The 102,033-nt window shown below is 35.1% G+C and overlaps 1 protein-coding gene across 4 annotated transcripts; it reads left to right on the top strand.

Moving 5' to 3' along the window:
- The first annotated feature begins 26,968 nt into the window (after positions 1-26,968).
- On the top strand, positions 26,969-88,651 carry LOC127837522 (autotransporter adhesin BpaC-like). 4 transcript variants are annotated; one of them, XR_008029331.1, is made up of 7 exons: positions 26,969-27,152; positions 40,907-41,041; positions 41,473-41,616; positions 43,096-43,120; positions 53,797-53,846; positions 57,234-65,424; positions 88,081-88,651. XR_008029331.1 is itself a non-coding variant. In XM_052364679.1 (6 exons), the coding sequence occupies exons 1-6, from the start codon at positions 27,076-27,078 to the stop codon at positions 60,388-60,390; spliced, it is 3,588 nt and encodes a 1,195-aa protein (XP_052220639.1). In that variant the 5' UTR covers positions 26,969-27,075; the 3' UTR covers positions 60,391-65,995. The 4 variants fall into 4 exon arrangements, 2 of the variants coding, with proteins under 2 accessions (XP_052220639.1, XP_052220640.1); XR_008029330.1 differs by lacking the exon at positions 88,081-88,651 and having other exon boundaries at positions 57,234-63,077; positions 63,230-64,285; XM_052364679.1 differs by lacking the exon at positions 88,081-88,651 and having other exon boundaries at positions 57,234-65,995.
- Positions 88,652-102,033: the final 13,382 nt, after the last annotated feature.

The following is a 102,033-nucleotide window of genomic DNA, read 5'->3' as shown; positions in this document are numbered from 1 at the left end:
ACAAAAACAATATAGTCTTCTTTTGACAACACATAATATTGAAAATAATTGCAAATGCTATTTTTTATGTTTAAGCATTTGAGAACTGTGTTTTGTTGTATTGTATTCAACTAGATGAACGTTTTCAATTTACCCCACCCACTAAGCATAATGTTGAATCCCAAAATTATAATTTCGTCTTTAATTGAAACAGCACACTAATTGCAATAATATTTAGATATAAGTACACAATAAACATTTGAATGTTATTAATTAATAGATTATTATCATAAATATGAAACCACTTACCAAGTACGCAGTGTTTCTCTGTTTTTTTGGTCCAAATAATAATTCGCGAGACAGGAAACCGGAAGTCACCAACTCGAAAAGGAATTATGGTCTATTGGAAAGTCACGAATGGCTTTTTCATTTGTGTTTTTTAAACGCAGCAGTTGGTCTCTTTCCGACAGTCAACCTAACTGAACCGAAGTTACTTCGTGACTTTCTTATGACCTCCGACCTTTTGTTCTCTGATTTCGAAACAGGAGATTCTTAGCTATATAACGCGTTATCAAACCTTTAGCAGGTACTTTTTACAAAGGAATCTTTGATATTCTCTGGCATAATGTGCATGCATGTTTGTTATTAATATACTTATGTCACGCACATTTTCTTGCAAGATTTAAGATTTAAAAGCTGTAAAAGTGAAAGTGAAACTAGATTAATTATTTGGCCGTTTTTTTCAAAAACAACGATGAATATTGTTATCCGATTTGAAAACAAATTAAATTATTGCTCTTTAATTAGTACCATTAGCTTAACTGAAATGTAGAGACACACATTAGTAATGAATCAGTGTAATCGCTGCTTATAAGAAAACTGTGTAGTGGGGATGAATTAGGGATTATACGGACCATGGACCATACGGCCCAGATAAGGGCAGATACTAAAACGCAGACCAGTCGTGTGTGTGTATTTGAGATTTATTTACAGGTCGTCCAGCGTCTTCTCGACTACAGTAGTGCGTTCAGTTACAGCGAACGTTCGCCAATGATCGTTCGTTTCCGATTCGGTTTTATTGAACGATAAGTTCGGCGCGAACGTTTCAAGATGGCGGCTCCCAGAAAATTGATTGCGATTTTAATGGAGCTAATCGCGAATAACAATATTGTATCAGAGGAAAGGTCGTCGGAAGACTAAATACTGACAATTTCATAATACAAAACTATAAATACCCGTATTCTTTTTTAGATGAAGACTTAAATAAAAGAGATTTCAAAAATAATAAAACCTATAATAGTTTTATTATAATTATAAGTGGTGTGGATGCGATAGTGTTATTTTTCATTAGCGATCGAAATTTAGTGTAAGAGGTGCATTGAATCAGCTATAAAATAAAGCCCTAAAATAGCGCAATACATTACAATCTTCAAATGAAATTGTAACTTTCTTTTACATTGAATGAATTTTCGTTTCGTTTTCATTTAATGAAAATATTAATAAATTTTAGCATTCAAATGGAAACAAACACATGCATATTTTGCGAATTGAACTGTCTTTGAATGTACATGTATATTGAAAACTCTTTTGTAGTGATAATGAGCGATGAAATTCCGGAATTTTATTATACCATAAATCTATACATTTATTTTACCCAAGTGTTTTATATCCATATTATGATCAAACGCGATTGCTTGTTTTCACGATGATGTTTCGAACATTGCAGTAACGCACGATATTTAAACGTTATATTTGCAGGTACCCGTTAAATACGTTAATTGTGTAGCAGTAAATTTCCACAATATTTTTAATGTATTGTTATTATTAAACACTTTTTTGTTATGTTTAAACAGAGACGTAGGTATCTGGTTTAAACTGGCTAATATATATATATATACTTAATAGTTCCTGTTAATCCATTTCGGACAAATGTACGTCTATTTTTTAAAATATGTTCAAATATTTTATTAAAGCAACTGTTAAGTTTTTGGCTTAACATGCCAAGAGATGACATGGAGGTATCATAAATCGTGTTTAATGACCAGACACCTGCGGTTTATGACCCCATACAGAGACATATAAGTATAGGTCCCTGGGTTTATGACACCCTGTTTTCTTAGTAATTGTCTGGACAGTATCCGATCATATCGAGATAATCGGTTGTGATGAACAAAGGGGCAATTAAACACTGGGTGGTTAAAAATGCTGAAATAAAGAGTGTCAACATTGGTGTGAACAATTAAATAAAACATTAACATGTATCAAGAGGATTTAGTTAATCTGTAACAAGGTAAGTTTTTACAGACATATAGGTTCAAATCAGTTTCTTTATGTTGATTACATAAAATCAATCAATTTGTTGTTTGTTTTTGTCCTTATTTTCGTTCTTTCATTGGATTCTATTTAATCTGAAAAAATTTCAATTTCTGAGTATTTTGTTGTTCTTTAAAAGGGTCGCGAATATGATTGAAACCTTATCACGATGCGGTTCATCAAACGCAAACAATAGCAGAATCGCCGCAGTGTTGGCGGCCACAATTGGAGCATGCTTAAACTTGACGTCATTCTCGAAATCCCCAAAACCTCCTATACACTTTGTTTATAATTCAATTCATTCTATGTACTACAATAAAAAAATAAATATCGAAGTTACACTGAACAACAACGACAACTTATATGTCCGCCATCTTGGTTTCGCTAGCGAACTACCTCCCGAGAGGGTTCGCTTCGGTTCGCGAACGTTCGCTGCGAACCGAGCGTTCAATAGCGAACGTTCGCGACCGTTCGCGAACTATAGCGAAAGTTCGCTGTAACTGAACGCACTACTGATGTATCGACCTGCCCCTGTGACCCTTCAGGGGAGAAAATAAGGTCATATTATACATCATAGCACGATGGCCAATGAGACCTTAATGTGACTAGATGCTTTTTTTTTGCTTTTTTTTTTTGTTTTTTTTAATGGATTATGTAGTGGTTTGCCTTTTATCAAAATGGTTTTTGCAGTATTCCTATTATCTCTAGATTATCATTATCCTTATTGGCATTAATGTTAATTCCTTAAAGTTTGTGTGTGGTTTTTGTGCTCTCCGCCCCAAGAGGTGTTAGTGGGGGTTCGAGCGGGATACAGAGGGCGCCCCGATTCCAGAGGCGCCCCTGGTTCTTTTAAGTGCCCGGTGTACAGCACCGATACACTGCAGCCCCGTTTAACGTCCCTCGCGGAGGACTTGTTAGTACATAAACATAGATTAGTACAGCTATTACTCTATTGCCCTGTGTCTTGGTGTAAATTCACATGGGCTCTCTCTGTTGTGCTGTTGGATATTGTCAGGTGTTTAATGGTGTTACAAGGGTCAGAATAGTTTTGAAGTTTAATATAGTAGAAAAGGGGCTGCGTTTGTGTGGTTGGACCGAGATGACTGATTGGTTGTTGGTGGTACAGGGAGGACAATATCTGGTTCTACACTTTCTTTCTTTGGGAGACAATTTTAACGCGCCTTTTTTTGTTTTTGAGAGAGAGAGAGTGAGCGCGCACGTTCTTCTTCCTGTTTATATTGCTAGTGGTTACACAGATGGTTATTATATGTATTAGTGCATTTTGTTCAGGAGGGAATAGATCTGGGATGTTAATGCTGACCATCCCTCTAATTCGATCTGATCCTCATAGTGACAAGGGTAATACGTGCAGGTTAGCAATACAAGGTTTACAATTCAACGTCAAACGTAACAAGGCACAGGCATGCAAGGAAAAAACTTACACTACTCTACAAGAAAACATCACCTACGCTACAGTAGGGGAAACAACAACAACAAATACCGTCACCATTCTCTTTTTATTTTTATTTTTGTCATGTTGGGTATGTCATGTCAACGGGGCCGGAGTGCACGGATGTCATGTCAACGGAGCCAGAGTGCACGGGCGAGAGATATCTCTTCAGGCGCGCCCTCTGGCCCAGCCGACACGCTCTACTCAACATGTTTAAGTCTTGTACATATGGGAAAAATGTTAACTAATCACATTTAATTACAACAATATTTACACCTATAGGGGTTGCACTGTGGGTAAATTTGCCCACGTACGCACTTACTGCGTCTTCCGATCCTGCGTGGAAGTATGTTGTCTGTGTCCCCTACCTTCGTCGTTGTTGCTGATTACAGCTTAAGAGAAGGAAAGCGAGGGTCTCGCGGAACCCTGGGTTTTGTTACCTAGAGCGCTATTTGGTTGTAAAAGAAGGCTTAGAGCTTATCCATAGTGGTCGAAAGGGGCCAAGTGACATATGTATTGGGGGGGGGGGGGACGTACCCTTCCGTCGTTTTAGTATTATTAGTCTTTATCTATTTATTTATTGGTGTAATTTTCCTATATATCATAAAGCGCAGACGAGGAAACCGCGAACGTTCGTTATAGACAGCTCCCTCATCTTTGCCTTGTTTATAGTATTGTTTATTTATGTATTGACGTCAACAAGGTGTTATTGGACACTGCATTGTAATGTACTACCAATCCAAAGTACATTTGGACCCCAAATACAATTATAGGTTCTCGGCGTGCACATTACATGCAGTGTTTCTATATCTATTTATTTGTTGATGCAATTTTCCTCTTGTCATAAGTCATTATTAATTGGAATCTTTAAAATTACATATATCATGGATTGTTTTACGGTACAGTTTTAGAACCAAATTAATTAATAATAGTATATAAGTTCGAGCCGGGCCCAGACGAGTGGCCATATGGACAACACCGGAGTGACCATCGTCCGAGACCCACCCGTCATTAGTACATAAAGTTGCCATTATTGATCTGAGTTTTTATTTATTTATTTATTTTAATTTTCCTATAGGGCCGGGATAATAGGGTTAGGTTCAGTTCGGGCCCAGACGAGTGGCCATATGAGGCACACCGAAGTGACCATCGTCCGAGTCCCGCCCGTCATTAGTACATAAGATTGCAATTATTAATTTGAATAAATGAAGCAGTATATAACTGACGGTATGTGTTGTTATTTCTATCTACCGCTAATAGTCCAACGGAATATTATATTTTATCTAAGTAGCCCGTGTCGCGCAAAAATTTAAACAGGTGCAGTCGCACAACAGTAGCGATTCCGCTTGGAGGCATCAACAGTGAGTCGCGATTAATGATAAGTGGGTTTTTGTAGGCCGCTATTACCCCTGCACTTAGTTCTAGTCTCTGTTCAGCGTGTTTAGGGCATATAAAGTTGCACTGGGGGCAGAGGATAGTTTTGTAATAGTCGCCGTGCAATCTAGTCACCCTTAGGCGCATGCGCGAGTAAGCCCTGTCCTCCCTTTTAATGGGACTATAGATGTTAATCTTATGGCTAGGGTTGGTTAATATCGGTAAATTATGATAGGCGCAGTAAATTGACCATTTGTGATCCTGTTCATTATACCCTTTTTGGTTTATGATTGCAATTAGTTCGCGCGCGCTAGGCTTTAAATCAGAGGGTAGACCTTCATGGGAACCTATTCTGGCAAGTTGGTCAGCGTGTTCGTTACCCGTTATGCCTACGTGACTCGGGATCCATACGAATTGGAGAGTGATATTGTTGTTTGCTAGTTTTGTGATTCCCTTTAATGTTGCACATATAAGGTCGGGACGCGTTTTCGATGATCCTGCATTAAGTGCTTGTAAGGCGCTGAGAGAATCGGTTAATATCGCGTAGTTTGAGCGTTCGTGGGTTTCAAGTTCGTTAAGCCACTTTATGGCGCTGTTTATTATAGCTAGTTCGCAAGCAAATATAGACAGTTCTTTATTGTATTTTACCTTGCACTGATGTATAATGACATTTTTGGGTTGATACACTACAAAAGCCGCGCCTGCTATTTCAAGTTCCTCATTTTTGCTACCGTCAGTGAAAATCTGGGTGAAATCCCCATATTTATCTGTTACAAAGTTTTGAGCTATAGAGCCACTGTTTGGGTCGTGGTCGGATTTTTTAATTAATGTTGTTAGATGTAAGTCAATATTTGGTTTTGATAGATTTCTTAAGCTAAAGTATGTAGGTTCCTGAGTTTTAATGTCAATAGTCTCATAATATTTGCCTAGCTCGAGCACGTTCTGCGCGTACGGGAGACCACTCTTCTTTTTCCTTTTTTGGTAGGCCGGGTCTTCAGTAACACTAAGGTTAATTGGGAGGTGTGGTCCCATAGATAGCGTGCGCGCGCGGTATTTTAGTTGGTTAATTTGCCTTTGTTGACCCAGTTCTATCATTCCACATTCAGCGTGCAACAGAACGGTCCTTGTAGATTTACGTGTACCAGTTATAATTTTAAGTGCCGTATTTTGGATTACTTGTAATTTATTGAGTAATGTTTCACTGGCTGAATTGTACGCAATGCTTCCGTAGTTTATTTTTGCCCAGATAGTGGCTTTATAAATACGCATAAGGGCTTTTTTATCCGTACCCCAGTTGTTTCTTTGGATGCATTTTAGAAAGTTGAGGTCCTTTTGGCAGCGTACAACTAGTTTAAGGATGTGGTCTTTCCATGTTAAATATTTGTCAAATGTCATACCCAAAAAAGTAATGTTGTCAAGAAGCGGAAGAGGAGCACCACATAGAGTAAGTTGTGGGGGGTTAGGGGTTTTCTTAGATCGAGTTGCTTTACGTGCATTGGCCGCTACTTTTTGTGCACTGGCAGGGAGTAAGATTGCTTGGGTTTTTGTGGGATTTATTTGGAAGCCATACGATGCGCTCCAGTTTTCTATTGCAGTTAGGGCTTTTTGGATTTTAGTAATTGCTAGATTCGGTGATTTAGATGTGGTCCATATTGCACTATCGTCTACAAAAAGTGATAAATTGATTAGATCAGTGTTATTTTGTGAATTATGTGCCTTAATTTCTCTGTCTAGGGTGTTCATAGTCACGGAAAATAATATTGGAGATAGGACACTACCTTGGGGACAGCCGTTTATAGTCTCAACTGATTCTGATGTCGCGTCATGCAGTCTCACTTTTATTTTACGCGTTGTAAGAAAAGCTGCAAGCCAGTTGAGCATTTTACCCTCTATTCCTAACGTATTAAGTGTTTTAATGGCGTTTTCGTTCCATAGTTTATCGAATGCGGCTGTGAGGTCTAAAAATACGGCTGCTACGGTTTGACCGAGATTTTGGGCTCTTTTAATATCAGCTTCAAGGCGTACTAAATGATCTTCGCAAGAGTGGTTAGATCTACAGCCCGATTGGACTTCTGAGATTTTGTTATGTTTTTCTAGATACGCGCAGAGTCTCGGTTTTATCATTTTCTGCATTAGTTTGGTGAACGTAGAGGTTAAAGAGATCGGCCGATATGAGGCTGGAGAGTCTTTAGGCTTATTGATTTTAAGGATCGGAATTATTGTGGCCTCGTGCCATTCATCAGGAAGAGTACCTTCAGACCATGATTTATTATAAAGGGCAAGTAATTCTTGTTTCCCCGAGAGTGGAAGTTGTTTAAGTATCTTATAATGGATGTAATCGTCGCCCGGCGCGCCGTTTTTGCATGTGAGGAGAGCTGATTCGAGCTCGAACAGGCTAAATGGAGCATTGTACTTGTGAGTTTTTTCCTCGGTAAGAGATTGTAACCAGACAGGAAATTCATTTTTTGTTTTTATTTTCTTTGCAATAAACGTTTCAGAGTATCCTTCGTCACTGCTTACTTTTTGATAATGTTGTACCAGGGCAGAAGCTTTATCAGCGTTAGATACAAGAACTTCGTTGTTAACCCGAAAGATAGGTGTATTAGTAGGGGGTCTGCCTTGCATGCGCTTAACTTGATCCCATAGATCTTTGCTAGTTGTTTTATGTGAGAGATTATTACAGAATTCGTTCCAGCTTTCTAATTTTGCCTTTTTTAATACTTGTTTAGCACTTTTGCGGGCTTCCCTATATTTGTCATACTTAGGTCCGGTTCTGATTCGGATACATTTTCTCCTACATTTTTCACGATATTTAATGGCGTCTGTGCATTCTTGACTCCACCATGGTACAGACCGTTTGAGTTTTTTAGGTGTTTTGCTTACAGGGATTGAGTTATCAAGCGCAGTTTTAAGTTTTGTTATATAGGATTTAAAGTAAGAGTTGGTGTCAGTATTATCTACATTAGGAAGGAACTCATTATTACACTGAGTTTTAAAGTTGTTCCATTGTTCAGGTGTGGCTTTGTGTATTTTCCATTTGTGTTGTGTGGACGGAAGGGTATTCTCTATTCTTGTCTTAATGTTTATTATGATTGGAAGATGGTCACTTCCAAACGAGTCGTCAATGACATTGAAATCGCTTATAGCTTGAAGGTGGGCTGAGGTAAGAGCTAGATCGATCGCGCTGTCGGGTTGATCTTCGCGATCAGACAATCTCGTTATTTGACCGTCGTTAATGAAGTTTATGCTGTTATTGTTAATTAATTTTAGGAGATTTTCAGAGTTATCGTCGCATCGTGGATCACCCTCGGGGTTCCAGCAGGGGTGTTTTAGATTGAAATCGCCAACAATAATATTATTCTTTCTATGTTCAACTGAATGGAAAATTTTGCATAATTTTTACACGTATTATCTTTAGTTTGAGCATATACGCATTGAATGCGGAATGATTGGTGCTTAGTCAAGTACAGTGTGAGGGCACACGATTCAATAGGGCAATCTTGATCAATGTTTATTTTAGTAAATGAAAGGCCCGATTTTACATATATTGCTACCCCAGTGCCTATAAGTTTTTCTCTTTGTTCACCTCGCACAGGTTCTTGATATCCTTTTAAATGAACTTGTCTGTGATTACTTTTGTAGTTCGTTTCCTGGAGACATATTACATGCACTTCGTTGTTATTAACATAATTTTGAAGCTCGTACATTTTTGCATTTGAGTTATGAGTAACCCCTCGGGCGTTCCACGACATAATTGTAAGACTGTTTATATTATGAGTATGAACTGTCGCAGACATTTGGGGTTTGGTGTGTTAAATTGACCTAACGTACGGGCTTAAGGCTACTGGATTAACTTAATATATTCCGTACGTGTGGCGAAAGAAGACCGGAAGCGGCGGTGCAATCGCGTGTCCTTTGCGGAGGCTATGGCGCATGATCGGGGTCGAGCTGTTACGGGCCATGCGTAGCCGGTTTCTATGTACATTGAAGGGAGAATACGCGGGGTGGTCGGATATCCTGTGTCGTTGCTGATGATGGCGTTGTTGCCTAGGTTGTTGTTGTTGCCTTGTTTGTTGCGGTGATGGTATAGGATTGAGCATTTTTTTAGGGTGATCTGAAGTTTGTGAGCTGGAGGGTAGCTTATGCTGTTGTTGTTGCTGATGGCGGAATGTATGTTCAACATTGTTTGTGGCTACATTATTTGTGGTTGATGTTGATGCCGGTTGTTCGGGCGGAGTAGGAGTGGTATGCTCAATATTATATTGCGCCTCATTTTCGGGGAATTTGTTTTTGAGTATGGACAAAATTTCTGTTTCAGATTTACCAACTAACTGTTTAGCTATTTGGGCAAGATTGGGTCGCTTATTTATAGCTTAAAGGTTATTGATGTATTGATTGGTAACCTTTAAGTTTTTGCTGTTGATAGTAGATTGGTATTTGAGATAGATCGGACACCCCTTATACGCCGCGCTGTGCCCGCCGCCACAGTTTGCGCATTTCCTAGCGTGCCTGGTATTGCACGATGCGCGCGAATGATTCCCCGCGCAATGTGGGCACTTCGCGTTATTGTTACAAACATTGGACGCATGGCCGAACATCTGGCATTTAAAGCATCGAAGAGTTGCTAGGAGCGCGGGCTTAACATTGTGGCCTAGTATATTTGTTGGGGGCGTTTTCCGTCTTGAATGTGACCGTAATGACATTGTTTTTAAGACCACTATGGACTGCTTCTACATTGGATTTGTTTTTTAGATCGTTTTTTAATTTGTCTATATCCGCGTTTTTGGGAACCTGGATGACACCCCTTGCAAGTTTAGTTTGAGCAATTAGCTTGAAGTCAAATCTATCAAAGGAGAAATGTTTAGCTTGGTTGAGTGCGTCGTCCCTAATTTTGAAGAGGAGACCAGCTTTGGACTCTTTTAGGGGTCTTACTCTCTCAGAGCCTAGCAGTTTGATAAAGGCTTCCCCTATTGCCTTAGCCTTCTCTCGCGGGAAGATCACCGCGACAGTGGTAAGGCAAAAGGTAAGCCATATGGTAATGTAACGACTCGCCCCCTTAACGACTCGCCCCATAACGACTCGCCCCACTTTTTATAACGACTCGCCCCACTTTTATAACGACTCGCCCCACATAGATAACGACTCGCCCTATCAAAATAAAATGTTATATTATATATGGTAATATAAATGAAATCAATTCATAATATGAATTCGGCATTGTTTGATAACCATCGTTCAGCGGTTTTTTGCCTTATATCTGACCTTAATAACGTCTATTGCAGGCATATTCTGAAAAGTAATAATTTTTATTTTATGATTTTTTTTTACATCTTTGTTCAGTGACAATATTATCATAAAGCAAGACTATTGGGTATCGGTACATTTGTCTCATGTCATACTTTCCTTTATATTTATAAAAAGAAGCAAAGGCTATGATCATATCGACAATTAAAGATTCCCAGGTTAAATTACTCAAGAATTTAGGGATTATCGTTATAAAGAGACCGATGCATTAACAACATAATTGACAGGTACATTACCGCGGGCGGGTGTTGACAATCAACAATACATGTGTCATAATCGCGAAAGCGTGAATACCTTGCTTCGTGGTAAAGATATTTTCATATATACGGGTATTGAAAGGTAAGAAAAATGAAAAAAGGTCTTTGCCGAAATTTAGTTTTTGCAGAAATTTTACGGACACAATTCATCTGTAAGAAAAATTTTTATTTATAATTTTAAAATTACCATTATAATCTTAAATCTACCTATTTATTACCTGTTGATCTGAATACACAACACACGTTTTAAAAATCTTTTTTCATACTATAAAAATGCGTATCAGTCCTTTTGTGTTTTTCACACAAACTTTACTTTAAAATGCTAATCAAATGGCGTTTCTTTTAAATTTTGGTGTGAACAATTAGCGCGGAAAGTTTTCAATGGTTTCAAATAAACATTTAACGCTTATTAAATGGCGGTTCTTTTAATTTGTAGGTGTGAACAATTACCGCGGAAAATTTGCAATGGTTTCAAATAAACAAGAAACCATTTGTGATAAATCAATTAATTCCACGATTTGTTTAATTACTTAAATGGTTATAACTTTAATTGAGTAATACGTGCCACTGCGGAGTTTAGTATTTAAAGATGTATACATGATTATAGTATACCATCATTTTAAATTGATAATTCGACTAACACCATGCCTGCGCTCTGCACTCTGTATTTGCAGCGCAGCTGCTGGACTTGTGTTCAGCCATGTACGGACCTGTGCAAATAGTTGTTGTTGTTTGTGTAAATAGTGTTTAAATTTGTTATGAATAAAACGTTTGAATAAAATCATTTTCATAAATTCAATGTTGATAATATTAAGATATAATTATATTGATTACCCGGTACTGATGTATTACTGTCTTTTTGTAAATTTTTCTTATTATATCAATGTATTGATATTATTATACACACTGCGTAACTTTCTTTTTTTTATAAGTTGTTGTTGTTGTTGTATATAAGTACATAAGTATCTAATAAACCATCAACACAAAAAAGTTTTTCTTATATATTTCTCTTTCTATTCATCTGTACTGTTTACATTTAACATAGATGCTAAAAATGTAACAATAAAAATGATGGGACGAGTCGTTATATATTATATACGCAAAAACATAGTTATGTTACTGTGGTAACGCATAATATTAATTGCAAGAGTTGATAAAATTCCAGGTGTAGAAATCTTGAACATATAATGCAGGATGCGAAACAGTATTCCAGTTTCTGTTGAAAGTTCCTGAAAAAGGTGAAAGTTAAAGTAAAGCATTTTAACAAATTTCATCAAACTTCTAAATTAACAAATCTTAAGATATTTTTTCAATACCCCACCAGTTTTTACCGACTTAAAACACAATAAAATCGAAATTAAATAAAAATCCTACCAAGTAATGATGGGGCGAGTCGTTATTTATGTGGGGCGAGTCGTTATCTATGTGGGGCGAGTCGTTATAAAAGTGGGGCGAGTCGTTATAAAAAGTGGGGCGAGTCGTTAAGGGGGCGAGTCGTTAGTAAACCAGCCATATTGCCGGGGCTTGTTTAAAGGTTTGGGAGCATGATGGCCCGTTGGCAGGGGGAGTAGTCTGCTTCGTGGTCGATGGGGTTTTGGACATATTGTCATTAATTGTCTGGGGAGTCACGGTTACAGGGACGATTGGGGTTATTGAGGTGTCATCGGTAATACGCGTCGCTGAATACGGAGCGCCAGACTCGGAGTCAATTGAGATGTCCCCGGGGCGGAACATTGCGCGCTTGATTTTAGGGGTTTCCGTCATTGAGGTTTCCTTACTGGAGAACGACCTCTTCATTCTCCTGAGAACTTTCTTAAATGGCCCGGACATAGTAATGATAGGAAGTGCGGTAAGGTTTGATTTAGAAAAATACGTGTACGGTAGTCGTTTTTCTTAAGTTTATCTTAATTATTATTTCCCTTGTAAAATCTCAGTCTTGTTTTCCTTAAACTGTTTGTATGTAATGGGATGAAGCAATTGGGTACTTATGTTTGCGATTTCGCCGCTCGCGCAGTGTTTGGATTTAAGTTGATTGAGGAAAATTCTTTGTTCTTTACGTGCGAGTAGTTAATTATCTATCAATTATTTGCGGTTCGATAGGGACTTCGCGAGTAGTCTAGTAGGTCTTAATTGAGAACTAAATAGGGCCCTTTTGATCTGTTACTTAGTACAGCGGTAATTAGTAGTAAATAGATGGTCCCTGTTTTCGCGTTCTAGTTAGTTTATTTTCAGTTATTAGCGGGTTGATGAATGATTCGCGAGTAGTCGAATAGTAAATGGTATCTACTTCTAATTGGTCTTAGCCTAATAGGGTCTTTGGGCGCTTAATTGGTAGTCCGATAATTGGTAGTAAACAGAGGGTCCCTGTTTTCGCGACAATTGCAAATTGCAAGTGTTAATTGTTACGCGATCTCTAATCTTAATGAGCGTAGGTTTTTATACTGTAAAGGGTCTTTTTACATTACACTTAAAGCGCTTATTCTGTATCTTATTTTCGGGTGCTGGAGGTTTCGGTAAATGACAAGTTCGGTAAATTTATTTATATAGTAAATGCCGTGGAGGGTTCGGTAAATTGATTTATATAGAGGTGGTATACCTACAACGAGGTAATCCACCATAAATCATTATTTATTATTACTATCATGTTATTTAAATAAAAGCACCAATTATAAAAAAACAACAGTATTGCGTTATTTACATCGTTAATTTACCTACAATTTCCTAACAGAATGCGTTTTTCAGAGGTTGCTCATTAATTTCCCTTTATTCTTTATGTTATGTCAGATAATTTCACAGTGCTATTACATTAAAGACATTAAAATACTAATCGATTACTATCTTTCGCGTTCTTTTTTTAAAGGATATTACCAAAGATATATAAACTATGTCTTGCTGTTATCAATTAAAAGGATCACAGGTAATCTAAACCGAGGAAAGAATTTTAAAATGTTAAAGTCCCTTTTTTTTTTTTTTTTTTTTTTTTTTTTTTAGAAAAGGTTGGCGTACTACGCTATAGACTTACTACTTTTCCGTAGCCCTTCTTTTTCCCTGATTCTACCGATTTTATCCACACAATTATCACTTAAATATCACCTTTCCTTCTAACACGGGAGCACTTGCTTTTAAATTAAACACTTAGATTTAATTATATCCCATTAATTAATTAGATAATTTTCCTTCTTGCACTGAAGCACTTTAACGCTAATTACGTTTTTATTGAACTCCACTATTCGCCTTCAAATAGAAGATCTTATTAGACCCTAAATTTGATTTATTATTTCCAAATTAATTTTACTATTAATCCAATTTTATTTTATTAATCCAATATTTCCAAGATAATCCGCTTAATTTCACGACCTAACCTAACGCAACGAAAATGCCGAGGTGCGAAGAATACGTCCGAACACCGCGAGATGAGCGACACGAATGCGCAGACCAGTCTGCGGACGATATAGATTATATAGTGATCTGCGGACCATATAGACAAAGAAGGCTCGGTCAGCAGCTGGAGCGTGCTCGTCGTGACCGAGGCCAGGAGCCGCCTGCAGAAGATTGATATCTCACGGCTTGATCTTCTGTGGATGGCTCAGCAAATCCAGCTGAGTCCGTCACCCTCGAGCTGGACGTCTTCTTCACTGCTGGGATTGCTGTCTTCTCCAGGATGCAGCGGATCTGACCAATCCGCTGTTTATCGTCGAGTGTTCGCCTGCCCGTACAGGTCCAGAGGTCTCGTCTGTAGAGGGACAGGTACGGCGGGACAGCAAGACCACCAGTGGAAGGACATACGGGACGGACTCGGGGGTTCCTTCTGCGGGGAGGAAACCCATGAACATCGAGGGTGTGGCTTTAAAGAGGGACCCCGGGGCGGCGGCACTTAGTGCGCTCAACGCGCTGGGGAAACCGTCTCGGGGATGAAGACGACAGCAGGTGACAGCGAAAGGGGCCATAAAGGCAGAGCGGTGCTTGCACTCCCTTGGCGGAGGCGTACAGACAAGAATTTGTCTTTGCATTGTCAACTACCAGTGCACATTAAGGTCTCATTGGCCACCGTGCACTGGTATATTTGGATCAAAATTATATATTTAGCGAATACCCGGGAAGCCGGGGTAAATTTGACCTACTTTGGCTCAAAATTAATCTTTCTCCCCTGAAGGGTCACAGGGGCAGGTCGATACATCTGTAGTCGCGAAGACGCTGGACGACCTGTAAATAAATCTCAAACACACGCACACACATAGACAAAGAAGGAGTATCGAATCTGCGGACGATATAGACAAAGAATGATTATATCGAATCAGCGGACGATATGAACAAAGAAGGAAACTGCGGACCATATAGACAAATAAGGATTATCGAATCTGCGGACGATATAGACAAAGAATGATTATATCGAATCTGCGGACGATATGAACAAAGAAGGAAACTGCGGACATGATAAACAAAGAAGGAAAAATACCATAGTACACTAAATGGTGTGACTGGCTAACAAGAAATCATATTTAAAATATGTTTAGCGTTGATTCAATGAAGAAAGGATAATTAGATTACATACTTTTTGTAAAACCAAGTTTTATTCCACATCCAATTTTAATAACAGACATTACGTACTTTATGGATAATTAACACATCAGTTATATTTAAGATTTAACAATCTAAATGTTTTCATACTATTCCACTCGAGATAGAGCGTCTTTTATTGAATTATACTGTTTATAATATGATTAATTTTTTTAAATGTTTTATAAATTTTGAATTACACTAGTTCAGACAAGTTGAAACCACAGTCAGTTGTTTATATAACATTAATGACATTTTTATCCACAAAAGCTATATATATATATATATATATATATATATATATATATATATATATATATATATATATATATACATATATGTATTGATTTAATTTTATGTTTTCATAAGTACAGTTGAAACCATTGTGTGATAAGGGTCATTTGTGAAGGAAAAAAAATAAATAAAATAACTGCACCGTTATTGTCTTCTGTTCTATAAATAAAACAGTTAGGACTCACTATTGTTATCATTTGTATAGAGTTGTGCAATGTAATAGTGTGTATAATATGATCAAAATGTATGTGGTTGTATTAACCAAAATAATTATCAATTGTAACGTAAAATCTGAAGTTCAAATCTAAATATGCTCCCTTAGTGTCCCTTCTGAAGCTATTTAGCGCATTATCGATTATCGATTGCTTCAAGTACACAATAAGTTGGCATATGTTATTTTAACTAATTGGTGATAAGCTGATAATAATCTTGAAAACAAGTCATCCAGATTATTTAGGCGTAGCCTAACGGTTTTTAGCAATATATGAATGGAATAGCGTAATAACACTTAATAAATTTCAAAGGCAATGTTTTCTAATGACATCTTCACTAATTTCAAAACGTATCACATGCAACTGTAAGTACCTTAACGCAGTATTTATTGTGTGCAGCAAATACGCATATGTAAATTTCATTAAATTCAAAATATATATATATATGTGTTGTTGTGTTATTTATTTTTTGTTTCAGTTCTAATTAAGTCAGCAAACCGACATTCACAATGTGTCGATGTATTGCAATTCATATTTACATTTATAAGTGAAATTATGAATTCGATGTTTTTCTCACATTTCCAACAAAATGCATACCTCATTGATAATTTAGTTTGATCATCCAAGTCTTACAATTAACTTACCATTTAATAAGTAAGGAACAATTAATTTGTATAGAAGCAGCTGTTGACAAACACAAACAAATCAACTTTAATCAAGTTATTAAGGTACCTTGTCCATTAAACGTTTATAGTTATTCACAAATAGAAAATTGCAGTTTCTGTGATTTCCGATAATGATTGTCAGTTTTACCTTTAATTTTCATTAACAAGTTGTGATCAAAGCCACATGTCACACCTTTAACAAGCTGTAATGATAGAGTAAATGTCGACTGCATATATATTTCAAGATCATCCAGCTTTTTTAAAAACCTGTAGAACATATTTGTTGTACTTACTCAATTAAGCATTACTAAGTGTTTCTTCATAATTAAAGCGTGTTTTATTTCTTTCTGTATGTGTGTATTCCTTCTTTGTATATATCGTCCGCAGATTTCTTCTTTGCATATATGGTCCGAAGATTTATTATTTATTCATATGGTCCGCAGATGCCTTCTTTGTCTATATCGTCCGCAGATTCGATAATCCTTCTTTGTATATATCGTCCGCAGATTACTATGTACTCTTTGTATATATGGTCCGCAGATTCCTTCTTTGTATATATCGTCCGCAGATTCCTTCTTTGCATATATGGTCCGCAGATTTATTATTTATTCATATGGTCCGCAGATTCCTTCTTTGTATATATCGTCCGCAGATTCCTTCTTTGCATATATGGTCTGCAGATTTATTATTTATTCATATGGTCCGCAGATCCCTTCTTTGAATATATGGTCCGCAGATTCCTTAATTCTTTGTATATATGGTCCGCAGATTCCTTCTTTGTATATATCGTCCGCAGATTCGATAATCCTTCTTTGTCTATATCGTCCGCAGATTCGATAATCCTTCTTTGTCTATATCGTCCGCAGATTTCTATGTACTCTTTGTATATATGGTCCACAGATTCCTTCTTTGTATATATCGTCTGTAGATTCCTTCTTTGTATATATGGTCCGCAGAGTTATTATTTATTCATATGGTCCGCAGATTCCTTCTTTGTATATATGGTCCGCCGCAGATTCGATAATCCTTCTTTGTCTATATCGTCCGCAGATTACTATGTACTCTTTGTATATATGGTCCGCAGATTCCTTCTTTGTAAATATGGTCCGCAGATTCCTTCTTTGTATATATCGTCCGCAGATTTGATAATCCTTCTTTGTCTATATCGTCCGCAGATTCGATAATCCTTCTTTGTCTATATCGTCCGCAGATTACTATGTACTCTTTGTATATATGGTCCACAGATTTCTGCTTTGTATATATGGTCCGCAGATTTATTATTTATTCATATGGTCCGCAGATTCCTTCTTTGTATATATCGTCCGCAGATTCCTTCTTTGTATATATGGTCCCCAGATTTATTATTTATTTATATGGTCCGCAGATTCCTTTGTATATATTGTCCGCAGATTCCTTCTTTGTATATATGGTCCGCAGACTCCTTCTTTGTCTATATCGTCCGCGGATTCGATAATCCTTCTTTTTCTATATCGTCCGCAGATTACTATGTACTCATTGTATATATGGTCCGCAGATTCCTTCTTTGTATATATCGTCCGCAGATTCGATTATCCTTCTTTGTCTATATCGTCCGCAGATTACTATGTACTCTTTGTCCGCAGATTCCTTCTTTGTATATATGGTCCACAGATTCCTTCTTTGTATATATGGTCCGCAGATTCGATTATCCTTCTTTGTCTATATCGTCTGCAGATTACTATGTACTCTTTGTCCGCAGATTCCTTCTTTGTATATATCGTCCGTAGATTCCGTCTTTGTATATATGGTCCGCAGATTTATTATTTCTTCATATGGTCCGCAGATTCCTTCTTTGTATATATCGTCCGCAGATTCCTTCTTTGTATATATGGTCCACAGATTCCTTCTTTGTATATATGGTCCGCAGATTCGATAATCCTTCTTTGTCTATATCGTCTGCAGATTACTATGTACTCATTGTATATGGTCCGCAGATTCCTTCTTTGTATATATCGTCCGCAGATTCCTTCTTTGTATACATGGTCCGTAGATTTATTATTTATTCATATGGTCCGCAGATTCCTTCTTTGTATATATCGTCCGCAGATTAATTCCTTCTTTGTATATATCGTCCGCAGATTCCTTCTTTGTATATGTACTGTTTGTGCAAATTGCAACATACATTAATATTCTATAGTAATATATTCCTGCTTGTCATTGTGTTTATTATGATTCTTTTATGATTGTAATTCTTTACTGTATTGTTACTAAACCATTAAACCTACTTGTGTTGGTGTTTATGAAAAAATGTGAATTTCTTACAATAAAAGCAAAATAACTTAAAATGTTTACTTTCAAATATTCAAGTACAAAAACATAACGCGTGAACAATTGCAAAACCATTGTTCACTTACAATCCATATCGTCTCCCATTTCCTTCTTTGTTCATAGCGTCCGCAGATTCGATATAATCCTTCTTTGTCTATATCGTCCGCAGATTCGATAATCCTTCTTTGTCTATATGGTCCGCAGATCACTATATAATCTATATCGTCCGCAGATTGGTCTGCGTTTTAGTGCGACCCTCAAATAAGCGGACCATACGGCGCTGATTAGCGGACTATACGGCCCAGATTTACTGACTATATGGCCCAGATTTGCGGACCATACAAAACATGTTTGAATAAATATTCATTTTGTGTTCCACTTCCTTATATTGTATTAATATATTTAATAAAATATTAAATTGATGTAATGATATTAATGACTACATTTTGTTTACATTTTGAACATTTGCTGACCATACAGCTCAGGTTTTTTGACCCTATGAAACATGTCAGAATAAATATTCATTTTGTGTTCCTCTCCTTCAATATTGTATCGATAAATTTAATAAAATATTAAAAGTTGCTGAAATAACATTAATGACCACATACTTGTTTAAATTTGAACATTTTGCCCTCCGTATGGACCATGCTTACATTAATATTTATTTTGTGATCCACTTCCTTCAATATTGCATCAATAAATTTAATAACATAATAAAAAATGCTGTAATAACAATTATGGCAACATACTTGTTCAATTTTTAACATTTGCAGACCATACGGCCCAGCTTAGCGGAGTATACGGCCCAGATTTGCGTACCATACGGAACATGTATGTATTAATATTCATTTCGTGTTTCACTTCTTTCATTATTTTATCGATAAATTAATGAATATATTAAAGATTCTGTAATGACATTAATGACAAAATACGCGTTTAAATGTGAACAAGGGCGGACCATACGGATCATGTCTTTATAAGAAATTCATGTTCATTAAAGATTGTGAGAAAATATAAAATTTTGAAATGACGTGGCCATAAACGGCAATACTTATATTATTTAATCGTTTATAGGGATCTTTTCACGTTTTCGTAAATTGACAAAATAGAAAAAAGTTGTTTCAGATTCGCAAATTTTCGTTTTAGTAATGATATTTGTGAGGAAACAGTAATACTGAACATTTACCATGGTCTAATATTGCCATTTTATGCATCTTTTGACGATTTAAAAACCTGAAAATTATAAAGCATTGCAACGCGAAACGATTGAATAATTTGGAGAGTTCTGTTGTTTTCGTTCAATTTTGTGAAACTACGAAGATTGCTTATATAAAGTATAAAATATGTCTCTTATACATACTTGGCAGGATGGCCGAGCGGTCTATTTGGTTTTTACTCCAGGACTCCGGGGGTCACTGGTTTGAGCCCTACTGTGGGCTACTTTTTTTTTTTAATTTTATTATGCCCCCCTTCGAAGAAGAGGGGGTATATTGCTTTGCTCATGTCGGTCGGTCCGTCCACCAGGTGGTTGTCGGACGATAACTCAAGAACGCTTGGGCCTAGGATCATGAAACTTCATAGGTACATTGATCATGACTCGCAGATGACCCCTATTGATTTTGAGGTCACTAGGTCAAAGGTCAAGGTCACGGTGACTCTAAATAGTAAAATGGTTTTTGAATGATTACGTGTTTTTTTTTACATGTGCGCATAATTGTAGTGCGATTTTTATCGGGGCAAATTATCAACACAAAATACATGAGCAGTGTTTATTTGAAGCTACAAATTGTTACATTTGTATTTATATTAAAGTTCGGTTGTGTGTTTCTGATTGCAAATTTAATTTGATTATGCACATTTGAGAATTCATAAAAACATTTACAGGTGTGTGTAATTAATTCCACCGAATTAGTTAAAACACTTTACCTGAGGAAATGAAATTGTTTTTAAAATATAATAAATCAAATGCACAATTTTCCGGAGGATTACACCCATCAGAAGTCTCTGAAGTATTGTGGAGAAGTACACTGAGACCAATTAGTGTGGTATGCACAACAAAGCCAACAAACTGCCACAAATTATACATGCATGACTTATTCACAACTGTTGGCGTCTTTAGTGCCTTGGGGATATGTTTTGTTAAAATAGTAAAGTATAATCATATAATAAATTAATCGGAACACTAATTTTGTCTTGAGTTGTTCCAATGACATTATATTAAATATACCTTAAACATAAGTTGCGGTACATTGTTTGTATGCCAAGTACTCTAGTACTAGACTTACAACAAGCGGTCCTGAATGCTTGAGCCAAGGGGAGCCCTGATATACATAAAACTTGTCATGCCCATATAGTAAATAACTTCAAGAATCTTCTTTTCTTAAACACCAAGAGTCAGGGGTGTAACATTTTACACTTTTCTGCTTTGTTTAAGTCATGCCTCTGGGGTCAAAACTTACCATGCCTCAAGGGGGACTTGATTTATATAGACTATTATTAGCTCGGCTGTTTTCGGAGAAAACCCGAGGTATTGTCATAGCCAGCTCGTCGTCCGCTGTCCTACGTCCGCCGTCAGCCATCCGACGTAGGCGTCGTGCTAAAACCTTAACATTGGCTCTAAAATCAAAGTGCTTCCACCTACGACTTTGAAACTTCATATGTAGATGCACCTTGATGAGTTCTACACGCCACACCCATTTTTGGGTCACAAGGTCGGCGGCCCCACAACACCTAACCCAACACCTAATAATCCTTTTTATCCTATTTCTTTAGTATCGGGGTCTACCGCCCCCAAACCCCAGCTTTGTCGATAGTGGTAAACAACTGCGTACCAGTAAAGTTCAATCTAGCCTACCTTTTAAGACTAAGAGATATCTTGTTAATTTAAAACCAATTCATTTGAAAAGCTTTCGTCTGCAGACAGACAGAAGGATGTCCATGGTTAATCAAGTATTCTCCCTTTTTACTTTGTAACAGGGTTTTTAAGAAAGTAGAGGGTGTATAATAATTGTGCATTTCTATCAATCAAGCAGTTTAACTAATGTTCAATCGAGAGAACATTTAGCTGTATTTCAATATATTGGAAACACTGTAAATCAATGGTGTTTTAACAAATTAACAAATTGAAATGTGGCAGGCCTTGAATGAATCGTGCATGTATTGTTAATCTTCAATACATTGTATTTCAAAAAGAATTATTTAACTTGGCTATTAGCCTATTAGAGAATTCAACAATCACTTTTCTGATATCTGACACTTGCAGTGAACAAGAAGTTATTAATAACATGTTTGGATCAATAGTTTGACAGTGCTTTGGTAGCTGAATTATTTGTCACTGTCTAAGCTTTTATTATTTTTTAATGGATTACCCAGTGATATTTGCCACTATTTATTAATTTAGCTTAAAATGGTTGTTTATTTCAGATTGCTTGTAGGATTATCATCATCAGTTCTGCAAATTGTTCATCCATCACATCAGAGAAGATACATTTGAAAAATATTTCTGTGCTGGCATTCAGATAGGATACTGTGTAAACACTCTGTAAGTATTACAGTTATATACATGTATTAATCATCATTAGAAAATACATTATTTGGCCTGGCTTCATTTTATACCAAAGAAGTTTTTATCTCCCCCACCACTATAGTGGGGGACATATTGTTTTTGCCCTGTCTGTTGGTTTGTTTGTGTGTTTGTTTGTTGGTTTGCCCCAACTTTAACATTTGCAATAACTTTTGCAATATTGAAGATAGAAACTTGATATTTGGCATGCATGTGTATCTCATGGAGAATTTTGAGTGGTGAAAGGTCAAGGTCATCCTTCAAGGTCAAAGGTCAAATATATAGCTTCAAAGCGGCGCAAAAGGGGACATAGTGTTTCTGACAAACACATATCTTGTTTTATTTTATAAATATAACTGAAATTCTTACTTTTAATGTTAATATATTCTTTATATGACATTTTAAAAATTATTAAAAATGTAATTTTTTTAAATTAAATATTTTATTTATTGTTCTTCTTTTTACATTTTAAAATTATAATAATTCATTGTGAAAAATTGAAATATTTTATTCACATTATTTTTGTGATCAACCTAAGTAAGTCCTCATGTGGTGTGAGGTTTCTATAGTGCATTGTCAATTTTTAGCTCGTTTCCACTGCAAAGGCCGCAGTTTTCATCCAATCTTTATTAAAATTGGTCAGATTGATTATCTTTACAATACATGTATCTGAGCTGACTTTGAATCCAGGGAATGTGCATTCAAAAACTAGGTCACCAGGTCAATCTTAGAAAAAAACTTGTTTTCACTCTTGAAATAAATTTAGCCTGTGAGACAACTCTTATAATTATGGAATATAGGATTGGTTGCAGTTACTCCCCTTTCAATGCACTGTTATTCATGATAGTTTAATTGTTTTTAGTCATTTGTGTGTTTGTTATTGAAATAATTTAATGCCCACTTTCGAAGAAGAGGGCATATGCTTGTCGCACTGTACTTCTGTCTGTCTTTACATCTGTGCAAAGCTTCTTGTCTCAGCCTTAACTTTGCCAGATATTGATGGATTTTTGGGCAGATTTCCACCATCATAAGGCAATGTGTCATGTGTAGCACTCTTCTCCCTACTTCAAAGGTCAAGGTTACACTTAGTTGTTAAAAATCAAACAGCTTGAAAATTACTCTCTCAGCCATTTCTTTGCCATATATTGACAGATTTGATATAACTTGGCATAAAAGTATAACATAAGATGGCATGTGGTTAACAAACGTCTTTCTACCTCAAGGGTTAAGGTCACACATACTGTTCAAAAGTCAAACTGGCCATAACAAACAGTGATTTAGATTGCAAATCAACTTGGACAGCTCTCTTAAATGTTTCAATGTTCATAGGCAAGTTTGTCCTTAAACATAAATAACATTAGGCCCTTTTTAAAAACAGATAATGTTATCTCTGAATGTATTTCGAACAACAAAAGAGTTTTATTTCGCACTTAACCAAAGATAAATCATCGTCATTTGTTATAAAAGCAGCTAAAAAATGTTCATGTTATCCTTATTGGAAGGATTCTCCACTAAAAACAAGATGATTTGGAATGATGAGTATGTTTCAATTGCACTTTAAGATAGATCTGACACACAAGAAATTGCACTGAAAGATAAACCAGTTCGATGTTTATAAAAAATATTAAATAAAATACAATCTTTTGTACAAAAAGAATATTGATATTGAGCTTAATTTTGGTATGTTAGTCTACCTAAATGACTTGCAAATGAAGTATGAGTTTGTTCTGGTCCATTGATTCTTGGCCTAGTAATGTGTGTTGACCTTCAAAATTTTCCATATTCCGGTGTTTTTTTCGCAACCCTTTCAAATATTAAGCTGATTTCTGGTAAGTGAGTCTACCGATATGACATAAAGATGATGTGTGAGTTTTGATTTTTGGTGAAGTTATGGGCCTTGAACTTTAAACAATTCCGTTTTCTGGTGTGTTTTTTTTAATAGATATTTCGATGATTATTAGCTCGGCTGTTTTCAGAGAAAACCCGAGGTATTGTCATAGCCAGATCGTCGTGTTGTGTCGTGTCCGTCACTGTGACCTCTTAAAATTCTGACAAGCTTTCACCTATTCAAAACTGCACACACAACCGAGCATGGCACCCGTTATGCGTTGCTCTTGTTGGTATTTGAGTCTACCTTCAGGAGCAACAGAAGAAGTGTAAGTCTCGTTTCCATGCATTGATATTTGGCGATGTTATGGGCTTTGGACTAAGACATTTTCAATTAAATAACTGTTTTCTGAAGTTTTTTACGCAACGCTTTCAGATATTTAGCTGATTTTGGTATGTGAATCTACCTATATGACCTACAGATGAAGTGTGAGTTCATTGCGGTCCATTGATTTTTTGCAAAGTTATGGGCCTTGGACAATTTTCTCAAAAATAGCTTCAAAGCGCATTGGGAGGCATTGTGTTTCACATACACAGGTCTTGTTTTAACGGTTATCTGGAAACCTGTCATGTGTTACACTTGTCTCCCTACCTCTAAAGTCAAATATGGTCATAAAACAGCTCATTCAGATTGTAACTTTGTCATTAATCATTGTTCACTAAGATACCGTACCACTAATGACAACAATGAGACAAAACATTTGTGCCTAAAACCCGTGTCCCTACCTCAGAGGTAAGGATCACACGTATAGGACAAAGGTCAAATTAGGCTATTAAACAGCTTGTCCAGGCTGTAACTTTTCATTCGGTTAGTGCAGTGTTTGGTTGTTTGGTACACGCGCTTCTCACCTAGGCGACCCGGGTTCAATCCCCATTCCCAGATGCATGTTAGTTTGGTTGGTGGTCACCATACTGGACAGGTGGGGTTTCCTCAAAGCACTCTGGCTTCTCCCCACTAAACAAGACCACACAAACATTTTTTTTTAAATCTTTCAGTAAAAAACAAATAGCTTGAAATTGCAGCTGTATTTCAAAATTTGTCCCAACTTTTTGTTTTGTCAAATAATTAATTAGGTAGGAGTGCTGAGACACACCCTGGGTCTTCACCTTAGTGCAGAAGATCTTCATAAACTTTGAAATAGACACGTGACTTTTCATTCATCATTCAGTTTTAAGACAACTTACACAAATAAATACCATAAGGAGACTGATAGGTCAATGTCACACTGATAGGTCAAAAATAAAATCTGGCCATAAACAGCTTGTATTTGACATAGTAGTAGTTTAGAGACAAAAGTTGAATTGGGGTCATCCATGCCTTTCGGACATATTTCTTTATTTAAAGGGGCCTAAAATTTCACAGATTTTGGCATGTTTTGAAGTTTGTCATTAAATGCTTTATATTGATAAATGGTAACATTGGATATAAAAAGCTCAAGAAAAAATCAAGAATAAAATTTGAAAAAAGAAAAAAAAGGTAACCCTCAGCAGGGCTCAAACCACTGACCCCTGGAGTCCTGGAGCAAAAAGTCTCTCACTTATACCACTCAGCCATCCTTCCGGATACTATGGCAGGTGTATTTTATACTTCATATAACCAATCCTCGTAGTTTAACAAAATATAACGACAACAACAGAACTCTTCAAATTATTAATTCGTTTCGCGTTGCAACGCTTTATAATTTTCGGGTTTTAAAATCGTCAAAAGATGCATATAATGACCTTTTTAGAACATGGTAAATGTTCAGTATTACTGTTTCCTCACAAATATCATAACTAAAACGAAAATTTGCGAATCTGAAACAACTTTTTTCAATTTTGTCAATTTACCCAAACGTGAAAAGGCCCCTTTAAGGACTGTGCTATTGTTGTCTTACTTAGTTTGTAGCTTCTGTTAGGTCAAGTCTTCAGCAATTTTTATCCTTGTGCCTAAACCCCCTCATGGCTGTCTTGTTTATATATTTGTATCAATTATATTATTATACCCCCATTACCATTGGTAATAGGGGCTATAATTTGGAGTCACTTTGTCTGTCTGTAGGTCAGTCTGTCTGTCCCGAAAATTTCATCCGATCTTCACTTGGTCAGAAGTTGTATCTAGATGATGTCAAGGTCAAGTTTGTATATGGGTCATGCTGGGTCAAAAACTAGGTCAAGGGGTCACTTAGTTTCAAAGGTCAAAAATGGCCATAAATGATCTTGTCCGGGCCATAACAATGTCATTCATTGTGAGATTTTAAAATTACTTGGTTCATTTGTTCACAATCATTGGACGGTGTGTCATGCGAAAGAATTACGTCTATATCTCCAAGGTCAAGGTCACACTTTGAGTTCAAAGGTAAAAAATGGCCATAAATGATCTTGTCCGGGCCATAACTATGTCATTCATTATGAGATTTAAAAATTACTTGGTACATTTGTTCACAATCACTGGACGGTGTGTCATGCAAAAAATTTACATTGATATCTCCAAGGTCAAGGTCACACTTTGAGTTCAAAAGTCAAACATGGCCATAAATTAGCTTGTCAGGGCCATAACTTATGTCATTCATTGTGAGATTTTAAAATGACTCTGTACATTAATTTTTCACAGTCATTGGATGGACTGTCATTTGAAGAATTCAAGAGTTCAAAGGTCAAAATGATAACGGCATAATAATTCTTAAAAATGGCCATAAATTAGCTTTTCTTGTTTTGTGAAGACAGCATGCAAACTATTGTGTGTCAATGCAGCATGTGGGGGTATACGTCAAGTCTGTGACAAACCTCTAGATGTTTTTTTTACAGAAAGTGCTGACGAAAAAGGACTTTTCAATAAAAAACTATTTCTGCTGTATGTGACTACAAAACAAATTGATAATTATACAAATTTGTCTGTACACTTATTTGTGAACAGACTTACAAACCTTGCGCAATGGAACCTGAACCACAAGTTTGGACTTCGAGTGGACTCGTAGTAAAAAACATGGAAGAAGATTTGCCTATTGTCAGGTAAATTTTTTACATATATTACATGTCTTTGCTATCTGACCTGAGCATGTGCATGTTACTGTATAAGACTTTGATTAGTTGTCATAATTCAGGGGGGTGGGGGGGGGGGGGCTTTGTTTGATTTAGAGAAGCGGCTTTTGTCTAAAACGGGGAAAAGTGTGATTCCGGGGACATTTTTTTATGGATAAGATGGACAAATGTTCCGTTATTACATTCTGGTTACTGTAATTACCAGGGGGAAATAGCCGATATTCCGCTATTGCTTATGAATATTTAAAAACACACTGTAATTGTTGGGTCTTGGATATGCTTTAACTGTGAATTTCTATGGTGAAATTGCATTATCTGGTAAAGAAAAGTTTGGAAAATATTGTTATCCCCAAGCTTTTCTTAGAAAAAGTGAGAATTATGTGGTTATCTCCGCCGTCTGTCCGTCCTGGCCACTTTCTCCTCCTACACTATTAACTCTAGAACCTTGAAACTTACACACATGGTAGCTATGAGCATATGTACGACGGTGCACTATTTGGAATTTTGATCTGACCCCTGGGTCAAAAGATATGGGGGTTGGGGGGGGGGGGGGGGGGGCCGGGTCAGAGATTTTTCTCCGATCGCGATTTGAAAAAGGCTCATAACTACTGTGTCCCTTCAGATATTGCTTTCATATTTGGTATGCATGTGAATCTAGACAACACCTTTCCATGCACATACAATTTTTAACCCCTGTGACCTTGAACTTGAGGTCAGCGTTAAGGTTTCGAAATCTGCGACCACGATACGAAAAAGGCTCATAACTACTGTGTTCCTTCAGATATTGCTTTCATATTTGGTATGCATGTGTATCTGGACAATACCTTTCCATGCGCATTAAATATTTGACCCCTGTGACCTTGACCTTGAACTTGAGGTCAGCGTTCAGGTTTCGAAATCTGCAACCGGGATTCGAAAAAGGCTCATACCTACTGTGTTCCTTCAGATATTGCTTTCATATTTGGTATGCATGTGTATCAGTATTCTGGGCAACACCTTTCCATTGGCATACAATTTTTTCACCCTTGTGACCTTGACCTTGAACTTGAGGTCAGCGTTCGATTCGAAATCTGAAACTGCGATTTGAAAAAGGCTTATACCAACCGTGTCCCTTTAGATATTGCTTTTATATTTGGTATGCATGTGAATCTAGACAATACCTTTCCATGCGTATGCAATTTTTAACCCTTGTGACCTTGACCTTGAACTTGAGGTCAGCGATAAGGTTTCGAAATCTGCGACCGCGATTCAAAAAAGGCTCATAACTACTGTGTCCCTTCAGATATTGCTTTCATATTTGGTATGCATGTGTATCTGGACAACACCTTTCCATGCGCATAAAATATTTTACCCCTGTGACCTTGACCTTGAACTTGAGGTCAGCGTTCAGGTTTCGAAATCTGCAACTGCGATTCGAAAAAGGCTCATACCTACTGTGTCCATTCAGATATTGCTTTCATATTTGGTATGCATGTGTATCTGGACAACACCTTTCCATGGGCAAACAATTTTTTTACCCCTATGACCTTGACCTTGAACTTGAGGTCAGCGTTATGGTTCAAAATCTGAGACCGCGATTTGAAAAAGGCTCATACCAACTGTGTCCCTTCAGATATTGCTTTCATATTTGGTACGCATGTGTTTCTGGACAGCACCTTTCCATGACCATGAAATTTTTGTCCCCTACCGGTTTCACCGTAGGGGACTTATGGTTTTCGCTCTGTCTGTCTGTCTGTCTGTCTGGCACACTTTTCTGGATCCTGCGATAACTTTAAAAGTTCTTCATATTTTTTCATGAAACTTAAAATATGGTTAGATGGCAATTTGGACATTATGCACGTCATTTCATTTTGTTCCTACGTCAAAAATTTTGGTTGCTATGGCAACAAATTAAAAAAAAATCTGACAATGGTGGAATTTCTGACAATGGTGGAGCCGATAGGGGACATATATTGGTTGGCAATAGTCTTGTTTAACTTGGGGTCTGCGTTCAGGTTTCGAAATCTGCGACCACGATTCAAAGAAAGCTCATAACGTCTGTGTCCCTTCAGATATTGTTTTCATATTTGGTACGGATGTGTATCTGGACAAGACCTTTCCATGCCCATAAAATTTTGACCCCTGTGACCTTGACCTTGAACTTAGGGTCCGCGTTTAGATTTTGAAATCTATTATGTGGTTATCTCCACCGTCTGTCCGTCCATCCTTCCGTCCAGGCCAATATCTCCTCCTTCACTATTGGCACTAGAACCTTGAAACTTATAAACATGGTTGCCATGAGCATATATGCCACAGTGCACTTACTTGGAATTTTGATCTGACCCCTGGGTCAAAAGTTATGGGGGTTGGGGTTGGGCCGGGTCAGAGATTTTCACTCATTTTTTTAGGTTATTTTACATTAACTTCTTCATTTCTACACTGATTTACTTCAAATTGATACTGAATATCTCTTATGACAATACGGTCAATCTCAACTATGCATGGCCCCATTACCAACCCTGGGGCACCCCAGGGTCAAACATGCGGAGATACGCGTCGGCCTCTGCCCCACCATGTCTAGTTTTATGTTTGTGAGCATGGTTTGTGTTTCATATATGTACAGTGCTTTCGACAGGAATTTTTTCAGGCGCCCCGGGGCTTATAGGGGTGGCTTCGGGAGGGGTGTCCCCTGCCGACGTTGATTTTTTTAACAAGTCAATTGACGTTCTGTGGTGCGTTATAACTTTAAGAAAAACAGCGCCAAAAGACGTCATTTGGTGCACTATGACTCTTCAAGAAAAAACCCAGCTATAAAGTCATTTATAAAAACATTCCAGAAAAGATAGTAAAATCCTGACTCGAACGATTCCCCAATACATCCGTATCAACCCGACTCTATTACTGCATACTTACTACTTTTCAAGTTTCTATTCATTACCCGATAATTCCATTTTAAAAGCACTTTCTGGTAAATATTGACGATAAAAGTGCTCAATAATTTTTTTTACAACAAACGTTGACATTTTTCTAAAGTATCAAATAAATTGCAGCATAAGTGACTTAGATTTGATGAAATATTGCCACTGAACATGCGTAAATCGCTTGATGTGGTGTGTGCTTGTTAATACAACGCTCAATACATCTACGCTTTCTATGCATATGAGGCAATGTTGTACATCATCAATAAATTAGCAGCTGCATAATTTTCGCGCCCTTTTTATTGAGCCAAAAGCTCAACATGAAATAAATTATCACTTTTTATTTTAAGAAAGAATCTGTTAAGGTAGAGTTAACATTTACACACGGAAGTGGGTTTCGAATTACAAATTTAATTATTCTCATTTGAGACTTCAAGAAAACATTAAAAGTTGTGTAATGAATTCAACGATAATTTGTTAAAACACTTTATGAGTCAAGTGAATGTTTTGACAGTATTATTCATGAAATGCACAACTTCCACGAGGATTACAGCCATCATCAGTCTTCTAAGTAACGGGCCAAGATTTCTGTGGCAATTACATGTACGTCACAAGTTGTCTGCATGATTTAACTGCAGGTAGTGCCTGCCTATGAGTGCTGTCGCTTATACAAAGCGTACGCTCTCATTGGCCAATATTGATTTTCCAATACAGCGACGCACCGCCCTTAATCGGGCTTTAGTTGGGTAAAGCGTTAGATGTAGTTGACAGAGGATCGTAAATTGGCTTTCAAAATTTTCAGCCAAGTGGATATTGCTTTGATCTTAAGAATGGCTAGTTGCAGTAACGGTAAAAAAACACTGATTGGAAAATTTCAGGCGCCCCGCGGACTCTGATTTCTTAATTCAAGCGCCCCGGTGAGGGACCGTAAAATGGCCTGTGGAAAGCACTGATGTAGGACCGGTAACTTTTAGTCTAGATAAGTGGACTATTAAGGCATTACTCTGACTGGACAAGTGAATTTGAACAATTGAGGTTACTGAAGAGCCCTTAGTAAGTGGCCGCAATTAATGACAGAAAATTCATATGCTTTAGGCATGAAAACATATAATATTTAATTATGCCCCCACTACTAGAAGGTGGGGTGAGGGGTATATTTGTATTCCCAGAAACTTTTTTGTACTGTTATTTATTCATGCATGGAAGGATTTTGAAAAAAAACAAGTGTTTTCCTGCATGAGACTGTGTGCAACATGCAGAAATCATGTGGCTATCCTAAAGGTCAAGGTCAAACTTTGTAATTAGATATAAATAAAGGTTTTACTTTAGAAATATGGCTTGTGCGATTTCTCCATGCATTGAATGATAACGAAATATCTTGGCAACAATGTTCACCTATATCAAATAAATGGGGTGGCTTGCAACAACAAAAGCTCAGAGCAGAGCAAGGTCAAAGAGGTCAAAGTTTAGAATTCTAGGTTCATTTGTCAAAATAGGAATTGTGTGAACTGTAACTTCCTCATGTATTTCAAGACTTTGATATCACTTGGCACAAAAGCACAAAAGTTCGCCTATATAAGATGATTGGTCATGTCAAATAACCTGGTGGCTACCTTCAAAGTCAAGGTCACAGTCAAAATGCAGCACTTTATTGTCAAAATAGGGTTTATTTGCTGTATAACCTGACCATGTCCTAAAAATACTAATGGCTTATATGCTTTATAACTTCGCAATCAATTTAATGAATTTTGAATAAAAATTTAAAATCACAAAGCAAGAATGTTACCTATTTGTTACATCTATTAGACTGTGTGTCGTGGGCAACACAAATGTGGCTACCTTAAATATCATTTTCAAACTTTGTGGTAATAGGATATCTTCCCAGGTCGGCTACCCAGCCCTTCATCAGTTAGATTTGTATTTTATGTGCTCATTATTGTTTCTGAAATTATGTTTCTGTATGTAAATAATTTGTTGCAATGAAATGAATGTCTGTCCCATTTTAATATGGGAAGTTAATAGGTATGTCTGCCTACTGAGGTTGTTAGTGTAACAAACAGTCTTTAATTATGCTTTAATTATCCAATTGTAATATGATTTCTCAGAACACAAATGTGTGCAAATCAAGTAGACAATTCAATTCAATGTTTTATTTAAGTCTCATCTATTTCATGTACATCATAATTACATAGCATTAAAACACACATAAAAACATGAAAATGGCCATTCTATATAAGAATTATAAGAGACTATGAAGAGTTAAATATTGCGTATTTTCCACATACTTGTTCTCTATTTACATATTTACGTAAAAAAGTTAGGTTAAAAGTTTAAGGTTGCCATTGCTAATCTATAATTTAAAACTGACATAAGATAAATTGACGTAAAATACTGACACTGCAAAAAGAGGCACTAACGCATTTAATATAAAATTGTTTAAGATATCAATTATCACCTCTGACCAGGTCGGACATTAACTAATTAGCAATGGTTACCGACGCTAACAGCTTGTAGATTAAAACTAACAGACACTATTAACAAAGACCATATTTACATAGCTTACAATTTAAAACCATATCAGTTAAAAATTATAACTATGACAACCCCCCTGAACAGTGACTCCAGAATGATAGAGACATACTTAGCAGAACAGAATTCCAGTTCATAACGGTACTTCCTCCCAAGGAATCAGTAACCCTACCTAGTTTCCCATAACAGTGGTTAGACAGCGAATGCTGCCATGTGACAGAAGAATTAAGGTGCGAACATTTCTAATATTACTATTTTTACCTCAAATTGTCAGTAGATAAATAAACTGAACAAGTGATTTGGGACCGCACATTTCACTTTGAAATATCAATAATATAAACTCCCTTATAGAAGTTATATTGACTCAGTTAAAGATTATAAATAAACATCATTGTCACTATGAAGGCCATAGACTAAATTCAGGTGACTTAACTATTGGTATACGAATGTAGCCGGACACATACAACTTTGCCTTGCTATGCACTCTTGTTGCATATGACATCATTCCAAGAGAACAGAAAATGGAGAAAGAAATTAAGATCCTCTGATGACAAAACAAGTCAAATATAATGACAGACATTATATAATTAGTAGGGATTAATTGAATGTGTGTGTCAATCAACCACGAAGAATATGTTTTAGATATAAACAAACAAATTTATTATAAATTTTCACAATGAATGTGTCACAGAAAAGAAAGTGTGAAAATGGAAAAGACAAAAATTGTTTGATTTATATGTTAGTGGGTTAGTTCTGGCTACCATAACTTTAAATGTCGCTTTTTATGATTTTTGACTGGCGCAACTTTATAGTATGTCAATACTATATAAACTGTACGCTGAAGTTTCTTTAGCTATTAGTGGGTCTGTGTTCAATCAAGTTCTTATGCATATTCTGCTTTACCATCTTGTTCACTTCTTGGTTTACTGTAAAACTGTAGGATGTGAGTGAAATGGAAGATATTGAAAGGTATTTATTAAAATCAGTTAATCAATCATCAATAACACAACAATAAAGTTTATATATTTATAGTTGTCATGATATACCTGAAAATTGCCAATAATGCTATTAAATTTCCCCCCAAATCTGGGTTTTCAGGCTATTTTGTCCCCAATAAAAAAGTCATGCCTTTTGCCCAAAGTGGGAACAAAAACCCTGGTCTTCGTTTTGAATAAAAGCAATCCACTTTTCTGAAAAAATATGCTTTTTTAATATATGAATTATTTATTATACCCCCTCTTCTTTATGCCCCCCTTTGAAAAAGAGGGGGTTTATTTTATTGCACATGTCGGTCCGTCCGTCGTTCTGTCGGTCGGTCCATCCACCAAATGGTTTCCGGATGATAACTCAAGAACGTATAGGCCTAGGATCATGAAACTTCATATAGGTACATTGATCATGACTGACAGATGACCCATTTTGATTTTCAGGTCACTAGGTCAAAGGTCAAGGTCGCGTTTGGGGAGGAGCATATGTCTCCGACCCTGAAACACTTGTTTCACTTTTGTTAGCTCACCTGTCACGAAGTGACATGGTGAGCTTTTGTGACTGTGTGATGTCTGGCGTCCGTTGTGTGTGCGTGCGTGCGTCCGTCAACAATTTGTTTGTGTAGACAGTAGTAGTCACAGTTTTCATCCAATCTTTATGAAATTTGGTCAGAATGTTTATCTTGATGAACTCTGGGTTGGGATTGTATTTGGGTCATCTGGGGTCAAAAACTAGGTCACTAGGTCAAAAACTAGGTCAAATAATAGTAAAACCTTGTGTAGACAATAGAGGTTGCAGTTTTCATCCAATCTTTATGAAATTTGGTCAGAATGTTTATTTTGATGAAATCTGGGTTGAGATTGTATTGGGTCATCTGGGGTCAAAAACTAGGTCACTAGGTCAAAAACTAGGTCAAATAATAGAAAAACCTTGTGTAGACAGTAGAGGTCACAGTTTTCATCCAATCTTTATGAAATTTGGTCAGAATGTTTATCTTGATGAAATCTGGGTTGGGATTTTATTTGGGTCATCTGGGGTCAAAAACTAGGTCACTAGGTAAAAAACTAGGTCAAATAATAGAAAAATCTTGTAAAAACAGTAGAGGTCACAGTTTTCATCCAATCTTTATGAAATTTGGTCAAAATATTTATCTTGATGAAATCTGGGTTGGGATTGTATTTGGGTCATCTGGGGTCAAAAACTAGGGGACTAGGTCAAAAACTAGGTCAAATAATAGAAAAACCTGTGTAAACAATAGAGGTCGCAGTTTTCATCCAATCTTTATGAAATTTGGTCAGAATGTTTATCTTGATGAAATCTGGGTTGGGATTGTATTTGGGTCATCTGAGGTCAAAAACTAGGTCACTAGGTCAAATAATAGAAAAACCGTCAACAATTTGTTTGTGTACAAATTTAGCTGTCTTTGTCTCATTTTAAACTGTAAAGTACATTGTCTTACCCTTAATTTTTATGTGGCCCTATGAAGGTGACCGTTTGGAGACACGTAAGTTATTGCCCTTAACATATAAGGGTTTATTACTAAACCCACTTTTAAATATTGTTTTAATGCCACTCTGGGGGGATCTCTCTTTTCCATAGCCCAATCCTCCTTAAGTTCCATACAGACAGGGTCTTATGTTGGAGCATTACGGCTATATTCCCTGTCTGCAAGTGTTCAACATTGAGCCACATACATAAACTTGTACTCATTATTTTTTAACAACTCAATACTCAATTGCAATATTAATATATAATTAAGAGTTACACACTCTATGTGATATCATATATTGTCTTTTTTCCTTTCCTTCTCATATAATTGCATTTACACATGCAACTTCACTCTACATTTGAGAGCTGTTAATAAGTACAGTAACATAACAAAAACAAAGTAATCTAATACTATAAAACAACTCCAAGTTCTTTTGGATTAACTCATCCTTTTTTTTTTTTCATCTATATTTTTGCATATAAACTATTATTGTTTACGTTTTCTTAAAGTACAAAGTCAGTCGTGGGAAAATATATTTTTAAACGGATTGACCTACTGGCAATCCTTGATAAGAAATTTCGGCCAATCAGCGTCATCGTTATATAAGCGCATCAACCAATTAAAACGCCGCTTTTTAACAGCGTTAGGCCTATCCACTGTAAAGCACTGCGTCTTTTTAACGCTTCATATAAAGGTTATATATTTTTAAACCAGTAGATTTTTATTAAGGCACCGCACCAACACTGCCAAGTTTTATATTTATACCAATGGTACAGCCCAGTAGAATCGGGCTGTCCATTTTATGGCCGTTTTCGGCTTTTTTATGCAGAGTTTTATGTTAAGCAGTGTGCTCGGGCAATGGTTTTTAACCGAAGTCCCGAGGGTAAATAACCCCATTAGTCAATTTGTTTGTGTAGACAGTAGAGGTCACAGTTTTCATCCAATCTTTAAGAAATTTGGTCAGAATGTTTATCTTGATGAAATCTGGGTTGGGATTGTATTTCGGTCATCTTGGGTCAAAAACTAGGTCACAAGGTCAAAAACTAGGTCACTAGGTCAAAAACTAGGTCTCTAGGTCAAATAATAGAAAAACCTTTTATAGACAATAGAGGTCACAGTTTTCATCCAATCTTTATGAAATTTGGTCAGAATGTTTATCTTGATGAAATCTGGCCTGACTGACTAATGGGGTTATTTACCCTCGGGACTTCGGTTAAAAACCATTGCCCGAGCACACTGCTTAACATAGAACTCTGCATAAAAAAGCCGAAAACGGCCATAAAATGGACAGCCCGATTTTACTGGGCTGTACCATTGGTATAAATATAAAACTTTGCAGTGTTTGTGCGGTGCCTTAATAAAAATCTATAGGTTTAAAAATATCTAACATTTATAAGAAGCGTTAAAAAGACGCAGTGCTTTACAATGGATGGGCCTACGCTGTTTAAAAAGCGGCGTTTTTATTGGTTGATGTACTTTTAAAAAGCTGGCGCGGATTGGCCGAAATTTATTATTAAGGATTGCAAGTAGGTCAATCCGTTTAAAAATAGATTTTCCCACGGCTGACGATGTACTTTAAGAAAAAGTAAACAATAATAGTTTATATGCAAAAATATAAATGAAAGAAAAGGATGAATTAATCCAAAAGAACTTGGAGTTGTTTTATAGTATTAGATTACTATGTTTTGTTATGTTACTGTACTTATTATTAATTATTATCATTAATATGATGTTGTTATTGTATGTAATTTTTTGTATTGTTTTTAAGGAGGAGAGAGAAAGAATAGCCCAATTTTTATAAGTAAAGATGGTGAAAACACACATACTGTTGTATGTGGCATCATCATTACCAGACCCACTGTTCAGTATATACTGCAATGGGTTTGTTGGAGTCTTTAAACTTTGTGATCTGTGTTTTAAATGTTTGAATCCAAATAGGACTATTTTAATATAATACTTATAGAAAAAGGGATACACAGATGTGTAATATGTTTGTGTAACAAAATAATAATATTTGAGGGTTTTCCAGATCACAAAGTGGTTGAACATTGCCACAATATGTTTACATACATAGTCAAGTACCATTTTTATGTGTATATTTAAAGTTTAAACTAAATGCCACACAACAAGATCTAATCATAGGAGGGATATGTTTATATCTATGAACATTAATTAATAGGGATGCCAGAGCCTGATTTAACAGCTCTCAAATGTAGAGTGGAGCTGCATGTGTAAATGCAATTATATGAGAAGGAAAGGAAAAAAAGACAATATATAATAACACATAGGGAGTGTAACTCTCAATTATATATTAATATTGCAATTGGGTATTGAGTTGTTAAAAAAGTAATGAGTACAAGCTTATGTGTGTGGTTCAATGTTGAACACTTGCAGACAGGGAATATAGCCGTAATGCTCCAACATAAGACCCTGTCTGTATGGAACTTTAGGAGGATTGGGCTATGAAGAAGAAAGGTCCCCCCAGAGTGGCATTAAAACAATATTTAAAAGTGGGTTTAGTAATAAACCCTTATATGTTAAGGGCAATAACTTACGTGTCTCCAAACGGTCACCTTCATAGGGCCACATAAAAATTAAGGGTAAGACAATGTGCTTTACAGTTAAAAATGAGACAAAAACAGCTAAATTTGTACAAGAGGTACATTATGTACAATATGTACAGAACTTTATGCATTTATATATTTAAAATACATGTTGCCACCCTGGAGGGTTGAAAGAAGGAAAGATTTTTGGAAGTGTAGGCCGATGTGGGTGGGGGAAAAGAAAAGCCAGCAGAGGTGGTATCACTCAGTTGTACTAAGGGAGGTAATTGTGGTGATGGAGTCTACAATGGTTGTTTCCCCTGGACCAGAGGGAGTGCACGGTAAATGAAAAATAGTTTGTATACTATTGAAGGAAAATTGATAATGGTAAGATGTAAAATGGTAAAAAGACCAAATATTACCTAGATGCATTAAGATAAACCCAAAAAGCTCTAATCTAACCAATATTATTAATATACTGATGATAACATTGGAGGAAATAATACTAAAGTACCTTGTATGGTATGCAAAATGACAATTAAACAAAAAAACCGATGCAATTTGCTATATAAAATAGCAATTTAATATAAAAATTAGGATATTTGCTATAAAAGTAGCAATTTTAACATGAGTTAATGCAATACAAAGTAAAATGGTTGCTATGGTGTAGGAATAGCAATATTGTGATAAAAATTAAGGCAATTTGCTATATAAAATAGCAGTTTCCACAAAGATAAGGAAATTGCGTCACAAAATAGCAGTTATAATAATACTTAATGTACTCCAAGATACAAAATTAGCAGTTTCAACAAGGTCGACAATACTTTGTACTAGATAGGGCTAAATAGGTGTTTATAATGGTATAAGGCCCTGCACCGTGCACTCCAGTCCGACATGGTTCTTCGAGTTTGAAGGGGAAAGGGTGGGGTGTCAAAGAGGAAGGGAGGGGGTGCAATGCAGCCAACAATCCCAGGTTACTGGACAGCCTCTTCCTTTCTTGTAGTAAGAAATGCCATAAAATATGATTATATTAAAAAACTGAAAAATGTAAATGGTGGACTAACGTCATACTCTCATAAAAAAAGTATTAAAATAAAGAAGACCAGGTCAATGCCATTGGCCTGATTTAGAAAGGGCGGGGTAGAACAATAAACCCATTAAAAGCTAAAATAAAGGTTGTGTAAAAGCGACACAAATCCAATACAATTATTAAATTACATCAGGTTTGTGCAGAGATTACACATTTTAAAAGAAAAACAGTCACAAGACTGTATAATTAGGTGGGTGTTGGCTGCTCTCCCTCCCCCAATGACCTAGATTTTGTCAGTTATTTGACAATCTAGTAAGTATTTGGCGAGGGCAGAGAAGACCGGGCCCCTAGCTGCTCCCTTGGGGTCTAGCACGTTGGTAAGGATAAAAACTAGTCCATGGGAGTGCAATGCAGCTTCGAGGTGGTCCCTCTGCGCCTTATGGTTAGGACAGTGTAGCAGCATGTGGGGCGCAGTGAGAGGTTCCTGGCACCTAGGACATGCAGGGTCTATACCGAGGACATACTTTCCTGCGCCACCGGGTAAAAGGGTGGTTCCCATCCTCAGGCGCGTGATGGCTCTGTCAAGCACAATGCTTGCTGAGTATCTGTCAGGCGGCCTGAGGGTTTTCGCAGGTCTAGTAAAAGTATGTTGACGGGAAGACAAATTGTCGGTCCGAAGATTCCACTCGCCCAAAACAAATTTCTTTGTCAAGGAGTAGATCTCAGAAGGTGCCAGGGGTTCCCCAACATCTACGGCCCCCCTCAAGAGGCCCTCTTTGGCCCCCCTGTCGGCCTGTTCATTCCCACTGATGTTGACATGTGCTGGACACCATACTAATGTGACCTTTAAAGCTTTATCTAGGCACTGTTGATGAAGTTCCAAAATGCTAGCTAAAATATCAGGCCTAGATCTGCTATTTCTGTTTTTTATGGACTCAAGAGATGACATTGAGTCAGATAAAATAGCAGTTTTAGTAGGTTTATTGACCAATATCCAGCACAGAGAGAATTTAATTGCCAAAAGTTCTGCTGTAAAAATAGAGAGATTGTTGCTGAGCCTGTGCGTTTTACTAATGTTTTTTGAAGGGATTACAAAAGAGTTGGCTACCAAACCAGAGTTAGGGCATTTGGAGCCGTCAGTGTAGATTTTTAGATGCTCAGCATACATATTATCTATAAGAGAGAGAGCTTCTGACTTGATGAGTTGTGGCAAGTCAGTTTTCGTTATTTTATTAGAGAGTGATAGGTCAACATCAATGGGTCCAAGCGTCCAGGGGGGGGCCTTGGAGGGCCTCAGGTCTGCTACATGTACCTTGTCGAGACCGGCATCCTCAACCAGGGTCCTAATACTCGCACCAAAAGGTAGGGTGACATGCTTACGCTTAAGTATTTTCCCCTTGATGAAGGTGCCAGTCCCGACAAGTTTATTAACGGGGTTTGAGCCATGCCGAGACTTAACCCTGGCCCAGAAATTGAGGGACTGTTGTTTTCTACGCAAGTCAAGAGGTAACACACCGGCCTCCTCCTCTAGCAGTGCACCCGGTGTACAGTTTAGGGCTCTCAGAGCAATCCTTAGGGCCTTGTGTTGAATGGCATCAACCATTTTTAGGGCATTTGGCTTTGCACATGCATAGATTTGGGCTCCATAATCTAGCTTTGGACGTATAAGGGACTTGTAGAGTGTTAAGAGGCTATTTTTATCTGATCCGAAACCTGTGCATCTTAACATTCACATTAAATTTAGGTCCCTTTCGCACCTTTCTGCCAAATATTTGAAGTGATGGGTAAAAGTTCACTGTTTATCTAGGTACATGAAATCTGGGTTGGGATTGTATTTGGGTCATCTGGGGTCAAAAACTAGGTCACTAGGTCAAATAATAGAAAAACCTTGTGTAGACAATAGAGGTCACAGTTTTCATCCAATGTTTATAAAATTTTATCAGAATGTTTATCTTGATGAAATCTGGGTTGGGATTGTATTTGGGTCACTTGGGGTCAAAACTAGGTCACTAGGTCAAATAATAGAAAAACCTTGTGTAGACAATAGAGGTTACAGTTTTCATCCAATCTTTATGAAATTTGGTCAGAATGTTTATCTTGATGAAATATGGGTTGGGATTGTATTTGGTTAGTCAGGTGAGCGATTCAGGGCCATCATGGCCCTCTTGTTTTTTTTATTATTTTTATTTTCTGTACCTTTGAGTTGGTGTGATGTGACTGTCTCTCCTAATTACGTTTGCTTTTCTTAGATTAGACACCATAAGGGCAAACAGAGAAGGGCTGGTTCAAAAGAAAATATATGAAACAAAGAAGAATGAAGTTGGTGTACAAGGAAGCCTCTCTAAATGGACAAATGCAAGTTGTCAATGGAATAAAATTTCCAGGTAAGTTTTACAAGGTTAAGCCAATTCTGATATGCTGCAACGTGGATTGGTATTTAAGCTCACCTTATCACAACCTGCACATCCAAGTCACAGTCAACACTTGAACTTTTTCAATATTTCTTTAGTTATATAAGGACAAGGCCACACTCAATGTTCTTATGACAAGTTTTAAATAGATTAGCTAGATATCTTCAAAATGTTCCCTTGTATACAAAAGTAGCAACAAACAAGGTGCCTTTAGTATCATTCCTCTGATGTACAGTTTCTCATGTACATGTAAGCCTTCAAGGATCCTCAGGGTCAAAAAAACATACTGAAATGTTACAGAGAGCTAATGTGCCAACTATGGTTGTTAAGATATTAACTTGTACTACATGTTTTGAATTGGATTGATGACTTTATCTTGCATAATTCACATTTGCTTTTCTTAGATTTAATATCAGATGGGCAAAGAGAGAAGGGCTAGTTCCTAAGAAAAAATATTCAACAAAAAAGGATGAAGTTGGTGTACAAAGTGGCCTCTGTAAGTGGACTTCAAATGCAAGTCGTCGGTTGAATAAGTATCAAATGTTGAGGTAAGCTTATTAAAGTTAAGCCAATTCTAAGTTGTTGTAACATATACTGTTTTTTTAAACTCACCTGTGAGCAAAATTCTCATGGTGAGCTAATGGGATGCCGTGATATCAGTCGTCCGTCAATGTGTCCGTTCGTCTAAGGAACTACTTCTTCAAACCAAAAACTTTGCAGGAATGTTCCTCGGGTGGTCATTCATGAAAATTATTTAAATTTATTTTGTACCAAATACCAAAGTTCTTGGCCTTGCGGTCTCAGAAGACATTTTAGAAGTCGTTTTTCTAAATAAAATATTCTTATCTTGACTTTGTTGTCTGCTTATGTTTTATACCCAATTCATTGACTAGCAGTGAAGTATATAAAAATTCTGTCATTCGGACCTAGATGAATATTTGTATGACTGTATTTACAAGTTTTTTTCTATAACCGAATGCTGTTTCGAAGCACAGATGGTTAGAGTGTGGCTACGATATTAATTAGTAAAAACATCATTTTGAATTATATATAATCATATAACAAAAAAGCAACTTTTCTGGAAAAAAAAATTCACTATTAATTAAATATATATATAACAAGGTATCCAACTCAAAATCAACCGAAAAACAGGGTGCATTGCTTTGAACAGCCATAACTTCATCAATTCTGCAGCGATTTTCACGATCTTGGTCTTATTCAACGCAGAAATGAATTTCCTTTCTGGAAATGTATATGTCTTGCAATATTTTAACAAATGCTGGGTCAACTTTTAACAAATGACACGATACACAACACATTTTTTTTCTTCTAATTTTTGAAAGATCATCTATTAAATGGTCACACCCCCACATTATACCTCCCTTCTCCCCCCCCCCCTGACCCCTCCTCCAAAAAAATTATTATTTTTTCTTATTTTTGAAAGATCATTTATTAAATGATCACCCACCCACATTATACCCCCCCCCCCTCCATGATGGCTTACGTTATGCTGTCCTCTGACAGCTCTTGTATTTCTAAAAATTTGACCCATCATCTGTAGAAATATAACAAGATATATACATTTCCAAAAGGGAAATTCATTTCTGCGTTGAGTAAGACCGGGTTCATGAAAATCGCTGCACAATTGATGAAGTAATGGCTGTTCAAAGCGATGCATCCTGTTTTCTGGTGATTTCGAGTTGAATACCTTGTTATATATATATTTGATAGTAAAAAAATTTTTTCAGAAAAGTTGATTTTTTGTTATAATATGTTTATTTATTATTCAAAATGATGTTTTCACTAATTAATATCATAGCCACACGCTAACCACCTGTGTTTGGAAATTAAGTCTCAGAAAATGGTATGCACTATTATTATTCATAATGGTGAGTGCTTATACCTTATTGTTTTAATGTTTTGTTATTTATCATGTTCTTGGAAAAAAAAGTGAATGATTATCAATGACAGAAATAGAACAATTTTCTTTCTTAATATTATCTGTTATTATTTTATTTTTTTTGCAGTGTCCGGATGTCTATCAATGCAACGGTAAGATCTTAATCATAATGAAATGCTGTTGTATTAAAACTGTAGTTATTAGGTACACTTTCTGTGATAAATCAGAGCTATGCATATCTAATTAATCAATTTATAATGACTAAAATAATAATTCATTATACTCCTGCAACTAGTAGTTAATCTTGTTAAGTAGACATTAATGTTAGTTCAGTTTTAAACTTCAACGTTTTTGTAGCCATGCTAAACATTTAAATAGGTTAAAAAGTCGTCAAAGCCTTCTCTATACTTGTTGCTATTGTATAGTAGATAACCGACAAAATATTGAGACTTAAATTAAGCCCTCTGTAAATTACTTAAAATTTAAAAAAACACATAAAATTTGGCTTACAGTGAACAAATTCACTGCCAGTGGGTCATACATGTATATATGGTAAAAATGGTAATGTCAACAAATAGATATTCATTAATTCATCAGTAGCATCAATTTAATTACATGTAAGTAATATACAAGGGCATAAGCAGCATAGTGCTCGGGACTCGGGAACAATTAGCAGTAAAAGTAGTAGGAACAATTCAAGGTAAAATATAACTAATATATCCTTAACACTTCCTGGGGTAGAAATTTATTCAACATTGATGGGTTAAATGATAAGCATGATGGGACAAGTGTTGCACACAAGATCCAAGGTCAAAGTCACAATTCAAATCACAATATTTGTCAAGAGTTTGTCATCCATTAAGGGATTTTCAAATAATTGGCAAAATGATTAGCATGATAATGCTTAAGTAATTTTCCTCAGAGCAATAGCATGTCAAGTAAAGAGGTCCAAGATGTCCAAATAACAGCCAAAAGGACTGAGTTGAGGGTAGAAAAATTACAAGAGCTGTCCTAAGACAGTGCGCTCATCTATTCTTTGGCTTCGATTGTTTGATGCACATTTTCTTTCATTAATCTGAATAAAAACAACAAAGACATACTTGAAAATGAATGTGTATGAGTATGATAAATGACATTCTTGTATATAAATGGGCATCAAAAAGTAAATTTTAGTAGCGGGAAAGATGCAGAAACTTGACTGTTTTTATCTATTGCTTGATGGGCCAAGATAATACTGTGACGTCATATATTAAGTAACGAAATAGTTACATTATCTAAAAGTGCCAGGAAAAGGGCAGTTACTGCAAATGATTTATGAAAATTGTGTCGGAATTAGACGACTGTAAAAAATAACGGACTTTACGCTATATTAACAATATACAGACATATTTTTAAATGGCAAAGTTGTATGATACAGATATGAAATTTACAAATAAACATATACAAATCTAATAGCAAATTCAATAAGTATACTGTATTGATATGAAAGAGATTAAAATTCTAGTATGAAATGTGTCCACTTAATCAAATTCTAAGTATTGAAATGGGTCCAGTTTATCAAAATTCTTGTATTGAAATGGGTCCACTTTCTCAATGGTATCGTATACAAATGGGTATGCTTTTAAAAAAAATCTTGTATCAAATTGGGTCACATTTTGGAAGTCTCAGCGGGACACCCCTACCCTAAAAATCGGGAAGTTAACCATCTCCCCTAATCCCCCCCCCCCCCGAGCATTCACATGTTGTTGTTTGTTTAATGCTATATGATTAAGGTTAACATGCAACATCTCCATATCACTATAATTATTCAGCTGAAACTGCATGCATCTGTTTGGGGTCATTGGGTGAGGTCAAGGACCTAGTTCTGTAAATCTTGAATTGAAACTTTACCCATGTATTTGTAGTCATTGGTTGAGGTCTGTCTCTTAGTCCGGCATTTCCTTTCTGGATTTTTTCCTTAACGCTTTGAAATATTTGCCGGATTTGTTCTATAAGAGAACCATACCGGCATGAGTAACAGATCAAATGTGAGTTTTGTTCTGGTTCAATGATTTAATGCAAAGTTATGGTTCTTCGATGTAGAAATTGTGTATACAATAACAGTTTTCCTGACTTTTTTTGCTAAACACAGATATTTACCTGATTTTGTATGTGTGTGTCTATCTACATGGCTTACAGAATGATAAATTTTGAGTTTTGTTCCGGTCCATTGATTTGTATGCCCCCAGATCGAATGATAAGGGGGTATATTGTTTTTGGCCTGTCTGTCTGTCTGTCATTGTGATATGTGTGTGTCTGTCCCAAAACTTTAACCTTGCTCATAAAATGAAAATTCTTGGGTCTATGTTCTTTAAACTTCACATGTGCATGCATCTTATTGAGATCTACAATCAAACATGTTTTGAGGTCACAAGGTCAAAGGTCAAGGTCACTGTGACCTTTACTTTCAAAATATAACCTTGTTTCCAAAATAGCTGCTGTGCGGCTTCAAATCGCAGTAGGGGGCATTGTGTTTCACAAACACAGCTCTTGTTTATTTAGTTACGGCCTTGAACTTAGGAATGTTTTTTTTATGCCCCCTTCTTCGAAGAAGAGTGGGTATAAACACTGTATTATGTGAATTGGTAATAAGACATCATGCAATTTGGGAATAAATTGTGTTTTATCAGAAGTGCATAATATGCAGTTTTATCTGTTGTATTTATCTAGTTTTACAAATTATAATTAAAACATATACTTGCATATATAATAGCATCATTTAAATTGATTTTACTTCAAAACTGGATTTTTTATTAATTTAAAAAAAAAATCCTCATGAAATGAAACTGTGTCCATGCCGCGCATGGACACGGTTTAAAAATACACTTTAAATGATAAAAATTAAATCACTGTTAATGAAAAAAGTCATGGAAATTTTCTTATAAGCTTAAATTATAGATAAAATATTACAAAAATATATGTAGATCATGAAATGAATAGTTTTGTTTGAGAAAATCACCAAAATGATGTCTATTCCCAGTTTGATGTCTTATTCCCAATTCACATAATACAGTGTTGTATATTATTCATTCCCAGTTTGATGTCTTATTCCCAATTCACATAATACAGTGTTGTATATTGTTTTTGGCCTGTTTGTCAATCTGTCCCAAAACTTAAACTTTGGTTAAAGTTTGATAACTTTTGCAATATTGAAGAACTTCATATTTGGCATGCATGTATCTCATGGAGCTGCACATTTTGAGTGGGGAAAAGTCAAGGTCAAGGTCATCCTTCAAGGTCAAATATCATTGAATTTTTCTTCCCTAAAACTTTACCCTTCGTTAAAGTTTGGTCTTAACTTTTTGAATATTGAAGATGCAACTTGATATTTGGCATACATGTGTATCTCATGAAGCTGCACATTTTGAGTGGTGAAAGGTCAAGGTCATCCTTCAAGTCAAAAGTCAAAAAATACAATCCAAGGGAAGTAATAAGCTTTAAAAGGGAGATAATTTCTAAACCTGCCAAATGATATATTGAATTTATTTCAAAGCAGTGCAATAAGGGGCATTGTGTTTCTGACATACACATCTCTTGTTAATAATACTTTTCCGGATTTTTGTCCGAAAAGCTTATAGATACTGACCTTTTTTATGCGTGAGTCTACCTATATGACCTACAGATCAATTTCGACTTTTGTTCTGGTCCATTGATTTTTTGACAAAAATACGGGCCTTGGACTCAACTATTGTCTCTAAAATAACACTTTTCTGGAAATTGGTCCGAAAAGCTTTTAGATACTGACTTTTTTATGTGTGAGTCTACCTATATGACCTAAAGATCAAGTTCGACTTTTGTTCTGGTCCATTGATTTTTTGACGAAAATACGGGCCTTGGACTAATTTTTCTAAAATAAAACTTTTCTGGAATTTTATCAAATGCTTTAAGATATTTACCTGATTTTGGTGTGTGTGAGTCTACCTGCATGACTTTCGGATCAAGGTTGAGTTTTTTGTTACATATGTGGAGATTTTAGGCAAAAGTGGGATGAGGGAGCATCTGTTCCCAATTGACACATATCATGATGTTCTAAGGAATTTAACATCTCCATATTACTGTTTCTTCTATAGGTATTCAATTCAAACTTCACACATGTGTTCCAGTTCATTGTGGGCAGTCACTGAACAAGTTGCATTATACCCATTTTTATGCCCACGGTAGGGTGACATATAGCAGTTGAACTGGCCGTCAGTCTGTCCGTTTGTCCGAAAACTTTAAAATTGCCCATGGTTGTTAAGGAACCTTTGCCAAGATCTGATCTGCAAAGCATCCAAATATTAGAATATAAATACTGAACTTCAAAGCTTTTTGACACAAATATAGTATCGTGTTTCACTTGGTCAATGTTTTAATCTTTGAAATCTTTTAATATAAGGAAGGCTTATGGAAGTTGACTGCATGGTAAGTGTATTGAATTTCTCTCCTGCCAGATTTGGAGTTTCATTGATTGCTACTTGGACAGTTTGATTTGTGCTGTGTGGATGATCTAGACCATATTCCCATACATATCTTCAATCTTGTTCAGGGTTCGCATAGACCTTGAAAAGTGCTTGAATTTCAATGTTCTTCTTGAAAAGTGCTTATAAAGGCTGTGGAGTGCTTAAAAAGTGCTTATTTGCATATTAAAACTTAAAAATGCTTAAAAAGTGCTTATTTTGGGCTTCAAAAGTGTTTGAAAAATGTACTAAGGGTAAAATATATAATTTTATATCTTTTCCATGAGTCCGAAGTCGTAGTTTTTTTTACGATTTATGACGGTTCCGATCTTTTTATACTGGCATGTACTGTATCGGAACGGGTTTAAGAATGTAAGGGAGGCAACTGCTACTAATCTTCTGAAAATTGGTCTACTTTTTTGTACGTATTAAGCCATTACGGTGCTGACAAGTTGAAATATGCCAGCGAATAAGTGCATTTTTCAGAAAGGGTGGCCTTGGGTTGTTGATAACGCCAATTCTAAAGTCAAAGCATCTTGTAAAGTATGCAGAAGAGATATAGAGATCGCTAGTGTGGGGGAATCCGCGTGGAAAAGTCACCAGAAGAGTGAACATCTAGAATACATATTCAATACAAATAACAGGTTTTCTTATGTATGTGTAATGCCTTTGGTCAATTACTATATCATAATGAAATATCTTACTGTTGATTGAACAGTTGTTACAGTAGCAAGGTAGTGCAGACTGTTGTAAGTCACAAAGAATGTTAAGCAAAAAGAGACCAATTTAGCAAAAATGTTGTCAGTATTGGACACAGAATAATATACAGTTTTCAATAGGTCGGACTAAACAAGTGATTGAATTTGGATTTTTTTCCCTTGAAAAGTGCTTTAAAGGTGCTTGAATTTCATTAGAGAAAATCTGTATGAACCCTGTTGTTATATTTAAGTCTTCAGATGCTGTGAGCATTATAGAGCTTTTTTTGTTATTTGGATGAAACATATTTAAGATCTTTCGTACACCTAGTTTGTTTGAGCAATCTCTGCAGATACATTCCTTACTTAATATTTGAAAATTCTTTATAGATGGACCATATTTCTTTTTATACTTTTTAACCGTAAAAGCCTATCCACTAATTGCTTTTATCGAAATATGTTTCATACAATTCTACTAGTACTGGGTTCTTTGCCTATTTGCAAATTGTAAACAAAACAACATTGATATCACTTGTGCACATGCGAAAAAAAAAAGAGGTCCGGGATGGGGTACACAAAACACTGTCTTTTTATGCCCCCGGATCGAATGATCGGAGGTATATTGTTTTTGGCCTGTCTGCTGTCATTCTGTCTGTCATTCTGTCTGTCATCAAAACTTTAACCTAAAACTTTAACCTTGGTTAAAGTTTTGTGATAACTTTTGCAATATTGAAGATAGCAACTTGATACTTGGCATGCATGTGTATCTCATGGAGCTGCACATTTTGGCATTTTGGGTGGTGAAAGGTCAAGGTGAAGGTCAATCCTTCAAGGTCAAAGGATAAATATATGGCTTCAAAGCGGCGCAATAGGGGGCATTGTGTTTCTGACAAACACATCTTTTGTTTAAGTTAACAGTAGTATTTTTAAAGGGCTAAATAAATGAGGTTAATCTTTTATTTGTATGAAAATAAAAATAAATGAACAGTAGACATTAATATATCGATTCATAGAAATAAGATTGATTAAATATAAGGGTTAATTTGAACCAAGAACAAAAATACTGATACATGACCAATTGAAGAGTTCACTATTAATGTTAAAAAATAATTATAACAAAGCAGGAAAAAATCCGCTTTATTCAACATGGTAGGGACTTTAAAAAGGCTCTTTGATACTTTGTCAGTTTAAATAAACAGATAGCTCAATATATGACTAAAACTGTTTTGGCTGTGAATTATGATTTTGTTGCATATGCAGACTTCATCTAATTTAGGAAGACAACAGTCGGATGCCTTGAAATATATCACCATAAAAAATTATTGTTTTTCAAGTAAGATATTTCCATTTTGAAAGACCAATAAAACTATCTTAATAATGAAAGCATTTATTTGAATAAAATAACAAAATTCGAAAAGCGGGTATGACAAATATTTTAAAACGTCACAAAAAAACTACTGTCCGCAAAATACTCTGAAACCAATAGTACCCTTAAATTATGTAGTATTCAATTCACAAATGATATTTTGGCACTCATTTCCATTTTTTGTTCTAGAAACACTTATGAATTGAGAGAAATTATGGGGATAAGACGTGTATGGTTTGGCTTGCCCTTAAATAATGCTTAAATTCTTGCCTTTTTGTCTCATACATCAACAACTACGCTTCAAGATTTATTGAAGAACAATAATGATTAATATTTGTCAAAGAGTTAAGACCTGAAATACTGAACATCCTTTTATTTAGACTCGCAGGACATATGTTATCAACTTGCTAGGGCTTTTTACATTGTTGCAAAGACTATTTGTTTCAGTTGCATATGTCTGAATAATATTTTGTAATGTCTGTGCATTTTATTTGCATTTTTATTTGCAAACTATTAGCCAGTCAATACTGTAAGTATTTGCAGACTGTTTGCATGGCTTCATTGGGATGTGTTTACACACTGTTTATTAGCCGCTTATCTCATTTCAATCCCTAACTTGCAAAATATATTTAGCAAATGTGTGGAATCTCCAGAATTGCTAGGCATTATATGAAAAAACTTCACATGAATGTTCCTTGGGAAGTCCTCTATGAAGATTGTTCAAATTGTTTTTTTTTTATTATTAATTAGGTCATGTGGCCCCAAATAGTGTTTTACACACACACACATATATATATATATATATACTTAAAAAACCTCTGAAACCACAAGATCCAGAGGTTTAGTTATGTAACATAATATAGTGGTCTTCTTCTGAGTTTGTTCAAATCATGCACCTTGGGTCAAAACTGGCTACGCCCTATGGGTCACCAGAGTTATAAAGGGAAAATCTTTTGAAAAGCTTGTTATCTTAAACCACAATGATGGAGGCTTTGATATTTAGTATTTAGCATCATTTAGAGGTCCTCTGCAATGTTTGTTCAAATCATGGGGTCAAGTGGATATGCCCCAGGGTCATATTTTTATGTCCCCCCACTTCTATAGTGGGGGACATATTGTTTTTGCCCTGTCTGTTGGTGTGTTTGTTTGTTTGCCCCAACTTTAACATTTGCAATAACTTTTGCAATATTGAAGATAGCAACTTGATATTTGGCATGCATGTGTATCTCATGGAGCTGCACATTTTGAGTGGTGAAAGGTCAAGGTCATCCTTCAAGGTCAAAGGTCAAATATATAGCTTCAAAGTGGCGCAAAAGGGGACATAGTGTTTCTGACAAACACATATCTTGTTAATATAGACTTTATTAGCAAAATTACATCAAAGACATTCTCAAAAGTTTATTAGCAAAATTACATCAAAGACATTCTCTAAAGTTTATTAGCAAAATTACATCAAAGACATTCTCTAAAGTTTATTAGCAAAATTACATCAAAGACATTCTCTAAAGGGACGAATCCCATAGGTGCAATATTTGTACAGTTTGTGTCATCAGATAGTTGTCCTCTACTAAAATTGTGCGCCCGAGGCCGAAATCAAAATTAGCTACACCCATGTGGGGATCTGAAATTATTTATATCGACTTACATAGCAATGTATGTTCAATTAATGCCCATTGTCTTCAAAAGTAGACCCAAACCAAGTTTCTCATGACTTATGCTACTGAGCTACAGTTTTATATAGTCCCAACATTTTGTGTTTGAAATCCTTTTTAACTTTGTTGGTTACTCTCGCTCAAATGTTCATAGTTGAATTACCTTAATGGGTAAATTATCATAAAGAAAGGAAATTAGGCTGCACCAAATTGTGGCAGAATTAAGGCCCTTTGTCTTTTACATATAGTCCCAAATTATTTTTTTCCAACTCGTCTTTAACTATTGTGTGGGTTTTGCTCAAACTTTCACAGTTAAATGATGCTAGTGTACAGATGATTGTAAAGAAAAGAATTATGGTTGCAACAAATTTTTGCAGATTTTTTGCAGAATTATGGCCCTTTGTTTTTCCTTTATAGTATATATAGTTTCTCCACCATATATATAGAGAGAGAATATATAGTTCCAAAAATTTAGTGTATTCGGATTTTGCTAGAACTTTCAGAACTGAATGTGCTCTTATGAGCATCAAATGTACGTTGTGTGATTGTTGAATCAATTGTAAGCACTTAACCACTCTAGAGTCTACATTTTTATCCACTTTTGATGAACTTTGGTCAGATTGTTCATATTTACAATATTTAGGCCAAACTTGAATCTTGATCATTTGGATCCAAACACGGAGTCACCTGCAGGTCAAATCAAAGAAAACTTTTTGTAATAACTTTAAAAGCTAAAAATGATATGAAATGATACAAAATTGTGATGAAATGTGGTTAAAATGTTTATCTTTCAATAGTCGGTCAAGTGCACCCAAAGTCACCAAGTCAAACCTTAGAAAAACCTTGTTACCATACTAGTGACAATAGATTTATGAATCATTGTTGATGATATTGGTCAGAATGTTAACAATATCAAGATCAGGTTCAAATCTGGGTCACATGTGTCCGAAAACCTGATCACCAACTTGGTCAGTATGCTAAATCTAAGGGAAACCTTGTTACCACACTTGAAGCCACATTTATGATTATATGTTGATAAAACTTGGGCAGGGTGTTTATCTTGACAATATCTAGCCAGGGTGCGAATCAGAGTCTGGTGTTTCAAGAAAATTGGTCACGAGAACAAATCTTTGAAAAAGCTTGTGTTTGTCAACTTTTAGCTTGTTACTACTTAAGATGCGCTGTTTATAAGTCAATCTTCATGAAACTTGGTCTATGGAAAATATCTAGGAAAAAAAATTCATATTGGTCATGTGTATCCAAAACCTAGGTAAACTGTGCAGGCAAAAACTTAAAGAACACGATTGTTACCAACATGGATTACATGTTTAGCTTGCCTGGGTTGATAATGAAGAGAGCATAATCAAATGTATTTTTTTAGATGGATAGCACTACTTTTAACAAGCATTTGTGAGGAAATTATTGGCAATTCGTTACAAATTGGATGAAATCTAAGGAATTCTTTCCTTGTAGTTATAGCATAAAATGCCCTCGGTGAGCTATTGTATTAGATGGCTGTCTGGTGTGATGTGTTGATCATCTGCAGTAAACAACTTGTTTCCTATGACATCTACTAAACCACACGATAGATTGTTGCAAATTTTTACAAGAATGATCCTTGTTCAATATTAATGAAATTGTTATTGTTCGCTGCAATTTGTAGATCCAAATGATAAAGTATTTTTAAGTTTGATTGTATTGTTGCCCAAGCCACGTTTGTGCAAATAAATCCAATGAGGTCAAAGTTGAGCATACTTGGGCTCATTGGGTCATTATCGACCTGAAATGGCTTGAAGTCACCCTGGGGTGACTAGAAGCCGAATCATGTCACCCTGGGGTGACTTCAAGCCAATTCTAGTCACCTGGTCGGCTTGAAGTCACCCAAGGGTGACATAAATCGGCTTGAAGTCACCCTAGGGTGACAAGAATCGGCTACTAGTCACCCCCGGGTGACTTCAAGCCATTTCAGGTCGACAATGACCCAAATTAGCCATACTAGGGGGTAAGGTAAATGGACTAACATTAACACGTTAAGCACAAGAAACCTCAAAAGCTTTACTAAGGTAAGCAAAGGGCCATCTTGCAATTGTGGTTGAAGGCTACCTATGTCGATTGCCATGTGTTGTCATCTTTTTGTTTCAATTGCATTTCCTACTATAAAGCTTGGCAGATTTTCGTGAAAGTCTGCTTAAATGATACTTGGCTGACCCTTATTTTCTAAGTTGCTCAGACCGTTTGGGTTGGCTACATATAATAATGTAGGTCAACTAGGTTTATCCTAAATGACATGTTTTTATAACATCAATAATGCTAACAACAAAGCTTTGATACTTGCATGCATGCTGTTATGAACATATTCAACACATCCACATCTTCTGAACTCATTCTGAGCTAAAGGACCATCATGGTGCTCTTGTTTGATATTATGGTTTGTTTGTTTTATAAGCATTTTATTATTTTCTTGTAAAAAGAAAAAAAAATGGTATCTCCTGCAAACGGTGATGTTGATAAATTTTTTTGTCTAATAATGCACAGTTAAGTGAACAATAAAACCTTATATTTCAACTGATATTTTAAGTTCAGCTATGCTGAGTTATTAACACAAACATTAGTTACCCAATATTGTGATATTTTTTACAGATTTCAGATATCACTGAGGCAAAAGGAAGTTACATCATGAACATGAACATGTAAGTGTTTTTCAGAATTGTAATGGATCAATTTTAACTGTTGTGGAATTTAAAAAGTCGCAATCATGTACATGTTTACTAAAAACAATCTGGGCTATTCCTTTTTATACGCCTGTTAAAAACCGGACGTATTATAGTTTCACCCTTGGCGGCGGTGGCCACAGCAGTGTCCGCTCTCTAATACATATAGTTTGCATCCGTTCTTCCCCAAACTTGGTCAGTAGTTGTATCTAGACAATATCTGAGTCAAGTTTGAATATGGGTCATGCCGGGTCAAAAATTAGGTCACGGGGTCATGTAGTGCATTTCAAGGATTTAGCATGGTGTCCGCTCTCTAATTAATGAAGTTTTCATCCGATCTTCACCAAACTTGGTCAGAAGTTGTGTCTAGACATTATCTAGGTCAATTTCGAATATGGGTAATGCCGGGTCAAGGGTCACTCAGTGCATGTCAAGGATTTAGCATGGTGTCCACTCTCTAATTGAAGTAGTTTTCATCCAATCTTCACCAAATTTGGCAAAAAGTTGTATCTATATGATATCTAGGTCAAGTTCAAATATGGGTCATGCCGGGTCAAAACTAGGTTACGAGGTGACTTAGTGCATTTGAAGCATTTAGCATGGTGTCCGCTCTCTAATTGAAGTAGTTTTCATCCGATCTGCACCAAACTTGGTCAGAAGTTGTATCTAGACAATATTTAGGTCAAGTTTGAATATGGGTCATGCCGGGTCAAAAACTAGGTCACAGGGTCACTTAAAGCATATCAAGCATTTAGCATGGTGTCTGCTCTCTTATTGAAGTAGTTTTCATCCGATCTTCACCAAATGTGGTCAGAAGTTATGTCTAGATGATATGTAGGTCAAGTTCAAATTTGGGTCATGGTAAAGTTATCAAGTTGTCCAAATCCTTCAAACGGGCGTATCTTGTGACAGTTTGGCACTTTTGTTTATGGATAGTTTCTTATGCTGGGAATAATACAATTCAGAATGTAATAGACAAAAACGATAGTTTAGTTGTATTAAAATGTAAATTTTTATGTCCCCCACTATAGTAGTGGGGGACATATTGTTATTGCCCTGTCTGTTGGTCTGTTGGTTGGTTGGTTGGTCTGTTGGTTTGCGCCAACTTTAACATTTGCAATAACTTTTGCAATATTGAAGATAGCAACTTGATATTTGGCATGCATATGTATCTCATGGAGTTGCTCATTTTGAGTGGTGAAAGGTCAAGGTCATCCTTCAAGGTCAAAGGTCAAATATATGGGTCAAAATCGCTCATTTAATGTACACTTTTGCAATATTTCAATATTCAAGATAGCAACTTGATATTTGGCATGCATGTGTATCTCATGGAGCTGCACATTTTGAGTGGTGAAAGGTCAAGGCAAAGGTCATCCTTCAAGGTCAGAGGTCAAATATATGTGGCCAAAATCGCTCATTTGATGAGTACTTTTGCAATATTGAAGATAGCAACTTGATATTTGGCATGCATGTGTATCTCATGGTGCTGCACATTTTGAGTGGTGAAAGGTCAAGGTCATCCTTCAAGGTCAAATATGTTGGTCAAAATTGCTCATGTAATGTCACTTCTGCAATATTGAAGCTAGCAATTTTATATTTGACATGCATGTGTATCTTATGGAGCTGCACATTTTGAGTGGTGAAGGGTCAAGGTCAAACGTCATATACAGGGACAAAGTGTTTCACAAACACATCTTTTTCTTTCAATTATTCATTAACTTGAAATGGCGCGGCAGAGGCCAACGCGTATACCCCAGCCGCATGTTTGACCCAGGGGCGCCCCAGGGTTGGTAATGGGGCCATGCATAGGTTAGATTGACCGTATTGTCATAAGAGAAGTTCAGTATCAATTAGAAGTGAATCGGTGTAGAAATGAAAAAATTATAGTAAAAGGCAATTTTGGTTGGGCGTGGCCTATGTGGGGGGGCGCCTCAGGGTTGGTAATGGGGCCATACATAGTTGAGATTGACCGTATTGTCATAAGAGAGGTTCAGTATCAATTTGAAGTGAATCGGTGTAGAAATGAAGAAATTATTGTAAAAGGCAATTTTGGGTGGGCGTGGCCTATGTGGGCGGGGCGCTTCAGGGTTGGTAATGGGGCCATGCATAGTTGAGATTAGCCGTATTGTCATAAGAGAGGTTCAGTATCAATTTGAAGTGAATCGGTGTAGAAATGAAGAAATTATATTAAAAGGCAATTTTTGGTGGGCGTGGCCTATGTGGGTGGGGCGCCCCAGGGTTGGTAATGGGGCCATGCATAGCTGAGATTGACCGTATTGTCATAAGAGAAGTTCAGTATCAATTTGAAGTAAATCTGTGTAGAAATGAAGAAATTATAGTAAAAGGCAATTTTGGGTGGGCGTGGCCTATGTGGGCGGGGCGCTTCAGGGTTGGTAATGGGGCCATGCATAGTTGAGATTGCCCGTATTGTCATAAGAGAGGTTCAGTATCAATTTGAAGTGAATCGGTGTAGAAATGAAGAAATTATATTAAAAGGCAATTTTTGGTGGGCGTGGCCTATGTGGGTGGGGCGCCACAGGGTTGGTAATGGGGCCATGCATAGCTGAGATTGACCGTATTGTCATAAGAGAAGTTCAGTATTAATTTGAAGTAAATCTGTGTAGAAATGAAGAAATTATAGTAAAAGGCAATTTTGGGTGGGCGTGGCCTATGTGGGCGGGGCGCCCCAGGGTTGGTAATGGGGCCATGCATAGTTGAGATTGCCCGTATTGTCATAAGAGAGGTTCAGTATCAATTTGAAGACAATCGGTGTAGAGATGGAGAAATTATAGTAAAATTACCTAAAACAATCTCTGACCCGGCCCCAACCCAACCCCCATAACTTTTGACACAGGGGTCAGATCAAAATTCCAAATAGTGAAGGGTCGCACATATGCTCATAGCTACCATGTGTGTAAGTTTCAAGGTTCTAGTGCTTATAATGTAGGAGGAGATAGTGGCCAGGACGGACAGACAGACAGACAGACGCCGGAGATAACCACAATATCCCCACGCTTTTCAGAAAGAGTGGGGTTAAAAAAATGGTTAAATACATAAATCAGTGCATACTTTGCATCCCCATGTTAAGAGTTTTTGCAGACGTTGGTTTTACAATTTAATAGCTTGGTATTTATAGGATCCTGAAAGCATTAAGTTAACAGTGAGCTTATATTCTTAAATTCTTTCTTAATAATTTTGAAGGAGAGGAGATCATTCAGCATTGTAATAGTTCTGGTAAATCTCAAAGCAAAAGCTGGTTTCATAACAAAAATGTGTGTCCTTTAAAGACAGTTCAAATGTTTTATAAATCATAATAATGATTCAATTTGCAGAATTGCACATTGTGTGATATGTTAATTCTTTTAGAGATTGGATGTCAACCGAGGCAACTGTTTCTGATGAAGACATTAATCTTGAAGAGAAAGCACATTGGGCAATACCAGTTGGAAGTCAAGCTGAAAAAAGGAAAATATATGTGTATGGTTATCTGGTTAACTTTTCAAACAAAACAATGTTAATGATACCTGGTTTTGATAACAGTTCAGAAAACACGCATGCAATCACAGCTTTTGGCAATGGTCAAATTTTAAACTCAAGCCCTCACTCAGAGGAGCTGTCAAGCCCTTATTTTAATGGAACAGATCATAAAGAATTGCCAAAGCCCTCTATTGGTGACGTGTATGTGTCAAATCAACTTTATACCAACACAGATCAAAATTTGGTGTCAGGCCTTTGTGACCAATATTCAAATGACAGTGGAATGAAAAGCTTGTCAGGAGAAGACACGAATGACGGTCAATTATCAAGACTGTCAGGAACAACTGAAAGAAAGTTGTCAAGGCATTCTGGTATTGCTTTAAAAATCACCTGTAATTGGTCTACTTCTGCAGGAAGTCCATTGACAAAGCCCAGTGCTATGAATAACACTGCAGAGCATCAGTTGACAAAGCCCACTGCTGTGAATTTCAATGCAGGGTGTCTGTTAACAAAGCCCACTGCTTTAAATTCCACTGCAGGGTGTCACTTGACAAAGCCAAGTGCTGTTAATTCCACTGCAGGAGGTCTGTTGACAAAGCCCACTGCTATTAATTCCACTGCATGGGGTCAGTTGACAAAGCCCAGTGCTGTTAATTCCACTGCAGGGGGTCTGTTGACAAAGCCAAGTGCTGTTAATTCCACTGCAGGGGGTCCGTTGACAAAGCCTAGTGTTGATAATTCCACTGCATGGGCTCAGTTGACAAAGCCCAGTGCTGTTAATTCCACTGCAGGGTGTCACTTGACAAAGCCAAGTGCTGTTAATTCCACTGCAGGGGGTCCGTTGACAAAGCCTAGTGCTGATAATTCCACTGCAGGGGGTCCGTTGACAAAGCCAAGTGCTGTTAATTCCACTGCAGGGGGTCAATTAGCAAAGCCCACTTCTTTGAATTCCACTGCAAGAGGTAAGTTCACAAAGGCCACCTCTTTGAATTCCACTGCAAGAGGTCAGTTGAAAAAGTCCACTGCTATTAATTCCACTGCAGGGCACCCATTGACAAAGCCAAGTGCTGATAATTCCACTGCAAGGGTTCAGTTGACAAACCTCAGTGCTATGAATTTCACTGCAAGGGGTCATGTGACAAAGCCAAGTGCTAGGAATTCAATTGCAGGGGGTCAGATAACAAAGCCAAGTGTTGTTAGTTTGTCTGCAGGGGGTCTGTCGACAAAGCTGAGTGCTGTGAATTCCACTGCAGAGTGTCAGAAATCAAAGCCCATTGCCGTTTATTCCAATGCAGGGGGTCAATTAACAAAGCCCACTTCTTTGAATTCCACTGCAAGAGGTCAGTTCACAAAAGTTATCTCTTTGCATTCCACTGCAGGGGATCAGTTGACAAAGCCCAGTGCTGTGAATTCCACTGCAGGGGATCAGTTGACAAAGCCCAGTGCTGTGAATTCCACTGCAGGGGACCAGTTGACAAAGCCCAGTGCTGTGAATTCCACTGCAGGGGATCAGTTGACAAAGCCCAGTGCTGTGAATTCCACTGCAGGGTGTCAGTTGACAAAGCCCAGTGCTGTGAATTCCACTGCAGGGGATCAGTTGACAAAGCCCAGTGCTCTGTATTCCACTGCAGGGGATCAGTTGACAAAGCCCAGTGCTGTGAATTCCACTGCAGGGGATCAGTTGACAAAGCCCAGTGCTGTGAATTCCACTGCAGAGCTTCAGATAACAAAGTGTAGTGCTTTGGTTACCACTGCAGGGGGTCAGTTGACACAGCACAGTGCTATGATCACCACTGAAGGGGGTCAATTTACTAAGCCCACTATTGTGGTTACCATTGCACAAAGTAAATTAACAAAGCCCACCGATGTGGTTACTGCTTCAGATGGTCAATTGACAAAGCCCACTGATATGTTTACTGCTTCAGAAAGTCAATTGACAAATCCCATGGATGTGGTCACTGTCGCAGAAAGTCAATTGACAAAGCCCTATGATGTGGTTACTGCTGCAGTAAGTCAATTGACAAAGCCCGATGATGTGGTTACTGCTGCAGAAAGTCAATTGACAAAGCCCAATCATACGGTTACGGCTGCAGAAAGTAAATTGTCAAAGCCCTATGATGTGGTTACCACTGCAGAAAGTCAATTGACAAGTCCCACTGATGTGGTTAGAACTAAAACAAGTCAGCTGACTAAGCCCACTGTTGTGCTTACTGCTGCAGAAAGTCAATTGACAAAGCCCGATGATGTGGTTACTTCTGCAGAAAATCAATTGACAAAGCCCACTGATGTGGTTACCACTGCAGAAAGTCAATTGACAAAGCCCAGTGATGCGGTTATGGCTGCAGAAAGTAAATTGTCAAAGCCCTATGATGTGGTTACCACTGCAGAAAGTCAATTGACAAGTCCCACTGATGTGGTTAGAACTAAAACAAGTCAGCTGACAAAGCCCACTGATGTGGTTACCACTGCAGAAAGTCGATTGACAAAGCTTACTTATGCAGCTTTCCCTGCAGGATGTAAATTGACCCGTTTCAAATTGTGTAAAAGTCTTCTTTTTGTGTGTTTTCTTTGGCAAATGATTCATGTTACAAGCACAAAACCACTTGGCAATTACATGTCAATCTATTGCACGCTAGGTTCAACTGTCACAATTCCCATGTCAGTTGAACCAGGCACTGATTTTTCTTTGGCCGTGCAAAATGATGAGATTGGAGCCTGCGATGGTATATCTTGTTACATACTTCCAAACTTTGTTGAGTTATACCATATCATGAAAAGTGTGGGCATGAGCTGGAATTTGACCATAAACAGAGTAACATGCAATGATTCCAGTATTGCAGTTAAGGTGACTGGGGGTCAGATATTGCAATTAATCAAAATAAATGTACAAGGCTGTGAAGATCTCCATGATAGGGACACAACAACAAGAAGTCAAAATGAAAGTGAATCAATCAAAAATGGCAGTATAATATGGTTAATCGTAGCAGTTTTTTTGACTGCCCTTGTTGTTTGTTGTGTTTATTGTGTTTATCGGATTTTTAAATAGACAAATGTCTGTGTATTCCGTGAGCCCTTTCCTCACCATTGGAACTGAACATGTTATTAAAAAAACAGCCTCGAAAAAAAGTATGTAAATTTGAAAACCATACAAGTAAGAGCTTTAAAATCTGTATTTTATTAAAGAATTGTTAAGCATAAATATTAATAATATTACGTGTTTACATTTATGAGATGGGACGAGATGAGAACCAATAGGCTAACTTCAAGATCAAATGTCCCAATAGTATATTGTGTGCTTTTACTAATTTTACTTAATATATATTATTTTTTTGGATGTGTTTTGTTTAACCCTTTCCCACTTAGAAGCTAAGTGAAAATGGCTATGTGCAAACAGAATAGAGCCAGAACAGCTTGCAAGAAACTGCTGTCTTATCAGGTTTTATGCTGTTTGCTGCTCATCAGTATCTAAATGTTGGCGTTGAAACCTTTAAAACTCGAGTCTAGTAAGAAAGGTCTTACATTAAATATAACTTTCTGAGGGACTACAGATGTGTTAAAATACGTATCTCGGTGGTGAAGGGTTAATTTTAGATATCCTTTTTGTAAATATTTGTGTTTCTTTTTGTTCAGCTTTTTGTGAATAAAATGAAAAGAAAGTTAAACTTTCAGTGTAAAATTGTGCGAATAATACTGGCAAATGTGTTAAATGTTAAAAAATACATTTTTTTGTATCTTAATAATTGGTGTATGAGTTTGTTAAATGGATTTGTCAATTAATTATCCCCTGCCAAAGGCAGAGTGATATACATTTTGGCCTGTGCATATGTCCGTCTGTTCGTCAGTCAGTCTGTCTGATTGAAACATTAAATGTCTATATCTTAGAAACTGTATAAGATATCAACGTGAAACTTCATAGGTGTATAGTTATCAATATCAAGTGCCACGCACAAGAACCATAATCCTACACTTTCTTTAATAAGAGTTATTTTGTATTTTTGTATGATAAATTTGTTTCAGGGCTTTATCTTAGATACCATGCAAGATTTCAACATGAAACTTTATGGGTGTGTTTATGTATTTATTAATGAGAAAGTACAAGTTATTGCCCTTTGTTGTTTTTTTGCATGATGGAACTTTTGAGGCTATATCTGAGATATGATACAACACGTCAACATGAAACGTCAAGGGTGTGTAGAAATCTATGGGAAGAAGTGCCATGTACAAGAACCATAACTCTGCACTTTCTTAAATAAAAGTTATTGCCCTTTGTTCTTTTGTATGATGTCATTTTTCAAGGCTATATCTCAGATACACTAAAAGTTTTCAAAATAAAACTTAATGGGTGAGTTGATATCAAAAAGGAGAATTGCAATTCATAAAAACATTTACCCTGCACTTAATTATTACCTATAAATTATTACCCTACACTTTATAATATTACTGTATATCAAAGGATTTGCACATATTCATATAATAAGTTGATTTGGGGGGGGGGGGGGATATCAATACAACGAATTTGCTTTTTCATAACACAGCTATCTTATGAAATAAGTTTTTTTCCTAAACAACATACAGAAATAATGTTAAATATATAATTATACCTTGATCTAACATTATTCAAATGCCATGACTGTTTCATTGTTTATTTCAGAATTATTTGATGTTATCTGTGTATCAATTAATGTATTTACTTATGAAGATGACCATCATGTGATACTCTTTTAGTTTACACGTGCTAGCAAGCTTACATAATCTTGTATGTAGAAGTTTGGATGATGTTTTATGATAAACTTGTCCCTAGCCAATTTATGTGTAATCAATCATGTTAAAATAAAAAATATTGTAAAATTCCTTGTTACTAAATGAAATTACTTAAAAGTTAATATGCTTTCATAAATACAACTAAAATTATATATATGTTACAAAATGTAGTATATTTACACTACTTGTTTTGCTTGCAATTTTTATGTTGATTGTATGTTTGTTGGCATGAAATAATATGTAAATATTGGCTTTGTTTGTGTAATTTATCCATTTTTTCGGAAGTTTTTTTTGTCTTTTATTTGTCTTATGCAGCTGATTCAGAATTCAAAATTATCAGAATTTTAATGACAGACAGCTAAACCTCAGAACATATTGCGTTTGTGATGTGAATAATATGTTATATTAAAATATTTTATATACACACTTGTTATTGTAATTGTTAAAATAAAATAATACAAACATGCATTAAATGAAACATCATAGTTACCAATTTACCTATAACCTTTAAGCCTAGTATGTCATATCTAACAAAAATCGCCGTACATACCTTATAACTTTTTATTCTAATCTTGGTTGTTTTTCGTGTGCTGATTAAGTATTTCGAATAGCTTATTGTTATATCTTTTTTGTATCATGTCATAAATGAAATGTGTAAACATCTACTTATTTATGCTTAATCTTTTATTGCAAGTAAATGCTGCAGTCTTTTCCAATATTTAGACTGTGCAGTGATGATTTTTTGTATTATTTGGATGTTTTTTATGTCCCCCACTATAGTAGTGGGGGACATATTGTTTTTGCCCTGTCTGTTGGTCTGTCTGTTGGTCTGTCTGTTTGCGCCAACGTTAACATTTTGCAATAACTTTTGCTATATTGAAGATAGCAACTTCATATTTGGCATGCATGTGTATCTCATGAAGCTGCACATTTTGAGTGGTGAAAGGTCAAGGTCATCCTTCAAGGTCAGAGGTCAAATATATGTGGCCAAAATCGCTCATTTTATGAATACTTTTGCAATATTGATGATAGCAACTTGATATTTGGCATGCATGTGTATCTCGTGGAGCTGCACATTTTGAGTGGTGAAAGGTCAAGGTCAAGGTCATCCTTCAAGGTCAGAGGTCAAATAAATGTGGCCCTAATCGCTTATTTTATAAATACTTTTGCAATATTAAAGATAGCAACTTGATATTTGGCATGCATGTGCATGTCATGGAGCTGCACATTTTGAGTGGTGAAAGGTCAAGGTCATCCTTCAAGGTCAGAGATCAAATATATGTGGCCAAAATCGCTTATTTTATGAATACTTTTGCAATATTGAAGATAGCAACTTGATATTTGGCATGCATGTGTATCTCATGGAGCTGCACATTTTGAGTGGTGAAAGGTCAAGGTCAAGGTCATCCTTCACAATGTCAAGGTCATCCTACAAGGTCAAACATCATATAGGGGGACATTGTGTTTCACAAACACATCTTGTTTGATGGGTTGTTTTTATAATATTTTCTTATAATCATTAATTTTAATTATATGTTTTTCTTCCTTCTTTACCTGTGCATCCTACATACACATTTCGACGGCACATAAGCCAGAAGGGCTGTGAAATTTTGTGTTGTCGTTTTTAAACTGCCGAAAATGGCATTCCATAAGAAAAAAAACTAATATTAAGTTATAATACATATGTATCCTTCATGGCAATCAATTTGTACTAGATTGCTATAATTACAATGATTACGGTGTAGCAATCTTAAAGTATAAACCTATAGATGCCATGTTAAAAATTTAACACAGACACACACATTCCAGGCTCATAATACACCCACCCACGCACACACTTACACCTTTTCCCAAAACCAGCAGATTATCAGATTCATTAAATTGGATTGTTTATTACATAAATATGATGTTTTTACACGCTCTGTGATTATTTGTATTTTTATTATTAGCTCACCTGTCACGAAGTGGTGACATGGTGAGCTTATGTGACTGTGTGATGTCCGTTGTGTGTGCGTCCGTCAACATTTTGTTTGTGTAGACAGTAGAGGGCACAGTTTTCATCCAATCTTTATGAAATTTAGTCAGAATTTTTATCTTGATAAAATCTGGGTTGGGATTGTATTTGGGTCATCTCGGGTCAAAAACAAGGTCACTAGGTCAAAAACTAGGTCACATAATAGGTCAAATAATATAAAAACACTGTGTAGACAATAGAGGTCGCAGTTTTCATCGAATCTATATGAAATTTGGTAAGAATGTTTATCTTGATGAAATCTATGTTGGGATTGTATTTGGGTCATCTTGGGTCAAAAACTAGGTCACTAGGTCAAAAACTAGGTCAAATAATAGAAAAACCTTGTGTAGAAAGTAGAGGTCACAGTTTTCATCCAATCTTTATGAAATTTGGTCAGATTGTTTATCTTGATGAAATCTGGGTTGGGATTGTATTTGGGTCATCTGGGGTCAAAAACTAGGTCACTAGGTAAATAACTAGGTCAAATAATAGAAAAACCTTGTGTAGACAATAGAGGTCGCAGTTTTCATCCAATCTTTATGAAATGTGGTCAGAATGTTTATCTTGATAAAATCTGGTTGGGATTGTATTTGGATTATTATGGTAAAAAAACTAGGTCACTAGGTCAAAAACTAGGTCAAATAATAGAAAAACCTTGTGTAGACAATAGAGGTCGCAGTTTTCATCCAATCTTTATGAAATTTGGTCAGAATATTTATCTTGATGAAATCTGGGTTGGGATTGTATTTGGGTCATCTGAGGTAAAAAACTAGGTCACTAGGTCAGATAATAGAAAAACCCTCAACAATTTGTTTGTGTAGACAGTAGAGGTCACAGTTTTCATCCAATCTTTATGAAATTTGGTCATAATGTTTATCTTGATGAAATCTGGGTTGGGATTGTATTTGGGTCATCTGGGGTCAAAACCTAGGTCACTAGGTCAAAAACTAGGTCACTAGATCAAAAACTAGGTCACTAGGTCAAATAATAGAAAAACCTTGTATAGACAATAGAGGTCACAGTTTTCATCCAATCTTTATGAAATTTGGTCAGAATGTTTATCTTGTTGAAATCTGGGTTTGGATTGTATTATGGTCATCTGGGGTCAAAAACTAGGTCACTAGGTCAAATAATAGAAAAACCTTGTGTAGACAGTAGAGGTCACAGTTTTCATCCAATCTTTATAAAATTTGATCAAAATGTTTATCTTGATGAAATCTGGGTTGGGATTGTATTTGGGTCACCTGGGTGCAGAAACTAGGTCACTAGGTCAAATAATAGAAAAACCTTGTGTAGACAATAGAGGTCACAGTTTTCATCTAATCTTTATGAAATTTGGTCAGAATGTTTATCTTGATGAAATCTGGGTTTGGATTGTATTTGGTTAGTCAGGTGAGCGATTCAGGGCCATCATGGCCTTTTTGTTTAAAAATAAATATTTGTTAAAAGAATTTTAACTGATTTGATGCTAAAAAAGTAAATTGAATATACAAACATACCAATCCAGAGTTTTAGCAATTCATTATACAATGTTTTAATGGTTATGTTAAATCTAGCTGATTTAATGAGATTTGTTAAAGTATTTTATAGCAAAATGTAAAGACATAATGCTTGTATATGCAAGTATGTTAACAGTGTTGATGTATGTGTAATGGATCTTAAATGTCTTACCCCTTGTATTTAAATGGTAAAAAAAAGAATTCGCTGTTTTCATACACGTGTGTAGTTTCTCATTTGGCTTTGGAATTTTCAAATTAGGATGTTGCTTTAGTATTGTATTGTACTGACTGTTTTGGATGTTGCTTTAGTATTGTATTGTACTGACTGTTTCGCTTATTTGTCTTATTATAGCTAAATAAAGGTGTTGGGTATTTTTTGTTTGTCTTTGTTTGCCTTGACCTGGTAACACTTGACAATTCATCAGAGCCTCATTACTGAGGATACTGTTATTTGATACTTGTTTGATTACACTGTCAACAGACCCTAATTTTTCGTATCGACCATAACATTTCTTTGGTTTTATAGGATGAGTTTGTGTTATTTTTGGGTCATGTTCGCCTAATGGATTCTTGGTATCTGAAAAGAAATGTTACGATGAGTTATTAAATGTTCATGTTTGTACTACAGTACCGTTTTGTCAGTCTTGTACTTTAAAAAAATGAAATGATTTCATCTTGATAACAATTCGTCTTAAATCATTGGTAAAACAACATTGTATCAATGAGGATAATGTTATTTACATACTTTTTAAATCACTTAATTAAGTATTTGGAAATACCGGTAATGAAAACCAAGTTTAAGTCAACAAGTGTTCAAATATTAGAGCCTTCAAGGAACTTCTTTAATCTGAGCCTTAATGTCAATAATACGTTGTCGAAAGTGTAGGATTCGTGAAACCTTAGAAACAGTATCAGAAGAGAAATAAGTGTAACCCGCAAGTCTTTTATTTAATGCAAGTAACCAAATGCAGGACAAGTCATAAAGTTATGTACCTTTCAAAGGGAACAGCAATGAAAAAAAGTGCATTTTAAGAGATGACAGATGTGCATTCACACAAATGTAAACGATGAAAGTCATAAGGGTCAACTAGGTGCTTAAAAGTTGTGCATTCGACCTGTCTGGCGGTCGGAAGTAGCCTGATAATGGTGACCAACAAAACGTCTTCTGTGTTAATTTACACCAGTTAGCATAAAATGGTGTACTTCACTAGCAAAATAGTTGTAGAAAGAGAGTTGTGTATTACAGTACTGCGTTTTGAGCTCACCCAGGGACAAGGTGCTAATGGGGAGCTTTTAGGATACCGTTTTGTCAGTCATTCTTGCATGTGTATTGCCGTTTACTTTTTCTTCTAACGACTTCTCCTCCAGAACTTCTGGGCAGATTTCAATTAAACTGTACAGGAAAGATCAAATAGTGACGATCTTTTAAAGTTGTTGGAAATGTTCTGCTCCATTGCATACCAAGTATGTAGGTCACCAAATATAAAATAGTTTTTTAATAAAAACTTGTAAACTCTTCTCTGAAACCACAAGGGTCAGGGATTTAATAGTTGGTGTGTAACATTGTCTTGTGGTCGTCTACTGAGTGTGTTCAAAGCAAGCCCATGATTTTTATTGTAAATTACTTATAAAATCACTTTTAAAAAATCATCTTAGAAACTGCAAGTGTCAGGTTTAATAATTGATGTGAAACATTGTTTACTTGTCCTCTTCTAAGCTTGCTTAATTATTTCAGACTTGGGCAACATTTGCCTCGCCTTGTGAGTAACTTATTTTTTGGCTCACCAGATCACATGCTCGCGGTAAGTTTTTGGGATTCAATGATTTGTAGGTCGTGCGTTGTCAACATTAACATTTTTAACAAAAGGCCACATTTATTTCCAATTTTCATGAATTTTGAAATGAAATCGTGGCAGATTTTGAAACTTGGTTAAGGTATGTAAAAAAAAATAACGAGGTCAATGGGTCAAATTAAAGAAAAAGATTGTTGATACTCTAGTTTATATGTATATCTAAAAAAAAGAATTTTGGAACCCCAAGATCGAGGGGAGTTTTGTATTTCACATACATGATTGTTTCGGTTTGTTCCAATCCTGCCCATGAGGTCAAAATTTGCCCTTCTCTAGAGGTCACTTGTTTTTTTTAGCGTTAGCTGTATACGCCAGCTTTTCACCTTAGCCTGACCTTTGTAAACGACCAATCAATTCGAATATAAAATTTTCCGCCGGTAGGCCTGAAACTTTTCGCAGTAGAAAACGGTCAATCACCCTATGGGTGGGGTATAAATTTAATATTTACTACAGCTTTTTACTGTTATTGAATATCGATATGCACGGAAAAGTTATCGCAATTTTAATCCGTCACGCATGAGCAATTTATAGAGCTGAAGTGTATATCAACTAATTATCTTAGCCAGTGAGAAGTATAACAATCAGGAAAAATACCGCTAGTCGGCGGTAAAGTACAGCGATGCATAAGCGAATACATTCCTCCACTGCGAGCGAGGCTACAAATACTGATTCAAGCCTCTTAGACAACACAGTTTTTGAAAATAGTAACAGCAAAACAAACGCTAAGAGTAAGAAAAAAACCTCAAAGCCCGATACAAAAAAACAAAAAACTATCGAAACGTATACTGAAATGGTACCAAGAGAAAACGGTAGTCATTCTGAAAATGTCATTAAAAAACAGCTTGATGAAATAAGCGCAAAATTGTCAAAAGTCCTCACAAAAGACGATACGTCTTTTATAAAAGATATCATCAAAGAAACTGTTGAGCAATTAAAGGAAAAACTACTTGGGTCAGTTCTCAAAAGGCTTGAAATACTCGAAGGGACTGTCTTTGAGCAAAAGAGTGACATTGAATTTTTAAAAACAGAAATACAATCAAAAGACACACAAATCGAAAAGCTAAAAAGTGAAATCCATGCAACGGTGAACGAAAAAAATAAAGAATCGAACAAATACGAAGAAATTGCAAACACCGCTGAACAATATAGCAGGAGAAATAATTTGAGAATGACAGGCGTCCCCGGTGACCAAGACCGTCAATCCTCGATAGCTGTGACAAACCAGGTTGTCTCCCTTGTAAACAGGTACTTGAACATTCCGATCAACGAAAGCGACATAGATATTGCACACAGGCTGGGCAAATTCAAACAAGGGGAAAACAGACCTGTAATAATCAAATTCGTCCGCCGGCAGATAAAAGTTGACATAGTAAAGAACTCGAAAAGATTCAAAGGATCCGGCATATTTGTTAACGATGACCTGACCAAATTAAATGCGGAAGTGCTTGCCTCGACGCGACTTAAGGATCCTCAGAACGTAGAAAGGGCGTGGTCCTTTGAGGGAAGCATATATGTTCTGTTCAAGGGAAACCAGCAAGCAGTGCAAATAAAATATGCCGATTACAAAAGTTGGCTTGAAAAATCATGGCCAAAAAAAAGCTATTCCCAAAGCGTCGAACAGGTGCACAATGGGAACCAAAAACATTCACAGCAAAAGCGTAACTAAGTTGTAAGCATACAATGTGTGCGAACGATACAGTACCTAATCCATAGGCGATTACGCCGATTTAAATTGAACTCTTTGACCTTTTTTTACACATTGTTCGTGTTTCTCTAATTTCAATAAACGTGTAAATTATATATAACATAAATTGCGATCAATAGAGGCAAGGTAACTCTGCTTACTACAAGTCAACTCTTTCTATCTCCCTTGGCAAACCGTATTGGTGTGTTTTTTTCTGTCGCATAAAAAAAGCTGCACCCCCTATTTATAAATTTACCATGATTATAATCAAAATAACAACAACTATGTTTAATGATGTTTTTCTTCATTAAAAGACTCAAATAATACTCCAAATCATGGCAGTGTATTTTTATGAATTACGGTATAGATGGAATATTATCGACGTTTCTTTTTGTCATGTGGTATGTAAAAGGCTCTGACTAATCTATTTTTCAAAGATGTATTAATGCTATACCCATAAAGGCTGTACTATAAATGTTTTTGGTCAAAGTCTTTGTTAAAAAAACGCAAGTTTTTCTCTCTTTTACAGTTTTTTGGCTTGTTGTTTTTCAAATGATGCCTTTTTTCCAATAGATTTTATTAAAATATAGATAATGCACAAGTATCAGTTGTTGTTTTTTAATCGAAAAGACAATATAAATTAGAGATCTTTCATAAATATCAATGAAACAATATATCCTAAAAACATTTTTACAACAAAAGCACAAAAACGTAACAGGTTTATATAAACATGTACATTATACTTTTAACTATAATGCGCATACTGTACTACTGTCGCCAATCACATACTAGATCTGTACTGTTCAGTAATTTTTAAGTAACTGAAACCACAATTCAATTTTATTTACATAGTGACATGTTGTTGTGTTTTTGTTTTGTTTTTTGTAATTAAAAACCTAAATACAATATAATATATTTGTTCATATGTACATGAAAACACTAAAACGTTGAATTAACAACTCAATTTTAGCTGTTAATCTGTTGAGTGACTCTTATCGCTGTTACATATTGTCTCAAAGAACATCAGTTCCACATAACACAATTAATCAAATTTTAATATAACAATTCGTATGTAAACAATGCCTCATTTTCGCTTTCGACTGAAGCTAAATGTGTTAATGTGTAAGATAAGCTGATTTTAGCTGTTAATCTGTTGAGTGACTCTTATCGCTGTTACATATTGTCTCAAATAAAATCAGTTCCACATAACACAATTAATCAAATTTTAATATAACAATTGGTATGTAAATAATGCCCCGTTTTCGCTTTTCGACTGAAGCTAAATGTGTTAATGTGTAAGAAAAGCTGATTTTATCTGTTAATCTGTTGAGTGACTCTTATCGCTGTTACATATTGTCTCAAATAAAACCAGTTCCACATAACACAATAAATCAAATTTTAATATAACAATTTGTATGTAAATAATGCCTCATTTTCGCTTTCGACTGAAGCTAAATGTGTTAATGTGTAAGATAAGCATTTACGTAATTAATATTCAAACTGTCAACCTTCTGAAAATTTTCTGTTAATTTGTTTGAGTGACTCTTATCGCTGGTGCATCTGTGTCTCAAATAAAATCAAATCCACATAACACAATTAATCTTAATTTAACAATTCGTGTGTAAATAAGGCTTCTATTTCGCTTTCAACTGAAGCTAAATGTGTTCATGTGCACGATAAGAATTTAATTAATTAATATTCAAATGAAAAACCTTCTGAAATTCCAATAATCGCACCAGAAATTGTACCATATATATTATTAGTGTTTATTTTCTTGCTTTCTTTTAAATACTATTACACGTAAATTAAAGTACCAACCGTTTGTTTTATGACTGTGCACTACTAGTATGCCTATTCTTGTCTCCCTAGTTGAATTTTCATACCAATATTAGTTTTGTTACTAATACATGTTTGTGTATCAGAACTAAAAACTGTTATGATCTAGTTATGATCTAGTGATGTGTATTTTTTCCAATATGTTCAAAACTGCCATTTGTTAAATGTAAATTGATTAATGGAAATTATACTTAGTAGCAACACCTAGTGAACGAATATATGTCATAGAAACACATATTGAAAATAGTTAAATTAATATCGGCATATCTAGTTTGTTTTCTTAATGATTAACTGTGTGTACTTGCACAAAAGGCACACGGGATCCAGTGGTATTCAATTATGTTGAAAGTATCTTTTGTGAAAAAGTGAACTCTTAAAAATTGTTTTTAGTAACAACTTTTTAGTACGCAAATATCTTTCCATGCGATCTTATAAACACTTATTGAAAATAGTTTTTATATTTACTGTATCTTGTATACTGTTAATCAAACACTGTTTGTATCTTACTTGTTTATGTTTATGCAGATGTTCATTATAACATTTATATATACACAGTTTATACTGTAAAACAAATTGTTTTTAAGAAGGGAAAAAACTATTTCAATGCTAACATAAAAATATCATAGTAAATAAAGATATAAAAAAAAACACAAAATCTGTTCAGTGCATAGATAATATGTAGCTGAGCGAAATATATATACCATCTTTATTTAAAAAATCCTGATGTTTACATAACCACACATCTTAATTTTTTGTACAAAACATCTTAAAATAACCACGTTTTTTGTCTGGTAGAAACTTATACTGGTTACACTAATAACATAGCAATACACTGTATTCAACAAAAAGTGACGTTTAGATAAAATGATCTACATATTTTAAAGACTTTTTTCAACTACCTTAAAAAATCAATTTTCAGCTTCATATACTTGAGCTTGTTTCTGAAAACTTTTGTAAATCCGTAATCTGATACCCGTACTACAATACTATTGCTAAAGTTAAAAAATTGGCCTGTGTGCTGTTTACTTGTTTGTTGTTGTTGTTTGTTTTGTTAGCATTTCTCTTAAGACATTTTACATCATAATAGCGTTATTTTTTGTATCGTGTTGTTCATATACAATATGATTGCAGATATATGTATTATGTCTAGATACCTATATTTTGGTCTTTGTTTCTTTTGCAATATTGCTGTAACCTTTGTAACTAGAATGTCTGTTGGATGCTGTTCAAATCACCGTTTAGACTGTAGATCATTAACTTTAAATTTTTGCCCTTGTTTACAAACGGTACTAACAGCCAACTGGACTGGCGCACAAAAAATTACCATTTACTTAACTATCATTTGGTATGAGTATTAAAATATGTACTCTAAATGTAAAAGGGCTAAATAACATAGACAAACGCACTAAAATTTTTAAATGGTTAGATGAAAAAAAAAAAAATATATGTCTTTTACAGGAAAGTCATCTAACACCTACCTTAGCACAAACCTTAAAAAATGAATGGGACGGAGACATTTATCTAAGTGGACAACATACAAATAAACAAGGCATCGCCTTTCTGATAAAAAGTAATACAGGAATAATAGTGGATAACTTCAATGAAATAATAATTGGCAGACAAGCAAGCATAGATATAAAAATACACGAAACACAATTAACATTAATAAACGTTTACGGCCCTAACATAGATGAATCCAAATTTTACGAGACATTGCAATCGTATATAATAAGTAACCAAGATAAAAACATTATAGTCGGAGGTGATTTCAATATTGTTCTAAACCCATTATTAGATAAAAGAAATGGAAACCTATATTCTCACTCAAAAAATAGACAAATTTTGAATAACATAATTGAAAACTACAATTTAATCGATCTCTGGCGTACAGTTAATCCGAATGAGAGAAAATTCACTTGGCATTCAAACACAAAACCAACAATATTTTGCAGATTGGACTATTTCTTAATATCTGAGTCACTCTGCAATATTATTAATACATGCAACATAAAACCAGGATTTATGACCGACCATTCTCTAGTTGAACTTAAACTGCACAATATACAACCTGAAAGGGGCCCAGGATACTTTAAAATTAATAACAGCATCTTATTAGACACACAATACCAAACGCAAATAAAACAGGAAATAACCAATACAGCTCAAAATAACAAAGATGCTAACCCCAACACATTATGGGAAATAATTAAAGGTAATATACGTAACACAACAATACGATACACATCATTTAAACAAAAAGAAACAAAAAAACTTGAAACTGAGACCATGAAAATAATTGAAACACTTGAAAAACAATTGCATGACACAATTACAAATGATACCAAAGCCATTGAAGATGAAATAACATCAAACAAACAAGTATTAGAAGGAATCTATCATACACAACTCAATGGAATATTACTACGAGCGCGTGCACAGCATGTTGAACACAATGAAAAATACACAAAATACTTCGCAAACATCGAAAAACGTAGAAGTGAACAAAAAACTGTACACAAATTAGTAGTCAATGGCAAAGATATAACAAACAGAACACAAATACTAGAGGAACAACGTTTATTTTTCGAAACCCTCTATAAACGAAAACATATTGAAACTAACACCCTGTTTAAAAATACACATCATGCTTTAAACCAAGAGGAAAAAATATTGTGTGACGGATTACTTAATGAATATGAATGTGGACTAGCACTTAAAGAAATGCAAAATAACAAAAGTCCAGGATCTGACGGCATCACAATCGAATTTTATAAAATATTCTGGAACGATATTAAAACACATTTAATTAATTCACTTAACTATTCATTTAACAACGAAAACTTAACTACGCTACAAAAACAAGGTATAATATCACTCATTCCAAAACCTGGAAAAAACTTAGAATCCTTATCAAACTGGCGCCCGATTAGTTTACTGAACAATGATTATAAAATTGCAACAAAAAGTATATCCAACAGAATTAAAAAAATATTACCATCAATCATTTCAAGATCTCAATCTGGCTTCATAAAAGGACGTTACATTGGTGAAAATGTACGTCTGATACAAGAATGCATACATTATTTCAACCAACCAAACAATTCAGGCCTTATTTTCTTTGCAGACTTCGAAAAGGCTTTCGATTCACTAGATCATTCGTTTATGTTCTCTTGTTTAGAAAATATGAATTTTGGTGAAAGTCTAATTAAATGGGTAAAACTATTTTACACCGACATAAACAGCATTATTATTAACAATGGATTTTTTTCAAACAGTTTTAACATCGAACGAGGGGTAAGACAAGGATGCCCACTTTCATCCTCGCTATTTATTATATGCATCGAGTATCTATCACACTATATCCAATCAAATAAACATATAAAAGAAATATCGCTAGAACCTGACGACGAAATTAAACAGTCCTTATTTGCTGACGATGCAACTTATTTTTTAAATGACAATAGTGACTCATTCAATAACCTTATAGAATCGCTAACCCTTTATGGAACGGCATCAGGTCTAAAACTAAACACAAGTAAATGCACTGTGCTACGAGTAGGTAAATTTAAACAAAGTAATATTCAACTTAAAAAAGAAATGAAATTCCACTGGACATCAGATGAAGCAACAACGTTAGGAATAACCTTTACAAACAATGAAAATGAAACAATTCTAAAAAACATATTGCCTAAATTACAAAAATTTAAAAATTGTTTAAAATCATGGCAGCATCGTAAACTTACACTAATTGGAAAAAACACGGTGTTGAAAACGTTTGCACTCCCTAAATTAATTTATACACTAACAGTCCTCCCAAACCCACCAAATGATATTATTAAAGATATACAATCAGCAATATTTAATTTCATATGGGACGGTAAACCTGATAAAATTAAGCGAACCCAGTTAATTCAATCTGTAGAAAATGGAGGTATCAAATTAACGGACATCGACTCATTCTTGAATGCAATTAAATGCAGCTGGGTTAAAAGATATCTAGATAAAACCAATACAAGTAAATGGAAATCATTCTACCAGAAAATCCTAAAAAAATATGGGGACTCCTTACTTTTTGAATGTAACATCAACAATACCATTTTGCATGAAATTGCAAACGAAAACATATTTCTATCGAGTGTTTTATCAGCATGGACTAATGTTACTCATAATCTAGAAACCCAAATCACCAGTAAAACTATTTTATGGAACAATAAAGACATAACTTCAAACAATAAGACTTTTTTCTATAAACATTGGTTTGAACAAAACATTAAATATGTCGACCAATTGTACGATTACAGAATAAATGACTTTTATTCTTTTGAGAACATATGTTATATATACGGAATACCTTCAAGCAATTTCCTAATGTATTACACATTAATTAAAAGCATACCCATACATATTAAATCTACAATTAATTCAAATAACACACCATGTACCCAAACATCATTCACGGAAAACATACTTGCAAAACAAAACAAAACAAACAAAATATTTTACAAACTACAAATTAAACACCCTGCAGAAAACTCCAAGATTCAAAATAAATGGCAAAACCTGCTTCGAGAACATGAATTTAATTGGAAACAAATATTTATCATGCCATATAAAACAACTATAGATAGCACACTGAGAAATTTTCAATATAAATATGTGCATAGAATCATAGCAACAAATAAATACCTTTTTAAGTGCAAACTATCCAACACAAATTTATGTGATATATGCAGCGAACACATTGAAACAATAGAACACCTGTTCTGGGAGTGCAAACATATTCAAATTCTATGGAACCAGTTAACAACATTTCTAGAGAAACAACAATTAAAATTTAAACTGTCTCTCTTAAATATCAGTTTCGGTGTGAATACTTTTAAAATACCAGAAATTAATAACACTGTGAACCACATTATCATACTCATGAAATATTTTATATTTAGCTTCAAATACAAAAAACAAATACCTACCTTCAACTGTTTTATAAACTATTTAAAATTAAAGATCCAAATTGAAAAAGAAATAGCCCTCAACAACGATAAACTTCATATTTTTGAACAAAAATGGAAACGCATAAACTTTCATAACCCAGTCCAATTGTCTTCTACCTAACTCTCCGCAAATCATCTCTATGATTGATTATTACATTTAAAAATAACAGCATACACCACAGGCAACCAAAGAAAAAAAAACAGTATATCCTAGCATATCATGTATAATATGTGTTTGACATTATAACTGTTGTATTATACCACTTTTGCTCTTGCTTATGCACATATTTACATTGTATGTTTTATATTGAATAAAAAAAAAAAAAAAAAAAAGAAAACGGTCAATCTACAAACAGATTTCACATTAACATTAGTATGTTATTCCATCGACTTTCTATTTTTGGGAAGTGTAGGGTACGGGATACTACAGTTCGTTTAGCAACGATGTTAATTGCGTATTCAGCATGAAACAATTGAAGCTCTATCTCAAATAATTAGGTTTTAGAGATGGAGCAGTTTCACAATCAATTCTCGACATCAATACAGAGTGCGTGTCCCTTTATATTTAGAAGAATGTCAGCGCCAGAGCTTAAAGGCTGTGTTCTCATATTTGGTAATTACTACGATATTGCATTCTGTGCACTCAAAATGTTTAGATCATATAAGAATCGTTGTTAAGTAACCTGATATACGCTTTGACGAACATATCAAAAATTGTTTTCTAAATTTACCGTTAAACAAGAAAATGTTTAAAGCTTTAAACAAGCCGTCGTTTCAGCAGCAGAATTGTTACCTAACTTTAATGCATTGCATTCCAATCCGCAAGGTATCAAGGTCAGTTTGCGGTCAGTTGCAGAAATCTTTATATAAACGCCGTCTCGTAAACTTTGTGCACTTGAAGTCTGTTTTGATCAGAAAGATACTAAATAAAGATATTCGGCGATATTATTGTGGTATGTCAATCATCGATTTTTAATATGTTTTCAACATTTGCATGATAAGGACCAATCTTGATCAAATTAATTTGAAATATTTATCCATTTAGACCAGTTTATTAAGCATGAGCACAATAATTCACTATACTATAATAATGCAATTAAATCAGATTCGAGTATTGCCGGCTGACCTATATGCACTCATTTATTTTCATGGTTCTTGTGTTTTTCTATTCTGTAAATATAGATATCTGAGTAATAATATCACATAAAGCAATATAAGCCACGAAAATGGCGCAACACCCCGTAATTGATTTGCTTGTGATGTAGCTAAGAACTGCGCAGAAAAAAAGGCATCCGCTACTTTTTATCTCATAGAGATAACTTTTGATCGTTCATAAACATCGACCACAATCAACGCCGTATATCTTTTTTAAAGATATTTCTTGTTTTAACTAGGTTTATAGTTAAAACCATTAATTTGCTCTAATACTGTCTCAGATCAAATTAAGTCTGTGTCATAAAGATTAAAAAGCCAAATTAAAACATTGAACATTACCCATAAAATAGCTCTAGATATTCATAAATATTTGCATTTACATTTGTTTAATCAATATTCACAGAATTGAGCGAGGAAGTTACTTTTCGTTTCGTAACATAATAAAAAATAAAATGCGTTTTCCAAAAAAAAACATGCAGGCAAAGAAAAGAATGGAAAACAAAAAACAGGAAGAGTCGTGAACGGAAAAGTGAAGACAAAAAGTGGGACTGAAACAAAGAAAATTAAACCAAGAGCAACATATCAGCACAAACAAGTATGGTCTTATTAAAGGGTCCAGAGACGGGCCAAAGAACGTGAAGACGTGTAGAGATATCTTTATCTAAATAATTTTTATTTCACTGAGTAACCAAAACTGTAAACAATAAACTTAAACAATATTTTATGTTATAAAAAAGTAAATTTTGAGCATAAAAATACGTATATCATTTCATAAAGCCACTTTTTAAACAAGAGTGATAATCAAACGACAATCTGGATGGCGACGTTTGTGCCAGGAACTAGTCAAAACGGCCCCAGGTCAAAACGTCCCCTAGTCAAAACGGCCCCACTTTGGTCAAAACGTCCCCCAAGTCAGTTTAAGTCTTGGCCAAAACGGCCCAAATGTGTAACAAAGAACTCTGTTCAATATTGTATTTGATATACATGTTACATATGTTGTACATGTAATCCAACAAATTGGTGATGTGCTGCGCCGTGTTCAGTCCGCTCATCATGTCGAATGTCGGCCGTATTTGTTCCGCTGAAAGTAGCGGCATGAAGAGCAACTGTCGTATGAACGAGTAGATGCAGGTCTCGCTTATGTACTCAGAAGTAAGCCCTAGGCTCTGAAATTTAATAAAAATAAAAAAGTGTACAAAACATTACATAATTGAACAATTCGTTGTTTGAACTCAAAATTATTTCATTATGATAAACACTGAAATTACCCATATTTAGTGATAATTAACTTACCATAAGCGATTGTTTTTGCGTGTTGTTTTTTTCTACGTGTATTTTTACGTTGTCATGTTTATTGCTGAAATATTTTGTGTATCCAAAGCTTCGTTGAAATGGTGGTTGTGAAACTCTACTCCTTATGATTATATGAAAATAAAGTCAAAAGTGCAATTGCCCTTTATTAGTTTAGCCCAATTGTTTGAAATTGAAATATTAATGTAAACATACTTATTGCGAAAACGTCTAGGGAAGACGTGTAAATTATTCAATGTTAGAATGATAACTACAATTAAATGACCTCAATAGTCTACAAAAATTAAGATTGTTGAAAATCTTAAGCTGTGTTTTTGATTGTCTATGCGATCGGCAGTCAAATAAAGAAGTCGACGCATACAATGTAAAGGGTTTTAAGTATGTTTTATTTGCGGTTTGCTGTTTTGCATCGATTGGTCTTATAATCGAATCACTGAAAGCGCTAAAAGAGTGTTGGCCAGGACGAAATCTAAGGAAAGCGAATACTGAATGCCTTTCAATGTATGTATAAATACATGCCGTCATTTATGTATTATGGGTCATGCCGGGTCAAAACCTAGGTCACGGGGTCACTTAGTGTGTTTCAAACCAAAAGTTTGTCCTAACAATAACTATGTCATTTATCGTTAGATTCGTACATTTGTTCACCATCATGGGACGGTGTGTCGTGTGAAAAAAGTACGTCGATATCTCCAAGGTCAAGGTCACACTTGGAGTTCAAATGTCAAATGCTTGTCCGGGCCATAACTTTTTCATTTATTGAGAGATTTTAAAATCATTTGGCAAATTTATTCACCATCATTGGACGGTATGTATTGCGAATGAATTACATCGATATCTTCAAGGTCAAGGTCACACTTTGAGTTCAAAGATCAAAAATGGCCATAAATTATCTTGTCCGATCAATAACTATGTCGTTCATTGTGAGATTTTAAAATCATTCGGCACATTTGTTCATCATCATTGGACGGTGAGTCGCGCGAAAGAATTAGGTTGATATCTCAAAGGTCAAGGTCACACTTTAAGTTCAAAGATCAAAAATGGCCATAAATGAGCTTGTCCAGGCCATAACTATGTTGTTCATTGTGAGATTTTAAAATCACTTAACAAATGTGTTCATCATCATTGGACGGTGTGTATTGCGAAAGAATTACGTCGATATCTCCAAGGTCAAGGTCACACTTTTAGTTCAAAGTTCAAAAATGGCCATAAATGAGTTTGTCCGGGCCATAACTATGTCATACATTGTGAAACTTTAAAATCATTTGATTTTTTTTTTCACCATCATTGGACGGTGTGTCGCGCGAAAGAATTACGTCGATATCTCCAAGGTCAAGGTCACACTGTGAGTTCAAAGGTCAAAAATGGCCATAAATGATCTTGTCTGGGCCGTAACTATGTCATTCATTGTGAGATTTTAAATTTTCTTGGTACATTTGTTCACAATCATTGGATAATGTGTCATGCAAAAGAATTACGTCAAAGGTCAATGTCACACTTGAAGTTTAAAGGTGAAAAATGGCCATAAATGACCTTGCTCGGGCCATAGCAATGTCATTCATTGTGAGATTTTAAAATGACTACATTAATTTTGTTCACATTCATTGGACGGCGTGTCATGCGAAAGAATTTCAGAGTTCAACGGTCAAAATGGCCATAAATAATAATGGCATAATAATTCTTAAAAATCGCCATAAATTAGAATCTCTTGTTTTGTGAAGACAGCATGCAAACTAGTCTGTGTCAATGCGGCACGTAGGGGTATACGTCACGTCTGTGACAAAGCTCTAGTTTAATTTGGTGCTACACACGTTGTTTAATGTTTTTCAATGAAGAGTTTTTCTCTTCTTGCTTACTATTACCTCATTGGTGTAGCATTCACGCCGCGAACTTTGTAACGAATATGCACAGTTGTGTATGACACACACTATTCGCCTCGTAGGAGTTCTTTCTTGACGTTCACATCAAGAATATAAACATACTGTGCAAGGGACCAGATGCAAACACATATATGAGAGCTGTTTTTCTAATAAACGATTCTTACGAGTTTTTACAGAAAGCCATGGTGTACGGTAACCATTGGGTCAGGCCCAATAATGAAACCCGGGATGAATTTTGAGCGGTTGTCTTAACATTGTTTGTAACCGTAAAACGAGGCTTTTCGTTTTATTTTTCAGTTAAGCATGTGACAACAAAGACAGTTGAAAAAAGATTATGTATATTGGTCAGATATTAATAATAATTAGTTATTGCTATTTTAACAAATTATGTTTGGAGTTCACCGTACAATAAAAGAGAGGCAGCATTTGCAGCTTTTGCCACTAGATTCATTTTTCAGTGTACAATTGAATTGGATGTGGATATTGTCTGATTGCTGTAAGTATAATCAATAAACACTTGTCTTAAAACTAATTTTTATTCAGAAAAATAAAGATTCTGATTCGGAACAAGCCTCTTAAAGGGATCTTTTCACGGTTTGGTAAATTGACAAAATTAAAAAAAGTTGTTTCAGATTCGCAAATTTTCGTTTTAGTTATGATATTTGTGAGGAAACAGTATTACTGAACATTTCCCATAGTCCAATATAGCCATTATATGTATCTTTTGACGATTTGAAAACCTAAAAATAGCCATTATATGTATCTTTTGACGATTTGAAAACCTAAAAACTATAAAGAGTTGCAACGCGAAACGATTGAATAATTTGGAGAGTTCTGTTTTTGTCGTTTAAATTTACGAAACTACGAAGATTGCTTATAGAAGGTATAAAATACTGAAATTGTGTATAACCGGCGGATTAGCCAAGAGGGCTAATGCGTTTTTACTTCAGACTAACTCCAGGACTCCGTGGGTCACTAGTTCGAGCCCTGGTACCGGCTACTTTTTAAATTTTATTCTTGATGTTTTACTAGAGCTTTTACGATCCAATGTTTATATTTATCAATATAAAGCATTTAATGACAAACTTCAAAATATGCCAAAATCTGTGAAAAGTCCCCTTTAAATTGACATTAGACGCATCTAACAGTATATAATGCTACCGTGTATAGGTGTCTATCGCAACCGTTGTTTATTTTTTGGTGTTTTCACTTCATGTACACTTATATGTGTTAATGCAGCATGCTAAAACAATATCCCGGAAAGAGAAAAATAGTGCATTTGAATATCAACAGTACTTTCGTTTGACAAGTGACGACAGAAATGATTTGTTTTCCTGCAACGATATCTATTCATACGACACACGAACACAAGCTCCGATCCTAATAAAAAGACAGTTCCGCTGGGCTTAGAGGACCGGGGTAGTCATGTAAAATATCGAATATATATAATATATATAATAAATATATATATTTTAAACAACTGGTAGCATGATGAGTTGCATATACTTGGTCGGTTACAACTTTTAACTAACTATGTTGACCTGTTTATTCTTTTCAGCTCAATTCAACTGGGAAAAATTCCCATAATTTCACTAGAAAATGGTTCGGTTGTGAGTCTACAGCGAATACATCGCTCTGTCGTTATGACGTTTTATACAGAGATTTCTTTGAGATCTGATCTGTTTCGGTGGACGTATTTTTGCACAATAAATACACATACTGAAATGTATGTTTTGTATGAGAGTTGAAAATATTTTCCTTGATTAATAATGAATTGTTATAATGTGTTTTGTTTACATTTTATAGACGCATGTCACAGACAGACGCAATGTTCTTAGAATGTCAGCAATTATATTATTTGACATAGGCATCAAGCATGTAAACAGTTTTTTCGGGATGCAAAACACATGAGAGAAGCTTTTATGTTTGTCAAACGAAAAGTTGGAGTATATTGAAACGCGGTGAAGACGTCGATTGTGCTTTGTTTGCATTGTATAAATGACAGAAAGTAGGCCCCGATTTTTTTCGGCCATTTTCTGTTTAAAATATCATCTGTTTTATTAGAGATTGTATAACATGCGCATATATATCGACTTCTGTTTCACTTACAATTTGAATGCTTGCAAGATAACATGTTTGACAAGATAATAAAAGCCATGGAATATAATGCCCATGTTATTAATTGAGTAGAGAAAATGACAAAAGGTCACTGCACGGAATACTCTTTGAATATTTACAATAACATGTAAACAGAAATGCTCTTTAAGTAATAGTGCAACACATTGTGAGGGCTAAATACATTAGTTAGGATCTTATTTATAAGCTGCACAAATTTATGATAAAAATATCAAGTATGTCAGCGATTTTTGATGAATAATATACAATTCATCAATAAATCAAATCAATACATGACCCATTTGCAACTTTCAAAATTATAACTTATAGAACTATGCTCTATACAAAATTGTCCCCCGTAATGCTAGGTTTGCCTAAATATTAGTTATAGTGGAAAATGGGAACATGTTTACTGGTACACACAACGGATATATCGCTAAGCCGAACAGCAGATACATTATTGCCTACTAAATTTATTTGAAATAGCGGGACGGAATTAAATACAGATAGCAACACCGACATTATACTTCCCGCAAAATAGTGCACGGAAATGTATAATTGACTCATTGGCAATGTGCGGATGTTCACGTAAAGTGCGTTAAACTTAATGAACTGAGATAGTGGAAATCTGCGTTTACGAAACAGCACTTTGACTGCGTCGTGAATCTATGGGAAATAATTCATTTAAATTTCATGATTGGAATAATTGGTTTGCATAATATATATTATATGATTGTAAATCTGCATTGTGATGTATGTATTTAGAGTTCAAGAAGCAGAAAGAGCTTGAACCATTGCATACAATTATCATAAAATAACCGTTGAACTAAAAACTAAGTAAACTCATAATCCATTGAGTATATAAAACCAGGAAGTAGCCTCTAGATCTATCGGGATCGTGACACTGTGCGAGTTGCAATGTTAACAAAGACTGTCTGTTTTTGTTTACATGCACATACGTCTGTGCAAGAGAGTGTCAAACATCTCGCCATATTATAATTGATATGAATTGAATCAATGACTGGTCGTAAAATCATTCACGGTTAGTTGAAGAATTATACATATGTTTCAATGAAAAAAAAAACGTTCGTCACAAACATGGAAGGAAATCGGATTCTTTTTATAAAACTTACATGCCTTCTTTGCACGGTTGTTCATTTTGTGGTATCCTGGTTTAGAGTGTACCGAAACTACACGCTCAATCAAGAAAAAGCGGAAGCGAATGGGATCACCTTTATGATGCTTTCCTTTGGTGATTTTATGTGCCGTTTCCTGTTATTGGAACCATATTTATTCCGTTCCAGGTTTTCTATTTAGTGAAAGAGATAAGGAACGACTTAATCTGGTATAGCGGGTGGTTTGCGAGGGTTTACACCATGTACGTCACGATGATTGTGTTACTTGTGTTGCCATCCGATGGATTAATATTATTGATGTACATGTACATCAATAGAGATCTGCCACTTCATTGGTTCATTTTGGACATTATTGATGCCTTTGTTGGGATTGTTGCAGTTATGCTATTGTTAGTTATTCTGTTTAGACCGTTGTTATCAATGTTTCAACACTGCAATGCTCCAGAAATTCCAGAAAACTATGCATCATTTGAGAACGCTTCCAACGAACAGATGCCTGCATCGGAAGGAGCTGTTCATCTGATCATCAACACTCCGCTCACAGGCGGCGAAATGACTGTAGCACATGCGTATGCCATGGCCCAGCAAACATTCCCATATCGGCCCGATATTGGCTAAATGACGGCATATCGGCAGAGGTTTGCCAATGTTGGGCCGACATCGGACCGACGTTTATGTTAAACAAAAATTATTTTGTTAAAAGATAAGACCCTTTTTGTAATGTTCAATGTTAGTGAATCCATCTGGTAATAACGTTTGAATAGGTAGCATATTATAAAATTGACATTTATAGGACAATGTCGACCCGATGTCGGCCCGTTGTTATAAACATACTTATAACTCGACAGTTTAAAGTATGATGTCGGCCCAACATAGGCCCGATATCATAATTAACACTCAAGAGAAAAGGTTACTTTGATTATTTTCGTGTTAATTACTTGCTGCACTAAATCTAATTGTATATATCTGTTTTAATTAAAAAGCGTGAATGATACTTTGTATAAAATAAAAATGTAATGGTGTGTCCAGGAAGAGTAACAGTTGTCAAAAGAAATTACCGCGGTTGTTTCCCTTGGCATTTTAAATTTGCAGTGAAGGCGGGAGATAGCTGTATTGAATTATTTCGAAATTATCAAGGTAAAAACACTCTGCCCTGAACATTTTCCAGGTTAGGAATCAGTTTTAATTGTTTATCCACAAGATTTGACAATGTTTGTTAAAGCTTTTTTCCGAAATTGTTATCTGTCATTAAATGTCACATGTTTTCGCGACTTTGTAATGTTTGTTGTATTTCATTGCATGTCAAATGTTAGTCCAAATAATTAGACGTAATCTATCGATTACGTCTAAACGCCTAACGTCGTTTTCCTATAGCAAATTGATTTCAACTTAAACTTCAGTTTTTCTCGTTAAATCTTTGCTAATGCATAAAATTATCATTAATTAGACATAAATGTGAGCGATTACCTCTTAAATGTATAAAAATTGTGCTTTTAAACCACTTTTGTATATTTTTTAAAAATAAACATACACAACCCACGAAGTGTGTTTGTCGTTTATAGAATTACATTGAATTATCTTGAACGAAATTATTTTTTGAATAGGTTACACATAACCAATTGTTGTTGTACAACAAACCACATCACTTTTTAGCTTTCTGTACTCTTAATTAAATGAAACCTATATGTGTGTGTTAAAACTACCAGTTTTAGGCATCATTTATTGTTGCGCAACGTTATGAAATGTATTCTTTAATAAAAATGTGTTTGACAGCAAACACGGAATAATACTTGAAGGGATCTTTTCACGTTTTGGTAAATTGACAAAATTGAAAAAAATTGTTTCAGATTCGCAAATTTTTTCGTTTTAGTTATGATTTTTGTGAGGAAACAGTAATACTGAACATTTACCATGGTCTAATATAGCCATTATACGCATCTTTTGGCGATTTAAAAACCTGAAAATCATAAAGCGTTGCAACGCGAAACGATTGAATAATTTGGAGAATTCTGTTTTTGTCGTTTAATTTTGTGAAACTACGAAGATTGCTTATATAAAGTTTAAAATATGTCGCTTATACGCACATACTTGGCAGGATGGCCGAGCGATCTAATTGGTTTCTACTCCAGGACTCCGGGGGCCACTGGTTCGAGCCCTGATGCGGGCTACTTTTCTTCCCTTTTTTAAATTTTATCCTTGATTGTTTACTGGAGCTTTTTAGATCCAATGTTTACATTTATCAATATAAAGCATTTATGACAAACTTCAAAACACGCCAAAAATCTGTGAAAATGCCCCTTTAATAAAACATTTTTTTAAAGAATATATGGTAGGTGTTTATTTCGATCTAATACGCCATATGAGGCCCACGAGAACAACATATTTTCATAAGAAATCAACAAAAAGAAAACAAAAATGCAGAAATACGCACCAGCCCTATGCTAACACGCACACACTCACAAGTAAACAAAACATACATAAATGTACATGAACAAAATTTAAATCATGAATAAAGGTGGAGAAGCTCATTATGAGTGAGACATAATAATCATCGAAACATAATACTGATAATCGAATAGTTCATTAAAAGCGAAAACAGTCTCCGACACTGTATTAATGGACATGCACTATACTTAAATCCTTTAGATAATTTACCCTTTCTCGATCTATCAACCAATTTAACCCTTGTGCATACTCCTTGCTCTAAATGCAAATATTATCTTGGTTTGGGGATTTCAATGTTATTTCTGTGATCATGGAGTCTAAGTGCAAGACTTAAAAAAGTATGTTGTTTCGCTTGCGGTTGTTAAAGCCAAAACGGGGCTTCCCAGCTGGCACAGCGGCTGATATTCGGTTCTGAATACTTAAACTTAATCAGACCTTATTCTTAACCGTTGCGCGTTTTACAATATCGGATTTTAGGCGGGAATACAACTCAGTGAAACTATTCAATTTCTTATACAACATTGAGAATATTAACAGTTATTGAAATCAACAATATCAGCGACATCTTTTTAAAGACTAAACACCTTTTCAAGTATCGAATTTAACATGTCAATAAAATATATGAATACCAAAAAAGGTTTCATTTAATATTGTTCACATTAAACCTTTAAATGAAAGTGTCGCTTTAACTATTTTCCGTGTCTTAAAAATAAGCCGCGAATCGTTTGCTAAAAACAGTTAACAAAAAGGGCTACACGTTCTAATTCTTAATGAAATACAAAGGTCAAATAATAGAAAAACCTTGTGTAGACAATAGAGGTCGCAGTTTTCATCCAATCTTTATGAAATGTGGTCAGAATGATTTTCTTGATAAAATCTGGTTGGGATTGTATTTGGATTATTATGGTAAAAAAACTAGGTCACTAGGTCAAAAACTAGGTCAAATAATAGAAAAATCTTGTGTAGACAATAGAGGTCGCAGTTTTCATCCAATCTTTATGAAATTTGGTCAGAATGTTTATCTTGATGAAATCTGGGTTGGGATTGTATTTGGGTCATCTGAGGTAAAAAACTAGGTCACTAGGTCAGATAATAGAAAAACCCTCAACAATTTGTTTGTGTAGACAGTAGAGGTCACAGTTTTCATCCAATCTTTATGAAATTTGGTCAGAATGTTTATCTTGATGAAATCTGGGTTGGGATTGTATTTGGGTCATCTGGGGTCAAAACCTAGGTCACTAGGTCAAAAACTAGGTCACTAGGTCAAATAATAGAAAAACCTTGTATAGACAATAGAGGTCACAGTTTTCATCCAATCTTTATGAAATTTGGTCAGAATGTTTATCTTGATGAAATCTGGGTTTGGATTGTATTATGGTCATCTGGGGTCAAAAACTAGGTCACTAGGTCAAATAATAGAAAAACCTTGTGTAGACAGTAGAGGTCACAGTTTTCATCCAATCTTTATAAAATTTGATCAAAATGTTTATCTTGATGAAATCTGGGTTGGGATTGTATTTGGGTCACCTGGGTGCAGAAACTAGGTCACTAGGTCAAATAATAGAAAAACCTTGTGTAGACAATAGCAGTGGCCCAGATAATTATTTGGGAAATAGGGTTTTCACCCTTTGATTTTGAAAAATAGGGTGATTTCATTCTTGAAATAGGGTAAACTGAGTTATAAAACGACGGATTAAGTCAGATTGAAAACGCATGTATGTCGTCGTAAATTATTTGGTCAGACTCTTTATTTTACTATGAAATCTAGTCCGCAGAGCGTTTTATTTAGTTTGACTGTTTCTTGCTCCAACATCCAGGTGCTTGCTGAATGAAAGCATCGCCTCGTTACGATAATACTTCAAAAGAGAAAATACCGAAGATGAGAAAAGCATTTTCGATCGAAGCCATTGTATTGTACGCATCCCATTTGACGAGTTTGCGTAAAAGTCAAATTGGTTGAGTTTTCAATACGCATGATATTGTACTTCTTTGCTTTTTTAAACATTTTAATAGGGTAAAAGACGCAGATACGCAGCTTATCTGGGGCACTGCAATAGAGGTCACAGTTTTCATCTAATCTTTATGAAATTTGGTCAGAATGTTTATCTTGATGAAATCTGGGTTGGGATTGTATTTGGTTAGTCAGGTGAGCGATTCAGGGCCATCATGGCCCTTTTGTTTAAAAATAAATATTTGTTAAAAGAATTTTAACTGATTTGATGCTAAAAAAGTAAATTGAATATACAAACATACCAATCCAGAGTTTTAGCAATTCATTATACAATGTTTTAATGGTTATGTTAAATCTAGCTGATTTAATGAGATTTGTTAAAGTATTTTATAGCAAAATGTAAAGACATAATGCTTGTATATGCAAGTATGTTAACAGTGTTGATGTATGTGTAATGGATCTTAAATGTCTTACCCCTTGTATTTAAATGGTAAAAAAAAGAATTCGCTGTTTTCATACACGTGTGTAGTTTCTCATTTGGCTTTGGAATTTTCAAATTAGGATGTTGCTTTAGTATTGTATTGTACTGACTGTTTTGGATGTTGCTTTAGTATTGTATTGTACTGACTGTTTCGCTTATTTGTCTTATTATAGCTAAATAAAGGTGTTGGGTATTTTTTGTTTGTCTTTGTTTGCCTTGACCTGGTAACACTTGACAATTCATCAGAGCCTCATTACTGAGGATACTGTTATTTGATACTTGTTTGATTACACTGTCAACAGACCCTAATTTTTCGTATCGACCATAACATTTCTTTGGTTTTATAGGATGAGTTTGTGTTATTTTTGGGTCATGTTCGCCTAATGGATTCTTGGTATCTGAAAAGAAATGTTACGATGAGTTATTAAATGTTCATGTTTGTACTACAGTACCGTTTTGTCAGTCTTGTACTTTAAAAAAATGAAATGATTTCATCTTGATAACAATTCGTCTTAAATCATTGGTAAAACAACATTGTATCAATGAGGATAATGTTATTTACATACTTTTTAAATCACTTAATTAAGTATTTGGAAATACCGGTAATGAAAACCAAGTTTAAGTCAACAAGTGTTCAAATATTAGAGTCTTCAAGGAACTTCTTTAATCTGAGCCTTAATGTCAATAATACGTTGTTGAAAGTGTAGGATTCGTGAAACCTTAGAAACAGTATCAGAAGAGAAATAAGTGTAACCCGCAAGTCTTTTATTTAATGCAAGTAACCAAATGCAGGACAAGTCATTAAGTTATGTACCTTTCAAAGGGAACAGCAATGAAAAAAAGTGCATTTTAAGTGATGACAGATGTGCATTCACACAAATGTAAACGATGAACGTCATAAGGGTCAACTAGGTGCTTAAAAGTTGTGCATTCGACCTGTCTGGCGGTCGGAAGTAGCCTGATAATGGTGACCAACAAAACGTCTTCTGTGTTAATTTGCACCAGTTAGCATAAAATGGTGTACTTCACTAGCAAAATAGTTGTAGAAAGAGAGTTGTGTATTACAGTACTGCGTTTTGAGCTCACCCAGGGACAAGGTGCTAATGGGGAGCTTTTAGGATACCGTTTTGTCAGTCAATTCTTGCATGTGTATTGCCGTTTACTTTTTCTTCTAACGACTTCTCCTCCAGAACTTCTGGGCAGATTTCAATTAAACTGTACAGGAAAGATCAAATAGTGACGATCTTTTAAAGTTGTTGGAAATGTTCTGCTCCATTGCATACCAAGTATGTAGGTCACCAAATCTAAAATAGTTTTTTAATAAAAACTTGTAAACTCTTCTCTGAAACCACAAGGGTCAGGGATTTAATAGTTGGTGTGTAACATTGTCTTGTGGTCGTCTACTGAGTGTTCAAAGCAAGCCCATGATTTTTATTGTAAATTACTTATAAAATCACTTAAAAAATCATCTTAGAAACTGCAAGTGTCAGGTTTAATAATTGATGTGAAACATTGTTTACTTGTCCTCTTCTAAGCTTGCTTAATTATTTCAGACTTGGGCAACATTTGCCTCGCCTTGTGAGTAACTTATTTTTTGGCTCGCCAGATCACATGCTCGCGGTAAGTTTTTGGGATTCAATGATTTGTAGGTCGTGCGTTGTCAACATTAACATTTTTAACAAAAGGCCACATTTATTTCCAATTTTCATGAATTTTGAAATGAAATCGTGGCAGATTTTGAAACTTGGTTAAGGTATGTAAAAAAAAAATAACGAGGTCAATGGGTCAAATTAAAGAAAAAGATTGTTGATACTCTAGTTTATATGTATATCTAAAAAAAAAGAACTTTGGAGCCCCAAGATCGAGGGGAGTTTTGTATTTCACATACATGATTGTTTCGGTTTGTTCCAATCCTGCCCATGAGGTCAAAATTTGCCCTTCTCTAGAGGTCAATTGTTTTTTTTTAGCGTTAGCTGTATACGCCAGCTTTTCACCTTAGCCTGACCTTTGTAAACGACCAATCAATTCGAATATAAAATTTTCCGCCGGTAGGCCTGAAACTTTTCGCAGTAGAAAACGGTCAATCTACAAACAGATTTCACATTAACATTAGTATGTTATTCCATCGACTTTCTATTTTTGGGAAGTGTAGGGTACGGGATACTACAGTTCGTTTAGCAACGATGTTAATTGCGTATTCAGCATGAAACAATTGAAGCTCTATCTCAAATAATTAGGTTTGAGAGATGGAGCAGTTTCACAATCAATTCTCGACATCAATACAGAGTGCGTGTCCCTTTGTATTTAGAAGAATGTCAGCGCCAGAGCTTAAAGGCTGTGTTCTCATATTTGGTAATTACTACGATATTGCATTCTGTGCACTCAAAATGTTTAGATCATATAAGAATCGTTGTTAAGTAACCTGATATACGCTTTGACGAACATATCAAAAATTGTTTTCTAAATTTACCGTTAAACAAGAAAATGTTTAAAGCTTTAAACAAGCCGTCGTTTCAGCAGCAGAATTGTTACCTAACTTTAATGCATTGCATTCCAATCCGCAAGGTATCAAGGTCAGTTTGCGGTCAGTTGCAGAAATCTTTATATAAACGCCGTCTCGTAAACTTTGTGCACTTGAAGTCTGTTTTGATCAGAAAGATACTAAATAAAGATATTCGGCGATATTATTGTGGTATGTCAATCATCGATTTTTAATATGTTTTCAACATTTGCATGATAAGGACCAATCTTGATCAAATTAATTAGAAATATTTATCCATTTAGACCAGTTTATTAAGCATGAGCACAATAATTCACTATACTATAATAATGCAATTAAATCAGATTCGAGTATTGCCGGCTGACCTATATGCACTCATTTATTTTCATGGTTCTTGTGTTTTTAATAATATCACATAAAGCAATATAAGCCACGAAAATGGCGCACCACCCCGTAATTGATTTGCTTGTGATGTAGCTAAGAACTGCGCAGAAAAAAAGGCATCCGCTACTTTTTATCTCATAGAGATAACTTTTGATCGTTCATAAACATCGACCACAATCAACGCCGTATATCTTTTTTAAAGATATTTCTTGTTTTAACTAGGTTTATAGTTAAAACCATTAATTTGCTCTAATACTGTCTCAGATCAAATTAAGTCTGTGTCATAAAGATTAAAAAGCCAAATTAAAACATTGAACATTACCCATAAAATAGCTCTAGATATTCATAAATATTTGCATTTACATTTGTTTAATCAATATTCACAGAATTGAGCGAGGAAGTTACTTTTCGTTTCGTAACATAATAAAAAATAAAATGCGTTTTCAAAAAAAAAAACATGCAGGCAAAGAAAAGAATGGAAAACAAAAAACAGGAAGAGTCGTGAACGGAAAAGTGAAGACAAAAAGTGGGACTGAAACAAAGAAAATTAAACCAAGAGCAACATATCAGCACAAACAAGTATGGTCTTATTAAAGGGTCCAGAGACGGGTCAAAGAACGTGAAGACGTGTAGAGATATCTTTATCTAAATAATTTTTATTTCACTGAGTAACCAAAACTGTAAACAATAAACTTAAACAATATTTTATGTTATAAAAAAGTAAATTTTGAGTATAAAAATACGTATATCATTTCATAAAGCCACTTTTTAAACAAGAGTGATAATCAAACGACAATCTAGATGGCGACGTTTGTGCCAGGAACTAGTCAAAACGACCCCAGGTCAAAACGTCCCCTAGTCAAAACGGCCCCACTTTGGTCAAAACGTCCCCCAAGTCAGTTTAAGTGTTGGCCAAAACGGCCCAAATGTGTTCAATATTGTATTTGATATACATGTTACATATGTTGTACATGTAATCCAACAAATTGGTGATGTGCTGCGCCGTGTTCAGTCCGCTCATCATGTCGAATGTCGGCCGTATGTGTTCCGCTGGAAGTAGCGGCATGAAGAGCAACTGTCGGATGAACGAGTAGATGCAGGTCTCGCTTATGTACTCAGTAGTAAGCCCTAGGCTCTGAAATTTAATAAAAATAAAAAAGTGTACAAAACATTACATAATTGAACAATTCGTTTTTTGAACTCAAAATTATTTCATTATGATAAACACTGAAATTACCCATATTTAGTGATAATTAACTTACCATAAGCGATTGTTTTTGCGTGTTGTTTTTTTCTACGTGTATTTTTACGTTGTCATGTTTATTGCTGAAATATTTTGTGTATCCAAAGCTTCGTTGAAATGGTGGTTGTGAAACTATACTCCTTATATGAAAATAAAGTCAAAAGTGCAATTGCCCTTTATTAGTTTAGCCCAATTTTTTGAAATTGAAATATTAATGTAAACATACTTATTGCGAAAACGTCTAGGGAAGACGTGTAAATTATTCAATGTTAGAATGATAACTACAATTAAATGACCTCAATAGTCTACAAAAATTAAGATTGTTGAAAATCTTAAGCTGTGTTTTTGATTGTCTATGCGATCGGCAGTCAAATAAAGAAGTCGACGCATAGAATGTAAAGGGTTTTAAGTATGTTTTATTTGCGGTTTGCTGTTTTGCATCGATTGGTCTTATAATCGAATCACTGAAAGCGCTAAAAGAGTGTTGGCCAGGACGAAATCTAAGGAAAGCGAATACTGAATGCCTTTCAATGTATGTATAAATACATGCCGTCATTTATGTATTATGGGTCATGCCGGGTCAAAACCTAGGTCACGGGGTCACTTAGTGTGTTTCAAACCAAAAGTTTGTCCTAACAATAACAATGTCATTTATCGTTATATTCGTACATTTGTTCACCATCATGGGACGGTGTGTCGTGTGAAAAAAGTACGTCGATATCTCCAAGGTCAAGGTCACACTTGGAGTTCAAATGTCAAATGCTTGTCCGGGCCATAACTTTATCATTTATTGAGAGATTTTAAAATCATTTGGCAAATTTATTCACCATCATTGGACGGTATGTATTGCGAATGAATTACATCGATATCTTCAAGGTCAAGGTCACACTTTGAGTTCAAAGATCAAAAATGGCCATAAATTATCTTGTCCGGTCAATAACTATGTCGTTCATTGTGAGATTTTAAAATCATTCGGCACATTTGTTCATCATCATTGGACGGTGAGTCGCGCGAAAGAATTAGGTTGATATCTCAAAGGTCAAGGTCACACTTTAAGTTCAAAGATCAAAAATGGCCATAAATGAGCTTGTCCAGGCCATAACTATGTTGTTCATTGTGAGATTTTAAAATCACTTAACAAATGTGTTCATCATCATTGGACGGTGTGTATTGCGAAAGAATTACGTCGATATCTCCAAGGACAAGGTCACACTTTTAGTTCAAAGTTCAAAAATGGCCATAAATGAGTTTGCCCGGGCCATAACTATGTCATACATTGTGAAACTTTAAAATCATTTGATTTTTTTTTCACCATCATTGGACGGTGTGTCGCGCGAAAGAATTACGTCGATATCTCCAAGGTCAAGGTCACACTGTGAGTTCAAAGGTCAAAAATGGCCATAAATGATCTTGTCTTGGCCATAACTATGTCATTCATTGTGAGATTTTAAATTTTCTTGGTACATTTGTTCACAATCATTGGATAATGTGTCATGCGAAAGAATTACGTCAAAGGTCAATGTCACACTTGGAGTTTAAAGGTGAAAAATGGCCATAAATGAGCTTGCTCGGGCCATAACAATGTCATTCATTGTGAGATTTTAAAATGACTACATTAATTTTGTTCACATTCATTGGACGGCGTGTCATGCGAAAGAATTTCAGAGTTCAACGGTCAAAATGGCCATAAATAATAATGGCATAATAATTCTTAAAAATCGCCATAAATTAGAATCTCTTGTTTTGTGAAGACAGCATGCAAACTAGTCTGTGTCAATGCGGCACGTAGGGGTATACGTCACGTCTGTGACAAAGCTCTAGTTTAATTTGGTGCTACACACGTTGTTTAATGTTTTTCAATGAAATGCTTACTATTACCTCATTGGGGTAGCATTCACGCCGCGAACTTTGTAACGAATATGCACAGTTGTGTATGACACACACTATTCGCCTCGTAGGAGTTCTTTCTTGACGTTCACATCAAGAATATAAACATACTGTGCAAGGGACCAGATGCAAACACATATATGAGAGCTGTTTTTCTAATAAACGATTCTTACGAGTTTTTACAGAAAGCCATGGTGTACGGTAACCATTGGGTCAGGCCCAATAATGAAACCCGGGATGAATTTTGAGCGGTTGTCTTAACATTGTTTGTAACCGTAAAACGAGGCTTTTCGTTTTATTTTTCAGTTAAGCATGTGACAACAAAGACAGTTGAAAAAAGATTATGTATATTGGTCAGATATTAATAATAATTAGTTATTGCTATTTTAACAAATTATGTTTGGAGTTCACCGTACAATAAAAGAGAGGCAGCATTTGCAGCTTTTGCCACTAGATTCATTTTTCAGTGTACAATTGAATTGGATGTGGATATTGTCTGATTGCTGTAAGTATAATCAATAAACACTTGTCTTAAAACTAATTTTTATTCAGAAAAATAAAGATTCTGATTCGGAACAAGCCTCTTAAAGGGATCTTTTCACGGTTTGGTAAATTGACAAAATTAAAAAAAGTTGTTTCAGATTCGCAAATTTTCGTTTTAGTTATGATATTTGTGAGGAAACAGTATTACTGAACATTTCCCATAGTCCAATATAGCCATTATATGTATCTTTTGACGATTTGAAAACCTAAAAATAGCCATTATATGTATCTTTTGACGATTTGAAAACCTAAAAACTATAAAGAGTTGCAACGCGAAACGATTGAATAATTTGGAGAGTTCTGTTTTTGTCGTTTAAATTTACGAAACTACGAAGATTGCTTATAGAAGGTATAAAATACTGAAATACTGTGTATACCCGGCGGATTAGCCAAGAGGGCTAATGCGTTTTTACTTCAGACTAACTCCAGGACTCCGTGGGTCACTAGTTCGAGCCCTGGTACCGGCTACTTTTTTAATTTTATTCTTGATGTTTTACTAGAGCTTTTACGATCCAATGTTTATATTTATCAATATAAAGCATTTAATGACAAACTTCAAAATATGCCAAAATCTGTGAAAAGTCCCCTTTAAATTGACATTAGACGCATCTAACAGTATATAATGCTACCGTGTATAGGTGTCTATCGCAACCGTTGTTTATTTTTTGGTGTTTTCACTTCATATACACTTATATGTGTTAATGCAGCATGCTAAAACAATATCCCGGAAAGAGAAAAATAGTGCATTTGAATATCAACAGTACTTTCGTTTGACAAGTGACGACAGAAATGATTTGTTTTCCTGCAACGATATCTATTCATACGACACACGAACACAAGCTCCGATCCTAATAAAAAGACAGTTCCGCTAGGCTTAGAGGACCGGGGTAGTCATGTAAAATATCGAATATATATAATATATATAATAAATATATATATTTTAAACAACTGGTAGCATGATGAGTTGCATATACTTGGTCGGTTACAACTTTTAACTAACTATGTTGACCTGTTTATTCTTTTCAGCTCAATTCAACTGTGAAAAAGTCCCATAATTTCACTAGAAAATGGTTCGGTTGTGAGTCTACAGCGAATACATCGCTCTGTCGTTATGACGTTTAATACAGAGATTTCTTTGAGATCTGATCTGTTTCGGTGGACGTATTTTTGCATAATAAATACACATACTGAAATGTATGTTTTGTATGAGAGTTGAAAATATTTTCCTTGATTAATAATGAATTGTTATAATGTGTTTTGTTTACATTTTATAGACGCATGTCACAGACAGACGCAATGTTCTTAGAATGTCAGCAATTATATTATTTGACATAGGCATCAAGCATGTAAACAGTTTTTTCGGGATGCAAAACACATGAGAGAAGCTTTTATGTTTGTCAAACGAAAAGTTGGAGTATATTGAAACGCGGTGAAGACGTCGATTGTGCTTTGTTTGCATTGTATAAATGACAGAAAGTAGGCCCCGATTTTTTTCGGCCATTTTCTGTTTAAAATATCATCTGTTTTATTAGAGATTGTATAACATGCGCATATATATCGACTTCTGTTTCACTTACAATTTGAATGCTTGCAAGATAACATGTTTGACAAGATAATAAAAGCCATGGAATATAATGCCCATGTTATTAATTGAGTAGAGAAAATGACAAAAGGTCACTGCACGGAATACTCTTTGAATATTTACAATAACATGTAAACAGAAATGCTCTTTAAGTAATAGTGCAACACATTGTGAGGGCTAAATACATTAGTTAGGATCTTATTTATAAGCTGCACAAATTTATGATAAAAATATCAAGTCTGTCAGCGATTTTTGATGAATAATATACAATTCATCAATAAATCAAATCAATACATGACCCATTTGCAACTTTCAAAATTATAACTTATAGAACTATGCTCTATACAAAATTGTCCCCCGTAATGCTAGGTTTGCCTAAATATTAGTTATAGTGGAAAATGGGAACATGTTTACTGGTACACACAACGGATATATCGCTAAGCCGAACAGCAGATACATTATTGCCTACTAAATTTATTTGAAATAGCGGGACGGAATTAAATACAGATAGCAACACCGACATTATACTTCCCGCAAAATAGTGCACGGAAATGTTTAATTGACTCATTGGCAATGTGCGGATGTTCACGTAAAGTGCGTTAAACTTAATGAACTGAGATAGTGGAAATCTGCGTTTACGAAACAGCACTTTGACTGCGTCGTGAATCTATGGGAAATAATTCATTTAAATTTCATGATTGGAATAATTGGTTTGCATAATATATATTATATGATTGTAAATCTGCATTGTGATGTATGTATTTAGAGTTCAAGAAGCAGAAAGAGCTTGAACCATTGCATACAATTATCATAAAATAACCGTTGAACTAAAAACTAAGTAAACTCATAATCCATTGAGTATATAAAACCAGGAAGTAGCATATTATAAAATTGACATTTATAGGACAATGTCGACCCGATGTCGGCCCGTTGTTATAAACATACTTATAACTCGACAGTTTAAAGTATGATGTCGGCCCAACATAGGCCCGATATCATAATTAACACTCAAGAGAAAAGGTTACTTTGATTATTTTCGTGTTAATTACTTGCTGCATTAAATTTAATTGTATATATCTGTTTTAATTAAAAAGCGTGAATGATACTTTGTATAAAATAAAAATGTAATGGTGTGTCCAGGAAGAGTAACAGTTTTCAAAAGAAATTACCGCGGTTGTTTCCCTTGGCATTTTAAATTTGCAGTGAAGGCGGGAGATAGCTGTATTGAATTATTTCGAAATTATCAAGGTAAAAACACTCTGCCCTGAACATTTTCCAGGTTAGGAATCAGTTTTAATTGTTTATCCACAAGATTTGACAATGTTTGTTAAAGCTTTTTTCCGAAATTGTTATCTGTCATTAAATGTCACATGTTTTCGCGACTTTGTAATGTTTGTTGTATTTCATTGCATGTCAAATGTTAGTCCAAATAATTAGACGTAATCTATCGATTACGTCTAAACGCCTAACGTCGTTTTCTTATAGCAAATTGATTTTAACTTAAACTTCAGTTTTTCTCGTTAAATCTTTGCTAATGCATAAAATTATCATTAATTAGACATAAATGTGAGCGATTACCTCTTAAATGTATAAAAGTTGTGCTTTTAAACCACTTTTGTACATTTTAAAAATAAACATACACAACACACGAAGTGTGTTTGTCGTTTATAGAATAACATTGAATTATCTTGAACGAAATTATTTTTTGAATAGGTTACACATAACCAATTGTTGTTGTACAACAAACCACATCACTTTTTAGCTTTCTGTACTCTTAATTAAATGAAACCTATATGTGTGTGTTAAAACTACCAGTTTTATGCATCATTTATTGTTGCGCAACGTTATGAAATGTATTCTTTAATAAAAATGTGTTTGACAGCAAACACGGAATAATACTTGAAGGGATCTTTTCACGTTTTGGTAAATTGACAAAATTGAAAAAAATTGTTTCAGATTCGCAAATTTTCGTTTTAGTTATGATTTTTGTGAGGAAACAGTAATACTGAACATTTACCATGGTCTAATATAGCCATTATACGCATCTTTTGGCGATTTAAAAACCTGAAAATCATAAAGCGTTGCAACGCGAAACGATTGAATAATTTGGAGAATTCTGTTTTTGTCGTTTAATTTTGTGAAACTACGAAGATTGCTTATATAAAGTTTAAAATATGTCGCTTATACGCACATACTTGGCAGGATGGCCGAGCGATCTAATTGGTTTTTACTCCAGGACTCCGGGGGCCACTGGTTCGAGCCCTGATGCGGGCTACTTTTCTTCCCTTTTTAAATTTTATCCTTGATTGTTTACTGGAGCTTTTTAGATCCAATGTTTACATTTATCAATATAAAGCATTTATGACAAACTTCAAAACACGCCAAAAATCTGTGAAAATGCCCCTTTAATAAAACATTTTTTAAAGAATATATGGTAGGTGTTTATTTCGATCTAATACGCCATATGAGGCCCACGAGAACAACATATTATCATAAGAAATCAACAAAAAGAAAACAAAAATGCAGAAATACGCACCAGCCGTATGCTAACACGCACACACTCACAAGTAAACAAAACATACATAAATGTTCATGAACAAAATTTAAATCATGAATAAAGGTGGAGAAGCTCATTATGAGTGAGACATAATAATCATCGAAACATAATACTGATAATCGAATAGTTCATTAAAAGCGAAAAAAATCTCCGACACTGTATTAATGGACATGGACTATACTTAAATCCTTTAGATAATTTACCCTTTCTCGATCTATCAACCAATTTAACTCTTGTGCATACTCCTTGCTCTAAATGCAAATATTATCTTGGTTTGGGGATTTCAATGTTATTTCTGTGATCATGGAGTCTAAGTGCAAGACTTAAAAAAGTATGTTGTTTCGCTTGCGGTTGTTAAAGCCAAAACGGGGCTTCCCAGCTGGCACAGCTGCTGATATTCGGATCTGAATACTTAAACTTAATCAGACCTTATTCTTAACCGTTGCGCGTTTTACAATATCGGATTTTAGGCGGGAATACAACTCAGTGAAACTATTCAATTTCTTATACAACATTGAGAATATTAACAGTTATTGAAATCAACAATATCAGCGACATCTTTTTAAAGACTAAACACCTTTTCAAGTATCGAATTTAACATGTCAATAAAATATATGAATACCAAAAAAGGTTTCATTTAATATTGTTCACATTAAACCTTTAAATGAAAGTGTCGCTTTAACTATTTTCCGTGTCTTAAAAATAAGCCGCGAATCGTTTGCTAAAAACAGTTAACAAAAAGGGCTACACGTTCTAATTCTTAATGAAATACAAAAATAAGTATAACATAATTAATAACGTCCATAAACACACACGGCAATATCAAAGTTTTAATGGAAAACTAATATGACATTCCACGTAAATTATTATTTTTGTCTAAATAGAATACTATATATAGAGAAACAATGTATTTATAACCGACCAATGAGGTAACATTATGCAACTTTCAATTTACACAGTGCTATATGGCAACAATATGGCATTTGAACAGTGGTAGTGTTTTAAGGCCTGGACTATCATTACTTGTAAGTTTGTATAAACATTCTTCTAATGCAATTAGTAAAATAATGTTTATATTTTATGTTTAATAATTTATTGCATGATTATTCTGTGCTGTTATATGAATTTGATGCCGTTAAAGCTTCCGACATGAATTCATGTCGGAACGATGCTATTGCAAAATAACGTTAAACGATATGAGGTCGATGTAAAATCGACCTCATATTTATAGGAGTAGTCAAATGTGGTCGCCAGGCAGAATAACAGGCATGGAAAGAAACGAAAGGCAGCTTTTGGAGAACCTCGATTGTATGTTGCTGTGCACAGTAAGTTGACATAGTATGTGTAAAAAGACTTTGTCACAGTTCAAAATATTTATATATACAAAATTACATCCGGCTTGTTTCCTTTTTTTCAAAAATAGTCTTCATTGTAATGTAAAAAGTGTTAAGAAATGTCATTGGTTAAACTGCCCAGTATCGTTAATTCTTGCAACCCTGTTTGAACATAGAATGAATATTCTAATAATATGAGCCTACATTGCATAACCATTTTCAGAAGCTGTCATGGGTTCCTTGAAATGCTGCAGAAGTTGAAATTGAGTGCAGGGAATGGTTTCAAACAGCCTCTGATCATGACGGTTGCAGAAAAGCAAGGGCGGACAAGAAACACGATGAAGCGTCGCAATTTATTATAACTCGTTTGTTTAAACTGTGAATTCAGTCTTCTACTGGAATCATTTATTATGTAAAGGTCTCTTTGAACTTGTAATTACTTATTTTACACAACTTTTATGCATAATGACGGAAGCAGTGTTTTTATTATTGTTATTATTTTTAGCCTTTATTACATAAATAGCATAAATTGTGTATGTGTTACTTTTCAATATATTCGTGTTATAATCATTTTAATTTGTCTTTTTTTAAAAGAAAACTCAGTCGATTTGTCATTAAACAGTTTGTTTAAAAATGTTATTTTTTTAGTTGCTGTACCAGTAGAATTAAATAGACTTTTTACATAATTTGTTTTACATTTGTTAGTTTTGGTATATATAAATATGTTTTACACCATAAGAATAAAAATGTTGGAATGAGTAATACATAAGTATATTGTTTTACATTTTCAGTTAAGTTAGTAGTATTATTAACAAATACTTTAATTGTTCCAGTTTGGTTGAATAGAATAATAAAAAAAATTAACTTTGTTTAAAGGAAATTTTTCTTTCATTTATTTAAGGAACTGGTTAAATGGTAGGCCCTTAACAATACCAACAACAATTACAAATAATTGAGGCCAGACAGGGACTGGGGAATGGTTAAAAGTACCAATACTATGTTGTTGTTTTGTTGCTGGATAGAAATTTGCTGAATTTAATTGTTACAATTTTGTGTGTATTGTATTACTACTATGTTGTATTTTTCTGACTAGTCTTGTTACTATTTTTTGTGTATCGTATGACTTCATTATTGTATTTTGCTGACTATAGTCTTACTTGTTACTATTTTTGGTGTATCGTATGACTACTATATTGTTTATGCTGACTAGTCTTACTTGTTACTACTTTTTGTGTATCGTATGACTTCATTGTTGTATTTTGCTGACTAGTCTTTCTTGTGTCTAATTTTTGTGCATTGTATGACTACTATGTTGAATTTTGCTGACTAGTCTTACTTGTTACTATTTATTGTGTATCGTATGACTACTATGTTGTATTTTGCTGACTAGTCTTACTTGTTACAATTTTGTGTGTATCATATGACTACTATGTTGTATTTTGCCGACTAGTCTTACTTGTTACTATTGTTTGTGTATCGTATGACTACTATGTTGTATTTTGCTGACTAGTCTTACTTGTTACTATTTTTTGTGTATCGTATGACTATAT

Source organism: Dreissena polymorpha, chromosome 7 (genome assembly GCF_020536995.1).
Source record: "Dreissena polymorpha isolate Duluth1 chromosome 7, UMN_Dpol_1.0, whole genome shotgun sequence".
Lineage (NCBI taxonomy): Eukaryota > Metazoa > Mollusca > Bivalvia > Myida > Dreissenidae > Dreissena > Dreissena polymorpha.
Note: the sequence above shows the minus strand (reverse complement) of the source record. Positions and strands in the feature narration are given on the sequence as shown.

What these genes read in the sequence shown, in the direction of transcription:
- LOC127837522 (XM_052364679.1), top strand. Translation starts at nt 27,076, where the DNA reads ATGGAACCTGAACCACAAGTTTGGACTTCGAGTGGACTCGTAGTAAAA. An exon ending in AATAAGTATCAAATGTTGAG is followed by an intron (nt 41,617 to 43,095) that starts GTAAGCTTATTA and finishes TTTTTTTTGCAG; the next exon opens with TGTCCGGATGTCTATCAATG. An exon ending in GGATGTCTATCAATGCAACG is followed by an intron (nt 43,121 to 53,796) that starts GTAAGATCTTAA and finishes TATTTTTTACAG; the next exon opens with ATTTCAGATATCACTGAGGC.